Below are 144,179 nucleotides of genomic sequence, written 5' to 3'. Positions count from 1 at the left end.
CTGCCAAAGCAGGTTCACCTAGAGCAGGCTGGACGGGAATGCATCCAGGTGGGTTCTGAATATCTCTGGAGAAGGAGACTTCACAGCCTCTCTGGGCAGCCTGTTCCAGTGCTCTGTTACCCTCAATGTAAAGTTTTTCCTCACATTGAGATGGAATTTCCTGTGTTCCATTTTGTGCCTGTTGTCCCTTGTCCTGCCGCCAGGCACCACTGAAAAGAGTCTGGCCCCATCCTTTTGACACCCACCCTTTAGATATTTGTAAGCATTGATGAGATCCCCTCTCAGTCTTCTCCAGGTTCAACAGACCCAGGTCTCTCAGCCTTTCCTCCTAGGAGAGGTGCTCCATTCCCTTGATCATCTTTTTAGCCCTCTGCTGGACTCTCTCCAGTAGTTCCCTCTCCTTGAACAAGGGCTGGACACAGAGCTGGACACAGTATTCCAGATGCAGCCTCATCAGGGCAGAGTAGAGGGGGAGGATGATCTCCCTCAACCTGCTGGCCATGGTCTTTTTAATGCACCCCAGAGGGCCATTGGCCTTCTTGGCCACGAGGGCATATTGCTGGCTCATGCTCAACTTGCTGTCCAGCAAGACTCCCAGGTCCCTCTCTGCAGAGCTCCTTTCCACTAGGTCAGCCCCTAACCTGTACTGGTGTACGGGGTTATTTTTCCCTAAGTATAGCACCCTACACTTGTCCTTGTTGAATTTCATTAGGTTCCTTCTAAGTTCCCTCAAGATATCTTAGGGCGGTAATACCTAAATCTTAACTGTAAATTTGAGAAGGTGGATCTGATAAATTTATTCTTTTCACCTTTTCTTAATATGTCCTTAGTCTGTTCTTGTTGCACTGTGAGGGTTCAGTGTTGGTTTTTTTTTTTAAATAAAGTTTTTTAGAATGTTAGCAGTTCAAAGTACATTTCTACTTGAAAAAAATACGGGCTAGATTCTGACCTCAGAAAAGTAAGCCTGTTACAGCTAAATCCATTATGTTTGGGCCCCTCTAATTTGCTGTTCTTAGTGTGTCCTCTAATAGATAGCAATGTACCATGTGAAAAATTGCAGTCGTCTTCACAGAAATGATAAAACCCGACTGATCTTGTTCCTTTAAAGGTAAATTTTTAGGGGTCCAATTCAACAACAAGTGATATGAACTGAAATTTCTCCCAAACACTGAATGCTGTAGCATTCCTAAATAAAAGGTAACCCAAGTAACAAAATACAGAATTTAAACAAAGAATTTACTATGTAAAATACAGCCTTAAATGAGTCACAAAACTACCAGGAAATTTCAGATTTCTCTTTAGCAGTTACTGGAGCTGATGAAACTCTTGAGATGATGTTCGTCATTTGATCAATAAACGCTTACCTTCTTTTGAAAAGCATGTTCTTTTTGTGTGTTTGAGCTGACGTAAAGTTGCCCTCTCGGAAAGACAGAGAGGAAAAGAGCAGAGGTTACTCAATCCCAAGAGGGCTCTCTCTCCTGCATTTTTTTCTCAGTGATGTTATTTTGGATTTATGTATCTGTGACTCAACAAGTCAAATACTTGACTGTGCTTACAAAGCAGAGTGAAATTCTCAACAGCATGTTTATATGGATTTTCTGATTATACTTCGGAAGATGTTTAGCAGTTCTAAGTAAGAATAAATCACATGCATATTTTACAGTTCTTGAAACAGAATTTTAATGTATAGCTTAAGTAAAGATACCAGGATATATTTGTTACGTGTTAGAATTATTTTACAGATGTCAATCATAAATTTCTGTTTGGAGAAAAATTACTCAAAGATGTAAATGGAATAAGTTTAGAAGAAGATATCACAAGTCATTCCTCATTTAAAGATTGAATGGGATTCTTGTTTAATTTTGTAAATTCACCTTGCTTTATTAAACACAGTACCATAGTAATCCACTCTCCACAGAATGAAATTCCTGTACATTCCTGTTGTATTTCTTTATTTAAAACTTGTTTACTCCGTCCTGATACATTTCAGTTTGTATAAATAGTAAAAGAAAAATTATTGAGTAAACAACTTCTCAGGTAACAGGTCTTAATTTTGATGACATGATTACATAGATCAGCAAATTTTGCTGATCTATTTTCTTTGGGGAGGAAGCAATAGGAATATCGGACTTTAAAAGGAAAAACATAAATAGGAAATAAAGTAAAAATCAAGTTAAGAAATGAAGGATAAAAATGTAAGGTAAAAATACCAGGAAAAAGGTGGTTAGAAAGATGAACGAAAGTAGGAAGGAAACACAGAGGAACATTTTGTTAGACAAGAATTTGCAATGTGTTATGATGGGGAAAAACTAAGGTTTTTGGTTTGTTTGGTTTTGTTTTGTGCTGGTTTGTGTTTGTTCCATTAATTTTTTTAGGGTGAGAGGGCTATGCATGGGCAAGGAAGGTAAGTAATCCTTTCCTACTGCTTACCTTGCCATAGCTTATAGAGTACTGAATAGAGTGTTTCATTGTTAGGCGATAGCACAATATAGATTGTCCCTCATGCAATACAAAGTTTTTATTGTTCATTTTTTTACACTCAGTGCATAGCGCAATTTGTGAAAATCTAACAGTTGTTCTTTGTGTAAATGTCATCCTAAAATCAATATGGAAGAAACTTTACTTCTTATTTTCTTATTAGATAGTTCCTTTTGATCTTAATACAAGAAGTGTGTTCTCCACCTTAATAGTGTTTCATGTGTATCAATTGTGTCTTAAATCTACTGTGGTTGGTATGTCAAAACCTTCAGTTGTCCACTTCAAGAAATAAGTGTGGGAAAATCTATTCCACTAAATCTGTTTATTTCAGTAATGGAACTTATGTTCCATCTTTTTCTGCTTGCTATATAACTCTTTGCATGCTGTTGACCAACCAGTCTGTAATTCCCTCTAAGTCTTGTGGTGTTTTTACTCTGTTCTTGAATATAGCTCCTTTATTTGCGATGCTCTCGCTGTTAGGTACTACACTCATCTGATAGACTACTTAAAAATTCCGATATGAGGAATACACCCTACCATTCAGCTGGATGTACTGAGCCTACTTTTGATTTTATTTTAAATATGAGCAGTTTGTTTCTTGTTGTCATTCCCATTTTGCCCTTACATTTACAGGGGTCTTACTGGAAATTAAGGTAAGGAATTTTAGTTTCAGGGCCCTATTATCCCAAATATCAAGGGATTTATTAAGCCGTGCTCTTTTCATCTTCTATCAAAATCCTTCTTTCCTTGTGTTTTGAGGATTCTAAATGAAGAAACTAACAATCTTGTGCTTTATTTTTTGGTGCAAACTCAAATTCAGTGTGGTTTCTGACAATTCTATTTTTTTCTCTACATTTTTTTGAATACCAGGGTGTGATTCGTTTGGTAATAATTTCATTTCATTTCTTTTTTTTATTTTTTTGTTTTGTTTTTTTTTTTGTGGGCTCTCTGTTTACTTACCAGTATTTGGAAGAGGTTTTTCAATTAGAGCTGAAGCCTTGTAGAACCATTTATAGTACAAGTTTTAGGTTGCTTTTTTCAGTTTTTAAATAGAATCATAGAATCATAAAATGGTTAGAGTTGGAAGGGACTTTAAAGATCACCTAGTTCCAGCCCTCCTGCCCTGGGGAGGGACACCTTCCACTAGACCTGGTTGCTCAAAGGCCCATCCAACCTGTCTTTGAACACCTCCAGAGATGGGGCATACACAGCTTCACTGGGCAACCTGTTTCAGAGTCTCGCCACCCCCAGAGTAAAAAATTTCTTCCTAATATACCATCTAAATCTACCCTCTTTCAGTTTAAAACCATTGCCTCTCAACTTATTGTTACACTCCCTGGTAAAGAGTCTCTCTCCACCTTTTCTTTAGGCCCCCTTTAAGTATTGAAAGAGTGATATAAGGTCTCCCCAGAATCTTCTCTTCTCTAGGCTGAATAACCTCAACTGTCTCAGCCTGTCTTGATAGGAGAGGTGCTCCAGCCCTCTGATCATTTTTGTGGCCGTCCTCTGAACTCACTTCAACAGGTCCATGTCCTTGTTATGTTGGGTGCCCCAGAGCTGGACACAGTACACCAGGTAGGGTCTCACAAGAGCAGAGTAGAGGGGCAGAATCACTTCCCTGGACTTGCTGGCCACGCTTCTTTTGATGCAGGCCAGGGTTACGGTTGGCTTTCCGGGCTGCAAGTGCACATTGCCGGCTCATGTTGAGCTTTTCATCAACCAGCACCCCCAAGTGCTTCTCCTCAGGGCTGCTCTCAATCCATTCTCTCACCAGCCTGTATTTGTGCTTGGGATTGCCCCGACCCACGTGCAGGACCTTGCACTTGGCCTGGTTGAACTTCATGAGGTTCACACGGGCCCATGTCTCAAGCCTGTCAAGGTCCCTCTGGATGGCATCCCTTCCCTCCAGTGTGTTGACCGTGCCACACAGCTTAGTGTCATTGGCAAACTTGCTGAGGGTGCATCCCACTGTCCATGTTGCCGACAAAGATGTTAAACAGCACAGATCCTGATACTGACCTCTGAGGAATACCACTTGTGATTGCTTGCCACTTGGACATCAAGCCATTAACCACAACTCTGAGTGCGGCCATCCATCCAATTCCTTATCCACTGAGTGGTCCACCTGTCAAATCCATGTCTTTCCAATTTAGAGACAAGCATGTCAGGTGGGACAGCGTCAAATGACTTGCACAAGTCTGGGTAGATGATGTCAGTCGCTCCCTATATAAAGCTTCCCTTGAATTCTTGAGCTTTTCATTTTAGAACACTTCAGTAATCAGTTCCAGCACTTTCTTAATCTTGCTCCTTCAGAAATACAAGAAATGTAGTTATGGAGCTACGACCAGTTTGTGACTTTAAAGAAAGCTGATAAGGCTGGCCAGTAAATTTGTCTTGGATCATATATGACACTTTACTGGATAGAGGAGAACAGTATAATAGAAACTTCTGTTTCTGGCTTGTAAATTGTGGGCTCACCACTCATACAGTTTCTGTGGAAACCTCTCTGCGCTACCTCAGCAGCTGAGGTTACTTGTGCTGTATCCATATAGGCATACTGGGCCTTCAGCAACAGGGTGACTTTGGACCTGTAACCAGATTCATTCTAGCTGCTTTTAGACATTAAAGTAAAAAAAACTAAACTGAGATCCCTGTTGATGCTTGCCAGCAAAAGACAGGCGCTACCAGCACATAGTCATCTCACGGGTAAGCAGAATCACAAATTTATGGAGTCTTCTCTTTCCAACTATGGCAGAAGCGTAGGTTTACTAGCCTTCTAATATTGCTGTCTTAGCTAAATCCTTAAATCAAGTAGAAAAACTTTAATTCTTTCTATTATTTCTTTCCTACATTCCTTCCATTTTCAATAGATAAGATGCTTTTTTTCTTGGAGGACTAATTGTACAGATTATAAATATTAGAATCACTGAGCAAACTCCTAGTGTTTATATAGACATGTATCTCAAACTATTTGCATAATGTAAAAATATAGTTGATGCTTTATTTACATTACACTAGGGCCATAATCCATAATGAAATTACATGGGAACTTCAGAGTCGTGTAGTGAAGCAGTGATCATAATTTCTCCTGAGATCATCTGTGCTATATCAAAATTTTATTTGACTCTTTATTCAGTGAAAAAGATTACTCATTCAGTCCATATCTATTATTTGTATCTCAAAGCAAATGAAATCTACAGAATCTACATAAAAATTTAAAGCCTTTTCTGCTTCCAAATAAAATGCTTTTGAATATATTTGGATTAAATTTTCAAAGGATATACCCATAAAACTTTCCAAAGGAAACACAACGGTTTTAAACTTTTTAAATTGAAATAATTAAAATATGGGGTTTTTAACTATCAACTATTTTTAACAGAAGACTCTTCATGTAAAAATTACTCAAATAATATTTATACATTTGTCAAATAATATATCAATCATTTTGTCATAAATGACGAGATGGGTATTACTCAGCTAGATCCAGGTAGCTACAGATTCTCTCAGTAAATCGCTGTCATCTTTGGACAGTGGCTGATGTTAGAAAATCAGCTTTTAACCTGGAGGTAAGCCTGATTCTAAAAAATCTCTGTACTTAAATATGAAGGGTGGAAAGATGTCTGGACACAGCTCTGAACTGTGATTGACTTCAGTCACCCTCAGATTACAGATATCTTGTAGTTGCACACTGAAGCGCCGCCTTTATTTATTTTTTTTTAATTAGGTAGTATCCCAGAAAGCAAGATGACAGCTCGACTTAACAGGGTTGTCATGAATCTGATATTGTGCAAACCATAACAGTCCTCATCTCAGTGTTTTGTAGGAAAGCACACTTATGCATATATTGAAGTATAAGCATATGTTGAGAAGTGTACTTTTCATCATTTTTTGTCTGCTTTTGTATGACACTGACGTACCACATTGCTATTTTCAGATTTAAAAATCTATGCTTTTTACTTTTCTACACTTAAAGAAACCAAGCAGAATCATATTTCCATGATTTAGTCTTGCAGTAAAGCTATGTGTGTTATTGGGTTACTCTTTTATGGTGTAATTAACACTTACAATGCTGCATTTTGAAATGTCTTCTGATTGAGAAGAAGGGCTTAGTAAGCTCCAAAGAGTGGTATGGTTTTGTACGAGTAGCTTTTGTAGTTGGTTGTTTCTATGCTAAATGTAAAACAGAAACAATAGGTAGTCTTATCCTCCTGAAATTAATTTCTTTTAGTCTTACCAAATGTACCATGGAAATTTTTTGTGTGCTACTGAAGATGTACTGCTTCCTCAACACCTGCTGATCTAAATTACTTGGAGACACTGGGAGTATACTTGCTTTCACAGGTATTTCTAACAACTAATTGCCTGTGAAAATTCATTTGGTTATTTGCAACTTGAAATGACAGGAAGTGTTATGAGACCAGTAGGTGAAATATATTCCCAGCTCACCTACCTCTGTTTTTTCATTCTATTGATTGAGCTTTAGCATATAGACTACATTGCTGCTCCACTGACTACTATATCAATAATTAAATCATTCATATTTGATTTCTAGATGAAATTAAGTCTATGTTATGTTGTATGTAATGCTTATGGAATGGTATTCAATTTCATGGAGGGAAAAACTATTCTAGTTAATTGGAAGGAATAAAAATGGCATGTGATATCCTGATCTTCCATCATTATCGCTTTGTCTAATCAAAATCATAGTCTTGTTTCAACTGGCATAGTTCAATAGAACTGTTATTTCCCCAAAAAAAGTCCTGTAGGATTCAAATATTTTGTGGCCATGTGTTCCATGTCATCAGATTCCGCCTAACAACTTGTGAACAATTAGCTTGTTAGCCAAGGATCCAGAGTACACAGACATACTTTTCTCAGTTAGTCTGGCAGCAAAGCCACATAGATCTCATTCTTTTCAATTCATAACCTGTGAGAATTAATATCACCTAAAAAAATACAGAAAAAGAATAGCCAAGGTAAAAGAATTACATTGTACTGCAATGTTTAAATTCTTGAGGACATAAAAAGACTAGCTTACAACTGAAAAGAAAGGCCCCAAAAATGGATGAGATTTGCCACAGGTGATTCCAGCTTTTCCCAATACAGCATTTAAAAGAAACATTTGATTTAGTAGAAGTTAGGACACTGTGAAATCACCAGTATTCTTTGTTGTGTGCAAACTAAACTTGGCTCTATGCTTTATAAATTTATGCTGCGATATGTTGCACATCTTTAGCATTTATTTCTCCATGAATATACAGATATAGAGAAGTTGTCTATTTTCTTCCAGGTATTCTTTCCTAATTTCATTAGTGAATTAAATCAGGCATTTAAAAATGATACTCCAAGCATGTTTTAAATGGTGTTTTTACACCAAAGACTTATTTTTATATGGTGTACCTTCTGTCTATATTCTCATTTCAAAGGCATGTTGATTGCCTGAATTTTATTGCAAATTACCTGCCTGTTATTCATAATGCAATGTAGGCTTTTGGTGTTGTATTGGATCAATATTTTGGAGGAACTACTTTTTCCATAAAAATAAAAGCTTTTACTCTTTAAAAAAAAATCTGTAGGCAATTTTTATTACTTTGTCATCACTTTTTCACTCAGTAACTTTGGCTAAGCTCTATAATACCTATTCACAGGACTTCACCTATTGAAGAAGACCAGTTAGTCATGTGCACAATTTTACATTCTTATCAAAGTTTCCTCCAAAATGAATCATTCGTTCTGACTACATATTTTCTTCATAACAGAATGTATAATATGTGCTACATGCAGGTGTCTTGGTTAATATCTAAACTGCTGGTTTCAGTAGCTCTTCACTGTGAATGCAGACATCCATTATAGCTCACCTGCTTGTTTAGGTAAGCTCAGGGCATAGTGTCCATTTTTTCATGAACTCTACTTTCTGTGGGAACGCAACCTGCATAAAAGGGCCAGAAAGCAGCTGTGGTACATTTCAGGCAATTCCTTCCTTGAATGGTTGTCAGGTCAGACCCACTGGTATGGCTGTGTATGTGTTACACTATTGAAATCTAGTCTGAGAAATTATTTTGGAAAGGATATAGGATTTTCATGGTTATTCTCATAGTGTTAAGTGATTAATTATTTCCTGCTTCCAAATCAGAGGTGGTGAATCCACACTGTGCTACACTCTTTCATTTCATAACACGGCTTTTTACTGTCTAAAGGATCTTTGAAGCCACATTTTATTTTACTATGTAGATAGGCTTGCAAAAACAGTTGACTTCTCAGATAATGTTGTTCATACCTATAGAGAGTGCTTTGAAGGTGAGCAACCTATTCCTGAACTTGCATTTCCTGAATCCATGTATTCAGAGGGAAAACAGTGAAGAGAGCAGAGCAGTGAACAGATGTGCTGTCAATGTCCTGTCTTGTTTGCTTTGGATTACAAACTGTTGCAGCTTAGTTGAGGTTAGAAATTTTATTCTTAAGAACAGGGGTTTACAATGATCCAGGCTGAAGTCTAAGATCATAATAGGTTAGGGGCGGACATGCCGGGAAGCAGCTCTGAGGAGAAGGACCTGGGGGTCCTAGTAGACAGCAAATTATCCATGAGCCAGCAGTGTGCCCTTGTCGCCAAGATGGCCAATGGCATCCTGGGCTGCATAGGGAAGACTGTGGCCAGTAGGTCGAGGGAGGTCATTCTCCCCCTCTACTCTGCACTGCTGAGGCCACAACTGGAGTACTGTGTCCAGTTATGGGCTCCCCAGTTCAAGAGGGACAGGGAACTACTGGAGCGAGTCCACCGTAGGGCAACCAAGATGATTATGGGACTGGAGCATCTCCCTTATGAGGAAAGGCTGAGAGAGCTGGGACTCTTTAGCCTGGAGAAGAGAAGGTTGAGGGGGCACCTGATTAATGTTTACAAGTATCTAAAGGGTGGGTTTAAGGAGGACGGAGCCAGGCTCTTTTCAATGGTTCCCAGTGACAGGACAAGGGGCAATGGGCACAAGCTAGAACATAGGAAGTTCCGTTCAAATACACGGAAAAACTTCTTTACGGTGAGGGTGACAGAGCACTGGAACAGGCTGCCCAGAGAGATTGTGGAGTCCGCTTCTCTGGAGATTTTCAAGACCCGCCTGGATGCAGCCCTGAGGGATGTGCTTTAGGCAGTCCTGCTCTAGCAGGGGAGTTGGACTAGATGATCTCCAGAGGTCCCTTCCAACTCTGAAGATTCCGTGATTCCGTGATAATATCCAAGTTCACTAACCAGGGTTCTCACTTAGATTCTTCCCTCCCTTTTCCCTTTCTTGCATAAGTTTGTTTGTAGATTTGGCTTGAATTATTTTCTGTCTTTCCCTCTTAATTGCAAAATACATGTATAATTAACAATATCTCTAAATTTGTATTATCCTGTATTTTCTTTTTACCTTATCTAGCTCTTTCTGTACATTGCCTGGAAATGGAATTTTTGGAAGCTTTTCAGCACTCGGAGGTCTCGTATTATCCACTGCCTAACATTACTGATTTCTTTATTGATCTACTATCTTCTTTGTCTGTCTTCCATTTTTGAACTATCACAAAGAATATCTATCCCTTTCTTTTACTGGTCAGACAACAATGAGAAAATTATTCTCCAAAATAAGCACAATTGATACCATTTTTTTTCTTGGAACTGCTTATTTGATCTGTCAGTCATCCCACCAATTTCGAACACAGCTAGAAATAAAAAGTTGGACTAGAAAAAATAGAACAAGGATGAGTGCTCTTTAGCCTTACACACTCTAGGACAAGACTATAAATACAACGAGACTTCTGCTTGTAACTTCTATCACTTTTTTGAATACTGCATTCAAAATACAATGGTTTTATGCATGATTTAGCAATTGAACAAATAGGCCATGTCAAATTGCTTCATTAAAATGTTTAAAAGGTAAAAATACTATCGTATGCAAAGAAAGAGTGATTCTGTAAGGAAAAAGTTACAGATATTATAAAGGGGTGAAATATGGGAAAGGAAAATAAAAATTTCTGGTGCCTCAATCTAAGCAGATGTCACATTACAAACATTTTGTTGGTTATTTTCCTGAAACAATTCCATGTTTTGCACCTAATTAAGTGCAGTTATAGTTTTAATATGATTTTCCATTCTATGTAGACAATAAAATGGATGGGATTGCAGTCACAGTAACAGAAACAGCTGTGTTGGAGCCTAATTTTGAAGGAAGGACAACTGTATGTCAAAAAATAATCAGGCTGAAGACAATTCACTCACCTGTTTGAGGATGTACAGCAAAAAACTATTTCAATTGTGTCTGCACACCAACCAGTGTCAGTCAAAGAAAAGGGGTATCATTAAAAGATCTAGAGGAGAAGTATTTGAAGCAATCATTAAAACTTACCACAACACCATCTAACACTTATCTTTCCTGTCCCCGGTTTTCTTCTCTGTCATTGTGTTACCCTGTGTCATATCTAAAATTACACTGTAAATTCCTTGGGGGCAAGTTTTGCGTCTTAATTTATTTTGCAAACTGCCAGAAGTCTTGGGGTGCTGTATAATAATGTGCTGGATCTCATTAGTTTGCAGATGTATTTCGATACAAGTAACAGCATGTGTTTCGTTTGCTAACAAGGTTAGTCAAAATCAGGTTTTTCTTGCCATTATTTTCTGTCACCTGCTTCTCTCTGTGTAAACCTGTGTGTGCACACAGACATTCACACAAATACCTCTTTGTAGGACCTCAGTCCCGCATATCTGTTAAAACGGTAATAGGTTCAGGATTCAAATGGACAATATTTCTTTTTTGTATTTCAGTGTGGCTCAAGCTCACAAGGAGACACAGGTGCTCAGCATCGCAAAGGATACTCGCAGCAATTCAGCCTACTTATCCCTAACTCAGGCAAAACTTCTGATGAAATCGGAGCAGCTACAACCTGTAAGTCCACGAAGGCCTGCTGTTTCTTAAGTCTCAGATCTCAGCTGTTGGCTCAGTGGGAGTTTTGCCATGTGTGGTACCGAGTTTCTTCATCTCTCATTGGCTGGCTTCAGTGAGAGTTGAAAGGTGCTCAGCAGGTGATGGCAGGTACCAGAGGAAATTCAAATGCCCAGATCACTTTGAGTATCTAAACATTAACTCTGAGAAAGAGTAATTGTATCTCAGGAGTGATAGGTGGCATTTTATCTTTATACTTGCCTATCAGTAGCCTGTCCTCAAAATGGGCAGTTATGCTTTCTCCTCCATTCCCCCCTCAATTTTGTGATCTCATGGAAAATAAAATAAATGTTTTGAGGGTTTTTGTAATTTACTTTTTTTCTATTACATTGGTTACAGAGTGATTCCTTGTGTGATCACAAACTGAATAGACTGCATTTGAATACTAGGCCAAGGATGGAAAAAGTGGAAACTAGTGGTAGCATTCTGCCATTAGGTATTTTCCAATATAATTTGAAACTGCACCCAGTGACAGAGGTGAAGGAGAGATCTCACAAAATTTTGATGACTTATTTGCTTAACTGCAGATGGGAAGACTACTTTAGTTAGAAAGTATCAGCATGTTGATGTTCTGACACGTTTGTTAGATCACTACCTAGATGTTAGATCGGTTCATATATTTGCAAATTTCCTTTGCTGGTATTTCCCCTACAGAGCTTCTGGATAATTCTGGATTTTCAGAAGTGTGAAATAAATCAATTAGAAATTTGAAAATAGCTGAATCTTCTACTGGTTAATTCAGAAGGTCTTTGGATCATCTTTTCTTTTCATTCTAAATACAGTTTCATAAGTTTGTTTCAATTTCTCGTGATACTGTATGAAATTACAAGTTTTCAACAGTCGCGTTAAGGAACTTTGTCATTTTTTTCCCTTCTGACAGATTTTAAAATACTATCATCATCAATGATTAATAAAGTTATAAGTAGAATCCAACTAATCTCCCAAGATATTGTAGACCTTATCCGTCAGTGACTATGGATAACTAAAGAAAGCACTTGTTACGGGATGCTCTGTCAACTGTTGTTTTCTGTATTGGGTGGTACTTCCCCCCCCCCGCCCCTTCAAGTTAAAGTCAAAATGGACAGTATCAGTAATTACTTTTCCAGCAGAATTCTCTAGATCTTTCTCTGCTTTCTTTCTCTTCTTGTAATAAAAAGCAGTGATTTGCACAACTTAGAGTAGCCACGTTAGTACCTCCTATAATGTATTCAGATTTTTTGAAGAATACGGGTACTTTTTTGATCTTTTTTTTTTTTTTTACTTTTTTGCAATCTGCCTTTTTTAAATTCAAATTTTAGATTCAAGACCAGAATGTTATAGAATCAGAACCTGTTTATTTGCACGGCACTGCTCAGGGTGATGTGTAAAGCACTATGTAAAATGTGCCACAAATTAGTTTTTTCTCCTGCATTTCGTTATTTCTATTGAATGTGCTTACTGAAAATACTGTGATACAATTAATTTGTTTCTTACGAGGACAATCTTTTTTTCTTCCAAAGGAAAGTGACAGCCTTCAATTTTTTGTCATCAAATTACTCTCATATACAGATTGCACGTTTTCTTCCTAGAACCACCAGTTTCTTGAAAGCAAATTTACTTCTTTGTGTAGGAGTTGGTGAACTTCCTTCCTTTTGATTCAGGTATACCAAAATTCCAGTGGAATATGTTCTACTTTGATAAATGTAGGGTATGCTGTTTCTTCACCTAAATAATACCACATCAATTCAATTGCCTCTTGCAGTACACTAACCCTTTTGTACCCCTATGTCATCTTTATCTCCAACTTTGGAGATGGAAGATAGTTATACCGATAACTGTTCCCACCGTTTTCTGATTTTATTTGCTATTGTTACTCATTTGACTTAGTGACTGCTGAATAACTGAAGGCCGGGAAGGGTCTGCAAGTGTGGATTCATTATCTGATTTAATTCAGCCATCTAAAAGTTATTTGTCACTCTGTTAGTCACCAATACTCCCTTGGTAACTAACAGAGAGAAAGAGGAGCTGCTAGAACGTTCATCACTTCCATCTTCAATACCTACAGAGGAATCCTAGGCAACAAGTTCAGTCAGTCTGTTTTAAAGATGACTAAATTTAGGTGAAGAAAAAACACTTCCTCTGCTAGTGTATGTTTGCTTAAGAAAAAGAGGCTTGAAGATTGACCTCACTGGAACAAGAACTGTGTCCAGTGAGCTAGATCACTGGGCTGAGTTAAAGCATGTTTTAATTAGATACCGATTTTCACTATCTGACTACAGAACTCTATAGTTAATAGAAGCTTGTCATTAGGAACTTCATCAAAGACTTTCTAAAAATATAAATAAGTAATGTCATCTGCTGATAGAATTTGTAAGTTCCACTATAATATCCACAAAGTTAGGTGGGTAGGATTTTCCCTATGCTGTACTATGCTAGTTATCCCTTATTAAATTATTGCTATCCCTTAGAGGCATGTTCTGAAATACTTCCTACCTACTTATTTTTTCAATGCTATTCCTCATTGCTAATTACCTGGAAAGAAGTAGGTGACATCTGACCCAAATCTTAAGAGCAAAAAAAGTGTTTTTCAATCTTTAAAAAGAAGCTTTTCTTCTGATTGACATGAAATTTTATGTTTTGTATGATGAGATAGCCTCAAAATATACATGAACCATAGAACAGATCCTCTTAAACTCTTTGCAGTTCAAATTGGGAGGAAAAGAAAGGGAAAAGGAAAGGCAAAGGATTAATTTAAAAAGTCAACTACTTACCCTTTTGTCTACAATTTATCCAGGGTCTGAAACAGCACACACAAGACAGTTTGCATGATTGCAAATCATGGAAGTGCGGTATAACCTGCTTTGCACTCCCCAGACTAAGTCCATCCAGAAATGTTCCTTACATGCCAAAGAGGTAAACAGGTAATGGAAAGCCCAGTACTTCAACAGAAACATCACCTCCAAATCCTCTTCCTCCAGTTCTTCCTGTAAGCACAATCTTTTTCTGTTTACAAAGAGGTTGGAGCGTGGGATGAAATTTGGCTCCAAGCATACATGGCAAAAATAGACTTTTGTCCTATGAGTATTGCCTCTGCTGTGTCCAGAGACACACTTCTTTGTTCAAGGACAGAAGTACACTATTCCCTATCCCTCCCTCAAGAGAAAGAATACTGGCAGTATGAAAATTACACTTTTATATTTCAGTAACTTCATATTTCTAGCACTTTGGCTTCAGAGTTCTGCAGATAATTCATTAAGTGCTCTAGGCAATGTTGATCAATAAATTTATGTAGAGGAAAAAAAAGTAACCAGAACTCATGGTTTACATCTTGCAGATCTTAACTGGTTTTGTGTAGAATGACAGTGAATAGTGCTTTGTTGATTTTGAAATGATGCTTGTCTCCAATGAAAAGAAATCAACAGTGTCTAAGCACTCTTCAAAAATCTACTCAATCTGGTCAAGGACAAGAAATTGAAGTACGACCCTTACCAGTATATAACGATGCTCTGTGCTATTATTAAAGACAGTCTTTGAAAAACAATCTTTAAGTAATACTTAGTGTTTGTAAAAAAATTTGAAGATTAATTATGTCACTACATTAAAATGTGCAAGTTTATATAAATCGATGCAATATCAGTTGTGTTAATAAAACTACTTAATTTATTCTGATGACCATTTAAAAAAAAGTAATAGTTTATATAATATTTTAAATTTATTCACAAATTTGAGAATGAACAAGTTCATTTCATATTTTAATTATCTACAATTTTATTTTTTTTTAATTGTTCTTGATGTTTTATTCCATAGGTGGCCTAAACACTCAGATAAATATACAACCTTCTCAAATAAGGGGACTTTCTATTTTTATAAGGAGGGGGGTGTAACTACTTTCTCTCATCCTCACTGGAGAGATTTGCATAGAATATTCCTCAAGAAATGTATTTGTAAAATCTGATTTGGACTGAAGTCACCTCAGCAACATCCTATTTTCCTTTCACTGTCACACCAGCTGAGATCAGCTACATAGGGTTTGTTAGCTAGAGTTATGGGGTTTTGGAGGTCAATCATTATCACTAAACATGATTTTTAAATTCTGGGACGGATTATTTCCCCATTACCTACATTGCTCTGCATGATTTGTGAATTGTGGGCTGGCTAGGGGACAGGGATCCTGCAGTGGGGAAAAAGCAAAAGTAACACCCACTGGACGGGCCCAGTGCTTACCTATCCTTCTTACTCTCGTCAGTCTTATCAGTGTTACATTGGCACTCTGAAATTGTGGTCATCCAAAGGTTGCTTGAATTGAATTATGAGACAATAGAAACTGACCCAAGATCAGAAAGGACAAACAAGTTCAACATCTTGAGCTGAGCCATCTGTTCTTATTGCTGTAACTGATTTATTGGAAAACTCAAGTTTCTGCCTGGGTAGGACCAAAGGCTGGTTGCAGGGCATGTACACACCATACTGTTTTATTTATGAGATGGCAATTTAATAGTGTTTGGCAGATTTAATGAGGTCTCTAAGTAAATAAATAAATAGTTTCTCATCAGCCAAGAAAGAAGAAGAAAGGGAATAAAAACCCCAACAACATAGAAAAACATCACAAAATGCACTGACTTTTCCTGTATTCATTTACAGGCACCATTTAGTTTGGTGCATAAGAGAAGGGAATTGTTTGAGAAGAATGAAAATATTCTAGATGACAAAATCAGAATGCAAGATTCAAAGAATAAAGGGAAGGTCGTTTGGGGAAGTGTCTAGGGTAGCAATTTTTTCCAGCTCGATGAGAGATTTCTTGATGCATATTATTTTTGGAGTTCAATGTTGAAAAAAACAAAATCAGTTTAATATTTATTTACGTAGTAGTCATGTTTTGTGATAGAAATAGGTATGACTGGAGCTGCCTTATTGTTACTTTAACATGCAGTATGATAATTAAATGTGTTGATATCCCATAAACAAATCTATATCCTCTTCTGAGGAAATATCAAAATGATACAAGTTAAATATATTAACACAACATTTTACAAAAGGATAACTCATGATGTATCATTTATTTCCATGAGTGATAGATGACCTCATAACTCATGAGTGATGGAGCAAAACAGAGCTGGAAGTGAGTTATGAAAAGTCATCAGTAGAAATAAATGGTGTATACAGAATCAGCCTGCTCTACAAGTTCTCTTTATGGAACACCAATTTTCATTGTAGACTGTGCATTGATGGACTATAATATTTCATATTAAGTGCTGAAACAACATTAGTGCCTTGGTTGAAGTGTGAGTGCCTGGTGGTATTGCCAGTGGTTTGGAAGTAAGTAATAAGCTTGCATGTAAAGATAAGTAAAGGGCTCTGTTGCATTTTTTACCCTTGCTCCTGCAACTTTTATTACTAACACAGGCAAAGAGGAAATAAATACAGATAGACAAGAAGGAAGAGATTAAAAAATTGCTCATAATTTTTGGTAAATTCTTCATGAAAAGGTACAGAGATGCTCTTTCCCAGAATTTGCAGACAACGATCTATCAAATCTGGTGGATGAAGTTGCTAAGCTGCATTCCATTGTATTTGAAAAATCGTGGCAGTCTGATGAAGCCCACACTGACTGGAAAAGGGTAAACATAACCCCCATTTTCTAAAAGGGAAAAAGAAAGACCCAGGGAACTACAGGCCAGTCAGTCTCACCTCTGTGCCCAGCAAGATCGTGGAGCAGATCCTGCTGGAATCTTTGCTAAGGCACATGGAAAATAATGAGGTGATTGGTGACAGCCAATATGGTTTCACCAAAGGCAAATCATGCCTGACAAATTTGGTGGCCTTCTATGATGGTGTTACAGCGTTGGTAGATAAGGGGAGAGCAACAGACATCATTTACCTGGAATTATGCAAAGCGTTTGACATTGTCCCACCTGACATCCTGATCACTAAATTGGAAAGACATGGATTTGACAGGTGGACCACTCAGTGGATAAGGAATTGGATGGATGGCCGCACTCAAAGGGTTGCGTTCAACAGCTCGATGTCCAGTGCTGTTTAACATCTTTGTCGGTGATGTGGACAGTGGGATTGAGTGCACCCTCAGCAAGTTTGCCAATGACACTAAGCTGTGTGGCACGGTCAACACACTGGAGGGAAGGGATGCCATCCAGAGGGACCTTGACAGGCTTGAGACATGGGCCCGTGCGAACCTCATGAAGTTCAACCAGGCCAAGTGCAAGGTCCTGCACGTGGGTCGGGGCAATCCCAAGCACAAATACAGGCTGGTGAGAGAATGGATTGAGAGCAGCCCTGAGGAGAAGGGCTTGGGGTGCTGGTTGATGAGAAGCTCAACATGAGCCGGCAATGTGCGCTTGCAGCCCGGAAAGCCAACCGTAACCCTGGGCTGCACCAAAAGAAGCATGGCCAGCAAGTCCAGGGAAGTGATTCTGCCCCTCTGCTCCGCTCTTGTGAGACCCTACCTGGTGTACTGTGTCCAGCTCTGGGGCACCCAACATAACAAGGATATGGGCCTGTTGGAACGAGTCCAGAGGAGAGCCACAAAAATGATCAGAGGGCTAGAGCACCTCTCCTATCAAGACAGGCTGAGACGGCTGAGGTTATTCAGCTTGGAGAAGAGAAGGCTCTGGGGAGAGCTTACAGCAGCCTTACAGTACCTAAAGGGGGCCTATAGGAGAGATGAGAAGGGATTCTTTATGAGGGAATGTAGCAATAGGACAAAGGGTAACAGTTTTAAACTGAAAGAGGGGAAATTTACATTAGATAGTAGGATGACATTCTTTACTGTGAGGGAGGTGAGACACTGGAATATGTTGCCCAGGGAAGGTGTGGATGCCCCATCCCTGGAGGTGTTCAAGGGCAGGTTGGATGGGCCTTTGAGCAACCAGGTCTAGTGGGAGGTGTCCCTGCCCATGGCAGGGTGGTTGGAACAAAATGATCTTTAAGGTCCCTTCCAACCCAAACTATTCTATGATTCTATTAATACAAAGGAAACTGTGGAGAGTATGTGGAGCCAGAGGAGAAATGGGTAACAAGTTTAGAAGAATTTGCTTTCATCCTACTGGCTCTAGAAATTACCAGGAAAGACAATAAAATTCCAGGTACATTGTAGAGAACTGAGTTGTCTTTGTGTATACCTCCTACTGTGTTTTATTAATACCAGTTTTCAAACGAGGAGCTCAGTCTCTCTGTCTTCTCTATAAGGTAAATGGAGATAACTCACCTGAAATATGGCTCATCCTCTGAAGAAATCTATCTTGACTATATAGGAAATGTAGACAACTCATCTTCAGTGCCTCAAAAGACACAATAGATGCCTAGCTCAATTTGAACTTCAGTATGATGATCTGCAAAAATGATGACTGCAAAGTATACACAAAGTGCCTGGTGGTATTTGTGTGGGGTAAACAAACGTGGGTAGAGAGGTAACGTTACTTTGACCAGTACAAGACTTGTGGGTGCCAAAAATGGGAGGGTTAAAAAAGGGAAAAGGAGAAAGCTGCTTTATAGAGAGGCACAACAACAAAGAACTTGTTCTGTATAGCTTTCCAAAGAAGTGACTTGCTTGTGATCTAGAAGTACAAGAAAAAAAATACTAAGTGTTAAAGGACTATTTAAGCTAGAAGAAAAAAAAATTCTTGTAATAAGAACTCCTAGTTGGAAGCTGAAGCCAAACAAATTCAAATGAGAAATAAGGCACAACTTCACAGCAGCAATCGTATTTAACCTTCAGAGCAAAAAGCTAAGGGCAGTGTTTGATTCTCTGTCTCTCTGCCTTCAAATCAAGATTAGATGTTTTTCTGTAATACATTAAACATAAACTACTGAGGACAATCAAAAATGAAATTTAATGACCTATGATATACAGGGTCAGAATAGATGATCTAATGGATCCTTCCTGTCTTGAACTGTATGAAAAAGTTAATGGAGCTGCACCATTTTACAGAGACAAAGAATTTGTCTTTCATGTCCATTACTTAGCACATTTCTTCCTATTTTTTTCAGCTGGCCTGTGTAAATTCATGTAGAATTGAAGGAAATTCTACATTCTACAGAATTGAAGGAAACTTTAGTAAACCGAAGTAAACCAGCTGTGGAGTAGAAAAAGCTTCCTTTGAAGCTTTTATTCCATGTATTATTGCACTGGGATATAGATGGCCTATTGACTCCTCACATTAAATTTGCTTTGCAAGACTATTTCAATTTTCTAAAAGCATTAATTCCATCCTCGTCACTAGCTAATGCCAAACAAATATGCTTGCCAATAGGGTCTTTGCACTCACATGTTTGTGTCCCTAATTAATTCAGATGTAATCATTCACTACATCTTCATTCCCATATTTCTCCTCCTCTGTGTCTCTGAGGTTTTTTGGTAATTAGAGGGTTGGAATTATGAATTCTCATAGTCTTGTGGGGCTTTTTTACCTTCTTTTTCTCACCTCATCTTTAAGCAGAATTTTATTCTCATGTCTCTTCTTGCCCTGGAGGTCTGTACAACCTCCCTAGTGCTATCCTTATTCTTTTTCCTATCTGGTAGCTTAATCCCAGATTGATTCATTATATTTCTCTGAGGCTCGCTATAGCAATTTTTCAGTTCTGATTTTTCTCCTGATACGGACAGCTCTACTTTCCCCTCTGTCTCTTTCATGTTTTTGTCTTCCAGAAAGTCTGGAAGCCCTGTGTTTAGAATTAATATCCTTCCTTGGGAATAAATCATGTTTCTCATGTAAGTACTACGCTGCCATGCATCTGATTACCAGATGTTCATATTTTGAATATCATATTTCTGTAATGGCATCTCCAGAAACAGTATCCTAGTTACACACTGGATGTAGAGGCACCCCATGAATATTTTATAACTCTGCTCATGGAAGATTCTCCTGAAGTGTCTTTTATAGCTTATTTTCATGGTGAATCAATTGTCCCATTGTTGAGGAAGTTCTTTTTAACTATTATCACAGAACATTATTAGTTCTCAGCTCTCCTTGCTCCAGTATAAATAATTATACACTCTTTTTCTTCTTGTGAGAGTATCTCTCAAAAAAGTGTCCTTATTGTCACTGTTTTGGTCAGGATCTGAACTTTCTAAAGGACAGTGTGAATTCTAGTTTTGGGCAGTGATGATTTTGGTAACTGACTGAACTAGTGAGTCCTTTTAATTCAGTGTCTTAAATAGCAGGCAGTGTCATATGCTTGATTGGAGAGTGAAACAGGTGTTCAAGGGGAAGTTTGTTGGGTTTTTTTAAAGCATGTCAAGCACTAACTGGCTTACTTTTGGACATGAAGCATATCTACTATGTTTACATTGATATTTTTCTTTTTGATTTTTGGACCACTCTCTAACTTCTCCAGATACCTTTTAGAAAATAATATTTCATTCATTGTATTCATCTTTGAACTGTATGTAGAAGGTGTGAACTGACATGCATATCCCAAATCCAAGTATATGAAAATTATTTCCTGTCTCTAACAGTCTAGGAGGTATACCTCACTCCCAACATCAAATTATTTCATATGAAAAGAGGCATGTCTGGTAGTTTTTCACTGATTTCTCCTTGCTGCAAAACTAACTCCTTTGAAATTGTAGGAGATTTAATTCTATTTATTCTCTTCTCTGCAGCTGAATGATTTCAAAGCCTTGGTTCTCTGAAGTTTTAGGTTATATGTACTTTCAACACTTCTATCAATTGGCAAACTTATTCCTAAATGTGTATCAGGGATGAAAAATTTAATAGCTAAACCTTTCAAATAGTAAAACCTTTAACAGCATGGCAGTTTGGTTTTAGAGTAAGATTTGTACCTGCAGACTGAGAGGAATGACAGTCTCTAAGAAATTCTTTATTCTGGTCCTTCTTTTAGAATGTTTGGAATTGAAGGAAACTTTAGCTTGTAAACCAACTGTGGAGTAGAAAATAAACTGTAGATTAACAGTGAGCTGAACCCATTGTGGTTTCCTTTTAATGGCTAACACTTAATTAGAATCTGCTTGTTATCAATCACAATTGCTAACACTTGAATCTGTGGGGGAAAAGGATGTAATTTTCCTACCATTAAAACTTAAACTGCTTTCATTTTGCTGTATTTTAGATAGTGGGGTGCTTTTCATTTTTACTAAAATGTCTACAAGTTTTAATCAAAATAACTTCATTTACTAAAATGTTGGGGAAAAATGTTTTAGTGAAAAAGTCTTTGTGGAAATAGCAATAAATGTTGAATTTAAGATGAGCATGTTAAGGAAAACTGTATATGTAACAGAAAATATTGGAAACATGGGCAGTTTTAATTAATTTTCAGGGGGGGGAAAAGTATTAGGATGTAAACCCTGAAAACCCTTACATATGTAGTGGCAACAGATAGAAAGAAAAATTAAAAGTTTGAAATATTTGAAGTTCACCTTTTTATATAAATTCATGAACAAGAACCATTATAACCCGTGAAAAAAGATTAACCTTTTTTTCCAAAAAGGTTATATAATTCTTAGATCTTTCTGAAGTTTTATATTATCCTTAGATTTAAAAAAAGATTTGACGGTAATGCCTAGAGCATCTCAAGAACTCAAACAGAATCAGTACTGATACTTGTCCAAATGTTATCTCAAATAGGGAGTTGAGAGCTATGAGTAAGCAGGGAATGCTGCCCCAACAACACGAACACAAAGTGAAGGACATCCCCAAGTTACAGAGAGACTGGATCTGTTTGTGAGGATGCTTCACAGTATTGTATTACATGACACTATTCTACTTTGTGTAGAAGGTTCCTACAACCATCTTTATGGCACATTCATTGTGGACATTTAGGACAAAGCAGGATTAGCATCACTAACCTAGAATACAGGTTCTGCTGCTACCTGAAGCTCTTATTATAATGTGATGAAACAAAGAAGGATTTGGAGTCCCTGAAGAGCAGGGATTGGGCTGAGACCATGGTGTTCCTTTCTTTTAGATTATTTCTGATGAAGGTGCTATTTTTTTCAAAACAGGAAAAAATCCTGAATTAGATAATCAGAGGCATATTATCGTGGGAAAAGGTATTCTTTGACATACTTTTCCTCAGTAATCAGAAGAAGGGAAAAATAAACCATCTCATTATCAGAATTGACACACAATTTACACCATGTAAAAACTGGATTCCTGGAATGAAGTAAATTCACATTTTTCCTGATGTGATTATCAGAATCGTTTCTATTATCTCATTCAGAATTTCATTTCTTCATCCTAACATTCTACTGTGTCATTTGCAATCATTCAGGAGGACAGGTAAGGGCACAGAACAGAAGCATAAACCTGATGCTCAGCTCACCCATAAACTCAATTGCAAACTCAACATCAGAAAAGTTCTCGAGAGTAATTCAGAGGCAGTAGGTTTTCCATCTCTGGCAATGGGCAGTCATACAGATTATATTTTTCCTTTGGAGCAATAACTCTTAAAATGGAGTAAGTACCAAGGGAATGCAGAATCACAGCCTGAGTTTTTTGCATTTTTTTTCCTTTTCCTACTTAAAAAAATGTAAATGAAAAGTACTATTTTCAGCATTTCCTTTTAATTTATAGCAGTTCTTCACCAGGATAATACATACCAAATTATTTACTTCAGAGGATTGAGAGGATTACTTAGTTAATGTTTAAAAAGCACTTTGAAGATAAAAAGCACTATTGAGCTCCTTAAGACTTACTGAATAGTTAATTATCTAAAGGTCCCATTCTCCCCCCTACAGGTTATTTCTACATAGGGGAGAGTAAACTCTGAGCTTCATATCATGAAAGCCAGGCTTTCTAAATATTATTGGTTTCAAAAATTTGCTTTTTTAGTGGCCTGAATATGATTCCTTTGAAGTCAATGGCAAAAGTCCAACAATTTCCACTGAAGCATGATGTAGCTGTTCCGATAAACAAGTTGAAACAATGGTTATAGCCCCTATCCACATTATTTCCTTTTTTTCTTAGTGTGTATATCTGTATAGGTGTATATATATACATACATATATACACTGACATGCACATACACACACACATATATATATGTAAATACGCACATACAGATGAGTAAGATATGTTTTTTAATTTGGGACTTTAGGTATACGGAACTCATTCCTTCATAAAGAGCCACTTCTAGAGACACACACTGACCTTGCTGGGAACCTCCACAGGCAAAATGGATGCCATTACAAGATCTGAACAGAAGAGATTAATGATCTTAGCAGCAGTGGGGAAAAAATGCTCTTGCAAAGGCTCCACCTGGCTCCTGTACCCCGGCTGCCTCACAGCTAACACAGATACCTCATATGAAGAAATGGAGAAAAAGGAAAGAGTTTCTGAACCCAGCATCCAGAGTCAGCCCTTCTCCACAACGGAATTATTGAAGGTAATTACCAGTTCTTCCTTCAGTATCTTAACTGTTAAAAACATCCTCAGTGATCAATGTAAGGTAAAAGTTACTATGTTGACTGAGGATGGGAATCTCCCTTTGGACTAATACTTTGGGAAATACTGTTGCACACATATCTGATCTTTACTGTAGAAGACATAAGTCCTCCAAACACCAATACGTATACTAAATTTTGCAAACATTAAATACCTCTTGATTTTGGTATGACTGATTAGGAGTCAGATGTTAAGTATTTGTTAATACTAGCATAATTATGGCCAAAATTCATCAATATATGTCATTTGAGATAAAGCCGTGAGAGTTATATATTTAACTGGAGTTCATAATTGATTCCTCCCAAAGATAAAGAACAGTATCTCAACCTGAACTCATTTAAATTTGACCTTTTAACGTGCTACAGCAGCATAGTATCTTATGCTTTTAGCTGTGTTGGCTCTTAAATCAGGGTCTAGATGTAAAAGGTCATGCTGAATTCTTGAGTTATATTTTTAACAAGAACCACTCTTAAGTGTTTTCATGATTAACACCAAGAACATGCAGGGATCGTAAGAGGAAAAAGTAACGGAGTGAGAAGGGATTCGATTAACAAATTGGTCTATACCCTATTCTGTTGCAAGTATACACTAATTTGATGAAAGGACGCACAGCTAAAGAAGTGCTGGTTAAAAAACAAAGCTATGAAATAAAAAATTAGTTGATCTTTCTAGTGAGAATGTAAATCTTTAGTTAAAAAAATGAATGTTTGGCCCATGTGTGTGAGACATTTCCAAAGTACAGAAGTTAATTATAAGTTCATGGTTTTATGCTTCTAAAATATTCCTCTCCCACAGGATCTCATGAAATATGTGTGTGTTTACAGGAAATTGTGGAAATAGTGACTCATCTTTTCAATAATTTACACAGGATAATTTCTTGAAAAGCAACAACAGCAGGGGCTTTTTTTCCTGATTGCAAAGGATTTGGTTAGCTACCTCTGGATATTCACAAAACAAGGAGAATTTTCAAAGTGGCATCTAAGTGACGTTTGCTTTTTGGCAATAGAGTTTTAATACTAGTTGCTCCAGAACTCGAAACCATAGTCTTGTATCTGTTAACAGGATTTTTCAAAACTTCATTTCTGACTGATGTTGTATTTTCCAAACACTGTTGTATGTAAATGTCACGAAATGCTCACAACACATAGAAATCACTCAGGTTTCTCGAGCTCTTCTTGGGGTGTTTGTACCTACTCTCTGTAGGCCATGATGTTTTTCTTAAATGTGATTTGAGAGATTGAAGGCAAGTGATGGTTAATGCTTCTGAAAAGTGATCGAAACCTAAATTATATGTTCTATCCTCGAATACTGCAAAAAGGAATGGAATGATGTCCCTGAGGGAAATGGAACACTAAACGCTGTGACATTGCTAAGTTCAATTTAAGTGTACCAAGCAATAAATAGGCTGTGTCAGAAAAAGCTTTTCACACATGTACACGCAATTAACTGAAACCCACCCCAGTTACCGGCCCAGTGAGGCAGCACAGTGAAGCCCAGGGGAATGTGACACTCCCTCTGACCATTCTGTGTCAAGCTCTTGGGCAGAGGCTCAGCACCAATGCATAGCAGTACCACCTCAGGCACTCTGCTTCTACGCTGTGTTGGATGTCCATGTAACAGTGCCTCCCCATTACCCCAGCCTTTGCTGCCAAGTGTCTTTATAGCCAGATGTTGACACAAGCTGCCAATAAGATCGCAGTACACCCTTCCAGCAGTTTCAGGTACCATTCTCCTGTCAGTTGTTGATCCACGGCCCACACCAAGGCTCATTACCCTCAGATCCTCTTTGCATTGTTATGTCAGCCATGGCTCGTTATGCTCAGGCCTTGTTTGCAGTGTCCTCTTGGCCGTGGCTCATTATACTGAGTCACTCAGCCCTCGGTCAATGCAAAGCCATGATGTTACCATGTCAAATGAAGGATATTTTCTATACATACCTCCACTCAAAGTAAGCATTTATTCCTGTCAGATGGCAGTTTATGAAACTCTGGGATAGTTTTCTATATCATGTTTCTGCATTCCAAATACTGGAGCTGCCTGTGGGTGGTCTAGTCCATGATGTAAATTACAAGACCTATTTGGGTTCCTTCAGTTCACAGCTGAAAACTATAGCTCCAAGGGGAACAGGAATAATGTGTAAGAATATGTATATGATGCCATTTTTCCTTGGCTGCATCCGCTATTGCAGGAGCTGCAAGAAGAAAGGGCATAGAGTCACCACAACAGATAAAACACACCTTCAGGGTATTGTTATAATGATGTCAGAAATATAATGAACTCTTTCAAGTATTTCTTATAGACAGCCCTACAGAACCTAACAATATTTTCATAATGAAGTAAATTCAGGGGCCTTGTTGCTAAAAAATAGAGCAGGTTCTTGCAAATGTTCAAACATAACATGATGTCCAGCATAATGAATATGTTAAATGAATAGCCACAGGATACAGAAAATGTTCTACAAGTCTGCTTCATTAATCTTCTAAGAGAGTGAGAATCTGCTACAAGACTGGAATTTTCTTTTGGGATTTTCTAATTTAAAGCTTATTGTAGTCCTCCTTTCATTCTGATACTGCAAATAGTAGTTAATGAAACTTGACCTTATAGAGAGAGGGTGAAATAAATAGTATTAGTACTCATCGATTAAAAAAGCAAAACTAGTAAGCACGCATTTTAAAAGTATGTATGTAAAAAGTACATTTCTGAACTGCATAAGTATTTTAAAATCTTGCAGTGACCTGTATGACCTTCTCATCAATATGCCCCACATGAATAATGCAGCCACCCCAAACTCATGCCATTAAAAATTATAATAATTGTCTGACATGCACATGCAGCATTACACGGGGGATCAATTTGGCCCAGAGCATTCCATTAAAACACAAAGTGAGTTTCAAATGTATATGTTAAAATGAAACATCAGCTATAATGAAAAAGGAAGCAGAACAGTGGGCTTTAGGTATTAGTATGTATTTTCCTTTAGAGAACATTTTGCCACGCTTGTACTACACATAATGGCATTCCATATTTGATGTACAATCAATCCACATTTTATTTTACCTTTAAAATTATCCTATGAAAAGTACAAGGCAATCAATGTACTGTGCTCTAGAGAGATGGTGGTATTATTTGAATTGCTATTGCTATTTAATATTTAGTTTTCAATAAAGCCTTGATTATGGTCCATTGTATTAGCTACCATACAAGTACTTAGGAAGATGTGGTCCCTAATCTAAAGTTCAGCATCTCTATTTGATTTATGAAGCTTTGGTAAGCTTAGAAAAAGACAGGTAAGATGCATTAGAGAGACCTGGTTAATATTTGTTCTTCATATGTTACCCCTGAGCATTCAGAGATGGAGATCACTCCACCATTGTGACATTCTCCTATCAGGTCATATAGCAGGATACCTAAGAAATTATTCTATTGGAATTAATGTTTTTTAAGTGATTCTAAGGACCTTTGACACTGCACAATAGAGTATTGGACTTTACATAGCTTAAAAAGATTGTCTTCAAAATACTCAGCAGAGTTCAGCCCCTTACTTTAGCAGAGAGGAATTCAGTCACAGCTAGATGAAAACGAAAAAACTACTAGTGGGTGTGTTTGCCTTTTACCAAGGACAACATCTGCCCCATAGATGTCCTTAACATGAAAACTGTATTCCAAAGTGTGTAGGAGGTAAAGCAAGAGTGGATCAGTGATTGGAGAAGGTCATTTAAGACTTTGAAAATCCTGGGCACATTTTGGCTTGACCAAAGAGTGCAGGTGAGAGTTCTGTTAGGACCTTTATGTAACTTTAGTGGGGTTATCAGTGAAGAAAGTGGTTGTCCCTGACACCAGATGCACATGAAGTTTTTAATGTGTCTATGAAAGTATTGTGAGGCAGACTTAATCCCAGAAGACAATAAATGTACCCTTTGGATTTTTATGTCTATAAAGCCATCATGGCTACTGTGTACATTGGTATTTTTAATTCTCAAATATTATCAATGCATTTATTGCAGAAAATGAAGACCTACATTTATGCACTGCTCTCCACTGTAAGGTATTTATTAGTAGGAGGCGGCAGCCAGTGCTTCACAACCTGCTGATCTGTGTGAAGCTTTAAGGACATTTATATTAAGGTAATGAGTTGAGGTCATTGTACGTGTGCTGCAACTAATTTTATGTAGCCTCAGTTTTATGTTAAAACCAAATTTTTAGTCCACTTATTCTGCATTGACTAAAACAAATTCATTCTTTCATTTCCTTGCTTCTTTCTTCATATTAGAATATAATAAATAATTTAATAATTTTCAGACAGGAAAAGGGTACATTTTATGTAACAAAACAATACAAAACTGTTCGTTTCCAGGCTAATATGGTACACACCATCTTTCATCCTGTAGTGGATTTTGTAGCGAAGTGGTAAACAGGGATTTGGAAGAGAAATACTGACAGGTCTGTTACTAGCATTGTAATATTGTTGAATATGAAAAGTTTCTGAAAGTTTCTATCATATATAATTACAGTACTTAGAGAAGCATTTCCCAGCACAGAAAAAGGCTAAACTTAGTAGCAGCCAACCTGTCATTCTCCCTCCTTTTTCAGCATTCCTGCTTTTCTTGGAGGTCATTTTTAATGAGTATGTACAAGCACCTGAAAAATCAGGTGCATAAATTAGCTAGCAATTAAGGTAGTTTTTTACTTTTAAAAAAGAAAAATTTAATTACTAGTTTCTATATATGAGTCCACTCATTATCATGCAGTATGGCTGCATGTTTATCACATAGCAATTACTGAGGTTCCAAAGAAAAGTGATGTTTTCATTGTGTTGCAGTCCTCAAAATGGGTATAACATGAAACAAAAGAATTTGCTTTCAAATTTACATGTCAGTGGGTACAGTTGAAAGAATGTTATCACGATTTAATATAGCAAGTGCTTAATTATTTCTGTATAACATTCCCCCCCGCCCCCCCATTTAATATCACTGTCTGTCTGGAGTGGCTGTTGACCTAGTTTTCGATTAATTGCAATGAGAATACAAAATTGCCTTTAAAGCAGTGAATTTTTTTCACTGGATCACCCATGACAGCTGAAGTGTTGAATTTATAATTGATAAACTTTGTTGCCACCGTCAATAGTGAACTGGCATTATTAACCAAAATCTTACAAAATAATAATGACATCAGAAAATATACAGAATGTTTTGAATAGGACTCTGTAGAAAATATCACATTTATTTATAAAACATAAAGAAATTTAATATCTACAAATACAAAACGTTTATGTATTTGGGTATTAAACCACTAATTATCCTATGAAATATTATCAGATGATAGCCATGTGTTTTAGGCAATTTTGTTGGGATTTGATTGAGTAGCATAATCAACATTTGGTATTACACCCATAAAATGAGGGAAAACATTTTTCTTTCCATCAGACAAAGAACAGAAAATAATAAGGTGAAGAAAGAAAATGAGGTAAAAATGATCCGTTTACTGTAAACAATCTCACTCCAACAAATCACAGACTAGGTATAACAAAGAGTGTAGATGCTTACAGTTGCAATTTCGATGCAGGCTTTTAGATGACTGGACTCCAGAGTGGAATCCAGAAACGTAAGCGAAATGCCATGGATATATGCAAGACTTAAAAGGTAAGCTGTGAGCCGCCAATTGGAATCACAATGTGATGAGTAAATTATCCAAGAAGGAAATGCTGAGGCGGTGAATATAATTTCTAACCTTTCATAACTATCCACTAAGGACAACAACCAGTATCCCTCGCAATTATATAGCCATTTATTCTTTCTTTTGAAAATTTCAGGTAGGTTTACTCTTTATTTAAAATTTAACCACTGGAGTAGAACAAAAAGACGACAACATGGTAGTGACAATGCTCCTTTTACATAAAAAGCTTTGGTCCAATTCTTCAGTTATCTTTTGGGAACTTAAGTCCCACTGAAACCCAGGAGAATTATGTTCCTAATTACTTTTGTTAATATGATGCCTAGAAGTCAGAACACTACTCAGAATGTTTAAGACCTAAATGAAGGTCCTACTCTGCCTGAGGGGAGTCAAACCCTGTATTCTCAGAGTCTGAGCTAGTCCTGCATACACCCAGAGTCAAAATACCAGTCACCCACACGTAGAGTTTAGCTACCATCAGATGATATCAGGACTTTGTAGTGGTATTAGCTTCATCAATTTTGAATCAATTTGATCAAGAATGTTAATGCCAGTAAGACACACAGATGGAAACTAAAGTCAGCAGATGGTAAATACTCCCAAGTACCTGTGACCTCTCTGTTGTGCATCCGAGCGTAATTCCTTCTACTTTTTTTTTCAGAAATGTCTCTCAAAGTAAACATTATTGGAGCAAATGGATAGCAATTAGGTTGCTACGGACATCTCAGAATATAAGATACCTGCATATAATTTAAGTAATATGTGAGTGTAATTTATAGGATTGGAGACATTTACTGTATGCATTTCATTCAGCACTGTAATAGCTATGGACTGTATTCAGCAGTTGCTATCAAAATTAGCCTCAGCTAACTGAATGTTATTTGTCTCTTTCCATTTCATTATTCACCATCATTTGTTGTTGCTACCTACACTATTAGCACCACATGAATCACCTTAAAGTATTTTAATCAGCCAAGTTCTCCTGTCACTCAACATTGGTCAACTCAGGCTGCATTGGTATAAAGTGTAAGCATAATTTAACTCGATGGAAAATTAAAGGAGATGATGCTTGTAATATAGATTGCGTTCTTATTGTTTGGATTTCAAGTTGGTTGCCCTTTAGTAGGTCTTTTATCCCGTGTAGCTCACATTGATGACAAGAGTTAACAGTGGCCATTAATAGCTGTTACTGAAACATGGCTCACAGATACCGCCCACTTCTAACTCTCAGACCAGCTATTATTCCCCATAAAATTACTTTTAATTGTCATGCTCAGTCATGGACAGTCCTTTGTCCGCAAATACATAATAAATATTCAGGACTTTGTTTCAAAAAAATCAATGTATATTTTTTTTTATTCCCAGTGTTTTCCATGTAGCTGGATAAAAGAATGACTGAAGACGGAAATATATGAGAAGATCAAAGAAGAATTCAACGTAAGTCAGAATTCTGTACAGGCTGATAAATTTGTAAAATCTCACATGATGAAACTTGTATGTAAGACTTTATTCATTAACATGAGAGGTTATCCGCTCATTTGTTGGGAAAAAAAAAAAAGAACTGTGAAGAAGACCTTAGACACCACACAGCCACATTATGGTGGGTTTTTTTAACAGTTCATGTATGGACTGTACAGAGACACATACTCTGCAAAATACAGTGAAACGTACATATGATTTCTCTCTACTTTGACCTTTGATCTGTCAAAAAGACAGTGAAAAATGACATTTTGCCCCAGGTAGCTAACTCCTTGGTAAGTTACAGTTGTTCCTGCCCTTTCCTGCAGGTGTTGTATTTCAGGTGCTGAATCTGCAGTACTGAGCAATTTCTGTTGCTTTTGGCTATAAAGTAATTGGCAAAAAAACAAGTCCATGAGGGGTGGGAATTTCACTGCTATGAGGCATTTTTTGTAAACTGTTAAGGTTTCTTTAACCTTTAAAACCTGGAAGGCAATGCCACAGGGAAGTGGGATTTTGAAAGCATGGTGCCATAGATGAACAAAATATACCCCAAAGACATGCAGATGTTTTGCACCCATATATATATGGCATTTAAATAGTATATGTTCTATATAACTAACTGCAAATTATTGCATGATAAACAAAAGTAAACAGGGCATCTTTAAAGAGCCCTTGACCAAACAGCAACTTATTTTGTTATTGTTTCTGTCAGGACACTAGAGACACTGATCGACATTTCTGTCAGGACACTAGAGACACTGATCGACACTTAATATTGGTTTTACATGGACAATTTTAACCAAGGACACTTAATTTGTGAGGCAATTGGGGCATCAACAGTTCATAGTCCTTTTAATTAGTCTAAACAACGGTATTATGCAGTCAGAGTGATTTAAAAGACTAAGAAAACCACTTCTTGTAATAGTTTTCTATGGAGAATGTTGATGAAAATTGGACTCCAACATTTCCTGAGACCAAAGTGTTTTATTTATTATTCCCTTTGTATTCTTTTGTAGCCAGGAACAAATACATATCGTTGCTTTAATTTGGTTTTCTTTTCCAAACCTCTCAGTCAATTTTTGGCACTAGAGACCATTAGGCAGATGACCAGCACCTTCATTGCATTTTTGTGATCACATAGCAGGACCCAGGATATTAAAGGGGGATGAGGCAGATAAGCTGAAAAGGCATGGTAGATGAGAAATTTTCCCAGCAGACTTCTGAGAAAATAAGACCAAAATAATAGAAAGCAGCTGTCAGGAAATCAAAGTAATTTTCAGGGGTTTGTCAGTGTCTTTAGGACTACAGTTCTGATAGTTCTTGTAAACAGGAGAGAAAAAGGCCTGTTTAATTTACTTCCACATCAGTCCTTGTGCATAGTTAATCCTCTCTGCTTAAGGTTTTTGAGAGTTTGGGTTTTTTTAAATAATTAATTTTAGTCCTTCTGAACTCTGCTTCATATAAAATACAAGTGCAAGACCTATGTTTATTTTCATGATAGGAAGCGCAGTATTCTCTTTGTTCGAGGATGACAATTTTATCTGTATATCTTCATATGCAGTAGCAAAGAAAATGACATGTAGAAGGAAAAAAAAAGAATGAGGAAGATCTGTATCATTCTACTGATTGTGCAGCTCCAGATGGTAGAATACTGCAAGTGATAAGAACTCAGATGAAGAATCTCAAAAGGAAGCATTTCCTTACCAGGTATGCCTTTATATATATACCACGGAGATAGATGTGATGCATGCCAAGAACAAAGGTATTAGGCCACAAAAGTTGGAGTCACAAGTAGATACTGTCTGTGGTTTTCTCAGGTATCCTCACAGTTTACTAGGAAGTCAGCAGGTATCTGCAAGCAGAAGGGAACTTGCTTCTCCCCCTAGGTATGGGACTCCTGTGCCTTTTCTGTTTGACAGTTCCTAGAAGGGGAAGGAGGACAGCGGAAATGTGACACCTCTGAACGCTGCATCTACAATAAGGTCTAGCATGGTTATCCATGGGCATTATCAAAATACAAGATGTTTGTAGTTTTTGAGAGATGTTTTGGATGGGGAAGCTCACTTGTATGTTATGCATATAAATTTCAAGATAAATGATGCTTCTGCCCCCAGTGGAAAAGACATTAGAAACTTCAAAGTCACATACTTACTTGAGCTTCCATCCTTCACTCTGAAGTCAATTAAATGAAGTCAAGATATCTAACAATATAGATACGCTGCTAAGCAGCAACCAGTGCCAGAAAAGGGTTTGCTGGCAACTAATGAATAGCAAAAGATAAAAATCCCAGGCAGCACTAATGGTCCTCAATAGTTTTCTGTGAAACAGAAATGATGTAAGAATTTTGAACTTTGAGATTTGCAGTTTCTTAACTGTACAGTACTGGGAAATTCTAGAGCATTTTGTGAAAAATAATATAGCTGCTCCATAACTAACCTTTTAAAAAATTATAACACTGGATTGTTCTCATTCAAAATACTCCAGATTTTATATCCACACTTTTGCATTTTGTATTTTGAATTTTCAATTCAACTAAACCATGTAAAATCAAAACAGCTGAGTATTTGAAATGCCATGCATATCAAAATGAAACTGACATTTTTGTCTCTGAAAACAGCACACTTGGGTCAGGATAAAAATGTGAACACTTTCATCTGTTTTTTCCAGAATCAATAGAAAATTGATTTTTTTATATCTGCATAGTCGCAGTCTTATGCCAGTCTTGTGTGTTTATGTGACCAGCTCAGCTTTGGAGGTTATAGTGTTATCATATACAGAATATTTGGGCATTGATATGTATGAGACTGCTATGCCTTTATCTTTAGTTACCTTCTCTAGCCTTTCCGTCTTCAACAAATTTTATCATAAGCTTTTTTATTCATTTACCTCATTGGTGAAAGTACTGAATAGCTCCAGGTTTTATACTGATGTCTGAAGAATTGATGGTTGGACTCGATGATCCCAAGGGTCTTTTCCAACCTAAGTGATTCTATGATTCTATGAACTCCACCAGAAATGTTTTTTCTAGTCCTTCAATTAGTAAGTTTTTGTTCTGTTTAGTGTAAGATCTATAGATATTGTTTTGTATTAATTTACTATCAGATTGTCTTACAGTACTGATTATAATGCTGTACAAAGGCTATTATTGCACCTATTCTGTTACTTTTATAAACTAGGTCCGAAATTTTGTTGAAGAATGAAATCAGGTAGTTTGACAAGACAGAATATGTGCAAATTCAGTCCTGCCATTTTCATAAATATGGCTGACGTTGTTTTTTACCTGTAATTTTTGTCAGTTGACTCCCATATTAGTGTTTCCATGTTTTCCATGGGTTCATGCCAGGATAACAACCCTGAAAAAACTATTGTCATCCCTTCTAGTTTTTTACTAATATTTTTTCCGTACTGATACAGCATTAGCCCTCTTCCAGGCATACGATATTTTCTGGTAGCACTAGGAACACCACGATCTTTTGTACGCTTTATTACATTTTTGTAAGCCCTTTGGGCAGGAATACTCTGGGCATCTTGATTATAAGATATCAGTTCTAAATAAATGGTGTCTAACATCTCTTTCTACATCCTGCTTAGGTGATTTAAACTTATAGTCAAACTTCTTCCAAAATACAGTAGAACATGTTTACTGAATGTTCATACATTTTCTACCTCATCTGTAGCAATTCCACAGTTTCTGTCTGAAAAAGTGTCTTTTTTTATTCTCCTAATATAGATTAAAAGATCCTCCCTATTTTCCTTTTAAGTTGTCAGCCATACATTTTCCTAACGTCTTACGAGTAAACTCTAAATCGGTTTCTATGGCTATTGATAGTTTTCTTTTCTTATGTTTGATATGTTGACTTGTATTAAAAATTGCTGCCTTCAGCCGTGATGGGCTTTCATCAAAGTTGAAGCCATAGTTTTGTGTTGTACTGATTATTTTGGCCTTCCACTATCTCATTTTTTGGATCTTACAATTGAATCATTTTTCATTGACTTTTTCCATGTAGCCACTGCATGCATAATTTCCAGCAGGTTAGGAAAGTTGCCACCATTAAAGACCGAAGATATAAAAGCATGGACCAGGCAGACTTCTTTCCTGCATTAACCCTGCACAACACAGCATGTTTTCTCTGTCACATGATGGGGGAGAAGCTGCATCCTGTTCTTTGTCTGTCTTTTAAAGAAATCAGGTGATGATCACTGTTTCCCAGGCAACCACCAACCTCCTATCTTTAGAGTCATTATCAATTTAATTCATGATTCTGAAGTTCTGAAGGCCAAAACAGTTATTTTGACTTGGGTAAAGTGGTTGGTTTTTTATTGATGGTTTGGTTTTTTTCATTCAGTAAATATTTCTTTATCACCATATACACAAAACTTTCAATGTATAGCTCCCAGTTTATGTAAAAATAGGTGTTTTTTTTTTATTTCAACACATTATTGACAAACATTTTGAAAGAAACTCATCTCATTTTCTGATCTGATAGTCTGTAATAGATTTCTACCTTGGCATTGTTATCATATTCCTTTAGGTGTATTTGAAACCTATACTTCTGATTTACCAGTAATTCTAAAAGAGATAGATGTAGAATGCTGAATATGTAGAATGTTTCCCCTATCTACTCTTCTTTTACATAGTCTATCCTTTTTGAATATGCAATAACCAGTTATATTAGCATTCCAGTCACGAATCATCACATTAAGTCTCAGGAATGCCAGTTATGTCCAGTTCTTCTTCCACAATGAGAATTTCCAATTTCTTTTGGTTGTTATGGAGTTTCATAGGATTGACATATAAGGAACTGAAAAACGTCCTCTTTTTCTTTGTATTTTTTTGTTATAACAGTTCAGTCTATTCATGAGGGTACAGATTTAAATCTAGTACAGTGATAACCAAGCTATCTGTAAACGAGATAGCTTAGGTATCAGAAGTTGTCAAGTTGCAACAACATAAAGTTCAGCTTAGGCTAATACACTCAGATATTATTTGAGAGCTCACCTGAAATTGGGATTGTATTCTGTTTGCCTCCTTACTTCATAGCATTGATTATTTAGTGCCTTCCCAGCTGCTTGAACCAGTCTACAGTTGTTTGATACAATTGTTTGATATCTCACAAGAATGTGACCCCCAAACTTAAGCATTCTGCTTCACACCAGTTCCACCATCAACAGTAAAGTTTCCATATTTTCACTGCTAGGCAATCTTTCACAATGTGGAACACACATCCTCTTCCTATCCTGATGTCTTCTTCCAAGACATTTCAATTACTGATAGTTCAGATCAGTTCAGAAACCTCTGAAGATGAAGGGGGTTCCCAGCACTGACAGGTCACTAAGAAAGTGAAAGAGACCAGGACAAGAAACAAGAAAACAAGAAACAAGGCACTGATGCACAGATGTGCAGTGGTATTTGAAAATCATGTACTAACCTTTTAAAAAAGATATACAGTGTTTAAAACAAGAAAACCCCGAAGTCTCTCATTTAGACTTTCTCCTGAAGTGCATCACAATTTTTCCTGTTACAACATTCACTTCCAAAACTCTCTGCTTCACACTCATTCTAAACATGAGTGCCAGATGGCACTTGCCCTCAGGCCAAACATATCTTCCACATCTTGACACTTCTTTCTTTTTAATTTGCTTTTTGAGGGAATGATGCCTTCGAAGAAGCCGCAGCAGAGGAGATGTTAATGCATTTTTCAAAGCTCCTCAGATCTTTGCTTTCCACTACCTTTTTTGAGTGCCACACTGTGTAGACAGATGATCAATGTGTCTATCTCATGACAGTCCTTTTCACTGTTCAAATGTCATTAGTAAGGTGGGAAAGGCAGTGAATTTTATTTGTTAGTGTAGTTCAAATAATTATGAACCCGCACTGATGCCAAGAATAAGTGAAACAATGCAAAAAGAACCCTCATAGTCTGACGGTAACTATAAAAATCACACATGACGTGTTCTAGTTTACTTTGTTATGCAATTAAGACCATACAGGATAGCAAATGAAAACTGATTTCAAATGGAACTTGACATTCTCCACTCACACAACTATTTCATTAGTACTACATAGTTGTGAAAATTTCAGTACCTTCCTATTAGCCCTCCAGCCTGACATAGTCTTATAGCTTATCTTTGGGTAGAGTTGAGTGTCTCAGCTGCCATTGCTCTTGTGTTGTCTGCAGTGTCCAGTTCTAAGGCTGTCCATGTTGACTGTCATATCTGCAGTCAGTGCCATCATATTTTTCCCTCCCTACATGTCTGATCCAAAGCCTGTTAAAATCAGTGGAAGGGCTGTAATCGGCTCCAGTGGGCTTTCATCATCCATAGCCAGTCTCTCCTGTCACTATGGGTTTTTCAACAAGTTATGTAAGCGTTGGCGTTACAAATAGAAAGAAATTCCTTGGAAACAAACCAACCAGAGAAATGTCTGTGATCGAATTCTACAAAACCTTATTTGACCAGTTGGTAGTAAGTATTCTCAATTAAAAAACCATTTTCACTTGGAAGACCTACCAATTTACCAGACAGGCAAATGAAGGCATTGAGTTAGCTTAATAAAATAGCTTGTACAATAGTTTATGTTAATTTAAAGCCACATTATTGGTGCCCTTTGCTCAAGTGCAGAGAAGAGGTAAAGAATTTTGCAGGATAGTGATTACTTCTTTCTTATATTATCTATTGCTTTTTTGAGGTCCAGCGAGCCACAGTCAAAGATGTTATTGAAATAGAGCTCAGTCACAAGCAAGTATTGGATTGTCTTGCCCTGTCCTATTTAAAAGCTAGATCCAGGGCCCTAGGGACCTTGCAAGACCAAACTCACCAAGATGAGTTTAGTTCTGGGGTTTTTTTCTGGAATAAAATTGATTGGCTATTAGGAGAGAACATTTTGGTATTTTGAAGTGTTTGGAGATTTTTTGAAATACTTGGAAATGTATGATGTTTAACTGTACTACTGTCTTTATAACGCTAAAAGGACACATCTATTATATTCTGCAGTCAAAGCAGCTCTGCAGGGAATCTCATCTCTGACATATGCCAAATTATGCAGAATCTCATCCATCTAATTGCACATCATGTACAGTGACTTTTAAAGAGTATTTTTAGGCCCCAAGACTGCTACTAACCTTTAAAAAGTGCTCAATCCATTTGTTGTGCCACCTCATGTCACCTCTTTAATTTTTGTCAAAAAACCTAAACCAGCTTGACTTATTTCTTTGTGTATAAGCACAGGAACATTTGCACCATCCATATTCAGGTGAAAGGATCTCCTCCCTAAATAATCGTGTCGTTATGGCTCATACAAGGCACACCTATGGCTTGATTACAATGCCACCTTCTACATGAGGTTCAAAGCTATTAGCCCCTTCGTGTAGCATTTCATTAAAAGATTCTCTTGCATGGCCTCAGTGGGTTCTTGTGCTCTTGTACTGCTAAGTATTAATTTGTAGGACCATGTTTTGCATGGGTATTCAAACTATCATATTGATTTTGACTCTGTGAAAAAAGTAAAAAAGTGCTGAAATATACGTTTAGTTCTGAAGGAATCTTCACGGGGATTAAAAGGAGTACATAGTAGATATTGAATTTCAATGGCAGCTGAGTTCTTCACTCACAGAATTATCTGTAAAAGCCTCTGCTGGTATCTTTCCTGTGCTTTTGAGAGGTCTAGGTATTAAACTTCAATATGTGACGAGGTATTTGTTACTGCAATTTATACTTTTAGGAAAATTAAATGTGCATATATATTTTATTTGTATAAAATATTCACAGGGAGTTGATAAACTACTATATTTTTTCTAATCAGTTTAAATTGACTCACTTCTGCCCAAGCTACTGCAAAATTAAAATTGCCATACATTTCAAACATCAAATCATTCTTCTTCATACTTGAGGCTACTGATCAAGACAGATTCCTTAACGTATTTGCCTATCAAAAATTGTGGACTCATCCAGATTCATGAAGCCAAGCAAAGTTTGCATGGAATATAATTGCAAAAATTTTGATCCCGGACACAATATGGAGACTGTATTTAAAACAAAGGAAAAATCATTTTGAATGCATCATCTGTTACCTGCATCACGAACAGTCCAACATAAATATCTGCAGGAATCTGTGAGAATTAGAGTCTAAGAAGCTTGCACAGCTCAAGTAAGAATGTTTAGTCTGCATTAATTCTTCCTTACCTTTGTGCATGACAATCACTAGAACCAGATTTGTGGGGTTTTTTTATTCTGTCATGGGTACACAGGGGTTTTCTTAGTGCCGGTTTAACAGGAGTAGACATATTTCAAAGTGTTCGCAGTTTGCTTTTGTTAGTATTAATCCTGAAGATATTTTCCCCCCATACAATGAAACAAAATAACTTTAAGGTCCCCTGTACTAATAGGTGTTTTGATAGAGGTGCAATTTGGAGAAAAAACTCCATGTAATTCAGTGTGGGACTCAATGCATTCATGTAATTTCATAGACTATAAATTAACAAGTGACAATACTCTGCCGAACAGCTTCAGTGACTAAAACACTGTGGAGAAAATGTTAACCATTCTTTTTCCTAAAAAATGTCATGTGGTTAACTAGGATCGAATAGCACAAACTATAATTTGAAACGTACGAAAATTCTCTAGTACATTCACCAGTTCATACAGTAAGTTCTTCCTAACACCATTTATGATTTCCCATTGTTACCTGATTTGTAAGGAGAAATCCAGCCACGTACAGTAATTTTAGTTTTGCAGAAGCAGAGCCATGTTCTTTCCTGCAGACATGTACTATATACGGTTCATAGGCGGAAAAGTGTAACGTTCAGAAATGTGAAGATGATGAATGTTTTTTACATGCTGTTCATGCTCATTTTAAGGGGAGTTTATTCAGACTGGAATGCATTTAAGTTCATGATTACATTTTAGAATGACTAAAATGAAAGATCTTTCCTCTTTAAAGCCCCCCATAAAGGAATAACTACAAGGGTAAAGGGTGACATGATACAGATTATAAGTATCACTGTATGCCTGACTACTGAACATCTTTAAAGGCATGCAGAAAAATCCACATTAAACATCAAGACTCCCTAGATTCTCCCAGTTGCTGTATTTGGTAATGAGATGTCTGTATTCTAATCCATCCTAAGAACTAATGAACAAGTCTTTTCCTTTCATTTCCAATAAAACTGTAATAGAACATTCTTTCTTTAAGCTCACCTTGCTGTCTAACATCTGCAGTTTTTTTCACCATTTTTCCATAGCACTGTAATGATGTGTGCTGTATCACAAACAGTGACACAGTTCTTTCTCTCAAGAGCAATCTAAGTAGTACTTTTGTCTCTTAGCAGGCCCATACGTTTCAGTGTGATCACTACCTTGCAGCAAGGTAAGATAAGCAGGAGCGCTCTCTGACCTATGGTAATACAGAAACTGTAAAAAGTTTCCATCACCTTATTCCTTAATACTCCACAATGTTGTGAAGATAACTATGAAAAACATATTTTGTGGTGTACAGTCTGATGCTGAGTGATGTTACTCTTCCAGCTACTCCTGAGTTCAATGGGTGCTATCCCATGCGTGTTTTGTTAAAGAAGTATTTTATGTATAAATAGTCAAGGTAAGAGTGTCCAGAGGTGTTTCTGTTCCAGACAGCTGATATTTTCTACTTTAGGACTGATATATTTTTTTTCAAGTAATGTAATTGTTAAAAAGATATTTTATTCCCATATGAAAACTGTATCATTCTTCAAAAAAGCATGACCGACTCTACAGCTTCTATACTGCAGGAGCACCTCTCTGTATTTCTTTTTCTTTTTTTTATTCACACCCAATAGTATCTCAGATGTATATACTTCTGGAAGATAATTGAGTGAAAAGATTAATAGCAGTTTATTGGCTTGCTGCTTCATAAGAAACATAATACCATACGTTTACATTGCAGGAGTTGTTAAATGATGGCAAATTTTTCAAGGCATTATCAAACTGTGTGAATTGTGTATCTGATCAAATATTTATTAGCTGCAGTCTCTTCCTACGCTGATTTTTCTTTTCATTTATTGCTTTAGGCCTTACTGTGCAACACTAAGGTGATACTCATGGGCATATGCCCCCAAAAGAAAGGCAATCATTATGAAATGCCCAACTTCAAAACCACAGGCTGCCTGAATTTTAATTTTTGTTGTTTTTTTTTTTTGCTTTAAGTAAACTGCCACACTATTTAATTATCTTTCCTAGCTCATTTTCTTGACCTATATTAAAATTAAACAGAATCAAAATTTCATTATCTAAGATGATAATAGATATTAAGTTCTATTGAATGATGTCCCAAGCTTTTTATACTTATATTTAAGCGCTTCTTATTGCTGTATAATTCCACAGAAAGTGGTTTGTTCTGATTCTTCATTCAGTGTTTACTGTCTTGGCAGAGGCCTGCTCTATATTATTCTCCTTTTCTATAAACACGTCAGATGTGCAACAGATTTATTGCACTGAACTAGTCTGAAACTTTGGAACCAGTAAATGTACCACTGGGGCTTGTGGGAGTCTGATAGTTGAATAAAAATGAAACGTCAATGAAAAAGAAGGAAATGTGTGCGAATTTCCCAAGCACTCTGATTTTCAGCACTGAAACACCGCTAAGTCTTCTGGGTGCGGTGCCTTCTTTCAATTCAGTTAACTCAGAGGAGACAATCTGTGCTGCTGACACAGCAGGAACACAGAGTCCGCTGTATTACAGGAGCACTAAGGACTGGTACATCTCCTGTTTTCTCCCATGAACAACCCTTCAGCACCTTTGGGTAAAGTACAACTTCCTGACGGTGGCAGAGATAGCCTAATGATAACCCCTCCTTCTACAGTGTTCATTTCAGAGTTTTGTTTACCCTGTCATATTGGATATGTTCATAGGATAGAGAATTATCTTCTGGGCTGTGATCAAATACGTTTTGCAACAGGACTCTGCTTCTCTGAGCACTGCACAGCAAGTTGTCATGATGCCTTTTATAATTTGAACATCTGCGTGTCTATTTTAAGATAGATTGAAAGAAAAAAAAATACATATTGTGCTCACGAAAATTTCACATCGTTGGGTTTTCGGCGTTTCTGTAGGGGCATAAGAAGGCTTGGAAGAACCTGTTTTCAATAGTTTTACCACAGGAAATGATATGTATATAGAGAAAACCAGAGGCACTATCGTCTCATTCCATTCTCTTTAATGTCCCTCATAGTCTCCTTTTACCTCAGAGGATGTAGGCCAAAATAGGCCGTGGAGATAATTGTGTAAATAATATTCTTTATAATATCTCATGTTCTCTAAAATGGAGACATCTTCAGTACTAAGCTAAATTGACATACTGCTGCAGCATGCAAACAAATGCGCAGAGGCAAAATAATTCTGAATTACAGCTTACAAGAATACACATTTCATAAAGAACAATAGGGAAAAGTCTCAGGAGAGTGCAAAGTCACAGACTTGTAAGATCTATGCATTTATTTAGATTCATACAAATAGATGAAGAGGTGCCTATGCCGAGCCCTAGGCATCCTTGCCAATTATGAAAAAGCATAAGCAATGTAAAGAATGAAGCACCCTGCAGCAATCTCTGCCATCCACAGCACTATGTGTTAGACCTTACAGCCACAGGAAATGAAGAGGAACCACCCCTCCCTCGTTCCCTTTCTCCCCAAACACGCTTCCAGAGAGGAATTTAGGTGCAGGATCACATGATGCATGTAATATTGCTGTTTGGTTATTTCATTATTCATATTTCAAGATTTTCTTTGCACAAGATAGATAGATAGATATCTCCTGTGTGCATATGTCTTGTATGAAATGAGACAAATAATCATGGAATTCTTTTGTTGGAAGAGACCAACAAATGGTTGGTCTTCATGGACCAACAATGGTAAGACCATCAAGTCCAACTGAATGGTTTCCATTTCCTTTGTTCTGTCATAGCGAAAAAAAATTCCCCCCAAAGTAATCACTGGCTACTACCTTGTTACACATTCATACACAATGTTTGACCTGATATGCTGTCTTTTAAAGTTTTTTCTTTGTATAATCAATCAAATATGCATATGGACAATTGATACAGCTATAAGAAATTTATTGTCAGTCCCAAGATTCATAAATGATACATCAAAGATAAAGAGCTCTAGTCTACAGTATTAAACTAGTTTGGAGAAATCTAAATTTTAAAATTGAAATTGTTAATAAAACTGTAGACATATTTATGTTGTTCCATTAGCTTGGCCCTGGACAGTAGTATAAAGGGGACAGTATTTAGGTATTGAGCAGTACTGTGTTTCAGATTCTGAATCATTTAGGCCTGCTAAACCTTTGAAATCAGTAAAGCGAAAAAGTGGAAAAACACAGCACTAGCCAAATATCTAAGTATTGTTGTTTGGGTTTTTTTTAAGTCAGGAAGCTGGTTGATCATATCTTTAACTTCATTAGGAGTTTCATTAGGAGAGTGCTTTTTTCTTATTAGTTAGCGGCAGTTCAAATATTACATAGAGCAGAATATTCTGTTATTCTATCATGGGGAGTGCTTCTGCATGCCAATACTTGTCCTTTGTTTGCTCCTTACTTCCACATTCTGAGAAGAGGCATGAGGGAACTATGTGATGTCTAATGTGACTGCATGAAGTTGAGTCAGAGAGATTTGTCTTTTTGTCTATTTGATTCTAAAGGCGGTCAGGTTTGTGCCAGAGGCTGCTCTAGTCAAAGATCAGGAGAATGGGATGACCTAGATTATTTGAGGTCTTTTCCTATATGGAGTTTAGGCAGACCTAGGATCCTTGCCCCAAAAGCCTTCGTGGACACCTGTGGACTTTTCATAATGAGACTGGGCTGACAAAGCACTGTCAAAGTACCTGAGATAATTCAGTAACTTTTGTTTTCTGTAAGAGAACTGAACTTTACAGGAAGAATCGTCTAGAAGTCTTAAAGCAAGAGACACAGAGTTTTGAGAGTTGTCAGGATACTGCAGATCCTATAATATATATATAATAATATAGCAGAAATCACAGATTTTAAGAGAATGTACAGAAAGCCTGTGAGGTACTATACTAGCCAGCTTTCGTTCCCATCACTTTCTCCTCTAAAATATGATGCCCTGTTGTGGTTTCAGTTTTGTTGTTAGTGTTGGGGGGGGTGATTGTTTGGTTGTTGGTTTTTTTGTTTGTTGTGGGGTTGTGGGTTTTTTTGGGTTGTTTTGTTGTTGCGGGCTCCCCTGAGGGGTTCTCATGGTTTCTATTCAGTTGTATTTTATTTTATTTTAATTCTGTAAAGCAGCATGACACATTGGGGTTTCTGGTGGTCAGCTGAAAGTTGAAGTAGTTTTGGATAAGCCACCTGACACAGTTCAAGTCTGTGTAGATACATCTGTGCTTGTTCTGAACCAGTAATCATAGGTGGTAGAAGTTCCTTAAATATCATTTATCTTCTAGGATTAATGTAGCATTATAATAAACTGTCTGCAGCCAAGCTAAGTACACCAAGTAAAGCAGCACACAATCATGGTTACACTGTTTTTAAAATACAGGCTACTATGTGTATACTTGGGTATACTCTAAATGTAGTAACATAGTTCACTGAACCTTAGACTCTACTGTCAGGCATGGTCTAAAATCACGGATGCCCTGTGGAATATTAAAACTTGTCCTTTGATGGTGCATTACACTGACTTTGCACAGAAGTAAATTATTCTTAATTCCTGCAGGACAATATAGATTTGGCCCAGGTTTATTCATTCATGTTGAATGAATAAAATCACCCCTGTATATCTTTGTAAAATTAGGGATACTGTGGCCTCAACTACCATCAGAGTTCAGGCACTGTCACCGATTTTTTCTCTTTGCTTGGAATAACATCTAGAAAGCTAAAAGCTCATATTACACTGTGACTGAAAATGTGAATTTCTGTAATTAGGAACACAAGCATAGTAACCTTAAATGAAGTTCATATTCTTACAAGGAGATTTATAATGAGGGTGACGAGTACACATGCTGCTGAAACATAACCCTCTGAACTGTACTGCATAGAAGTTGTAATGATTCATTGGTTTTGTGGGGTTTTTAATTAATTCAGTGATGGGTGAAATCTCTTATGTCTTGCTTTTATTGTCTCTTTGTGACATTTGCCACATAATTATCATCTTTAAATGTTTCATAGGATCTCACAACTCTCCTCTGTTCTCAGTAAAATTATTTTCACTGTTGGTCTATAGCATTATGATTGATTCTTTTAAAAAATTAGATCATAGTATTGCAGCACAGACTCCTAATGCCCAAAACTCAAAGTTGTAGTAGATCAGCGGTTCCCAAGTTTTCAAGGGAAAGTCTTGTAAATTAAGGTTTTATAACTGGAGTTGTATTGCAATCTCAAATTGCTCCCTTCATCAGATGTTTAAAAAGAGTAGTGTTCTGCACATCAAAATTTTTTTATTATTCTCAGGGAAGAACCTTTGTTTATGTAAGTTTGAAGAATATTGATCAAATTATATTTCTGGTTAATTTTTAGTTCTAAAAATTCTTGAAAGTGGAAACTACTTGGAATCCTCTCAATGCTCTCTAAAATTCTTGGTGTGCTAGCCGTTGATACCTCATTCTTGTGTTATTTCTAATTGTATCTTTTGAAATTAAATATATTCCAGCTACAAAAAGTAAATTCTTTTGCCTGTACTGAACTTAAATTAACACACTAGATATATTTTCCTTTGAAACTTTTCCCATAAGTTAGGTGAGATCAAATCTGAAAAATCTTAAAAAGATTTCCCAATGATTGTTCTAGTTGTATATGTTTCTGTGCTATTATGTGGAAAAGTATGGATTTAAATAGTTTATTTTGCCTTAAATTTATTCTGCATTTAAATGTGGTTTACTTGAGGACATTGATCATACTACCACAAATGGAAAAAACCATGTCCTTGGTGAAATGTATGAGCTGCACTAATTAATATATCGTTTTCATAGTGCCTTGCAAAGGAGCAATTGTTGAAATAGTTTAGTGCATCAGATAAAAAAAGTTTGGTACAACAGGTTGAAATGTCTGTGTTATGGAAGACATGAAAGAGTTAAGACAACAACCCTGAAATTCATTGTTAAAATTCATCTAACATAGAGGAGTAAAAATATGGTCCTCTCAATGTAACTAACAGCATGACAAGAAAGGATGAAAATTATATCAGGTCAGAACTTGCAAGTGCACAGACCTAGCAGCTTTGAAAGGATCTTCTCAAAATTAAATCATTTCAACTGTTTCAGTTTACTGTGATATAGCAAACCATGTTTAAAATCACCACTTCCCTTAAAGAGAAGCTCTGCAGTGGATAATATTTTATAACGTGCTTTATGAATTCAGTTTATTACTTTAAAATGGCTACATTTATGTGTATCAGAATACCAATTTGGGTTCTCTAACAATACTTGAGTTATGTAGTTCCAAATAAACTACATCAAATACTGGCACAGTTAATGAGACAGCCATGACACAAAACGTTTTCTCACTGCGGTATCTGTTAATTGTAAATCTTTTGTATCAGTTTGGAATCAGATAGTTCTAAGATTGAAGGAATAACACCTGTCTAGTCCAAAATCTGTGGCACAGTTACACAGGGTGTAACTTGTGTCTTCATCTTTTGGTTTTTTTTGGTTGGATCCTAAAGGGGAGGATTTTTCTATTGCAGTCCAGGACTGCAGAAGAGCATTAAATGGAGAGAGCTCTCCAGAAGTACTGTAGGGGAATGTTCTCTGACATTTCCAGCCTCAATCAACTCTACCCAGTCTTTACGGGTGAGTTGTAGACCCACCTGCAAAAGGAAGATCACAGCCATTGCAGACACAGGTTATCTATGAGATTTCAGAGCCTACCGCATGACTGTAGCCAGCAGGGCACTGTGGTAACATGCAGTTTCCAGTAGAAAACTAAGCTGTTAAGGGCTACTTCAAATGCGTCTACATACTTTTTCGCTGTGTGATATAGATATCTCAAGGTCTTTTTTCAAACAGTTTAGGGTATTGCTTGATGAACAGAAATGGTACAAGTGTTGCAGTTTTAAAACTTCTCATTCTCTTTGCTGGGAATAAGATTCAGCAATGAAATGTGTGTTTTGCATATCCTTTCAATGTAAATTTGAACAGGTTTGCTTAGAGATTAAGTGAGCCCATTTCACTTTGCAGTGAAACCAATGAGGAGCAGTCACACTGTTATTTCCTGCATCTCACCTGAGAAAGGGTAATAGCTTCCTTAGTTTCTTTTAACTGAACCATTTGTGTTTTTCATGTCATACCATTAATTGCTAATGTCACTTAAATATTTTTGAAAATGTTAATGTAGGTTTATCACAGATGTACCTCTACCAATCATATTTTTCTCCTTTCCCAACAATGGTTTTGGCGAACTTCATCTTGTGAATTTCATTTGATTCTCATTTAAATCACTGCTTCAGAACAATTGTTTTTTTCAGTACTTTCGTAATTCACTGTGGTGTTCTAATTGCTGTGGTACTGTCCTAAATTTGCAACAGGCAAGTCCTTTCAGATCTATCTTTGCTGTTTAAAGCTTTACTGATATTAAATCTTTGGGGAAGGAATATTCCAATTTAGGTTTTTGAAAACGGTCCAAAGAAATTAGAAAGTCTGAAGAGAATAGTGTGATGAGTAGATATCTAATATAAAGGCACACTAAGTGGCAAAAAGATCAATAAAACTGACAGACTTTATTCAGCAGAAGGATGTCTTTTGCCTTGTTGTGAAGGGTTATGGATGTCTTCTATACTTGGCAGAACCAAAGGCTAGGAGTCAGGCCTGGCTGTAAGGTATTATGCATATGCAAAAAACCAATCAAGAACTTAAACTTCATTAAAATTACAGCTTTTTTTTAATCAGTCCCCTTCACTGCTGTCTTATTCAAAGGGTACAAGAATGATAGCTGACCTTCTGGATATACAAATGACATTTAAAAATATGAATAAAGTACAAATTAATCCAGGTATTTAAAGGAAAATACATTATATAGTTTCTTTGTCTTTGGTACTACGGTTTCGCAGCGATAACCTGTCTCAGTTGAAATCTGTGAGAATTTACAATTGATTTTAACTCAGCTAAATGTGCCTTCTCCTGACATCAGAAAAAGACTGACTGAAGAGCTTAAGGTGTCTATTGTATGGTTTTATTTTTGGAAACTATGCAAATAGAGTTCCTGATGTATTCTAATCCAAAACTAACATACACTGGGCCTGATTTTCATCATTGCTGTAAGTAGCTTTCCTACACTCTGGTGGCTGGGATGTACACTTGGGAAGTGGGAGGCATAGATTTGAATTTGCACAGGCTAAGGAGAACAAAAGCACAGTTTTTTATGCTTTTGAATAGATTAGCCTAATTGGTGAATTGTTTTGAAAAAGGCAGGTGTCATCATCCAGCTAAGTTCCAGAAAAAGTGAGTCCCAACTAATTAAGTTCCTGTCTTCAGAAAATTATTCCAGTTTGTAGACCCTGCATGCATGGATGTCCCTTAATATGCCACACTGTCACAGGTACACTTGGTGGGGTTTTAGGCTCATTGCTCTGCTCACAGTGGTTTATTGGCTGCAACTGTGTATCCTGCCCCCACACAGAAGGGTCTTTGTGGGCCAGCCTACTGAGTTTCTTGTCTGTCTGTATTTACTACTGAGAGGAACCTAGGTGCCTAACTGTGACTCCCTGGATCATCCTCTTAGAATCAGCCCCTAAGTTTTTGCTGCTGCCTAAGTTGGAAATACTTTGTCCCTTTCTTTTCATCCTAAATTTATACCCTTGTTTTAAGGAAGCTGTTTGGTCACTGCTTATTACTACATTTGTTGTTCCTCAAAAAATGGTCTTTCAGGTGCTAGTATGCCTGCAAATACTGGAAATAAGTCAGATCAACTGTGATAATCACAGCTGACATGGTAGTAATAGTTGTCCAAGGCCTAGTCTAAGAATGGGAGAACAAGCTGGAATCAGTCCTTCGATTGTTGTCCCATGTAAACCGTGCTAGTGCTGTCACAAGTTAATTTATAACAGAGACTAGGCCTAGTGGGAAAATTCTTGATGGAACATTTCCATCAGGCAGTATTGGTTTGCCAGGAAAAAAATGGAAATGTGGTAATTGTGGTCAATTTTTTGAATGAAACTAGACAAGTTTCTGAGAAAATCCTGTTTAGTTTCCCAACAACTCACCTGACCTCACTGTCCCCTTTGTAGCCCAGGGGTAATTGCAGAGCCAGGGACGTGGGGGAGCCAGGGAATGTGGGTTATCCAGATTCCCAGATGGCAGACTAGTCTATTTACCAATTGTAAAAGCACAAACACACACTGTTTTTAAAGTCCCCAGTAGCTTTAATAGAGAATACTTTTTGGAGCCCTTTTAATCAATGGTCTACAACAAGAGATTCCAAGGCATAATCTAAAGGCCATGGGGAATAGTAAGTGACCATGGAATTGTGCAACAGAATTCTAACCTAAAATCTTTTGAAACGGATATATTCCAGCTTCTGGAATTTGAAATCTTCTTACCTAAGAAGAAAAATGTGGGGGGTTTCTGATTTTTCTCCAAATTCTTTAAGGTAGAGAGAAGGCTGTTGGTTTTTTTCCCCTCTTATGAGTAGGTTTTCATTTTTGACAGAGCAATGTGCTAACGCAGTTTTCTTAACGGAATTTTGTAACTACCACCTTCATTCTGTCCTTGATAATTACAATCAACGCTATCAGGTTTGTGAGCTTGTAAATGTTCAGGGATTTATGCTGTATCTCCTCCCACCAATTGTGTCTAACAGTATCTTTAAGAAGGTATTGGAGAAAGGATGTGGTAGCAATCTCACTATTCAGAAATCTGTACTTTGTTAGAATATGCTTTAACCAAATTGCAAAGAGCATTAACTTTTCCTCTCTTGCTTGCTTCTGTAGCATAGTCTTTCACTAAGCTGAGGCTTAGTAAAAAACTGAGACAGGCAAGAACTGCCCTTGCTTTACAGCTGCAATACCTGCAAAAGGAAAGGGAAATACCTGCTCTTTTTAAGCAATGTGTGTTAATGAGAGATGCATCACTTATCAATATTGAATATTTCATTTCAGTAGTTAAATCAGCTGATAAACTATGTAAAACTTTTCTTTTAAAATCTGAACATAATTATAACTGAAGTATATAAGCTGCTATGTTGCAAAAATATTCTGTGTTATTTTCTTGTTTCATGAAGCAACAGAAGAAAACTGGGGGGAGGAAGGGGGGGTATCCAAACCCACAAATCATTAAGTCATAGTTCCATCAACTTCCATTTATAATAAGTTTTGATGTGGTGAAAGTCAGTGTGTGCAATGGAAATTACCCCAGTGTGAAAACAGTGAACTTGATTTTTTCATTTCCTCATTTTTCATCAAACTCTTTGTACCAGTGGAGAATATAAGTATAAAATGTTATTGTATTGATTTGAGTTTCTCTACTACCCAATCAGCCACAAGCCAGCAGTGCACTGTAATGACAGCAGGTCAGAGCATCATGCATTCATCGTTTCTAATACTGTCTCTTCTACAAGAAAGCCTATTTATGCCTATAGCAGCAGATTCACTCATTTTTGCCAGCTAAACTGCACTTTTAAACCAGTGCTTTTCAAACTCCTTACTGATGAAAACTCTGGAACATCATTTAAGACTAGACCGAGTTTCAGATAAATGTTTTCTCATCTTTTTGCTGAATTAGGGATACAAACTGCAGTCATTGTCCTTTTCCCAGTAAAGTGCAAGAGATAATTAAGGGGAGCATACCTGTGTGAAGTACTGAGTACAGCTTGCTAAGTGTCTTAACAAAGTTTATTTCACTATGAGGCATTTACTAATCAAATGCAGATAATTTTAAACCATTCTAGGTCTATCTTTAGATTAAAAAAAAAAAAAAAAAACCACAAAAAAAATACCAACAACAAAAAAAAACCCCGAAATAACAAAGAGAAAGGGAGAAATGGGTCATGAAGTAGTTTACACCCAAAGTGTGACTTGCCATAAAAATAGCGTAATAGTTTTGGATTTCTAACAAGCACCTTCCCACTCCAAAATCTACCCATTTATTGCAATGAAACAGCTGACCCTATCTACATAAAAGTTTCAGTATCTTGGCTTGACACGTTTTTTTAAACTAACAAAGCCTTTCTCCATACATATTATTTTTCTACATAGCCCCCATTTTACATAACTGCATAGTAATTAACACCTTATAAACAAACTACGGTAGCTGTATTCATTGCAGCAGAGATGACAGAGTTGTGTTGCTGCGTTTGGCTTTTTAGCCAAAAGGCATTTTAAAATAGGTAGTGGAATTTCATTTTTCACCCTGGTATTTAAACCATGATAAATTTCCCCATTAGAGATCCCTGACATTCCTATACGACAGCAGATGAAGCTGAGTGACATAAGCCTCTGCCCTCTTGTGGCAAATCAGGTTAGTGAAGTAAGCTAATGACTAGAGAGTATCTTCAACTTCAACAGTGTTTCTATAAAATGATAAAAAATTCTAAGAGTTCAGTTCTGTAGGAACTGAAATCTTTGTCTACTCTCATAGCTTCCTAATGGAACAAAGCCCAGGGGGAGAAAATGCCCAGCCTTTCTGATTCAGCTCTGCCATTCAAACTCTGCTTCGAACACAGGTATTTTCAAATTAAAAAAAAAAGCAGTCACTGTGCTATGGTGATGGGTAACGCTTTGCTTGCAAAAGATTGCTCAGGCATTCTGCACCTTCTCTTCTGAGACTAACCACGATGGCTTGTCATTGTTAATATCCCAGCATGCCCTGTTTACAGCAGACAAATTGTTAAACACAGGAATAAGCTGTAACAGTTCATTCCCATCTTCTAGAGATACCAGAGAGAGTTAACTGAAGGGATATTTAATCAAGGTGTACTTCAATACAAATGTTTAACAAAGAAAAATAGTGCATGAATGTACTCACGTTACAAGGAGCCTAAGAAGTGCAATTTGGACATCTGGGCAATAAAGAAACTTCCTTCATTGTTGCCCTATCAGCAAAGTATTTTTCAATTCTATTTTTCAAGGCACTTGCTGATTCAGCAAACTCCGTTTCTTGTTTTGAACTTCTGACATAGTTCATGGGTGGTTCACGACAAAGAGAAAAGGTATAATAATAGAAAGAGGGGAGGGGCACAGTTGTGAACAGAAGTAGAGGGTCATGAGAAATGTGTGGAGACAAGCCAAGAAGCTCTGGGTATATCAAAAGCCACAGGAGATTACAATAAATGAGTGATAATGGTTAAAATGTATAAGTACAGAAAAATATAGCTAAGGGAGACTGGATGTCAGGTTTTGCTTGTCTGTGCAGAGCTGCTCTTCTAATTCACTCTTGGAACCAGATCAGAAGGGTCTTTTTAGCTCCAGTTCAGTATAATAAAAGGCTGAGAGACTTTCTGAGGGAAAAAGAGATGGATAAGAAATTATCTGTTAAAAAACAAAACAAACCAGAACAAACCCAAAACAAAAAAATTCCTGAACTCTCCAGGTTCAGAAAGGAGAGAAATAAGATCAGGCTAAGTATAATGTTGTAGTAATGTATTTACTGGTTTGGAACTTTGTGATATAAATTAACAGTGGATTTGAACTACAGCAATTAGTTCTGTTTCAATCTTTTGTTCAATGCTCGAAGATCAGATATCTCATCTATATAATTTAATGAGAAAAATGTGACACTCATTTAGCAGTTGATTGTTTTTGCTGTAATGGTAATCTGTACAGGTATAAGTGTCCGTCTGTTACCTAGGTTTTGAGCTCGGTAGTGCAGAGATCTCTCCCCGAGACGCCTTAATGACCACAAAGTACTATGACGTGCTACATATTTAAGTACTAGCAAATGAATCCACCAAAAATAAAACCACGTGGTATTCAGATATCAGATTGACAAAGAAAACTGGCTGTAAACAAAGTAGCACAAATAAACCAACTGAAAACCACAAGAATAAAAAGTAAAAATAGGGAAGTAAAAATACCAGTTCTTAAAGTTTGTAAAGCCAGATTAACAATATAATAACATCTGCCTATCTGTTTGTAATGCAGTATCTGCTGAATGTCCTAGCCAGTCAATACTGGGGAATATTCCAGGAATCAATCAACAGAATGCTATTGATTTGGGGCCGTATCAGGAAAAACAACAACAAAAGGCGAAAGGGACGACAATGGAGCTTTTGCCATGTTGTTTGGCAGAATCTCAGCTTTAGTATTTTTGTACTTGTCTGTAACGGATGGTACCCTTAATGCCTTCCTATCCAACATTGCTACTCTGCCTTATAAAGTTTAAGATATTTTGACATCAAAATTATTATCTCCCAAACAAATAATAACAACGGGGGGGGTGAATGTGTGTGCACAAACACTGAAAATATTGTGTTCATAACCCCAGCAGGGAAGCAGGGGGACTGAAGGAAGGTGGGGAAACACAGACCCTCCCATGGAGTAAAGTGGAGCAAAGGGCCTCCTGGGCATGGTAGCTCCCACCAAGAAAATAGCCTAGAAAGAGGTGGGCCCTTCTGTGAGTGGCAGTGGACCCGAAGGGTGTGAGACATGCTGTGATGGAGCAGTCTGTCATGGATGGAATGCAGGCAGAGCTCCAGCTGTCAGAAGAAAAGAAGGGGTGTGAGTGGGTGTCGGGACTGGGAGGGCCCTGCCCCGGCATGAGGGCGCGGGTAGGAAACCTGCAGAGAGAGGTGAATGGGAGAACAGAGGAAAGGCAGGAATTACTGGTGTCTGTGGTGAACTTGGCCTTACAAAAACTATTCGGGTTATTGCTGCCTTATGCATTTAATTGAAAATAAAAAAAGAAACATTGTGTATTAGCATCCATGTAGTTGTGAGCATATTTATTATTAAATCCTACTTATTCATGTCCTTTGTGTACTGCTACCATGAGCAGACAGCCTACCATTTCTCAAACATCTGTTTTGAAAGACTTGTGAATATTTGCTTACAGTAGCATGAATTTAACATTTAAGCACTTTCAGCAACTCTTTGAAACAATTAGCTCATAATGAGCTGCTTCCATGCTAGCAAACTATACTAAAATGCTTATTAAAAACTTTAAAATGTTAAGACTCTGACTTTAACAAGAAAAAGGCCACACAATCATTTGCTCACTCTGGGAAGTCATTTTGAGGTGTTGTTTCTACAAAGCAGAAAATAATTGCTGGAAGGAAGTTCTATTTCACCGTAAGCTTTTGTCCTTTTGCAAGGACAACGTCTAAAGGTACAGCAGAGCGTGATGAGGCTGAGTGCTTTATGACAGATTCCTGAAACATATGAACAGAACTTTGACATGATACATCATAACAGTTATTTGGGATTTTATTTGGCTTCTTCATGAACCTTTATCTCACTTCCTTCATCATCATCAGGCCCAAGGTGCCAACCTTGCTGTAAAACTTGACTCATAAGCAGGACTTGTCCTTGTGTTTCTTGACCACAGAATAGTGTGGCCAAGATTTGAAAACTCTGACTTGAAGTCGTCCTTGGAGAATCAGCAAGGTTTCTTTGTGGAGATCCATCCCAGAGATGCCAGGAAAAAAAAAAAAAAACCAAACCACACAAATCACAGATTAAAGTTCAGCCTTGGAACGTGCCTTGGAACGTGAATGTTTTAGATAGGTGAACCACAAAGATAGAAATGGAAATAATTAAATAATTAACTCTCTCCTTTCCCCTAAACTTTAGGACTGTGGATTTTTGCCTTGAGATGTAAACTTTTTTCATCTAAATGAGCCTAATCTGTAGTTTGCAACTTCTGGTCACTTTGCAAAATGCAAAAATACCTAAAAGGGACTTACCACAGTTCATTTCAACTATTCTATTAGAGGTAGTGTTTCACATCAAACATGCATGAGGGAGTTCTTGTAAGGTTATTACAAATTTAGAAAGCAACAGTACTATGAAAAATATATGGAGTGCATCTGTGTATCTGTTTAAAGCCTACATTTTAATATTTTTTTTTTAATCCATACCTATGCAAGCTTAAAGCTGAATGTAAATTTTCAGGACCTCGGTGCCTGGGAGGCCCATCTAAGGCTGTTTCTATTGTGCTGGAGACTGTGCAATTGCATAGTATGAGATGTTGCGTGCCGTGAAGAGCCGATACTTTAGGTAGACAAGAGCGATGAAGAAAAGCTTATTTAGGGATTGTAGATGAAGTAGCGAGGTATAGATAGAATAGATGTCCTTTGTAAGGCCACATGGCTTTCTTGCCAAAATAAGAAATCAACCTTGTTCACATGCTCTGTCTTCTATAAATGTTGAGTCACTTCAGTTTTTACTCAATAAAAATCACTCAAAGCCTTAAAAACAGGTATGAGGTGTCAGTATTCTTTATCAGAATGTACTATTTGGTACTTGTACCCAATGTTTCCTGGCATAGTCAAGCAGAGTTTTATCATTCTCTGAAATAAGAACAGGATTTCAGCCATTCAGTTCACCACAAATCTTTGAAAAGAATTAAAGGTTTTCCAGCATAGAACTTTGCTGATTGTTCAGGGTTTGAGATACATCCTTGTTAGTTATGTACCTGCCCTAATACCTTGTTAGTTATGTACCTGCCCTAATACCTTCGATCCAGTCTCTATGCCCACACAGTAATTCTACCCAGAATCAGATGTTGTTTTCTTGAGAATTCAAGCATGTTATATAATACAGCTGCTAGTAGGATGTGAAAACTCCAGACCATTAATCTATTGTTGATAGGCCACTTGGTCCAGAAGTAGCCACAGTGCTGCCACTAAAAAGAAGCAATTTTTTACATTACTTCAGTGGCCTTGTGCATGTAACTTAGATGTGTCACTCCAGCATCTTGCGTCTTGGTTACCTTTGTCTTACATATTTGAATTGAAGTCCCATAGATCATATTCTGTGCTATTGAAAGATATTGCACTTATGAGGAAGCAATGAAAACTTCGAGATATTAATTTATAAGAAAGGCCTGGGGTGCTGATATTTGGTAATACCTCCCTTCTTCCTTCATGCTCAAACACATTTAAACACTGTTATATGCATTGAGAATCACAGTGATAAAATGTTCCTTCACATTCTCTAAGTAGACAAAAGAGTTCTTGCAAATTAGGCAGATTTTAAAGACATAAATCAAATAACCAATGCATCTTCAGTATACCTTGTTTTCTGTGATTATCTACATAATTACCATAATTGCCCATTGTATTCAATGCATTTTAGTAATATTATAATTGTTATTGTGTTCCTGAAAATGTCATATTTCTAGTCATTGTCAACAGTCAACAGATGGCATATGTGCTTGGCATCATAAATTATATATCATATCAAAGAAAAATATCACTTTATCCTTTGCTAACTTGGCTAATTTGGAGGGGGAAAAATCTGCTTTTAGAAAATGTCTATTTTAAGTATTTAAGTATTGCTTTAGATCATGGTTTTGCATATATCATGAAATTAACATCTATGAATAAATTGAACGAAATGACACAAATTAGAACTTGACCAAAATGCCTGTGAATACATGTGAATATATTTACTTTAAACTTTGATGCCTGCTTCCACAGCAAATACAAAAATAAGGTACATAATAATAATTTTAAAAAACATAATAAGAAAAATAATCTTTGGTCATATTCAGTGAAAGTTCTGATGTTAGTTCTTCTTCCACTGTTAGGTATATTTATATGAGCTTTTAAAGGCAAACATGATTTCTACCTCCCCATTCTCTGAAGCAGCATGAGACAGTTCTCGCTAAATATGAGCGATCCAGCAGCTATATAGCTTCAGTAGCACGATACCAAGCATAGCTACAACACCCTATATCACAGCAGTCCCTGCCTTCTGTTTTGCAGATTATTTCCTCTAATCAGTTCAAAATGTAGGCAGGCTGAAGTTGCATCTCATGGTAAAATATGGTGTAGATATATCCTCTGTTAACATCATCTGGTTTAGTGTGTCATTCAGTAGAACTGGACTCAATCTTTTAGTTAGTTCTTATCAGAAGATTTATATTTCCCTTGTTGGAGATTTTTCATACAGAGTCATACGACAACCCTGCATATCCAAACTCTCAAGCATCCAGAGAAAAAAACCCTAAAATTAAAACTTTACTTCTTATGCTTATCTTTTTAAAGTATGTTTAATATAGTTAAAACATCTATATTAACAAATAGTTAACAAATGACTTACACGCAAAGCTATCATTGATTTTATGAGGAGTTCTAATGAATACATAATACAGCATAGAACACCTATAGATTTTTGTTGGCTTGCTTTGAAATTATTTTAGAACAGTTACTCTGTAAAAGAATGCTATGACATAAACCTTCACTAAAGTTACAGAGATGTACCACCATTCTGCTCCACAAAACAGTGGACAACCGACTGCACATACATTTTGAAATCTCCAGAATGCTTTCTATGGAGGATTGATCTGAGTAAGAGTGTGGGAACCGTTTCTTGGAAGTGAACTCAAAATAGTTAAAGAGAATATTTTATTTAAAACCAGCAAAATTGAGATAGGGAATAATTGAAGACAATTTTTAAGAGGGTTTTGGGGTTTTTTTTGAGCTTGTTACATGTTGCTTGCACCAGAAGACACAGATTATGTAAAAGAGAGTTCATGAAAAGACGTTTGCTGTACCAAACCAAATTTTGAAAAGGTGCCTCTGGTTTTGATGTCTCAAATACTGGATATATAGTATAAGAATATTAAATTTAGTTTATACTTAGTATAAGAATATTTTTAAGGAATGAGTACCTACAGTTACCACATCAACATCAGCTGGGTTTTGAAAGCACAAACCACTCTGAAAAATCAGGCCTCGGTTTTGCATAGGTTGGACATGTCAAAATTGAGGGCATATTTTTAAATATTTGCAATTGTCTCTACCTGTAGAGTTAATAAGCAATTAAGTCTATCTACAAAGATTTCTGAGGCAAACATCCATTATTTTCTGTGTTAACCTGTGTGGTAGCCTTTGCCTACAAAGCACCATGTCTTAATAACGGAGGGTTTATTTTGCTCATATGCCTTTTGTTTTGCTTGTAGAACATTGTGTGGTACCTAAAACCACAGGAATACAATTATTCTTTGGGGTTTTGCGAGGGAGGTCTAATTAAGCAAGTCTCCACTGTTACAGGCACAGCTGTGAAAGAACTGACTGTGACATGAGTTATGCATCCCAAACTGAAGGCCAGGTTGCTCAATAGAAGATTAGGTTTATTGTTTGAGAGTAGAATCCATAACAAAAGAGATAATTAACATCAGAAGAATACAGATACCATTATTTTCTTGGTTTAGGTGATTAGTTTTTTTTTACAGGCATGGTAAGTTGTTCTTTTAATGTCAACCTGTTCTTTTAAAGACCAAAATCATTACTGAGTAAGCTTCTTTGATGAGTTAGAGTGGATTCTATTTAGTTAAAATATCCCATAGTGCTCTGATGTGTTAAAATGACCCAATTATGTACATACTTATGAAGGAAAAATCTAACTGAAATACCAAAAAGTATCATGAAGAGACCAAATATCAAAAACTAAATGAAGTCAAGGGCCATCCTATTTTTGTTTTAATTACTATCATTTCCCCTATTCCCCACCTATTAAAAGTGTGTATTTCCTTGTTCACCTCTTTTCTGATATTTTGTAGTTAGGCTGTTTCAGAAAAGGACAGTTTGCCTCAAACAGAGATATTGATCTTGATTTTGTGATGCAAATCATAAACACTTCAGTTGAATATTTTCAGCTTCCTCTGTCATGGGTCAGTGGCAAAGACTCAGCTGACTTCTACAAATGTAGATGCAGATGTTAGAGGTCCATTTCATGATATATTTGTAAAAAAATGAAAGTATTTTCAATGGGAAAGCAAGACTTCAAGGAGGTGAGAAATCTTAACTTTGAAATTTGCAGTGTATTAAGGGAGCTGTAGTAGACTTAGTCTCCAGGCTACTATAAAATGGAGTCAGCCTACAAAGTAGTTTGGGAGCTGGACAATGTAACTAGCTCGCTTAGAAGTATTACAGGTATCATTTTTTTATAACTTTATGTTTAGAACCTTCCACATTTCCTCAGATTCATTTAACCCAAAATGATTATAGTTACGTATGTGAAATGAAGGCCAAATGATTTTATACATTGAATTAAATAATTTGCATTTTAGATACATTTCTAAAAATAATTAACCCTGGGCATTTCCTTTTAAATGTTTTTTTTCCTTGAGACTTATCTGCTACCAAGCCTTTTTTTCAGCCAAGGACTTCAACATTTGAGGCTATGGAGCAAAACCGCTGATTTTTTAAAATTTAATTAAATAAGTGTCAACCCAACCATACATTTAAAGGAACTTTAAATGGCCTGAACTTTACAGACGTGGAGAAGTAAGCAGGGGGAAACACGTAAAAGATGGAGTGAATAAGATAAAGGTATGGAATATGATTGTTGTTAATGTAATCATCTATCAGTCCGTTTCACTAGGCTGATTGGTAAGACTTCACATTTTCCTTTGGGAACAGCGGATTTACCCTGTTCTTTGCATTAGTCTCTTCTCTATCTTTTACTGTCTTCTATATCTTTTACTGTCATCTCTTAAATCATAGTGAGTTTTTATCCTGATAAGAGGATAATGACCATTCTGTAATGCCTGGATAAATAAATACCCCATCTAACATTTTCTGAGCACCTACATGAACAAAGCTAAGTTTAAATACGACTTTCAGGAAAACAAACAAAATTGATAAGGTATTTCTTATTTCTTAACAGACTCCTTTGTTTTCATTTTCCTGCTTATGAAAAAGAGAGAAAATAATTTGCCAAAAAAGCCTAAACTGGAATTGTGCCATCTTCAGTTAAGTTGCAAAGTTCTGTCATCTTTTTACAGGTCTCATAAAGGGCCAGTTACAGTCCTTCAACTATGATCCCCTAAGTTCATGGGTCACCCTTTGCTATCTCCTGTGTTATGAGTTTCTCCACAAGGTAGATACATGTGGAGCTATGAGCTTGTATCCGCTTCCCATATGCCACTCAGAAAACTACCTGATTCATGTAGTTTGATTCCCCATTGTAAAAGTGTATGTATCTGCCGTAGTTGTTTTAGGAGCACTGAAAAGAATACATCTCCTTTCCTTCAAAGCTTCATATGAAGTGCTGTCATGCAGTGCTTACAAAATGGACCACTGATATCAAGGCAAAGGTTGTCCCATAAATTGTTTTGACATGGGCATATTTCTTCAGATCTGCTGTAATGTGCTTTACCTGAACAGTCTTCTGGAACAACAGTGGCAAGGACAGTAACTTTTTAACCATGCTACCTGAACTCTGTTCAGAACAGATCTAAGAGTAAATGACAAAGTTGTAATAGTCTAATGACTTGTCTACATGATTATTACTACTATTGGCAAAGAACAGAAAAAGAAAAAATTCTATCATAGATGGATTTAATGAACCAGCTAAGGTTATTCAGTGTTACCACAGCAATCAGACTGACTGTATATAAAATAGTTTTCCATTAATAATTTTTCAGCCTGAAGAATAATCAGTTATGCACCAACGTAGACTGACTAAACATTCCATATATCTTGCATTACAGACTAAACATAGTTTTAAATCCCTCCCTTTGGAATCATCATTGCATCTGGATTTCAGCAGTGTAGTAGATGATAACAAATCCCAGGACGCAGTGTGCTGAAACTCTATACCAGTTGCTTCAAAATACAGGAGTATAATATATTACAAATGGCTATTTATGGTTTGTATAATAGCATCGGTGTGAATAGCAATTTACCACATAAAAACTGACAGGTTTCTACCCTGATTTTCCAATCTAGTACTGAAAACAGTGGTGAGGGTCAGTTTCTTTCTTGACTTCACAATATTTGTAGAATTACTGTAGAATAAGTGATTGGCAACTATAAACTAAAAGGAAATAAATACATTGAGGAATTGTGTTGACACACTGTAGTACATAAAACTATTGATGCAGAGTGAAGGATAGATTTCCCTGAAGTCAATGGGAATTTTGCTCCTGGGTTCCACACTGACATTTCACTGTCAGTACACAGTTTGGCTATTTTTACCTTGAATTAATGTACAGTTCATCTACTTTCCTATCCCTCCCCACTCATCTTCTCCTCTTCCTACTCTCCCTCCCTCCCTCCTTACCTCTCTTTGGTTCCTGTTCTATATCTGCTGCATCTGCCAGGCAGTTAAATTTTAAAATAGCTTTTCCCTTTGAAGTGCTAATGCCAGCACTGCTATTTCTATAGCAAGTAACTTCACTGACTGTTGTAGTTTGCTTTACTCTTTGTTTTATGTGTTTGTATGTGCATATGTAGGATGTTATGTGATTTTAACAGTGAAGAGCTGGGAAAAATGGAAAGAAAGAAAAAAATCTCCTAATTAAGTTTTATAAATAAAAGTTAAATCCCAGCTGCTCCACCTCAGGCTGTGATTTTGTCAGTTCTCACGAGCTAAGCAGGTCAAACTTGGTGAGTAATTAGATAGGAGACCTCTGAGGAAAACCCAGGGTGCTGTATGTGGTGGCACTGAAGATTCAGTAGCTGCCACCGTTCCTTTTCAGTAAGTGTTAAATCATTGTTATGTTGTTCTTTCTTCATTCAGTCCATCAGTGGCTATTAAACAAGACAAGTCTGTACAGAACCTCTGTTTCAGAAAACCTTTACACTGTTTACTGCCAGAAGGTAGGACGATGTTCTTCTGAAACGACCACTTTGCACACACACTCTTTTTATAGTCTTTAACCATCTGCTAGTGGCCAAGGACAGGAGAGCAGACAAACTATGCACTGGAGACAGAGTACTGGACTTTTGATCAGTTCCAGCATGGCATTCATATGCTTTGTTAATAGCAAGATTTTTTTTTGTGTACTGAGCACTTGAGCAATCACTGTTGTCTGCTTCAAGATGGCTCTTTTTGCTGTTGAATAAAACTCATATGTGCGTGTTTATTTTAAACATCCATATTTACCTTATTTACAGTAATGACCAACTGCCCTGATGTGACCATTATACAATATGCTCTTCATTTACGTAGCAAAGTAGAAAAAAATGCATTCCATACTTGGGTGTAAACTTAAAGTGTTTTGGAGCCCTCACTGATACTGTGAGATACAGAAAGCTCAGAGGTGTCCATTTTAAATATGAATGTTTCATTCTTTCACACTGGGAATGTTTCATTCATGAGTGTGTTGCATCTTCCACATAAGTTGTTTCATTTATTTACAAGTATAGAAAAGAAAAACCCACTAATTAATAATGAAGTGACCAGTCAGGTGTGGACAGAGAAAATTAATCATTTGGACTGTCTGGATTATCCTCAAGGTTTGCTTTGGGAAAGATAATTTGAGATAACTGTTTCCTGATCTATATAAGTCAGGAATGTACTAATACTTCAGTGAGTTGAATAGCGGGTCAAAGCTTGACAGGTTGTCCTCTTGTATGGCTGTTTCTTTGAGCTGATCCTGTTTGTTTACAAGAAACTACAAAATCCCATTTCCCTGAACCAGGCAATGGAGTATTCCTGCTTGCTCCAAGCCACTGTAAGCCCACTACCCTAAAGGCACTCTCCTTTTCTAAGCTTTTTTTCAAGGCTCCACAGGGCAAATTCAAAAGATACCTGCCTACATTCTCTCTTATTCTTTCCTACACTTGCTGGAGAGAGGATGTAGGTGTGTTGAGGAGGTTAGAGACACCTAAATCTTCACATAAAAGTTGAGAAATAAAAACTTTTTCTCCTGTATAGGAATGTCTTTTTGATTTAGCAGGTCTTTGGGGTATTTAAAAGATAGGTAGATATACCGGTTTCAGCTCCCAAAGCATAAATAATTCTTATGAACACCTTAAAGGAAGGTGTACATCTGAAAATGTGAGGTGGGTATTCTGTAAATCAATTAATAATGGTATGTACATTTACATCCGAGATTTATCACTTTAATAACAGCATGTATGCTTTTATCTGAGATTTATCACTCTGTCACCAGCTTTGTTATTGTGCCCAATGGCTGGTCAAAATTTTGGGGTTTGTAGACTACTCCCACTAGAAGGAGGAACTGTTAATAGATATTGATCTTTTTGCAGTGCAATCCTGTTTCTAAAAAGCAACATTAAAAACACCCTGCTTCTTTACGCATAGCAGGAATTATACATATTGAAAAAGCTTCTTTTTTTTCACAGATTTAACCCATGTCAGTCTGTGCCAGCAGTCCAAAACCTGTCTAGGTCTTCTCCTTGGTACCTGTTCTTTGGCAGTAATTTGACATTAGCTCTTTTTACATATTGGCTGTTTCTGCGTGTTTACATGTGTCCTACATACATAGCCCCCATTGGTTTCACTTGTATTTATTTTCTGCTTAAAACAGCAAAACCACCCCACCCGCTTCATTCACATTCTGAGCTGGCTCTTTCAAGCTTTTGTTTTGTACAGAGATATGTAATTGTGTTTGGGGTTTAGAGACTACAGTCATTCCAGCTACTTGTTTCTGCAAAGGAGCATAATGACTTCTTACATCTATCTTAAATGAAGAGGGACAGCTATACCCAAGAGCTGCAATGAGGTTTACCTGACCTATAATTTTACAGCATTATAAACCACATTTCAGCTGAAACTTCAGGGCTAGCAAAACAATAAAGGTCTTGGTTCAGCATTGTGGTGTAGTGAGTTTTCCTTCCAGTGATCTCATGTCTGTTCTGCCAGAAGCAGGAAATGCATCGAGGTTCTGAAGGGCAAGTCTGCAACACCCTTTACTCTTTGGCTAATTGCACAGCATCAGGAAGGTGTTCGGAGATCACAGAATCAGAGAATGGTTTGGGTTGGAAGGGGCCTCAAAGATCATCTAGTTCCAACCCCCCTGCCGTCGGCAGGGACACCTCCCACTAGACCAGGTTGCTCAAAGCCCCATCCAGCCTGGTCTTGAACACCTCCAGGGATGGGGCAGCCACAACTTCCCTGGGCAGCCTGTTCCAGTGCCTCACCACCCTTACAGTAAAGAATTTCTTCCTGATATCCAATCTCAATCTACCCTCTTTCAGTTTGAAGCCGTTACTTGGTGTCCTATCACTACACTCTCTGATAAAAGAGTCCCTCCCCATCCTTCCTGTAGGCCCCCTTTATGTACTGGAAGGCTGCTGTAAGGTCTCCTCAGAGCTTTTTCTTCTCCAGGCTGAACAACCTCAACTCTCTCAGATGATGTACTGTAGACACCAGCCATGTCTGCAACTCGCTGTAGCTGCGTATAGACAACTTTGGACTGTTTTCAGGATGAGAGATCTACAAAAGCAATTTTACTTTTAGTTACAGTCCACTCCAAGTCTGCAGAAGGTACAACCCAGCTGGACTAGCAATTTGGAGTAATGTCTTTTTTTGGATCATCTTATTCCTTGCTGTTCATTCACCCTTCCTATTGTCTCTCTTTTCTTTCTTCAGTTCACTGCATCTGGTAACACAACTTAGAGCAGTGCAACGGACATATGAGTGAGGGTATTAAAATCAAGGGCAATTTTAAAAATCGTAAATAGACTACATGGCAAAGTGTTTAAGCTTCAAAAATTATATACACTTGTTTGGAATGACCTCAGTAACTCTTTAGGAATTACAGAATTGTGACATTTTTGGAAAATAAATTTGTCATCTTTCAACACCATTGATGTCCTCTCAGTAACTTGTGTCTCTCGCTTTACTGGTAATAAGGATTTCTAACACTGTTTATGACTTCAGTGAGAAAAAGTAATTTCATGATAATTAAGACGTCAGGAATTACAATACTCAATTACTAAATAAACATGAGAGAGGATGCACTTCTCTGGAGTCTTTCACAGGTTGGCACTGTATTGAATACCAGATGCTGCCTATGTCAAGCCCTGAGGTTTCACATCATAAAGTTCCACATTTGTCTAGATAATCTCACTTTGTTATAAAGCTGCGAAGAAAAGATCTCTGGACAATGAGGAAATGTTGAGTCAAATTCACCCTTAATGAACTCTAGTGACTTGCGTGTAGAAAGGTAGACCTGCCCCATTATTTGTCAGATGTTTAATTCACTTTAAAATTAATTGAAAAATCAAGACAAAAGACACCCTTTATGCCTTGAGTTTTAGTCTGGGCTTCAATCTGAAACAAATAGTCTATCACAATTCAACTGAAACCACAGTTTCTGTGTAGTGGCCAGAACTAGCTGTAAATCAGACCAACTTCATGAACCTTAGTGGATGAATAATTGTGACCAAACTTTCAATCAAGCAAATGTCATGTGGCCTTCAGGCCAGGGATATTTCACATAGCTGTACTACTATCATTTGCTTTTAGTTTTTAGATTAGATCAATCCAAGTCAGGATTGATCATATCATAAAATATTCTTCCGTAAATATAATTAATTTTCTAGAAAAAAAATTTAGAAAACTCCTGTGTTTATTAGGAATTTCATGTCAAATACAGTGAACCCTCAAAGAAAATTCAGTGAATGAAATCCTAGCCCTGATGAAGCAACTAGCAGAATTTCTTTTATTTTTATGTGATCAAGATTTCATCTGAAGGCTTTGATGGATATGCACCAAGACTAAATGTCTCGATGTGACAGCACTGAAACTTGAAGTTATCCACAATATGAACACGCATATTACTTGAAATATTTCCAATGAATCTGTGTCCATATAAATTCAGACGTTGCAGTAGTGGAACTATGCACCCATATGTAATAAATCTGTTCATCTTTTAATACCAATAAAGCATCAGCAAGGAAGTTAATCATTTAGTAGGAACATAAAGTTGTACTTCAATAAATAAAAATATAAGGAATCCAGGCTTTGAAATCTCTTCTATAGGTATGTAGCTCTAAAAGAGTCACTGAGATGACTCATAAATAAAATTGCCCATGAAACTGACTTCTGTGATAAGGAATCTGGAGAATTTCCAAAAATAGTCAGAAGAAACAAGTGAAAAGCGTTGAAAACAGGTCCATTCTCCCTCCTCTTCTAGCCACAGTGATTTTTCTTCACGTAATAGTCCTAGGCCATTTGTAAGTGGAAATCTGGCACAGCAGATAGACGAGACTTTCACCACGCTAGCCATACATGTTTTTCTCCTCTGTCCTTATAATTATACTGTACCTTTATCCCTCTATCACAAACATATGACACCTCATACACCTTCTCATTTAACACCTTTGCTTTTTCCGGAGTTTAATGCTAGCCACCTGGAAGCAGGTGTCTGTATAGGGGCAACTATTTAAATGGAAGAGATTAAAATTAGTACAAAAATTGTGAAGCAGATAAGGACCTGCAAAAGGAAGAGGGCTTATGTTGAAAATAGATCAATGCGTAACATGGAATTTGCTAGATTCTTTAAGAATCAGTCTTATTATTTCAGTATCTCTTAATAATTTCACTAGTAGTCTTAGGAAAAAAAAAAAAAGAAAATGTGAAATTTACTGTTGATTCCCATCTTGTCAACAGCACAGACAAGCTATTGGAGACAAGAAACGGTGTTATGTTATAGGATAACAAAACACAAGATTATTCACTAGAGCCTAAGAAATACTTTTGCTATAATCCGATAGTTTAAGAGCCAAAGCTGTATAGCAGATGAAAAATCTGTTGTTAGTACTAACCACAGGACAAGCTATAAACTATCAACATAGGAAAGTCATGAAAGAAAGTAAGGCCAATCCCATCTTTATCAGTGTTTAAATGGAGATGAGAGACTTAATGCTATTATGCACATTACTAGTAAGAGTTTACTGGAATGCCATTTATAAAACTCTGTCCATCAGCGTTTAAAACAGACTAATTCAAACTGTAATAGGTCATAGATGTCATCAGGGAAATACAAAACTTGTTTTATGAAGAGAGATTAAAAGAGGATCTGGTTCAAGTAAATAAAAACTGAGTGTTGTATATAAATACATCAAAGGGTGAACCGACGAGAATGACACTTAAGGACAGTATTGAGAGGGAAACAAATGAGGCAATTTCTAGTCAGAGGAGTGATGTTCAGTCAGTGCCTTCAGTTGGAACATTTTAAGGTGAGCCAATGGATTATAGAAGATATTAGATAATGTAATCTGCTGAAAAGCAGAGTTTTGGACTGATGATTCAGAGGTTTTACTTGAGTCCCATGGTTTTTTTTTACTTTTTCCTGCTAAAACTGGTGTACTCATGTGAATCTTTCAATTCTGATAAACTGATTTTTTTTTCAATAAAAAATAAGTAGTACCGTTCCATCTAATACTATGGAATTATGCTGGAACACCACTACTAAGTGCAATGAAGTAATATGGTGACTATACTCAGAAGAAGTCATAAAACAATGAAGAAAACTAAATCCACATGAAAATCAGACAAGAGAATTAAAAGAAAACTTTGTTTCATCAGAATATTAATCCACGACACACACTTTTAAAAATAAAATCAGAAACAGCTTGCTCTGACAAATCTCTGTCAAATGTAACTGGTCTGTGACAAATACTGGGATGATTTTATATGCTTAATTTTAAAAGTTCAAAATCAGCTTTACCTGTGCTTTTATCCTACAATAAGAATGGTTTGCAATACATGGGAACCCTTAGAATTCACAAATGTGAAGAAAATGTGAACATTTTGAAAAAGAGGGCAATTAAGATTTTTTCTCTGCAGAAGGCAAATAAATATTATTTTAAAAAGAAAATTCAGCTTTAATTCTCAAGTGTTATTGTGCCAAATGTGTAGTCTAAATGCAAGCACTGAAGTATTAAACATAGAGATTTTAGTCCTGCTATAAGTGCAAATCACAATGCAACCTCAGCTGTGGAGTTACAAGTAATTACTCTTTTGTATACAAGTAAGACAAAATCTACAGCATAATGGGAAAGGAAAAATAACAATAATGTGTCGTGTAAATGAAATTTTCCCACAAAAAGTGCTCTACCTTTTCATTTTATTTTCTTTTTCCTCCTTACACAGATTTAATTCTCATTGTCTATGACTGTCTAACAAAGGACATGTGACAATTTGGGGGATCTCTCTGTGTAAAGCTTATGAATTCTGTTTGATACTTCGGAATCTCTATATATAGCTATGTCAGGTTGAAAATTCTTTGCTAATCTAAAATCCACAAGGTAACAGGAGAAATATTTGCTCCTGGCACATGATCAATAAAGAATTGTTAAACCTTGATAACATCCTATTCAAATACAGTCCCTTGAAGCATGATGATGCTACCAGGTAGGCAAACCTGGTTTTATAGATGAGGTGAGGAGGTAATAAATAGGTGATAAATCATCTGTTCTACACAAATTTAATCACCCGATAAGGGAGCTATCTGATTTCTTAGATAAGGTGGCTGTAAGAGCAAGTGTCTCTTGCTTGGTGTTGTACATTAAGAACATCTGGCAGTAAGTACCGGAGAGGGATGATGGACTTGCAGGACTTCTACCTGTATTTGGAGTGGAAAATAAAGGCAGAGAAATGCAAAGGGGCTCCTGCCTTTAACAGCTGTTCCGAAACCCTTAAAACCTGAGCGTTTGCTTACCCCTGCTGTGAAGAAACTGCAAGTCCAGCGTACCGCAACTTTGAACAAATGGTACCTGAAGAAAGCAGAAGAGAGGGCAGTAAAGCCCCGTGCCGAGACGGGCGCCGGACTGGGCAAGCAGCCGGTGCTGCTGCTCCAGCAGACCGGAGCAAGCTCACACGCACGTCAGCGGTGCGTAGCACGGAGAAACCCGGCTCTAGCAACTGCCCAGCGGCCGAACAGTTGTTTTTACCAAGGCTGGGGGGCGGGAGTTGGCATACTTTTGTGCACATGAGCCCTGTCCTGCTAATGCGACCACGGCCACAAGGATGCTCAGTGGCATTTCTGCCATCAGGGATTCTTGCACTGCCCGGCTCGTCCCCTGCGAGCCTGGCAATCCGCTCCGTGCCGCGGAGCCTTCGCAAACTCCCCGCCGTTACCTCGGCCTCGCCCGGCCGCCGCCCGCCCGCCCGACTGTGGGGCGAGGTCCCGCTGACAGCGGGCTGGGCGGCGCGCGTGCCGCGACCGTTGAGCCCTAACGGTTCCCCGCGCAGCAGGCGCGAGCCGGCGTCACCTGCCCTGAGGGATCCTCCTCCCTCAGACCTGCCGGGGCACGGGCGGCCGCGGCGAGCCGGGCGCAGCCTCCGCTCCCTTCCCCTCCCTCCGCGCCGAGGGAGCCCTGCGCCGAGCGGCGAACTCCGGCAGGAGGATCGCTCCCCTGCGCCCTGCCTAGCCCCAGCCCCCGCTCCCCTCCGCCTTGCCTCCTCCTCTGGTCACTGGGACTGATGAATTAATCATGATGCGGCCGCTGTTAATGCATTTATGTGGAGCGGGCTGTGCCACCGGCTCAAGGCGCAGCGCGGTGGGGTGAGGGAGTGAGGAGAGCGCCGGCCCCTCCGCTCCAGCGCGGAGCCGCCGCCTGCAGCCGTGCGGAGCCGATGCCGCGGCCACACTGCTCTCCATGGCTCCGGAGGAGGTAATGGGAGCCGAGACTCTCTCCCCCGTTCCCCGGCAGTGAGCGAAGGGGGCAGGGCTGCCGAGGGTGTGGAGGGGGCACGGCGGCGCTGGCCGGGCAGCTGGAACTTGCCGGGGGGCGGGGGGGGGTAGGGGAATGGGCGTGTTGGCGCGGGGGAGGTTCCCCCCCCGTCCCCGAGGTTCCCCCCAAATCGTGCCCGTGGGTTAAAAATTGCTCTCTTGGCGTAACCGTGCGGGAGCCGGGCTCACTTTTATCGCCGCTGACGCTGTCGAAAACGTTGTGGCTTCAGCAGTAACAGCAGCGAGCCCCCTCCCTCCGGCGGGCGGCCGGGTCACCCGCTCCCTGCCAGAAATTAAACGCTGATAATCCATTAGCTTCATCTTCCCCGTTTACGCGAGCGATGAGGACTTGCTAATTAATTTACATGCGAGGGAATGATCTCTGAAGGAAGGGAAAAATACCCCGTTGCACCTGCTCCGCTGAGACTTGTCATCTGAATCTGGAGGAGAGCTATAAATCATGTAAAGTGTTCGCGGTGGAGTCGGCTTCTGAGAGCTCTAGGATTATGTATCCAAATGCTGAATTTATATTTCCCACTAGGAAAAGACTGAAACTCAGGTCAGATATAAACTACATCATTTCATTTAAAACTAAACTGTAGTTATTTATTGTGATTCTAGAGGGGATTTTTCTTCTCTCCTCATTAAATAGGAAGTAATAGACTAGAATAACTATTAGAGCATGCAGTAATGACTTCCACATTATAGCTTGAAATCTCTTGCAGAGTTGGAAGTGGTTGACAATATAAGGATGATGCTTCAGAATCACATATGTCCTCTTATTTTTGCTACACATGGAAAGACTGAGAATAACTAGGCTGTTAAAATTTACTTTCAGTTTTTAGCCTGTACAAAACCGTATTTTCTGAGATACAGAATGGAGAAAACTTGGACTAGGGAGATAACAACTTCAACTGAAAAGGCTGGCTTTCTCAGCTACATCAGCTAAAATCTGTGTGGTGTCTGCTTTGATTATTTCTAGCCTTTGAAAAAAAACTTTAAAAATGTAATAAGCTACTTCGAAGAATTTCACATACTGTCTCTAAGGCAATGCTGTAATAGTTCTTGACACTTGCCTGTTAAATGAGCTGAACTGGGGAGAACTACTGTTCAGTGAGATGTTTGTGTTTAGGAATATTTATTCCTGTGACAGGTATTTCTTCATAGAATAGGAAATGAGTTTTTTTTAGGCTGATATGATCATGGTTTCATACTGTAGAAATTATTAATACTTCAGTTTTAATACATCAGTGGTTTTTGATATATTTGACTGGTTTTGTTGCTGGCAAAATGAGACTGAGGTTTTGTCATTTCAGATGGAACTAATTTAGATTGGGGTTAATTGCTTTAGTAGCCTAACATATTTTTGATAATACTGTAAGTGGCAAATATTAACTTCTTTTGTTCAAGTTATGTAAAAATACTGCTTTCTGATTAAAAAGATGTTGTGTGTTATAGGTGGAGACTGTACCGTTGCACTAAGTCATGTCATCAGAATGAGGGAATTAAGGAGCCTTGTGTTCTTGAACAGTACATGTGATTTGCAAGTTTCATAAGGTGTGAGCTTATTGTAAAAGTGTGTGTATGTGTGTGGCAAAAGAGGGCTATACTAGGAAAATAAACTAATAATAACCCAGAAATCTATGAGGTAAGCAAGAATATACAAGCTAGGCTAACAACTCAGTATGCTTACTTTGAAAACAAGTATATATGCAGTAATTTTTGTATCACTGTTCTACAGCAACAAAATAAGGGAGCCAAAAATAAGCACAAGCCAGAAATAAAAAGACAAAAATTTTAAAGGAGACTAGTTCAGAGGGGAAGAAATAATTTGAAATGGAGTCTTTATGTCAAATCCAAGACTGCATGTCATTGTTGAACTAAATCATACATATACAGCAGTTTATGACATTAAGGTGGATGCCTCAGTCTATTCTATAACAAACCAATTAAAAGAGATTCAGTTGTTGAGGACTCAGTTTGTCACAGAAAAAGAGATAGTAGAGGTCAAATGGCAGTCAAGAGACGTGGACTTTGTTGGCTTTATCTTTGAACTTGGAACAGGAGAGCAATTTGTTTTCTTCTCTGATTCTTCTCTCTCTAACTGCAAATGCTATCATGAACAACAGTCCCCAAAGTGACCAAAGTATTAAGTGGTGGACATTTATTGGTCTGAGATAGCACTGTAATAGAAATACTTCTTCTGTGTAACTGTCATTGTTCTGGCCAGTGCTTTGGCTATGTAAATCATGAGTGGATGACATGAAGTTGTGAAAAATTAGGGGTTTAAATTTCTATCATTACTTAAGTTGCAGTCCAGTGTACATTTTTAAGTGTACACTTGTGTTTGTCTGCCAAAGTGTGGGTCAAGTTACACTGGAAAAGCATTTGCTTCTTCTCTAATCAAAAAAACAACAAAAAAAATCATTTGTCAGCCAGAAGGATGCAGGGAAATGTCTTTACAGTCACCAGACTTTATTGCGTGTACAATAATGACTTGATTGTGTTTGATATGATGGATTGTGGGCTTGGTAACTTCAGTGAATGTCAGATCCACCTACCTTTTCAACATTTGCAACGGGTTAAGCATGCTTTTTCTCTCATGAAACCATAGTGCTGCACATTTCTTGATGGACATAACTTGGAAAGGAGCTGAATGGAGAAGAGTTAGCTGTCTGCAACATTGCTTAATGTTCCCTTAATGCTATACAAATAACTATGGGGCAACTGGTCCGTATCTGTAGTCATGTGAATATGCCCTCTCTGTTTTCTGTAGATGTTTTTGAGTTACACACTGCCAGACGAAAACTTTTGAACAGGTTGTTCAATGATTAACATAGAAATAGTGTGTTACGATGGGTGCAGGTAGCTCCGTGTCCTAACAGAAGCTTATATGAAGTTTTTGGGTAGCAACATCAATATAGAAAGGATATGGACAGCATTTGAGGTGTAGAGTACAATCAAATTCCTTTTTTGGTTGTTTATACAGTAAGCAGGAATCTATTAAACTGGCGAGGAGGACAAATATTTAATGAAGACCTGAAGAGGCAGTATCATTTCAGTATGTTTGCAATGCACTGCTCTGTTTAGTTGCTGATTAAATCTTTTTTGATCTCAAGGAGAGCTTCTAGTCATCTAGAATTATAGAACATCATCATGTTTCTATAAAAACATGGAAGCTAGAGAGGCAGGGGGTTAAGTCTTAAGACTGGTTTCTCTTAAAGATAAAAAATTGAACGTAATCTTCTCATAGCCCCAGTTGAACTTTAGTGGGAATAGTAGGAACAAAAAGGAAGGGAGGGAGCAGAACAGGGAACAGTGCTTCACTGAAGTAATTCAGGGTTGAAGAAAAGGCCTTTCTGAATTAGGCAACAATCTTATCTAATCCCAGTCATAAAGTTACCACAGTCTGCCTTAAAGGCAAAGTACTTTGCTGTGTTGCTCTTTTCTAGAAAGATGTTTCAAAACCTCTCTCCTAATCTTTAGAACTTTCTTTGAACTTCCAGCCTAAATATATTCTTCGATTCCTAATTTTTAATATCTTAATATTGTTATTGAAAAACAACTTCCTTGGTGCATAGCCCTCAATAAATTATAAACATTGATCATGTGCCTTCCTCAGCTGTTATGTGCTAGGATCAAACAAGCAGAGCAAGCACCTTTTAGTCTGTCTAGTAAAACAGAACAAATAGGAAGATGCAGGGCTTAGCAACTTGATTCTCCTGAATGTATCTCATCTACATCAAATACCTTGTACCTGAAGTATTTCCTCAAAGTCTTGAATAATAGTGATAATGCTCCACTTGGTCTACTGAAAATACTTCTTCAGGTATTGGTGAAGATCAGGTTTGTTTTACAGGTATGCCAGGTTGGCTTAATCTTCTTGCAGTAGGTGAGACATTAGTGGGTGATTTCTCTTTTCCGGTTGCTCTCAAATGATAACATACCATGTAATCACAGAAATTCTGCTGTTTGTAACTATGTGGCTTTGAAGAGTTGCTAAATGCTTTATCATTTCTAATATGCCCAATGGTCCTCCAATTTCTTCTGTAAGTCAGCAAGAACCTCCTCTGTATCAAGAGTGCTTCCTGTAACCAGTTTTTATCAAAACATCTCTATTTTTTGCCAGGTTCACAAACATGAAATAAGATGAGTCTGAAGAAGGATTTTTAAATAAGTCCATTCAATATATAACTCTTAGTCAGTTTTATATCCACTTCATTTTTGTGTTACACCTTATCTTTTCCAACTCTAAATAATTGCTTGGTGATACCATATCAAATTCTTTTCTGAAATCTGGACAGATTGGACTCTGGGTTTCCTTTGCCTTAGTATTTGCTTTTAATAGTTAACTTATTTGTTCCAGACTAATATGTCTTTTTAAAGTTATGTTGAAAATATTCTGATTTTTTTTTTTCCAAATTGTCCTCTTTAGTGTTGATTACCTTTTAATTGAAAAAAAGAATTCCCCAATTTTTCATACATTGAAGTCGGGATAACGGTTACTTAGGTCACTTGCTTCTCTCTTCTTCCACTTAAGCACTGTGTTTTCTACTCTCCAATATACTCTCCACTTTAATCTAGTTTTTTTTGCTACTCACTGTTTAAAAGAAGTAGTACCCTGCAGATTTCTGCTGGTGATACTAGGTCCTTTGTAAATTCCCTGCCCTGTGGCCAATCCATTAATAAACCAGGGAGGAAACATAATGTAATAGCTCAAAAGCCATTGTGCCTTAGTTGTTTAGAACAGGGGAATGATCCAAATATGTTTTTTTTTAATACTTGGTTTAATTTCCTAGGTCAGCTTTGTGTCCCTACTGCTTCTTTCTTTCCCCATTCCCCCCTTGCAGTACTGTCCATCCTGTTCAGCTGCTCAGATGGTGTTCTCTTGAGACTTCACAAAAAAATGGGATAGAGGTGGAATATAGTGGGATTTTCGTGATGACGTGGGCGACACTTGAAAATGGAGTCATTGAATTACTACTGAAAATGTACTATAGAAGTGGAAAGTAGTAATTTTGACTGCATAATTTAAAATTTACTTGGGTTACTCTGTTAAATAACAGACTGACCTATGTTTGTAATGAGCAAATTTGTTGAAATTATTTAGAGACTTTGTAATTCTCTAGATTAGGACAACAGCTAATTCATGTGGCTCCAAAGAAGAAAATTATGTCTTGCTGCTGAAAGGGCTTTGAAGCTCTTTTCTCAGTTTCACGTCCAAGTTTCCTTGACCTCAAAAGTGAAGAATCTCTCCAGGATTCTTGTTTTGCTGGGGTATCTTTCTTTCTTTTATAGACCTTTCCTGTCTGTTAAAGCAGGTTCCTATTTTCAACCCAGTCCTTATTTCTACTGGTACCTGTGAAACAAGTGACAGTTACCAGAGCTTTATCAGTCTTCCTGCTGCCTACAAAGTTTTTAATGGAAACTGTGGAATTGACCAGAATCTCGTGCTAATTGTTGCTGCAAGACTGCATCTGTAGTCTCAAAAAGCCATTCCCCTTTCATGGTTATTTAGAAGTTTAGCTCTTCTAATGATTAATGTAAGAATCTATTCTCTTCAAATATTGAAGAAATTTCTATAGGGGAAAAAAAATGCAGTTAATCCCCCTTGGCTAAAACTAACAAATACATTAGGAAGTTTTTAGGCCTAAGTAAGAAAGTAAGCCCTTCATATTAATGAAATAGATGATTCTAACTGAAATGTGAAGTAAGTGGAAAAGTTACTAAAGGGACATATGGGCTGCAATGGCTTGAATAACTTGAGCTGAAATAAGAATATGGGTACATTTCATTAAAGTGTGGTTTTGAAACAACTTTATTTTTAAAATGTTTCTTTTTTTTAAATATGAGTAGTATTTTGCATTAATCTTACTTTTATTGCATTTTGACATTGCAGCTTCCTTTTTTAAAACCTTTCACTAGTGTTGATTTTGCTTAATCCCCAGAGTGTAACAATATTTATATAGAAATATTGTGGTGTAGTATTACTCTTACTTCAAACTTAAAATTTTTAGTTGCAGATAAGAAAGCAGAGTATGTCATGTAAATTGATAAATTGAAATAATGATAAATTGAAAATTCAGGGTAAGACATTACCATTATCATGCTAAATAGCAGTAGTTTGCCTTTATATATGTAACGGAGCTGCTTACACAAAAGATCAAATGTATATGGAACCACAGAACTGGAGAAGGTGGAGGGGTCCTCTGGAGACCATCTAGTCTAATCCCCCTGCTCAAAACAGGGTCACCTAGGGCATGTTGCCAAGGGCTATCTCCAGTTGGGTTTTTAATATCTCCAAGGATATATACTTTACAGCCTCATTAGGCAACCTCTTTCAGTATTGGACAACCCTCATGTTCAAATGGAATTTCTTGTATTTCTATCTATGACTCCTGCCTCTTGGCCTTTCACCAGATGCTACTGAGGAAAGTCTGTCTGTGTCTTCTATTCTCCCTCACATCAGGTATTTATACATTCTGACAAGATCCTTCCTGAGCCTTCTCCAGGCTAAACAATCCTAGCTCTTCCAGCCTCCCTTCATGTGACAGATCCCCATATCGTCTCTGTGTCTCTTTAATGGATGCACACCAGTATGTTCATGTTCTTCTTGTACTGGGGAGCCCAAAACTCGACACAGTACTCCATGTGTGACCTCACTGATGCTGAGGGGAAGGATCGTCTCTCTCAGGCTGCTGGCAGTGCTTTTCCTAATGCAGCTCAGGAGAGTGTTGGCCTTCCTTGCCACAAGGGCACTTTGCTGGCTCACATTCAACTTCTTGTCCACCAAGACTTCCGATGCATCTTTTTCTGTCCAGTTGCTCTCCATCTAGTTGGTCTCTAGCCTTTTACTAATGCACGGGGTTCTTCCTCTCTGGGTGAGGAATGTGTGTTTCCTTTTGCTGAACCTCATTTCTCCACCCTGTTGAGGTCCCTCTGAATGCCAGCACAACTACTCCGGGTTTTGTTTGGCCTGCCACTTTCTGAGGGTGCACTCAGTTCCATTATTCAGGTCATTAATGAAAATATTAAACAGCATTGGCGCCAATATTAACCCTTTGGGGTGCAACATTAGTAACTGGCGTCCAGCTAAATTTTGTGGCACTGATCACAGTCCTCTGAGCCCCGCAACTCCCCTAGTTTTCATTTTAACTCGCTTCCATACTTCTCAGTAATAATGTAGATTACTACTGCTGTGTGGCCAGGATAATTAGCAGATAAAAATGTATTTTCACCATCTTTCTTTGTTCTGATTTAATAGCACTGGCACATGTGTGTACACACTAATTGACAGTTGTCATTTTTGTCCATGTTTTAGTGTATGAGTGTGAATTACCCATACCATATGTTTGACACAGGGAAGATGGTGTTACGTTTATATGTCGCACAGATGCTGCATTTTTTTTGCATTAAATTTATTTTCCCTGCTCATTTTTAAGGGAGAAGGACCCTCTGGGCTTGATATAGTTAAGGAGATTTTAAAATGTGTAGTCTTGAAACTGATTGTGAAGTGGGGGTGAATTAATAAGGCTATGGCTGAAGTTCATGAAGCCTAAATGGCCTTTCATTCAGCTGAAGCAATTCTGTATCTTATGTTAGAAAAATGCAAGGGCTTTTAAAGATATGCTTGCTTCAGATGGAAAAGAAAACTTAAGAAAAATTGCATCTGTATTCCACATTTCATCTTGTTATGCCACGCTTACCTGCTTTGCCAGAAGCAGTAAGCAGAAGAGAGCACTGGACTACCCTCATTGTAAGCAAAGCTTAAGATTTCTAGGGTTATACTAGTGCTGTGTTTAAGCTTGGTCTAGAATCAAGCTGTTTTGTCTCAGGGAAATTTATTCAATTTTGCTTGAACAGAAGGAGTTTTCTATTGGCTCATCAAGTCACTGGTGCCTTTGCTTTTAGCTAAAAAGCTGTATTTTCTTTTTGTGTGTGTGCGCGTAGAAAAATGAGGAACCTTTCCATTTACAGAATATTGCAAAAGGTAATACATAAAATACTGAAACTGCTGATTCTCTTTTTTCTTCTCCTTGAAATGAAGATATGGTGTCCTAGGGACATAGTGATGAGCTAACTATACTTTCAACTTAATACCTTGTCACTGATTTCGAGAAGCAATCTAGTCTTTGCAATTTGATTCTGAATTCATGTCCTGTAGGAACTCCATTAGAAAAATAGAAGAATTTTACCTCTCTGTGTGATGCTGAGGCATCTCAGGATGCCTCCAGAATTTGGAGAGAAATGGCTCTTGGCATCTTGGCTGCAGTGAATAAGTGGGAATCTAAAAAGTGCTAATGGGCAACTGTGAAAGTATGCTACTCTAGCCTTTACCTTTTTTCCCAAAATTAATATAAATGCATATGCTTATCATCTGAATTTCAGAAAAATAGTTACTTTTGGTTTTTCTTTTTGTTGTTGTCTAAAATTTCCTGTTAACACAGTACATCTGTTTAACTTGGAAAGGCAGAGCAAATCCTTTTCAACTGGTGCTATAAAAAGTGCAGATATAGTTATTAGGTAAAATGTTACACATTACCTGCAGAACAACGGAGAAAAATATTTTATATTTTTTCCCTACTGTGATTCTTCAGAGTGCTAACCAACCATTTTCTGTATTACATTTAAGTCTCTGCAAGTAAAGTTTTATCTTTTTGTCATCTTAAAAAGTGTTTAGAGGGGAAAAAAAGGGGCCTACTTAAACTGTGCATAAACTGTAAACAGAAGACTTTCTGGTTTTTTGCAGGGATTGACTATAGAAAAATGCATTCTAAGACTGTATTTATATATAATGGGATCTTAGTGGATATCTGAAAAAATTTGAAAACCTGAAAGCAACATAATAGGGAAATAGATTGTGTTGATAAATGGCAAAATATCAGTTAGTAGAGATACTGGGTTTTAGACATAAGTGAATAGAGCAATACAAATACTGAGCGTAACTTTTTAGTTTCTTGATGGGGAGAAACTGCGCTACTTCTGTCTTTGTCATAATTTAGCACTTATATAGTGCTTACTAGGTACAGAACTTTTTATAGATACTAGTGATCTTCGTTACACCCTATGAAGGAGGTGGATGATATTCTACAAATGACCAGCGTAGGGCAAATATATTTTAGACCTAGAAATCTGATAGGAGTTTGAATTTTGATATAAATTTGTTTGAAGTGTATAAAGGTCAGACTATATCACTCAGTATCCAAAATTGGCTCTTACAAGATGTGCTTTCATTTTTAAGGAACAAAGATACAGGATTTCACTCTGAACACTTGAATAACATCATGTCTCTTTGATAATGGAGTCTAGTCAGATTGTTTTTTCCTGAATTAATGTGTTGGTTACTATACAGAACACTTTTTTAAAGGTTCATACAGAATATAACTTTAATTTACAGAGATTAAGTCAGATTTAGCTTCCATTTTTGTGGAAAGGTGGTTACACATGGAAAGAGGGAGCTTGTCTTTCCTGTCTCCACCCTCCTTGGTTGACAGACTTTCCCTCCAGCAATCAGTTGACAGCAATCAGTTTGAGGATTATTTCTGGAAGGAAAAGGTTTACAGATTTACTTCAACAGTAAGATTAAAAAGAAAGTAGCTGTCATCTATTTCCTTGGCTTAACTAGTTAAAATCATAGCTATAAAAATGCCATATTACTCAGTTAAGCTGTTCTGTGCATTTTATACAGTAAGCAGACCTTATTAAATGAAAGGTGGGTCAAGCTTTACAAAGAATAGTTTGTAACACAAAATATAAAAATTTAATTTTGTGTGGAACTTCAGATTTTGTTATTTATTGCTTCTAGATAAACCAATTCTTTAAAATAAGCTTCACACAGATATTGTAATGAAATATTTTACCTTATGACCTTGTCATATATGAAGGAAACATAGATAATTCTCAGGATAAAAAAGTTCATGTCTTATAACAGCCAGATTCTTGAGCATCTTCCAGACTTGCCTCACATTAATTCCCACACCACTGTGTTTCCCATTGTACCATTTATAAAGGAAAGTACTGTCAAGTTTAAGATGGAAAATCATTTGCAGTTGTCAACTTTGACACTTTCTAGTGATAGATTCCTAAGATGCAGTATGAAAATAAGCATTTAAGATTTTTTTTTCTAGGTTCCAACAGTTGGACGTCTTTAGACCTAATCCCCAAACATTATGTTGTCAGTCTCAGAAAGATCCAACTCTGCTTCCTTTGTACCACATGCTACCTTTAATTTATTCTGTAAATAAATAGCTCAATTTAGTTTGATGGTGTTTTGTTGGTTTTTTTTAATCTGTTTATTTAATTTACAGAATTTCATTTTACGGCTTTGATTTTGTTCTATATTATTAAATGTTGAGTCTTCCAGTAGTTTTGGTAACCTGTGCATCACTGATTTTCTGGCTGTAATATTTTTTCCTCCCCTCCTATAGTAGATTAATGAAATACCCTACAATGCATAGACTTTTTTGTGCTTCTAGGGCTTTCTAAATTCAAAATCTGACATGTGCACTGGAGAATGAAGAAAAAGAAAAGGCTTGTTATTTTCATACTCTACTGCACTCTTATGTTAGCTCCAAGTTTCTGGATCCTAAAGTAAGATCCGTGCCTGTACAAAAAATCCTACAAAAAGTCCTGAGAGTTTAGTTCTCTTTAGCAGGTTAGAGACCTGAATGTTTTTGTTGTTTTCACCCTTTTTTTTAATCTCCCCTCAACAAAATTACGGAAGTCAAGGACATCATTGATTTAAATGTTTGATGGCTGGCTTTTTATGCTTGAACTTTACGTTCTATATCCTGATAGCATAAGTAGTGGCAATGATAGAAAACAGAAATTTCAAAATTACATTTATCTTTAAAAGGGGGCTGTTATGATAATTACATATGGAGTTTTAGAAAATAGAAATAATATAAATCTTCACTAAAGAGTCACTCCTCAAAGTCAGATAATCAGGTATTCAGAAAAGAGCATTGTACCTCTTTTCTTCGCAATTCTTGTGTGGTCATATGCACAGAATATTGTGCTTTAATACTCCAAGGAATTGTTCTACTTTGCTTCTATAATGAAGCAGTTTCCTTTAATCAAACGGAAGCCAACAGAAGTACACAAGCATTGAACATAGCTCTATATTGCCCACTGGGAGATATTTAAATTTGTGCTAGCTTGCACTAGAAGGAAATGCTGTTAAAGCATTTTGGTTTGGTTTGTTTCTGTAAAAACTCTGATGTTCAGTGTGTAAAATTTCCATTTAAAAAAAATAATCGGATAATATCATATATACATGTTAAGGCAGTTAACTGTTCGGCCAATACTACTATATATGTTTTAACATGTTATTCCTATACAAGCTGATCATATTATTTTTACACTGTAGATAAAGAAATATGGGCTGCTCTGCTGTTTTTAATTTACTTTTTGTGATCCTAGGGTATTCTCATTTATTAAATCAAATCATTTGTGTGTATATGTATGTGTGTGTGAGGAAGGAAATAACTGTCTAGGTCTTAAATTGCAAGTATTTGTTTTGATGGAGGTGATTTTGCATTTATCTATAAAAGATTCCTTGCTAAAAGGGTTCAGAGAAAGAAGGATGTTAGGATTGCAGGCTAACTTTTAAAAATTATGAATCTAAAAATACCCATTGTCTCTGAATATAGCTTATTACATGTGCATTAGTATTTTGACACAGTCTCTGCCTGTGCAGTCATGTGCTGTTGATCCTGGTCCCATGAAATGTGTTCATTGTGCACAGTTAATAATAGCAACAGATATTTTGTAGTTCTTAATTTGTAAATTTTAATGAGGGTAATAAGATTATAATGATGTTTATTTTTACAATGTTATTATAATCTTATTTTTTTAAACATGTGGAGCAACCAAAGCATACACAGTGAGTTGTTACATAGGAAGCTCTGGGTCAGACTCAGAATTAAGTTTTGATTTTGTAGCTATTGAGAGGTGCTCAATATGAGTCTTCACTGAAGTGAAGTGTGCCTCGTGTACAGTGGTTTAAATCTACTGCAGTGTGTAATTGAGGTGAGCTTGTTTTTAACACTTAAAAATGTACTTACATAAGACATGAAGGAATTTTAGGTATCAGTGTAGGATTGGTCAGAAACTTATGGAGGGGATGTATCTATTGACACAGTACTTCATCTTAATATTTCATGAGAAAATATTAATTCTATCTAATGGAATTACTGTCTTTCCTACTCCTAACTGACTTTAAGGGAACTACAGGTCCCAGGAATTCCAGTTGTAAGGCAGATGTTACCACTCTGGCAGCAGGAAATCTGTATAGCTAGAGGAGTTTGTTTCACCTAACTTAATGGAAAATCTCTCTTTTTCTTTTAACAAAGAGCTCGGTGAAAACTTCTGTCCCCTTCACCAAATTATCTGAGAAATTTTGCTTCTTAAGTGGAATAATTTCTTGTACTACTGAAGCTTCAGAATTCTTCAGAACATGAATTCCACCCTCCAGTTAGCTAAGTATCCAAGTATCAAATACCTTCGTCTTGACCTCTTAACGTCTAATTTATTCTAATTTTGATGCTAAGTAAATACTTCCTTAGCTTTAATACATTCCTGTTTAATGTGGGATGGCTCTGAAAAGTGAACATTGAATACTGCAATCTAATGTGTAAGGTCATAAGGAAAACATTTTGCCTATTTGAAGTTTTATAAATTGATCCCTTTTTATTTAATATCAAGGGAATGAGTGTAGGAAGGCTGAGTGAGCTGGGAAGGACTATAAGTGGTTTTCCCAATATATAACTAGACAACCCCTTTTAAGTCCCATTCAGCATTATTCAGACAGATACAGAAGTTTCTACCCACCTCTTTGCTGATGATAAGGTTTTTCTTCCTCACTTTCATATATAATGCAGCTATTTTTTTAGGAGATGCTTTATTCTGTGTTGGAGGAACATTCAGTGTATTTTAGTCACCGTTTTTACATTTCTTAAGAGTTCTGATTTCTTTTTTGTTTGTCTGTTTCCTGTTGTTAAGTATAATCAATATCTAGTGCAGACTTCTTTTTATAAAATCTGTTTTTTCAGATTTTTTTCCTTTAAGTCTGTGGTTCCTTGACACATTTATGCTTTATTTTTCTGGCATCTCTGGGGGTTTTTGTGGGTTGGTGTTTTTTTTTGTTTGTGTTGTTTTGTGGTTTTTTGTGGTGGTGTTTTTTTTTCTTTTTTTTTCTTTTGTCTTTATTTTATTTTCTTCACACTTGCTTTCCAGTTCTGATTTTGCGCCATGCTTGTCATTCTTCAACGTCTTCTAATCTCCCATATCTGGTTTTATGAGTTATGAAATGAAACCTCACACCCTGTTGAATTGCAGGTTTTGATTAGTGCTGGTTGAGATGGAATTTTCTTCTGAAATGTTTCTCGGTAGATGACACCACTTTGTAAAAATTCTACCTGTTCACCTGTATTTTGACAGTGGTTTGGGTGCTCACCTGATATTTGGATTGCAGTAAATTGGGCAGAATTTTGCTTATATGTTGCACTGGGTAATTTTTAATTTTTTTTTCATTCAATGTCGAGAAACTTGTCTTTTTTATGATGCAGCAAAAAGTGTCTGTAGAGTATAGCATCGTAATTCTTGGTGAACAAATTTTTTGCTGACCAGCTTCAGCTATAAATGAACTTTGTATTTGGGACATTTTTGTCACATCTTAAAGTAAAAAAATTTTGGAAATAATTGTGAGCCAAAAGATATGGACATCTGTCATTCATTTCTTCTGAAGAGATCTTCAGTATATTATCAGTCACTTCTGTGTAGTAGCTACTAGCTATGACAGTGTGTATATAGTTGAGTAGCGCGGCATATGCGAGCGTAGGACTCCTTCAGGATTTGAAACCCAGGTTGTCTCCTACATGCTTTTGAAGCCACATCTTCTACCTGCAGGGAGGGTGTCCATAATTTTAGTTCACAGAAGGTTTTGTGGTAGAACGTTGGATTTGGACCTTTACACTCAAACTGTTTTATTATTTTAAATACTAATGAGATGGAGAATACAGCCACAGTGCCCATATCCCTCCCCTGAAGAAGTGGGCTGTCTTTAAGGGCAATTGCCTCAGAGACAATTTCACTTTTGGTCTTGGGTTAGTTAATTATGCCTGCGAAGTGAAATAGTTTCACAAAATTAGTAAGGAAGGGACTTTTTTTCGTGATTTTTCCTCCAGCATATGGTAATGGATGGGCAGGTATAGTGGAAGGTTTATGTTCAGATCGCTTCAGGCAATAAAATTGTCTCGTGAATGCCTCCTCTGCCACTTGGAGAAGAATGGTGACATTGGCATTGCCTAAAAACCAAGGAGAGCTGTGCTAATGTGTGCCAAAAACATCTGAGACAGAAGGCTGTGTTGTGTCTGGTTCCTGTTGTGTCTGTAAATTCCTTGGACAAATGAGTTTGCAATGGGAGATTAGGAAATGATCTGATTAGCTGTAGTGTGCTATTTGGGGAAAATGCCTGGGAAGTATTTAGATGGCAATAAAGCTGCCTGTTTAGTAGAATACACTTGAGTGAAATAAAGAAGTAGAGATCTGAATGTCCAATAGTGCTACTACCAGCACAGTCCTAGAACTGGCTAGTAACTTTGGATGCTCTCCATTTTGTGCTACCAAATGGTATATTTAAAAAAAGTATTTACAGATAAAATATATTTAATCTTTCTGAAAGTTAGATTGACTTTAAAAAGGTCAATTTTTCAAATTCTGGCTTCATGCTTAAAGAATCTAGTCCTATATATTCATGTACTTTAATATATGTTCACAATGCTTTTTCATAGGCTTGCTTACAAGTAAACAGAATAAACTGCTTTACTCTAATGCTGGTTTTCCTCCTGTTTTTCACTGAAGGCAAGTAATAGACCTTCTTTACATTAGTAGTCAAAGCACAGTGGTTTTTAATTGTCAGATTTCACCAGGCATTTTAGCATGAGTACTTGCAAACATAACATTAGTTCTGCTGAAGTCCATAGGGCTGTATGTGATTGAAGTTACAGTTGCTAAAACTGAGGTTGCATTGAGTACTTTTGAGAGGGGTGTTTGTTTATAAGGAACACATTCCCTATATTCGATTAACAGTTAAATGAGACAAACATTTTTTTTAAAAAAGCCCATGGTATATAGAATTTTGAAACGGACCTCAGCAGAAGAAAAGCAACGTATTAAAATTTATTTTTTCAGATTGTTTTAAGCAGCTGGCATAGGGAAAACTTTAATTACTTTTAGGTAGTATTTAGTGTGGTATTGAAAGAAAGGCTTCCAACTTCGGAAATTATGCTAAATTGGGAGAAACAATACTGTCACATTTTGTACAAAAGAACTTAGTTTAATAAAGTATTCAGGCTAATAACTGTCAGATGTAGCTAAATGCAGATATGTAATATTACTCTGAGGCAAGATTAAAATGGAGGGTATCTAGTGAATGGAGAAATCTTGGAGTGTGATGACCAGCAGAAGGATAGAAGGACCTGTTAGAAAAATACCTGGTGTATAAAGCACTGTTTCAGTACAGCTACACTGCAGCTGGAGAAAAAGAAAAGGGAGAGTTATATACATAAAGAATTTGAAGTCATAGACGTTTGTTAACTCATATATACATGGGAACATTCAAAGTTAAACTGAACTAAACATTTAAATCATATTAAGTCAACAGATACACAACATTTCTTCCTTGTCTCCATTCAGTGTATTTCACTGAATGGCCATTTTATTTCTTAAGAAATATGTGTACACATGGATCAATATATTTTAGATTTAATTTGGTTTAATATTCCTGGAATTTTCTTATATTGGTGTGACCTCAGATCCTATCTGGCTATTAAGGTGTACTGTGTGCATTTGTCTGAGAATAGCTACTTCATGTGCTTAAGTCATAGATTCACATTATCTCCCAGTGAGAATGCAGACAGGTTAAAAATACTGTTGTACCTTCTTGCCAAATAGCAGACTAACCTGCTGCATGTGAAACTTATTTTGAAGAGGATAGTAGAGAGTAAAGAGAATATAATAAAAAAAAAAGATGTATCATTCTTTCTGGGGGAGCAAAGAACGTGAAACACATTGAACAATAGGGTGGAAAGATAGATGTCTGTGTTTTAATGGACTTTAGGTAAGAGGAATGTCTGGGATTAATCTGGTGATAAATTAGATTCTATCCTACTCTCATAGTCCGTGCTCATTGGACTTGTTATTATGTGGTAATCCAGTTTCTCCATGTGACACCAGTATAAAAGAGGACTGTCTTTGCCTGCAGAGCCCAGTGCCATCCATTTTCCTGGTTGCCTCTGTTACAGACCAAAAAAATGAATGTACATTGTGCTCCATTTCTAAGCATGGCTTTCTTTGCCCTTCATCACATTCCGCGTTTGTTGCGGAAAATGCAAGAACTGAGAGTCTGTTTTGCATCTACTGGGCTCGAGTTTATTGGTGAATGAAAAAGATGGGGCTCAGATTGGCTGACAGTGAAAAAGCTGAGCTTTCTGCTGTGAATAATCAACAGTTGGCCAGCAGCTGTGTGTTGAAGGGCTCAACTGTAGAGCCTTGTTGTGGAAGGCTAGTGTTTTATCATCCATATAATTGGTGTCTGAAATCCATCTGCAGCCATGTGTCGACAGATAACTGAGGTTAGAAATTAACAATCTCTAGCAGTGATAGCCACTTCCTGGAGAAAAACATAGATGCTATAAAAATGTGATAACACTATAGTGCTGATGTTGAATCAGCGTTAAAAGTTGGGGGAAGGACAGACCCTTAAACCAAAGTTTTAGTCCTCAAACCTTGGCCAAATTCTAGTTTAAATATATGCTGTCTACCTACCCTGACTGTCTTACTTTGAAGATGGTGTACGATGAAGAAAAGATGTCCATGGTGCAAAGGAGCAATTCTAACTCTGGCATTATAAAATCTGAGACATCCAAACTTAACCTTGAGAAGATAATCTTGCATGCTCCCCATCAGTTCCTTAACATCAGAAAGTGTCGGGGGGGTTGGCTGTGGCGGGTGCTGATATTTTCCCCTGCTCTTCATTTGTGGTCATCTTAAGTGAATTCTGTGTTCAGTCATTTTGGAGGCTAGTGTAAGGAAATACCATCTGTTCAGCTTGAAATTCTTGCTCTTTGCTTTTAAGCAAAGTAGCCAGTTCCCTTTTATCCCTCTCTTTGTTTTTTTCTTTCCAAAGCATGGTGAATGTTGTTGTTTCTTTTTTGTTAAAAACAGCCTGCATGCCCTAAATGAGACCCTGCCATTTTAATTCTTAAATTCAAACCTTTATTTTTATGTTTTTTATGTATCATCTCAGTGTATATGCTGTCTCTCCCCTCTATTTTTCAGAAACATTAATGTGAGAGTAGTCTATTAGCATAGCAGGACCCAGGATTGTATTAGCTAGTTCTTGTGTCTCTAGAAAGGACCCCTATTCCTTTATTGTATGTTTTCTTTGAATTTGTTGACAGTTAGAGCAGGATCCCACTAAAGGAAAAAAATATCTCTTTGGAAAGCTAACACAGGAACAATTCCATATAACAGAAGTGTTACAGAGGAGTTGTCTTAGTTTTCATTGCTTGCACCTTTAGAGTAAAAAGTAGAAATGGATCCAGTCATTTAGTATGATTCTTGGACACTACAATCACAGTAGTTGAGAGTAATTGTGTAAGTGGACAAACAGGAAAATAGTAAAAGCACTTGAGCATTTAAGGGTATATACTATTTGAATTCTTTCCTGAAGAAGAATGGGGTCACTATTTTTCACACTTAGGTAGGATGACAGAATAATTTAAACTCTATTTGTAACAATGCTAACTGAAGCTGATGAGACACTGCTTTTCATTTAAGAACCACCAAAACAAAGGTATGTCACTCAGTAACACAACAGTACATATAGCTGAGTGGTTTTGCTGAATAATTCTTAGGAGAAATGAGGAAATGACACAAAGATGAAAATGAGCCGAATGCTCATGACCTTGTACTAGTACTTGAAGTGTGAATTCAGAACTGGTTTGTGAGAGCCCTTTAGATGGAATGGTAGATGAAGGTGAGCAGTAAAGAACTGAAAACAATTGCCTGCTTGTGTTTTGTTGTGCTAAGAGAAGTGGGACTTAAACACTCTCTGTAAATAAGCAAGATTGCATCAGACACCAAGTTCCATCATCTGTTTCTTTCCTTAATTGGAAGAAATCTTGAGAACACTGTAATTTTTTGTAGCTGTTTAGGTCAGCTGTAGTTGAGTTGATCCCACCTTTAGCAAGAACCAACTCTTTTCCTGCTAAAATAATTGAGATAAGAATGGAAAAAACAAATTCATCATGCTGAAGCATACTATCTCTGTTCTGAGTAATTGTCCCAAGGGATCTCTAGACAACTTCAGTTTTCTCAGTTATTTTTTAGAGCACCAGGAGCACTTTAGTCTGTTGGGGAAGCAGTTATTAAGTCTGCACAGTGCACTCTAACTCACTTTTGAAAGACTTGCACCTGCTTCCATTGAAATGTCAGAGAAGCCAGCCTAGGTATTGGATGAGGAAAGGACTGAACGTGCCTCTTGCATTTGACTTCTTACACAACTGCTCAGTGACAAGAGCTATAATTGTCAATAAAAAAACCCTTAGTCATGTTGAAACTGGGAAGAGATTAATTCTTCCAGAATGGGATGTTGGTTTTTATGTTGTTTTATAAACTTAGATAATTTTGAAGCTGTGGGTAATACAGTCTTTTATCTAGGTTGGCTTAAAAGTATGAGAGTTTTTAATCTACAGCATAGGTAATGTGTAAGATAATGAAGTGTTGTTTTCTGTACCATTTTGACTCTTACTGTATGTGTGGGTACTTAAAACTTGGTAGAGAATTAGCATTTAATATCTATTCCTCTTACTTACTTCTATTTTAAGACCCTTTTTCCTATTCCCATACAGTTCTTACAGGAGTGTGTTATTTGTCTTCACATTGTGTGTATTTCAAGACCATAGATATTGGGTATTTCGGTTGGATTTTTTTTGGTTTAACAGTGCTAGAGCTAGTTCAGACCTTATTCACTTCCTTAAAAAATGAATTGTGAACACTTCTGTCATAGATTATAGGCTCACTCAAAAAATCAGTTTGGAAGAGACTGCAGGAGGTTACCTTGGTCCAACCTTCTGCTCCAAACAGAGTTAGTGTTGAACACAGGCCAGGGTTTTTTTCACAGTCTGGTCTTGAAAACATTTGAGGACAGAGACTTAACCACCTCTTGTGGAAACCTGTTCCAATGCCTGACTGTCCTTATAGTCAAAAGGCTTTTCCTTACATGCAGTCAGAATCTTTTGTGTTTCAGCTTACATTTGCTGTCCTGTGTCCTTCCACCATGCAACACTATGAAGAGCCTGGCTCCACTGTTGTGATGACCTTCATATAGACAAACTCCTTTGTTGTTAATAATAGTATTATAGATGTTTAAGTACTCTGGCTCACTTAGAAGACTGGCTTCCTTTTTTGTGGTTCTGATGCCAAAAAGGTATTGGAGGCAATTAATCCAATGTGCCTACTGTTCTCTTTCATAGATGTGAGAGACTTTGTCAGTGTTTATAAATATCTGACCGGAGAGTGCAAAGAAGATGAATCCATATTCTTCTCAGTGGTGCCCAGTGGCAGATTAAGAGTCAATGGACATAAACTGGAACACATTAATTACATCTAAACATAAGAAAACAGTTTTTTACTGTGAGGGAGGTCTGGAGTGGGAGTTTTTGGGGTTGGGTTTGGGTTTTTTTTATTATTTGGAAATAATCTCAAATAATCTCATATAGATAAGTAATTTTACATGATGATAAAGAGATGAGATGCAAGTTAATGGAAGCCAACTGAACAATAGCTAAAATGCTATTGGAAGACAATTTTTTTTAACTGTATGTTCTTAATTAATTGCCTTTTATTCAGAAGCATATATCTGTTGGAATGAGAATAAAAGATCTTGATGTTCTTGTTTCCTTTTGTGAATGCACTATGTCTAATTACTTCAGTAATGTTAAGCATTTCAGTAAAACTTGTCGGTTATGTCTCCAATCAATTCCTATTGTTCCAGTAAGAAAAAAGGTAAAGTATTCTGAGTCATCGTATAACCAAAAATTATTCTTGTTTTCTGATTACGTATCTCTCAGATTTTATAAAACAAGACAAATAGAAGTTTATTCTGCTAGGTGTACAAACCAAAACAGAATTTTTCTTTTTAAGATAACTATTGAATTTCAGCCTGAACTAAATTTTCCACAGAATAAAGTAATTTGAAAATGCACTCAGTATTTTAGAAGCATTTTAAGATTTATGGCCTGTAACTGAAGATATTCAGAATTACAGATTAATTACTAAGTTGCAAAAATAGTGTATATTGAGGGAATGCCAGACATTTCTAAGCTGGTATTTAAGTCCTTTATTTCCAGGCAGGCGTGTACCCTGAAGTATCGACATTCTGTGGTACTATTACAACTATGATTACGCACTAATGCACTAATTCATCCAGATGGAACATTCCTGGAAGATGGTCTGACTGGAACCAGTGCTTTTGTTGCTCATAGATCATCCTTTCATGCTACCTTGATCAGCCAGAACTCAAGCACAGAATCTGTCGCCTGTGTTAGACTCCTGTGCAACACAAAGCATGAGATGTAAAGAAATCAGAAACATCAGAATTAAAACTTCTGATCACAGGGAAGATGTTTGTACTGTTTCACTCTGTACACAAGCAGTAGGTCCCAGCAGAGAGTAAGGTGTACAGAAGTTAGGTCTTTTTTTCCCCAAAAGTTGTTTCTACTGCATTTGGTGGTTTTAGTTGTTTCTTCGTTCACTTGATCATCAGAATTCGCTATTTTGTCAACCTAAGGAACTCACTCAGAAGCTTAGGAAGAAAAAGTCCTATGATACAGCAGATGTGATAGAGAACTCAAGATAACAATTGATGAAAATAATAGAATGTTAGAAGGGACCTTTTTATGTGTTTTTTTAATGCTTTTTTCCTTCCCCGCCCCCCCCCCCCCCCCCCCCGACTTAGTTGAAGACAGGTCATGTGCTCCTGTCCTAGTAGATAGAACTTCTGAGTATGAGATTAAAAATTTTTCAACCCTGTGCCACCCAAAGAGCTGATCTTAGCTTTTATCATCTAACAAGTCTAAGATGTTTTAACTGATCAAATTGGAGAATCAGTGTGAATACTTCTTTTCTTCTTTCATTTTCTTAACCTGCAGCCATTACATATTATTGTCTGGCTAATTGATGTATATAGAAAATAGGTCGCATGTCAGTAGTGACATGTCCTAAGGCAAAGCTCTGTGGAAGAAATACTCCTTGAGACCAGACTTTCTCTGCCTGGAGATCAATTCTCCACCTGTGAAGTAGTCCTAGGGAAACTAAGCAAATCAATATAAATGCAGAGACAGCAGAGAGAAAACCTTACACTGAGATTTTCCTATCATAGCATGTCTGCCATGTAAGTTTTCACACAAAGATTGTCAAGCCTCTACTTTTACATTAGGAAATATGTCTCCAATAGATTGGATTGCAGGGTTTTATGAGGACTTTATTTGTGGGAAGAGTGAAAAGTAGAAACAAAAACTTCCTTTTAGAAGCTAAACCTCTAATCCTTGATTACTTGGTTGGAAAAGTGACAGTTAATCCACTGGTACCATTAAGAATTATGTCTCTGGTTTTCATTTTCTCTTGGGTAACAAAACCCAAAGAATTTAGTATGCTTGGCATATATCCCTCCTCTGTCAAAGTAGTAATGTTAAGACAAACCCCATGGGAGTAGACTGTTTTGCCAGATCTTTTACATAGATTCAAAACCTCTCAGTAGTCATGGTATTCCTTAGATTTTCAGTGTGGGTTGTTGTTTTCTTTTTTTGAGACAAACTCCTGTGTCTGTTTAGCACCCAAGGATAACTTTGTGGACTTCACGTTGTCTTGACTGGGAGTAAGCAACATCTTCCAAAATGTATTTTTTTTGCAGTCATGCACAAAGTTAAGACAACTGCTTAGAGAAACTAGCTCTATAGTAATACTCTCCAGTTTTACTGGAACTTCTGAAAATGAGGTGTTATACATATGAACAGCCTAGATTATATTTCAGATGTGAAACTCATGGTTAGAAGGGTCTAACTTTTGGGATTTAGTCACTAAAAGAGGCATCAGAATCTATATCTATAGTGGAGTGTTTTGATAAAGTTGTTTTTGCAAAAAAAAAAAAAAGTATAAATAATCTTTGAATAAGAACAAATCTGTCTCAGAAGCATTTCTGGTACTATCAAGTTTCCTCTTTCAGCCCTGAAAGAGATAATCATGCTCTGAGATAGAAGAAGATTGCCTTTGGATTTTAGAAACATATTTTTAGGTGAAAGTGAATTTTCATTGTTGTTCTGTTATTATTTATCTGTGGTGGTGACACTGTGTTAGGTAAGGTGTTTTCCTGTATTGATAAGCTTTGCTAGGAAATAACTTTCTGATCATTTCACTTAGTAAGTTTCAAGCTTTGATATCCTGGGCATTAAATGTAAATGTAAATGAGGTTTTATTCAGGCTTTTTGGTTTTGATGCATTTCCCAGAAAATTAACTGTAAATGCAGATCCATGCACTCGGGTTTAGAGATGCATATATAAAGAGGTAAATTTTCTTGAGGAAGTGTCTTTAACCTGAACTTGAATTTTTGGGTTTCTAAAATGTTTTTTTGAAATGTAGTTATTCTAATTGTTTCTTCAAAGAGAGAAGAAAAGGATACTCTTTGCACCCCCAAAGCTACTGTCATAAAAGCACTGTTCACATCTTTCTTTCAATTTTGTTTTGTAAAAATATTTTTAGAAACAACAAAAAAATCTCCTGAGTTGAAAATTTTTACATTAATTACAGTTTTCCCTGTCTGTTACCATCCTGATTAATTATTATTATACCTGCACCTCTGCTTTAAAGAATGCTTTAATTCTATCTCATCTATCACATTAAAAATAACACATTGAAACTCTCTCCAGACATCATAATTTGTTTTTTAAATTTTAGGATTTATTTTCAGGAAAACTGAAGCAAAATACATGTATACAATAATATTGCAGATATATGCTGCTTCCTGATGACACTGTGTAAAATTGCACCAGATCACCTTCTGTTTCAAATAGATTGCACAAAATACGTTTTTACATTTTATGTTGACTTGGTTTTGGTTTGCCCTCTTTTCCCCAGATTATCCTTTTGGGACACTGGATATGGCTTCAGGCAGCACCTTTTTAGCATCTAGTAATTGGTAACACAGCAATTGAACTGAAAATGCATATCTTAAAATGAAAATCAGGAAGGACAATGTAGGGCGTAGATATGAAGTATAGAATACAGCCTTACAGAGCACCTGCTATTTGCTAATGTTTGTGTGCTTGAGCAGTTGGTGGTACTTAAAACTGACATGGTACGTTGAGATTCATCAGTTTGATAACAACGAGTCCCAGGGTCCATGCTGTGGGCTAACAGAGACACTGGTAAAGTCTAGTCAGGAGTGAAGTGCTGTGGCTGTAATTGTAACAGACAGTGATCCCTACCAGTTCTACAAGTAAATACATATATAAACTTCCTGTTATATACCTTTTAATAGCCTAAATGTAATGTAGTTAGGCTCTTTTTCGTTGTCTGATAAATCTAAAATAAAAATGATGTGATGTTTTTGTAATTTTGCTTTTTCTCCCTTAATCTATTCTTCAGAAAAATGAGCTACATTAAGGGTGGTACAAGCACATCAGAGTGTTCTGATCTGCTTCACTTAGTAATCTGTTTTGAAAGACGATACATACACAAAGGCAACAATTTAAAACTTCAGGCAACTAATTTTGAATAGAAACTTTACTGCTAAAATGATTTAGTAGTATCAGAGGTTTCAATAAACAAAGTTACCCTCTAGATACTCCATAATAATTTTTTATTTATATTTATATGTATGCCTTCACTTACTAACTTTCAAATTAAAATATAGTTGGTGAAACTTGAGGAATCTTTTACTACAGACTCAAGTATTTTGCAGTGTCTCAGTGCAGGGCTAGCTAGAAGACTACCTATTTTAGACATGAAATAATACCAAGTACACTTTAATTGCACATTCTTCAATTCCAATCTTCAAGTTTTTGGTGGGGTTTTTTTTCAGTTTCCTCCCATCTGTGGTGACTGTACAGATACCGCTGTGGCACAATAGAGCTCTTAAGATAGTTATTATAGATTCTATAAAGTAATACAAGTCAGTACTTTTTAATAGCATACTAACACCTGTGACTCTTGTTCGAAATTTTGAAGCCCTGAAAATGTGCCACAGAATAGCTTATATATTATAGCCATTATTTCTGGACTTATCCATATTGTACATTGTTAGAATTATAGATTATTGTACTTTTAACTAGTCAGATGTAAAGGTTTTTCAGCTGTTCTGAGAAACTTCTGATGCTTTTAACCACTTCTCGTAACTTTGGTCTCTGATTAAAATTAAATAATACTAACAGTTGTTTTCTGAAATTCTTTCTGCTTTATAATTGTTTCTAAGAGCATCAAAGACTAGAATGAAATTGATATTCTTATAACTTAATTAAAATGTTGTTTTACTGCAGAATACTGAGCATAACCTTCATGATCATACTGTGCATGTGAAACAACTCTGTATTAAACTGCAGAAAAGAATCTGCACACATTTAGATACAAATGAAAGGTTCAAGCCAGACCTAACTTTGCACTTTAATTTACATCTTCTGTCTTTAAGCTTGTCTGTTTGCTCAAATATCTTGACGACTTTTCCATGTTTGATGACTTTTCCATGCTGTATTCATGAACGTGTCAGTTTTAATGGGGAATACTTCATCTCATCCTGGACTGAGGTTCAGTCAAGTAAATCCCTGCGTCCAAACATAGGCCACAGAAGTCATTAAGCTTTTATATAGATTATAAAGATGTAAATACAGTTTGCTCCGTCGAGGAAGGAGAAGTCTTCCTGTGCATGCACTAATGAGTTCACAGACAGGTGGTAGCTCCAATGTAGGATGCACTGAAACTGTTGCTGGTGCATTTGCAGCTTGAAGTGAGCACACATGGCAACTTCACCTACCTCTGCTAATGTTGCCATGATTGGAGCTCTTACATTTGCTCTTAGGGGGCTGCTTTTTTTATAAACTGAATCTTATACTAGTAGAAGATGTCAATTTTCAACAAGCCTAGATGCAGAGTGGAAGTGTAATCCCATGCTCTCTCCAGAGATAACGCTGTCTGAGAGCTGTACAAAAATAAGTCTTGAGTGACTTAAAGTGAGGAATTTGATTTTAAAAAAAAAAAAAAACAACAACATTTCGTTTTATGCACATTATTAATACTTTTTTGTTTTTAACCTAGCAGTATTTTTTAATATTTTTTTTGGAAATGCTCTGGAGATGTTCTGTAGGTAAACAAATACCAGCAATGCCGTGTCTTCAGGGCAGGTAGAGAACAAGGTAAAACTTAGAAGCAAACTGTGTTTGACGAATTCTATGTTAAATAATAACTTCCAGTAAAGACTTTTTCCATTTAATTATATTCAGTTCCTGAATTTTTGAGAACACGTATAGTAACTATTTTGCAGTGTCCAAGTTAGCCCATACTGAGCATCTGGCACTTTTTATAAATAAAGTGGTATATTAGTTTTTTGATTGAATCTTATGGGGATGAGATGATCTAAAGTTCTTAAAGCTTTCTGTTCTGCTTCTTTCAGGGAAAATTTAGGAAAGAGAAGGTGATGCTTTGATATCTGTTTCTTTTCTCTTTTTTTTTTTTTTCTTTTTAGTATGTTCTTGCAACCATCTGTTCTTTATAATTTATTTTTATGCCAGAAAGTTCTTACCCAGGGTGAAACTAGCTTTATGCAAAACACTGTGTCCTTCTTACATCCTCATAAAAAGGTGTTGGATCTTTGCACACGGATAACATTCCTTTGTGCAACAGTCTCAAACAGATAAAAATATGTTAAATTTAACTGGTGGCTTTCTTGTGACCTTTTTTTATTGACAGATTTTTTAAAAAACATTATTAGTAATATACTGATATTTAATAAGTGGCAGTTGATGTTGCAAGGAACTCAAAGGCTTTTTGTTCTTTGTTCTCTGCTGTAGGATTTCACGTGTGAGGCACTGCTTGCTCTAACATTTCCTATCTTACTTTTGTCTGTGGTGTAGTTTAGGTGGATCTCTAGACATTTCAGCAGAATGCAACCAGGTTACTTTGTTTTATGGAAATTAGCTTTCTCTATTTTTTATTTTTGTGTCATTTTATGTTTACCGGTTTCAACATATATTTCACAGAGTTATAATCAACAAGGTATGTTAATTTGAGAAGCAATCAGTGGAAGCCAAAAATGCAGCCTAAAGTTAGGTAAATACTTCGTGGAGAGCAAATGGCATAGATATAATTTTTCATGATCTTGATTAATCATGCTTTACTTCAGAAACTAATTAACTGACCATATGTGACATTATGTTCTATGTATGTACCAAGTTTATAATCAAACAGAAATCACATTATACTAGAAACTCGTAATGCAATTTAGTCAAACGTTACCATTTTCCATTTATTACAGCTGCTTATTAAAAATACAAATATAAATAATACAAGTCGATAAGGGCTTAGTGTCAGTCTTGCTACCATTCACACAGAGCAGACAGCACTTTAAACACAAGGAAACTGAAGCTGATATCACCTTGCTTTTGTTGTGCAGGTTACTCCTTCCTTCTCTCATGTCCTGGCAGAGAGACTCACTGACTGTCCATTAAATGCATGGAGGCCATAGGTTTTCTTTAGCTTCATCTCTTGATAATTGCTGTGAAATCTCAAGATCACAAGAGGAAGTGCTTGATAGGAGAAGGGGAGATGAATGCTACATGTCCTAAAAGGGACCATGGCCTTTTCTGGTTTTACCTGGCCAGATAGAATTCTCCTGATTTCTGAGAGCTGGGCTACAGGCTAAGGAAAGTCCCAGAGATTTCATTAAGCTATTACTTTTACTGTGGTATTCAGTGGGTTTAATAAGAGTCGAATTTGAGCAGAGAGGAAGGAGTTTCATGGAGAAGAATATTGAAATTTAAAGGCTTCTAACTCATTGGACGACTTTAATTAAAAAGTTTTGGTAGATTTTTTTAATGTATTTTTCACTGTGTCTGGATTTTGATTCTTTATTTAACTCTACTATGTATTCTCTCCAGACAGCTTAGTAGCTCAACCTCATTTACTATTAAGAAACTAAAAAAAAATGTCCAAAGGGCCGGGAAAGAATACCAGTCTTTAAAATGAAATCTTATATATTTTTTTCCTGAAGTCTTTTTGTTCTGTTATCTGTCTAGGAGATCTTTGGTTTGTCACTAATGGAAAAAAAAATAATTTAGGCTTCAAAATAAAGTCTATGTAATTTTTAAAGTATTGTTTTCTACAAAAGCAGGTTTACAATAGCACTATCAGATCTTTTTCCCAGCAGAAGTATATTACAGTACTTATGCTGAGCAGCGTAGACATTAATAGCATTAGACAGTGTCTGGGCAGGTGAGCTACTTCACCACCTGCAATATCCAAACTAAAATCAAGACTATTTCCAGTGGGAAGGGGTGCACCACAGTTCCTTCTTAAAAACAATCTGCTGTGGTGGATTGAGGTCTTCGCTGTCTGCATTGATTTGTCACCCAGTAACACTCCTTTTGGAACATGAGCCTTTGCTGCCAATAGCAGCTGTCGATCCTTTTATTACCTTACTAAGGTAGATAAGGCAATTCGGTAGCTAGTAGAAGCTTACTGTTTCAGGTATAATCTCTAAAAAAAAAAAGTGCGGGCAAGCCTTCCACTTTTAAGATTTTCAAAGTACTAGACTTTCTAAACTTTTTAATGCCAGTTGCCTTTACAAGCAGCATCTTCTATTGCATTCTTATCCTTAGGATATTTTAAAAATTATATTTTATTGCTATATCTCTTGTCCAAAATTGCAAAGAGTACATTTTTTTACAATTATGTCAAATGTCCATTTTTAGAGGACAAGTTGAATATAAGGCATAGGTGGACAAGAACTTAAAAGTTGTAACAACAAACTAGATATAAATAAATGTTTATTATATTTTATTTAAAGAATTTTGGCATGGCTTGTAAATGATAAAAAACATGCGTGGATGTGATACTGTTCCTTGTGGAGTGAATTTTTGCTCTGAGTGGCAAGAGGCCTTTCAGCCACCTCTGGTAGGTCAACTAGTACCTTTGCCATGTGAAGATTCTTCTCAAAAAAGATTCACTTTTACCAATGTATTCTATTTCCTTACCTACCCAGATTAAACAGCCTGTTCTTAATAAGATTTGGTTCCCAGCCACTGCAGATTTGTCCTCTCTGCACTCAAGGGCTTAACAAAACAGTGAAATCTCAACTGTTGGAGGAAAACTAATGTTTTTTTTATTTACAGTATTACAATGTGTCTTGGAATTCAAGCCTAGGACCACTGGGTGGGGCTGTACAAATGCCAAAGACTTCTGCCTACAAGAGTTTATAGTGGAAGCTTGAACAAGGAGACAACAGGTGGATACAACACAGGAAGGGGGAGTAATATAAGGAAACAATGAGATGTTAGAGGGTAGTCAGTCAGCAAAGGAGCAGCTGGCTTTTGAAGGCCAAGAAAGCAAAGAATTTAAAATAGGGCAACGAAGTAGCTTTGCTGATACTTTCTAGTATGTTTTGTGTGCAGAAGGGCACCACAGGAGAAAACTCTGCAATCCTCCTGCAAGTAAAGGAATGGACAACAGAAATAAGTTACAGATGGATGGTGATAATTAAAAGATAGCAACAGACAAGGGTAGATTATAAAGCACTGAAGAAAATGAGGAGAAGCAGAAGACAATGTGGATTTTTAGCATATATTGTGATAGCTTCAAATCTTTTTAACTTTTCTTCTTTTAAAGAATTATGTTATGGAACATTAGAGTTAAAGCATCCATCCTACATACAATATGTGATACTTGATCATAAAAGTTGCATGTTGATCTGCCATAGTGTTTTCTGTTATCTTTAAGTTGCAGTAACTACAGAATCCAAATGATTTAAAGATCGAAGCCTTCTGAGAATACATCTGATTCTTTTCTTTTGTGTGTCAAGTTGTTGAAAATTTCACTCTGAAAGTCTACTGCCATGCTTAATTAGCAAGCAGATCATAAGAGAAACTGCTTCTTCACCAACTGTGACCAGCAGGTATTGACAAGAAAGTCATGTAAACTCTACAAATGACTGCTGGTGTGCTTAAAACAGCAGAAAAATATGTTCACTTCAATGTCCCCTGGGGCATTTAGCTTTGTATATTAGACAGCAGCTTTTACTGGAAATGTGAGCACAGGGCTTGTGAACCTGGAAAAATCTATAGATAATGATCCAGCTGTTTGAAAAAGCCTACACACAGGTAGAGTGTTGTCAATATTTGAATTGGCAGGTTCAAAACTTTTTTCTAGGAGATACAAAACCAAAACAGAAATTGTTCATTTTTCTACTTTTTAAAATAGTTTTTGATCTATTTTTGGTACCTTTTTCTTCCAGGTATCAGCACTAAAGCCACAAAGCAGTCCTCTTCCCATAACAGCAAGGTCCTTATCTCTCTATCACCATGACAATTTTAATTTCTTTAGTAAAATTATTCTCATAAAGCAGAAAAGAAAAAAAAAGTTAGAAGCCTTACTTAATCTGTATTAAATTCTGTAAAGAATTGATGCCTTTGCAAATAAAATCCTGCTTTTTATTGTGTTGTTAGTAGAGAATTATTTTTACATCCTAATTACAAGCAACTGGGATTCTGAAATCATGTTTGCGAATAAGCTGTTATATTGACGTCAGTGCAAGTGAGGATGCAGACAAGTATCAAGAGCTGGCTGGCTTGACCATAGAATCCTCATTTGTGGAGATGCTAATTTGTTTATCATTAGGTCCTTTGGCTTCAATGGACCCAGGCCCCCTGGGAATGCTTTGCATTATAAATTTGTATTAAACCACAGCCTGCCCTGAGAGATGTGTGTGTATACATATGTATGTATACATGAAAGCATCTCAATACTTCTGTATAAAAATAATCTGAAAGATACATAACTGTATTTAGCACACAAATTAAACTGTATTGGAGAATACCTTGATTAATTATAAAGTCCTTTGTAACTTACTAATTTAAGAGCTCTCGTGATCAGTTATGCAGAATTTCTCTCTTTAAAAACCAACATACATTTTGTATGCCTAGTGACAGAGATATGTGTGCATTGTTATTACCTGTATGAATTCAAGTGACATATTGTGCATTAAAACTGGCAAAGAATTAATCTTGCAGACCGGTGTCAGTGAGAACTTTTTGCTATGTTGAATTATTAGTAGGTGCAATTTATAACAGTATTTTTGTAGATTGCTGTATGCCTTGCCCTGTTGATGGAATGAGTAGTACAGTTACTTTTAGGAGTCTTCAAAACTTTAGATGGTAGCAGCAACGTTTATGCCTACGCAGCTATGTCTGCAATTTACTATCAACTTCCCAAGCTCAAAAACTGAAAACCCAAGGGAGGTGGTAATTAAACTGGAGTTGAAAAGGTATAATGTTCTGTAAGATGTTTTGAGAAAAGGATGAAAAAGCCAGGGGATAAGGAGGAGAAAACACAAGCATTATCTCTGAAGTGGTGTGGTCTCATAATGGAAAATTAGTTCTCAATCAGTCAAATCAGGTACTTGACTGTTCTTCCAGAGACCAGATTAGTGTCCTAACAGAGGCCTATCAAATATATTTTAATGAAATACTGTTTTTGTTAAACATTGAAATGTTTAAGTTTTGATATTGTGCAGAAGGAACATCAATTTGAAAACTTTGGAATTTGTATGGCTTTGCAGTAGTGATCTCCAGTACATGTTTTAACTGCAATTATTATGACTTAATTGGTATGAGAAATACAAGGTGGCTTCTTTCTTCCCTACTAGGCTAAGCTTGCTAGAATTAACTGAAATTAAGGCTCTTATGAAAGTGCTACAGTAGTTTCACTGGTAGAACAGAATTCTGGTATCTTGATTCTTGAAGTGTGCCTTAACCAAAAGTCATATTTCAAGCCTAGTAAAAATTTACATCCATGCATATGCGTGTCTGTGTTTGTTGTTGTTTTTTTTTTTAAATTGAAGACCTCTATTACTGTAGGTGATGGGACCCCCATCAATATTGCTGAGTTCTGATTTTTTAAAATTAATATTATTTGATATTATTATGTAATATTTCTGTAATTAAAATACATGTCTACTATTGAACATTAGTTTTTGAGGATGCTCTTTAAATACTACTGTATAATAATTGACTCAAAGTATTTAGGTTTTTGCAACTGACCCATTTTTAGAAATTTTTGCAACATTTGCAGATTCAGAATACAAACAACTCCATTTATAGAATGCTCATTAAAAATGAAGTAGCAATTTAGTATAGGAACAGTTAAGAGGTCAGTAAAAGTCACTGCAGCATGGGGCTAAAGCATTTCCTTTTATTTGTCATGCTACATACCTTTTTCTATCAGTAATATAAAAATTTGGTAACATGTAGGTAACATAAGATGTTTATTACCTCAGATACCTGCATGCATAATTAACTTTCTTATTCTGATTAGACATAGTAAAATAAAAAGTGCTGATAATGGTAAGCACATAAGCAAATATTCACTTTCAAAGAAAATAATATAAGAAAATATATTCTGTTGCATTGAAAAATATTTAACATACATTTTTAAAAGTACTTATTAATTTTACATACTTCTGTTCTTAGCTGTTTGGTGTAGTTGGAATCACAGAATGGTTCGGGTTGGAAGGGACCTTAAAGATCATCTAGTTCCAACCCCCCCTGCCATGGGCAGGGACACCTCCCATGAGACCAGGTTGCTCAAAGCCCCATCCAGCCTGGCCTTGAACACTTCCGGTTATTATCAGGTGATGTGTACCTGGCTGGTCTTGTTAATATGGGCTGTGTTTGCAGAAGTCTTGCATTTGTGAAAACTTGGACTTTGATATTAAAGGTTGTCCATTTAGAACGGAAACATTAAAATGTACTGGAAGTTTGTGAAAAAGTTGCCCTATGTTTCCATCTCTATGGAGTCTTGAAATGTTGTTGTGTGCCTATTTCTAAATCTAATTTTTATAGAACATGACTAGTTTGAGCCTTTTAGGTTCTGGGTGCAGTTAAGCAAGTATTTAAGAATGTGTGAACAATTCCAGTGTATTTTGAAAGTGAGCTATTAACATAAGCCTAAGGGTTTATATTTGCTGAAGTGAAGTTCAAGTGCCAGATACAATAACGTAGTTAAAAATATTCCAGGACTTGATGTGGAAGATATGTCAACTGAAGATGATTTTGTTGAAATTGCAGAGTGATACGGAAATAATTATATACATATTTTGCTTGGTTGTCTTTGTTGGGGGATGAAACCTTTGATAACAAAAATAATGTAAACAAACACTTTTCAACTTAAGTATGGCTTTTTTGCCTCAAGGAATTCTAATTTATGCTTAAATTCAAGAACATGGCTAAGAGCTTTACTGGATATCTCTTTTCAGTCATGTCTTGAATAGAGAGAAAAAGTGAAAATTTAGTTCTAAAAGTTACTTGAGACATGGAAAACTGATCTTCAAGAAATAAATTGTGAATTACCAAATGGTCGTTTGTGGATTGCGCTTCAAACGTGTATTACGTTAGAGACTTTTTGTGTTTACCTTCTCATACTGAAAAGGCTTACAGCTGTACACATTTAAAATGTTACGTGTCAATAGGTAAGCACTTACTCTGTTTTTAAAGTATTATGTTAATGCTTTTTAAAGCATTTTGGAACCCTAAACATGTTGCAATACTCTTGATGAAAGCATAAACTGCTAACGTTTTAATAGCATAAAAAACTAGTTTTCTTCTGTTTTAGGAAAAGAAACAGAGACACTGATTCTCATTACTTCCTTACTTTCTGAAGAACCTTGAATCTGTATGCATTAATCTACTTTTAAATTTTATACGTGACCATTTTAAGCAAACTTGAACTATGAACAGTATACTGAAGAGCTTATTTCACTGATTTAAATTGTTGTAGTTCACATATTTTATTTGGAATGTGCAGTGAAGTTTGCTAGTGGAGCAAATTACCAATGTACCACCAATTAGGGTTAAAAAAAAAAAAAGTAAGTTACTTTGCATAGAAAAAAATAAGAGCTTTGTTAAAGAAATAGTGAAGTCCTTCGTTATGGCAAACAAGTTTCAAGGGTTTGGGGGAAGAAAGGTCCAGTGCAGGTGTAATTTTATTTGCAATATAAAGAAGAATCTGTTTACACAAATGTGGTCGGGACAGTTTTTGTTAGAAGACTAGAAAACAAATCCTTGAAAGCTTCCATTTCAAGGTAGAAATGGCAGTACAGTTGAGCAGGTTTAAGAATATTCAAAGTTGGATTAAATGTCTTCTTTCATCAGAACTGCAAAAGGACTGAAAAAATGAGAAGGTTCACTGGGTATCAGATCCCAAAGAGACAGCTAAAGCCTTTTTATGTTGAAAATGTTTCTGTGATGTCATATCTTTGAAATAGCTTCTGGGTAGACAGATCTTGGAACTGCTTCTGCTACAGAAGACTAACACCAAGAAATAATTGTTCAGCTTTTCACTTTTTAGGACATACTTATGTTCTAAAGTCATAGAGTATGAATTTTATTGCATGGGCAGTACACTGTATGGGCAGATATAACAAGCATTTTGTTAGTTACTTCATTGGGGGTGTATAGCTTTCTCATGTAGGTGTGCTCCGCCCTTCGATTGAGTTCTTGTGCCATATATTAACTAATTCTCTGAAGTTTGCCTTTTCTCTTGATTCTTCTGTAAAACAGAACTCTTTTGGACAGTAATGTAATTTTTTCTACAGCCTGCTAAGAACCTGTAAGTAGGTGTCTATTACTTTTACACAGGTAGTTAAGGGAATGTGGGGATGCCACCATCTATGCAATCATTTAAAGAAATGCTAAAACCACAAATGCAGCAGTTATTTCTGTAGAATACATGTAATTTGGGTGCAATCTTAAGAGTTAAAATCTCAAACCATTGGTTAGCAGAAATGAAAGACTAAATTGTGTTTTGTCGTTTGTTACTTTGTTTTGTTTAATGGAATACCTCAGATTATTAGTCTTTTTGCTCTCATTTAGTTTTTCTGTTGTGCTTAGTAGTACTTGTTTCATGTGTATTGTTCGGTTTTTTTTAAGCTTTAAATAGACTGCCATAAGGCTGGCAGTGTAGAATATAACCACAGTGCCCTGTATGATGGAGGCAATCAGTAGAAGTAGAGACAGAGAAAGGAAAGCTCAGGATGATAAAAATAAATTAATGATAAAATTTAGGCATCTTATCTGTGTCTTACTAATGCTTCTAAATAGCAACACATTGGTCAGTATTTGGAATGCAAAATACAGATGTTCAGACATTATTGTTCTGTAATTTCCAGCACCACAGTGTGTGGGCATTCTATGTGCAGTGAATTTAGATTACATATATGTATGAATATATATATGAAAATATATATATGAATATATCATGTGCTGATAATTGTTTTCTTCATGCACAGCAGAGGAAGCTGTTCATGGAGGATTTGCAGCCATCAGCGGACTGGTCAAGGTAGTAGATTCACTCAAAAGCCTATGGAAAACTCAGAGAAGTGGTCAAAAAAGGTGTTAGCAGGGAGTGGTCTGAAGATATTTGTATGCAAGTGCTTGTCTTATAAAAGAAGCTAGAAGAGGTGCCAGTATTTCATACTGCACATTAATAGCATCAGATTTTAGTTTTTCATAATGCCCAAATAATCAGCTATTACAGGAAACTGTTCCATGCAAGTCATCTGTCTCAAGCTGAATGTTTCTCAAAATTGACCTATTTCAACTATATCCAAGAATTGTTTAAAAATAAAATAGGGAAAAACATTGCTATAACCTCTTAAGACTAAAAAGCTTGAAACCTTTGCTAGTAGCAGAAAGGGTTTCCCTCTCTGGGGTTCACTTTTTGGAGTCTGTAGGGAATGAGCTGTTAGTGGTTACGAACACCTAAGCCTCCAGCTCCTCTTTGGTCCTGGTATTATTGAAACACATCTGGTCTTCCTTTCCAAGTGTCTCAGCCCTATCTGTCTGTTCTTTTCAGCTTCTTCAGCACCCTCATGGCTTTTATGCTCCTTTGCACTGCGTGGTTCTTCATTGCAGTGCACTTCAGTGTGACTGCTGCCTCACAGCCTGGGTGCCAGGCGGGGAGCACTGAGCCCATAACAGGGGGTTCCTGATGGGCCTGGTAGCTGCTCTGTCAAAGGGTAGGGCAGGTTTGAGGTAAAAAAGCTGTGGGAAGGTGGAACAGGCTGTGCGCAATGGGTGATTCAGAGAGCTTTGGCAACCAGGTTTCAAAAAAGATGTTGTGTATAAACACAAGATTGTGTGTATAAACAGAAATTAATAGAAACTCTGTAACTTGGCCAAATCTGAGGGACATTTTCATGGGCTCAGTAAAATGCTGACATTTCTTTGTCATATTACAAAGCCCTGTTTAACAAAACAACACTAAAGCTTCTCAAAAAGCAAGTTGTTGTGTATGTTTTTTATAACTTGAACAAACAACATGATTTTCCCCAGCTTCATTCGTGGAAGCAGCTTAGCTCCCTAAATTGCCATTTTCAAGAAAAAAAAAACACCTTGGGCAGGTACCCAAGCGTGGAGAATTTCAGCTGACAGGTTTTTGGCAAATTTGCATGCCACTGAAAACTGGATTTGCTGATAAACTGTGTTGTGCAGCATTGGTGTAAGTCATTCTAACAGTAATTAAAATGGCAAAGATAAGTGGCACTAGGGAGGGGAAGAACTGAAAAAGGAAGGAGGAATACAGTGCAGGAACAAAAGGAGAAAGGTGAAGCCATGAAGGTAAATGCTGAGAGTGCAGAGCAAGTTAAATAGGAGAGATAAAGATCATGGAGAGCATACAACAGTTGGATAAAGGTAGATAATAGGCATTGTTTTACTGTAAACAGGTGTCTATTTAATAAAGTGTTCTGGAATGAGCAGTGCATAGAGCTCAATTTCAAAGTAGTTGCATAGACTTAACCATATAATAAAATGTCAAGACTAAAGACATTATGAGTTTATTAACATTATTTAACCTATTCTTATGACCTGTTCCAAAGCTGTTGAATTCAGTGCAAATAATTCTTACTGGCAGGTGGAGTTTGTATCGTACACTTACTGTAGAGATCATTTACTGCAAAACCATCATCAAATCTCAACCAGTGAAGTGCAGAATGCTTTCACCTAGTGCGGAGCATGGATTCATGGACTCTGGCAGGGTATAGACCAAAGACCTTTATTGCAACAATCTGACAGGCTTTATAGCTATACACACTCTCCACGCGCAAGTTGTGTCCTGCTGATAGGTTGAAGGTTGACTGCCATGCGCTTCTCTACTTCTTCTGATTGGTTTCTGCTGTCTGTTCACGAGGAGCAACAACTTCATTCTCACGTCCTGTTTCTTGCTGATTCTTACTTGTTTTTCTGTTCTCTCAAGGACGCAGCTTTATCTCATCAAGGTCGAACAGACCTATGCTGCTCTCTACCTACTACAACCTAGACCACTTCCAAAGCAGTATATTGGCATCTTGAACCATCTGTGTCTTTTTGGTCTTGGACTTAAAGTACCAAATTACAATCCTCTAGAATGCAGAAAGGTGCATTTGAATTATTCTAATTCATTTGAATAATGTCTTTATTCAGCTACTTTTGATACATCTCTGACAGATGTATGTTTAGTCTATTCTAAAATTGAGATTTTTCGCTAAACCTTCTTACAAGGAGGCACCAACAAATCAGTATGTAAGAAATGAAGACATGCCTGTTATTCCATTATTGAGGGATAATAGAAACTTAAAAACCACAAATAGAACATAAAACCACAATAAGGTAAACTTAAAAAAGAGCTTACAAAACAATTTGTTAAAGACATAAAACTAGCATTCTTCCAAATGCACCAGGAACAGGAAGCCTGTCTTTGTGCAGCAAAATTTGCAGATGAAATTAAGTTACTCAGAATAGGAAAAATGAAAGACAACTGCAAAGAAACACTGCAGTGATACTGAATGATAAAGTGACAAGTGAAATTCATTGTAAATAAATGTAAAGTAGTTCTCAAAGGGCTAAAAAAAAAGCCTTTTTTGTACCCAAGAATGGACTTCAAACTGACAATTACTGTTCAAGAACTTCACTGTGAGATGATATATTCACAGAGATGTGTATTCACTGTGAGCTATGAAAATACTAGCAGTCAAAAAAAAGCAAATTTAATATTAGAAATTTTTAGGAAAAAATAGAACAAAGTAGAGAACACCGTGGTTACAAGCAGTCACAGTGGTGCACCTGCACCTTGAAAAGGTAAAGAGAAGAATGAGTAGGAGGAGTAAAGGATGATTAAATCTTTCAAACAAGGAACAAGTAGAACTACAAGTTTTCAGTCTGGGAAGAAGAAAATTGAAGGGGGCTATGACAAGTTTATCAACTCATGAGTGGCGAATAAATAGATTATGACTCTTCTACTACAAGGACATTGGGCATTAGATGAAACTGGTAGATGGTATGTTTAAGTTAAAGAAAGGAAGTATTTTTTCATGTTTCATATAGTTATGCCATGGAACTCCTTGCCACAAGGTGAGTTTACATTGATTTGAAAAGTAGTAAGGCTCGTTACGTAAGGACAATAAACCTAATAATTCTGTCTCAGAGAGCCACTGAAACTCAGGCTCACTGGAAGCTGGGAAAGTATGCTTGGAAAAATCATTGTACGTTTGTCTCAGTTTTGTACATCCCCTTACTACGTGTCCATGGGCAACTGCTAGAGAGGGGATACAGGACAAGTGAAATGCTTGGTCTGACCTTTCTTAGATTAAGTTTAACAAATGTTCCAGTTAAAACTGCTGCCATTGAAGATGCAAGCATGCTTCAGTTTGCATGTAGCTTCAGAGATGGAGAGCTGGCTTTGTTTCTTTCTTGTGTTTGTTTTAATTTGACTTAATCTGAAATATTAACATCTCCATTGAGACGAATGGGATAGCATTGCTAGATCTTTGTTGGTATTGTTACATGAAAGTATGTAACTTTCATGGCTAAATATATTTTAATTTACTCACTGCATATATTTGTATCTTTTTTCTGCATTTAATCACATATCAGCTGTTGCCTTATATAATTCCTATACTTTCTTTTTAGTACATCTTGAATGAGAGTTCAGTGTTTATTGTCAGAAAGCTACAGTGGACTACACAATTTTTAAGCATAAGAAAAACAGTATGCAGTATCTTTTATTAATGACCCGGATGATGGAGGAGACATATGTGACACTAAGCAATGAAAAGTGCAAGCACACTGAAGGACAGGGCTGGGTGTCAAAATGTTTCACTATATTCCAAAAATGGTTTGAATGAAATAGGCTGCAGCTTAACAGGGACAAGTACCAGTAGGAATAAACAGAAATGTTTAACTGTACAAATCCCAGGTGTGGGGTTCCTGACAAGCTAAGAGTGCTATGCAGAAGAATTTAATGTGATTTGATGGATTATAAACTGCCCAAGCATTAATGCCAACCAAGCAAAAAAGCAGGAAGAGTGTAAGGATTATTTACAGAGACCGTAATCTGGAAACAAAGTGGGGTGGATGGTTGTTCTCTGTGTTAATGAGGTCTTATCTGAAGAGTGAGGCCTAGGATTCTGTGTCATGGTCAAGGTGGAGTGGAAGCAACAGAAAGAGTCTAGAGATCAGCTTTAGACTGAAGTCAGAAGTCTAGAAAACCCTCAGAGGTTTTTCTTTGTACAGTATAATGTCTTCAAATTCATTAAAAGCTGTCGCAAGACAACTGTTTAGGATTCATCACGTAATCATGTTACTTTGTGTGTGCCCTGGCACGTAGAAGGATCTGAGTTCCTAACTTTCTCAGTTAGCTTGCTTCATTTTTTTTATATTTACAGCCTCCTCTTCTCTGGCATGTGACTGTAGTCTGTCATGCTGCTGTCCTTTTTCTTGTCTTCTGTAAGTATGGTCTTTTAGTCAGAAATGGAGATTTTTCTTTGCCCCTCTTTCCGTAGAATTCAAAGAAGTAAACAAATGCATCCAAACCTACTAAAAATTATTTATTCTTTATTGATATGAAATTTCTGTGGAAAATATATTAAAATAAGTTGTTACATACTTTCTATTATCTACCCTTTAGTTATTATGATCCCAGTAGTGCAGATTTCTCAAATTGAATGTTGTTTCCCCTTGAGCTCTTGTAAAATCTATTTTATAGTAGACTGCTTATTTAAGACACTAAATACTGTATTTTGAATAGAGCTTAAAATATCCTTTTTCTTTGTTGGCTGTTCTTTCTTTTTTATTTGTGTTGCATAGGTTTTCAGTGATATTTAGTAGCAATGACACTCCTAGATTAATTGTGCATTGTTTGGAGCATATAACTTTGTCAGTTTGAATTTTGTTGCCTATTTGTTTCACTGAAACATGTTTTTTCCAGAACTTGCAAGGGGGTGAGCAAGGGTTATCCTAGTTCGTTTATCTAATGTAGCAGTCAAAGTACAAACTCCTGAGAAAGAAAAATACACACATCTTTTCACTATCTCTTTATATTAACAAATTATTTAGGCTTGCAGTCTTCTGTTGACAGCCACCTCTGAACTCCCTCTCTCTTTTGAGAGAGATTGACCAGAATGAAACACACTGTTCCTAGTCACTCTGAACCATTCGTTTACCAAAATACATTAAAATTGGAATGGCATTTTCTCTCACTGCTTTTGCATACTAATAGTGTGCTTGCCTTTGTCCACTGCTGTGCATCAAGCTGAAGTTTTCATTGAGAGCTTTGAGTGTTTCACAAAGAATCCAAAGGGTAGGGCTTTCCAGGAAGTCTGAGGGATCTAGGTGTCCATCTGTAATTTGAAATTCAAATTTCAAACCAATTAATAAATGAATCTCCCTTAGACTCCTTTGAAACTCTCAGACTGTATCTTTTTCTGAAGGGATGCATGATGCAAAGTTCTGAATTAACTGGAGGCTGAAGAGTTCATGCGCATTCCTACATCTTGGTTTCTGAGCTATATTTTAATTCACATTGAATCTTTGCTTTTTACCCAGAAACTAATAGTGAAATACTTTGTCAAAAGGTCAAGTAAGGTATTTCAACCTGTTCTTTTCCCCGTGCTATTTAGCTTGCATGGTCAAGGGAATCTAAAAGCCATGTAAAAATTTTGCTCAGCAAAAAAGGATAAGTGTTGGATTATGGAGGGGTTGGGGAGGGTGTAATCTAAATAAGTTTATTTAATTTTAGCATATCATAGTTCCCTTCCACTTTCTTAAGTTTTTCAATGTAATTTCTTCCAATTTACATCAATGACCGTGGCTTTTTTTTAGTATTGTTCATAGATTTAAAATTGTTATCTTTCAACACAAGGGGCTGATAATGTTTAATAGTTTGTCAGCTCTGTAATTCAAAATACCCCCAGAACACCTGGATATATTTATAAATGTGCATGGATTTAACATTTCTGTTATTGTTCAGCTGTAGCAGTGCAGCTCACCATTACATTCTTAAGGAATCCATTTTATGGTTGCCTCCACCTTTCTATCACCTGAACATTCAAGATATTTGGATTTGCCTTTGTCATATCACTGCAAGGTGAGAAACACAAGTCTTAAGAACACAAGATGAGGAAGAGAGGGGAATATTTCAAAACTTTCATAACTTTGCTACTAAGTAAACTACTCTGTGACTGACTTCTGTGCGACTAACATTAGACCAATGTAAATGCTTCTGAAAAATTTCACCCTCAAGGCTTGTCTTCAAGGGGAAATTGCTGTAAGAAAGCTAAGGTGTAAATTTTAAAACACATTAACTGCTGAGCTCTGACTCCCCATGTGCATAATCTTAGAGTGTGAGGTGGTTGCTCTACTTGAAGAGCATCTAATCAACTGTAAATTCAAACTCCATCTCACTTTGTTATGGCATCACTGTCCAAGATATGTTTGCTCCAGCCCCCACAGGAAAATGTGGACATTGAACTCAGATTCATTCAGCCTCCACTCCAGTCACAACCACGATACCATTCTTACCACTTTTGCTTTCCTACATACCTGCACTATAGCAGAATCTAAATTTTCCTAAGGTTTGATATGTTGTAACAAATCTAAGTTCTTCTATCCATGTTCATGTTTCTGGCGTATACACATTTATCTGTTTGCAATATACTTTTATAATCTACATTTATCAGCATCAGCTGCATTGCTCGTGAACCCAGGTAATTTAAATTCTTGAATCTGACTACATTATTTTCTGCTACTGCCTGTTCTTTCTTTCTCTGTGTGCTGTATGTGTTTGTGTATTTACACAAATACAGTACCTAACTCTGGTCATTAGAATTATTATTACCATGGGTTTGCCTACAGATGCTTAATTTTTTCGCTTTTTTGTAACTTCCATTTCTTTCTCCACTCCGTTCCTCTGTCATTACCAGCTTTGTGGTGCTTTTAGTAGAAGTTGGCTACATGTTATAATTTCACATTCAATTTCTCTTGCATACTTAAGAACACAGCAGATCCATAATGTTTTATGAAATAGGTTGGACTTCATGATTTATTTCTCCTGCTACTTTTAAATTTGACTGAAACTTGGTTTCTGAAACATTCTCAGACTGTGGCTGACAGTTATATCAGTCTCTTTTTTAGAATGTCAGGGGAAATAGCTTCATTTTATGAATGTTTTTGATGTGCTACTCTAATTTCTTATATAATTTTCATAAGCTCCATAGTCTAGGAATTGAGACTCCTTCACGTTCAGTAATTGAACCACTTATTTCTCGCACAATGGCACTTCCATGTTGTTTGATTGTGACATCTTGATTCTGATCTCAAAAATTTGCTCTGAACTGTTTGTTATCTATAAACTCAGAGTAAGCAACTTTTTCTTTTGACTATAATTCCCTTTAAGGCATCAGTAGGTGTGACAGCTTTCCAAGTACATTCGTGTCAGACTATCCCCCCTAGACAGAAAGGTTCTGGAAGAAGTTTAACCTGCTCTTAATATTAATGTTCTTTTTGCTTGAAATGTATTTAAATTGATAGGTGCCATAAAGAATAAGTGGGACATGAGTGTGAAAATATTTTAGCTAAGAAATGTCAAACTACAAATCTAAGATTCAGCATTAAAAATGTAAAATAATATATGCAACTTATAGTTTCTAGAAGAAATACTGTCCTCCCTTGAGAGGAAAAGCTATTATCATTGCTTTAAAACAGAGCTGGCATCAATAACCGGTAGGTTACGCTGCTTACTTGCATTGCCTTTTTTAGCATGCTGTGAACAGAAATAACTATTCCATATTTTACAGTTACAAATTAATTTAAAATCCAGATTTATTTTCCCCTGTGGGCACATATGAAAGGTAAGAGGACTGAACATTCATAATCAGAAAAAGTCCTTTATTGCCACAAAATTAAACGTGATGTTGCTTTAAATAGAAGTATACATTTTTCACAAGCTCCACTGGGAGGAAATAGTACTGACTATGCTTTGCAAACTACTTTATGTATCAATGACCAAACAGTGAGAAACTAAAAGCTGAGAGTAGGAAGATAGATAGGTTGTGATAAGTAATTCTGGCATTTTTGCAGAGATCCTCTTTCCCTAACAAAATTTCATGTTAATCTTTCTGAATTAGTGTGTGTTTGTGAGGTTTTTTTTTTTAAACTCAAAGTTCTTCAGAAACAGCACAAGGTTTGGACACACGTCATCAGCTGCAAATAGGTAGTCTGCAGGTGTTTGCCAGAGAATCATTACACATACTTGTGTATGTTTCTTCCATCTTGCTGAGTTGGAAACTGGTTGTATCAATGTTTGAGAACAGGCAACCTTCACTGGAGTTTTCAGCCACCCTAGAGATAGAAAAGCTTCAGATGCTCAACATCTTTAAAGATTACACCACCATTTACACAGGGAATTAAGATTCTCTAGTCTTATATTCAGCACTATCCTACTCCATTTTATTAATGGAGTAAAGTACTGAGAGTAATGGCAGCAGATCGTCTTTCTGATTTTATGTGCATTTTATGTGCATTTAGGCAGTCTCATTTGAAAGTGTTGATTTGGTGCTTCACTTTCTGTTTTTAGTGTGAGTCCCACTGGACTTGCAAATTAACTGGTATTCAGGTGTTGACATTTGTTCTTCAAAAGTTTTAAAGTAACTGCTAAGCTACTGATGAAGGATGCCCATAAAACTTGCTGAAAATACTTCTGTTAACGCTCTGGAAAAACTCAGAATGCATTGAAAATGGAAAAAATAATGTACTCAGAAATAAAAAGTACAGTGAGATAATTTTTATTTTTTTTTAAATTACGCCATGTATAGGGGCTGCTGAGTGTGCATATAAGGCAACAGAAACAAGGATCAGGATGCACAAGATATGTATTTTACGTTTAAAACCATCACATACAAACACCTACATCCTAGCTTTACATAAGATTGCTTTAGTGGTAATGGAGAACAGGTGAAAGAGAAAAGAGGACTGATCCTCAACTTTTCTTTTTTAAATTTCCTGAGGACAAACTAAATGGATTAGAACAGTATGGAATGTGTGGGTTGTAAGCTATATAGTAAGAAAAAATAAATTAATTGTGGCTAGACAATGGCATTGATAGATCACAAAATCGATCTCCTCCTCCTACAGAAAGTAAAGTTCTGTTGCCAGTCTGGAACTGAAATAACAACATTTGTGCTTTGTTTTTTTGTCTTTCTGGAATGTTGTTCTTGACTTTATTTGTGAGGGAAGGAGACTGAGGGGGAGAAGGAAAAAGCAAGTGATGGAAGTACCTTTTGTCTTTATGCCACGCTAAAGTATTGATCCTTGGGGAATGTCCAGTTGTGGCAATATAAGACCAGTAAGCCATCATAGTGTATCTTTTTGAGTAGCTGAAATCAGGGGTTTTACAATCAAAGTACGTATGCTGTACCAGCTACCCACTGGTAAGAGAATGACTTTGAACATTCTAACACCTTATTGCTCTAATTAATGTGCAGTTAACTATGAAAATATATCAGAGTCCCTCCCTACCTCTGCCTCTTTCTCCTCTGTTAGAGGAGTTTCTAGCTCTTTGCCAACTACCGGAATACTGATAATATCGTTCAGACTTAAGGAGGAAAATATTAAAAGGTCCTTATAAGATATCTAGGTGCAAAAGATGTTTTCCAAATTGATTCAACAATTTCAAATAAAAAAGTACTAATTATAAATTTTATCATAATAGCCAGCAAACTCCCGTTTGAATCTGGGAGGGAATCTTACCATGCTCTGATTCAATTTGTGACCACATCTGTTACGGCTTCTCCTAGTCAGAGTTTCTAATGTGACAAACCCTTACCATTTGTCACACGTCTCACAAATTTGAAGTCTTAAAGTCCAGATCCCGAATGTATGTGATGACTCCTAAATATGATTTTACCTTAAAGAGCTATGTGAAAATTGACAGACAGAGCTTAAAGGCTCCAAAGAATTGCTGTAGGCACTCTCAGCCATCAAAGAGCCTTTCTGAGAAGTTGTAACTGATTTGAAGTGAAGCAGCATTAAGTGAATAGTGCAGAAGGCTTATTTGGGTGCAGAGTAGCACTCAGCTATGGGGGAAGGTGATGCCGTATGGCAGGGAACACGTTCTGCTTGAATTAGCCAAGCTATTTGATGCAGTGGTACTGCAGGTATTTTTCCCCTGTCTCTTCAGGTTTAGAGTACAACCACAGAAGGTATTTTTGTGGGGAGACCTTAAGCTTGTAGATGCAGAGATTGGTTTTGCATAGGAGTTGCTTTGTTTTCCAATTAAGTTTTAAGAGTTTTTGACGTATGTTTGTATGTAATACTTTGACTTTGGTTAGACTACTGATATGCCTACAGGTTCAGGCCATACATCAAAGTTTGAAAGATGGGGAATGCAGAGACGCTTTTCTAAGTTCTGTCTTTCCTAACTAAGAAGTGCAAAAGACAGTCAGATAGGATCCCTACTAAATCTCAAAGAAATGCTGGAGATAAGCATAAGTGCTTGGTATCAGCTATCTGCTCTCAGACTTTCCACATGGTGAGTGTTTTTTTTAGTGTATTTTAGCATATTACTTCAACAGTGGGAACAGGTCTGGTAAGGGGCAAAGGATCTGATTTCTACTTTTTCTATGATATCCAGAAAATAAACTGTCTCATACTTATTTTGTGTTTTCAGACTGTAATCTTTGACTCTCTGTTTTAGCCTGAGGAGCAGTGCCAAAGAGGCATGAGTTTGGCACACTGGCCTGTTTTCTGTGTTGTACTCTGGTTATTGGTAATTTTCAAATGAGTCCTCGATTGCTTTCATTCCTGTGTCTCTGCAGCTTCCTGCTAGGTTGCATGTACATGTAACTCGATAATGGATATGTGTTGAAAACATTGAGTTTTTATTCAAGAAGAGTATTATACCTTTGTTTCTTTGCTAATGTGTTTGCCTGTTCTGTATTACAGTATTGTATTTACCTTCTCTGTTAGCAAGGATTTGGTTACCAGTGTAAGACAGAGTTTTGCCTTTTTACTACTTTCTGTATTAATCAGTTTTAGGAATTGATAGGAAGTTGCTTTCTGTGGTCTCTGACTTGAAGCTCTGCATGTTTATTTACTTTGAGGAAATATAGACTGTGAGGCTTTTTTTGTAGAATTTTGGATTATTGATGCCCCAAGTATCTCAGCATACCTAAACTCAGTGTGGACTGGGTATATTTCTTGGTCTTGCAAATGCTATTATTTCAGCAAACATTCATATTCACTGAGACCTTTTGTCTCTGATCCTGTCTCTTATCAGGGCCTATGCCAGTACCCAAAATTTCAAAATTAAATTTTCAGTCTTAAATCAGTTGTCTAGATGACTTTTGTTTTCGGTGTCTTTATAATTCTCCCACATCCTCTGTTTTATAGTCACTCTTAAAAAAAAAAAGAAAAAAATTTGCTCCTGAGCTTTTTTTTTATTTCCCTCTGCAGTGTTTTTCACAATCCTGAGTTAACTAAAAACTATTAAAGATATCAAGTACTTAAGAAGTAGCTGTAGTCAGAAAAATAAATATGTCCTTTGGTTGCATGCAGTAATGAAGTACTACTTAAACTTTGTTCAGTCATCCTTTACAAGGCCAGGTCATTTTAACTGTGATGGGCCTTTCAGCTGCTTTGTTTTATTGGGAGTGAAATCTCAGCTCACTTTATGCCTCTGCTTTTCAGTATATTCCTGAGCCAAGAAGTTGGCTCCTTCTTTTAATGTCTGAATTTCACATTAGAAGTTCTCCAGTCTGCTGATTGATGGATAGTAGGACTTATTACCAAGGGAAGGATCAGTTTATTTCATGCCTTCTATAATGGAGATATACAGCAATTATCCAGGACCCAATACAGCAGTTCTTACCAGTCAGCATCATATAACTACTTCCCAGAGGCTGATGCCAGAGCCTTGGAAACGTTCTCTGAAAAGATATTATAAACAGAGGGTAAGATACTGAGCTTGGCTCAGCAGACTTGGCTGAAGTGCTTAACAGTAGGAGAGCATTCAAGGTGGGGACAAAGGAGCCTCCTTGCCTGCAAGACTTCTGCTTCGTGGCTTCTCTCCGTGGCCAGCTCCTCACATGTCACTTCTGGCTGTCCTAGGTACCTCCCCCTGCAGCTGCCGATGTTTGGTGAGCTCTGCCTGGGGTGCTGTCACCCTGCATTGGGGCAGTGCTGAAAACATGAGGCATAATATTGACAAGTTCTGCCCAGAACTCTCCTGTGAGACAAAGTCTTCCATTTTTGGAGTCCTTGAAGTTGTAATGCTTTGGAATCCCCACCAGTTCAGAATAGCAGGGGGTTATGTTTTCAAATTGGTTTCGTTTTTTGGCTTTTTTTCATGCCAGGAAGCTGTGCTCTTTACAAGAGAGCATAACAGGTTCTAGGGTCACCTATTTGACATGGATGTTCTGTAGGAATTTTGTACAACAGAGAGCTAACCTGTCCTCATCCCTATCAAATGCCTCTGTTGCCACCTCTGACCCTCTGAGAAATCTTTTCCTTTGAAAGACAGGTCTCTCATAAATACTCTGCAGCAAATTCTAATTTTAATTCCTAAGCATCAGTGAGCATTAAGGTGGTTTTTTTTGTGACAATGAATGTGGGCAAATGAATAATATTCAATTAATTATACCAGAGATTGAAGTTTAACCTTAGTAAGATCTGTAGAAATAAACACAAAAGCTAGTTATTGGCCACACATTGCTACATCTTGCACCTTTATAATTACACAGTTCCTGCTTATTTGGCTGAAGACCTGGCATGGCATCTCAGTTACTTCAATTTATATTAGTCCTTATGCATAATTAACAATTAGAGGTGTAAGTTTAATTCAACAAAACAATAATGTGATTCCATTTGAAATATGCCAGTGCAATATGTAGGTATTAGATACATAAAATTGGCCTTGTCATCTCTATTAATTTGACCACTATCTGTGTTTTACATCTTAACAGCAACAGAATTTTTGTTATGTCTATTTAGAGGTATGCTTAGAATGTACCTGGCTTTATGGACTAAACATATTAGGGGCCTTTATGAAATTGAAATTCAGTAACTTTTATGTAGATGGTTTGAGTATGATATTTTTCAGAGATACCATGAAATATAAACGTGTAGGCTACAGCTGTAGAAGGTTTATTTAGCTCAGAAAGATATTAGTGTATTTATACTGTATATATTACCATATATAAGATACTGCTATATATTTGCAGTCATATTATCAGGCAATTTTCTATCTTGAGTTATCAGAAAAGGGAATTAGAAAATATAATGCCAGCCTTAGGGAAGCAAACTTTTTTCAAAACTCCTATCTGCTAATATCACCTGCCAATGATTTAATGTGTTTATAGTTTATTCTAACCTTTCTTAGCTTTCCTTTTTATCCATTATAGTCTGTGTACTTGGTAGAAGGGAAGCCTGCAGCCAATTACCATTACTTCGCAGGTCCTATCTTTACTCACCAAATACCTGTTTTCTTTTTTATTCCTTTTTTTTATTCCTGTAAGGTAATACTGTTGGCTGTTATAAAACGGCAATCTCATTAGAACAGCTTCATCCAAATAAATTCACTGCTGATATTAGGACTTTAAAATGTTAACGTCTTTGTCTTTCTTTGTGATAAGATATGTTTTTATATTGAAGCTTAAAGAGATACCTTTTGACTCTTTTATTTCCAGGAGAGCTGTTATGACAGCAAAACAGCATTTTTGGACAGTCTGTGGGATCATGTTATTTTAGGTAGTGCCTCATTTAAGAATTCTTAGTACATCTCACTATTAAAAATATGTCCATAGTTAGAGTAAAATTAAAGTGAACAATATTCTTAAGTGCATACAAGAATGTTAGTGTTCTTTATCAGCAATATGAATTGCCACGATGTTTGTTTGATTCTGGAATCTGTGGTCCTTTTTGTACTTTCTTTGTCCTCTTCTCCTTGTATAACCAGAGGCCAGTGGAGCCCAACTTGAAGCTCTGTTACAAAACTCCAGTGTCATATTTTACTCACACTCAACCTTTCTTGCTGTCTCCAGTTTGCATTAGACATTTCCCACAATTACAGGTGGGAAGTATTCTTCATGTCAAATCTGTGTATATTCATGAAAACTGACAAGTCTCTCTTAACAGATTTTGATAAAGCCTAGTAATGACATCATGGGAGTGTTATTTAGTTTTTACACTTAATCTGGCAACAGAGTATAGAGTAAACGTGTAGCAGAATAGTTTCGTGCCCTATCTGAAGATAAAAGGTTATTGTGTGCAGGGATAACTGTCCTTTCACACATGGTCTTTAGTTTCATGGAATAGTTAATTTAGGATTCTTCTGAATCAGATCTCAATGAAACTTTTAGGACATAGCTCTAAACATATTCAACTGCACCTATTTCTAACTGGTCTCATTCTGACATAAACCAAAAGTAATTGCACTGCTTGTGATAAAATTAAGGTCTGCTCACGATTGTTTCAATGTAGGAAACTTTTTCAAAATTTTAAATATTTTTTACACTTGGAAATGTGCTCTCATTCTCTCCTGAAGTTGGTCTAAGCGTAGCTAACCTGTGTGGGTAGAAGAAGATACTTTTTTGTCAACCACTGGACATGTGCCAAGTATTTTTAAATGTACATTATTTCACAAACTATTCTATAAAGCAGAATTAAGGTATTATAAACAGGACTTGTGATGGTTGTATTACTTCCAACATTTAATGCTTAGAATCAATAGAATTAGTCGTTGCTTTATTGGATTTGAATAAATTGATGTTGGATTGTATTAAGCAATGTGTACCATATTGCACTGGAATATTCATTTGCCTGTTTTTAAAAAATATATAAGCCATACTGAGAGCAGATTTGCATTTATTATGCTATGTAATTAGCTCTACTTTTACCAAAGGAAAAAAAGCAGCCAAATTTCAGATATTTGAAAACTTTTAGAATTGTATTGTTGTTGTTGTTATTTAGTATTATTTATTACATAAAGCCAGTATGTGTATGGATATTTTACGCTGCCATCACAGTATGATTTTCTTTTAAAAAATTCCTGAAGCATTTCACCTTATATGACCTTTGGTTAGGCGTACAGTTAGGTTGCTATAGCTTTTTTTTATATTGTCAGCATTAGAGATGTTCTTAATTACAGAGATACAATTGAGCTGTTACAAATTTGTGTTCCAGTAAGCCTTAAAATCTTTGAGTTGCACTTTTCTCAGTGGCTGATCTCTGTGTTGGGATGAGTTGATATCTAATATGAATAAACAGGAAAAGCACTACACCTTTTAAATCCAAATATAATTTTAAAAACCAAGGCAAAAATTAGTGCTTTGTTATACTTGTTCGGACCACCTCCCTTTGTTGTAGTTTTCAGTAGTGGACAGGAGTATTTCTGCATAAAACCTGAGTTCATACTTTGTTTTAATTGCGGGGGAGAGGGAGGGAAGTGTGGAGCAAGTGGGAAGAAACTGCTGTATTCCATAAGATACTCGAACCTTACACTGATGCATTGGGGAATCTCTTCGCTTTTCAGCTCAGCGTGTAACCAAACTATAAGTTACCATAAGATATATGAGTGGCTGCCATGAAATGGCAAAGTTGGAATTGGAAGGAGAATTCGAACCCCTGGGGTTTTTATTCTTGGTTGGACTGTAAACCTGTTATATGACCTCGAGCAGATCACATTAACCCTGACTTTCCAAAACATTTGCACTCCTGAACTGGATCTATAGGTTGGTCAGTTGCAATTTCCCGTAAGGTGGGAATGGTGCCTTGAAAGGGTGCAGACAGGTCATTACCACAAAGTGCTGTGAAATTCTCCACTGAAAAGCATTACAGGCAGTGGAAAGTATTATTAGAAATTAAAAATATTATAAATTGATAATAATAATATAGTTAGGTTTACCCTAGATGTTGTACTTTACCCTGAAGCAAGATAAATCATAAGCCGCTTAGAAGTTTTTTTTTTACAATAGAGTGCAGCAGTTAAGGGTCTTTAGAACATTTCTTCAATATTAAAATGATTTTTCAGCCAGCATATTAGCTTCTTCAGTCTAGTCTAAGGTTTTAAAAAAGTATACCAAACAAAAGTGCAAGGTATTAGTTACTTAATTAGTCCTCTCTGCAGCATGAATTTATTTCTGAACTTAACTTCTGCTTAATAAGTAAGTATCATATCTGTTGATGTTCCTTATGTTACTAAGCAACACCAACACTACCAAATAATAGGAAAAAACCCCACATAATAAGGCACTGTAATTCTGATCGTGTATCATGGGGTTAATTTCTTAGGAATACTCTGAGATTCAAAGAATGTGCAGCGCAGCAATGTAAAATATATTGTTTTCATTATAAAAAGCAGTTCATATCTTCTAAAAATGTGCAGTTAATTGCATAAAGACAGAAAAGCAACACAAAAATTACTCAAATAACATTCCAATTATATTTGATAAATCATCTTTAAAACCTTTACATTTATGTAGCAATTATAACCTAACCACGGGATCTAACATCTTAGAGCTTCATCAAAATCAATCAAATATCTTAGGCTGAAGCTGCAACGTAGTTCTGATGGAATTGCTCCCAAAGGCAATGTTGATCTATTTAGGCACCAGTTTTACAGCACGTTCCAAATTCAATTATTTCTGCTAGTATTTCCTGGGTAAGGTTTCGTTCTAGCAGTGACTCGAGTAAGAAATTGCTGCTATATAAAACAACTAATTAATTGCAAACTGGTTAAACTGACATAATTGTTTTCAGAAATGCTACTAATACTTTCATCCATACAAAATGCAGAGTCTCTTCCATTACTCCTTTCTAAGTGTGTTTTATAGACAACTGCTGATTTCAGATGTAAGTTAAACAGACTCCCTCACATCACATGTGAACCTGAGAACATTTTGGAAGACCAGTCTTTCTTTAGTATGAATTTCTCACTCAGCTTCCAGGCTTCTTTGGATGACAGTATTTGCACCTGATTCTTAGGTGCATGAAAACAGATAACTATCAGTTCATTAGGGATAAAATTAGGGTTTTTTAATATTAAAAAAAGTGAATTTGAGCATTTTTTTCCTCTATCACCAGATACAGAAATAACACACCTCTGTCTATACTACTGCAGAGTCCTCAGTCTCAAATCCCTTTGTATCTTTTTTCACACAGGTTTTAGTGTATTTCAGAGAAATTCCTTCTTTCTTCTCTCCCCTTCTATTTTTTGCTTAAGCTATTAACCTAGTTAGTCTCAAGAATACTTCTCACAAACTCTAAAAATAATTTTCTTTCAGGTTAAATAAAGTTAATTAAAATATCTGTCAACAATCAGTTTATTAAACTGTTTCAAGATGGGATAGTTCCAGAATTTAAATAATGTAGTGAACCATATATTTGCAATATATTTCATATATTTGAACCTTGGTATTTGCAAGGCATTTCTTGCTTGGCAGACATTCAGGCTGGTCTTGCCTTACTTTCAAAGTGCTTGTAGTCTAATGTATACAGGTGCATACACATTATAATGTATAACGTGCTGTATGTATCAGCACAAAAAAGGTAAATTGAAAAAAATTCCTCAGCCTTCCTGAAAGAATTTTAATTTAGAAATGAAGATGAATAGAATGTAAATTAACACAGGGGTTTCAGAGTAGGTTAAAAGAAAGATTGACTGCTTCCTCCTCCCTTGCTGGGGGCGGGGGGGGGGGGGGGGGGGCGGCAAATCCTTGCCTACTGGCATCGCAGCTGTACTGCTTCAGATATTCCTACTTCAGAGAAGAGAGGAAGTGTTTTCAATACCATCTCGTGTGTAGCTGTATCCTTACTCAGAATGGACTGTTCAGGAACCTTGTGAATCACCCCAGATTTGGCTTGAAATTATTAAAGCAGAGTCACTGCCTACAAACACACTTAACATTTGAAGGCCGATATTTTAGGAGTCATCTAGGGTATGATGTGTCAAATTGCATGGTCGGTGTTGTATGAGAGCTTTTCAAAACCAACGTTAGCTGCCATTACAGCAGAATACATTTTGATTCTTCAACAGCACTAAATAGCACGTTTACCATTTCCCAAACTTGCCATGCAAAAGAGTAGTCATTCTGAAAAACGTAACTACAGATGGGTTTGGTATAAACATATCTGTTCTTCTGTCCTGTAATTGGCATAGAAATGCTTGCATTCCCAGCTCTTGAGAACTTTAAATAGAACTTCCCTGTGAAGTTCTTAGTGAAAAACTCGTGACCTTTAAAATGAAACTTCTTTTCAGGTTTGTAAAGGAGAACAGTATTTTCTCCAGTCTGATTACAAAGCCAATTTGTACTTGGATTTTTCCAATATTTAATAAGTGTATGCTCACACACTTTACCTGGTTGAAGTTGTGCTCTTTTTGAAGAAGCAGTTGCCCTTTAGGTCTTCCTTGGACATAACAGGGAATTCTCTCCACAGATTTACTCACTAAAGGTCATAGTTTATTTTTTTAAATGGCAATTTCAGGGTTAATATTTTCTATCTATCTGTGATTTTAGAGCTCATTCAGGCTAACAAGAGTCATTCCCTAGATATCCAAGACACTGGAGGAGGTTTTAATAAGATTTAGAAAATAGATTTAATGGATCTGCTACATTGGCTAGACTGTTATTACCAAAAATGTTCTTACGTTAAATGTTTAAGTCTAAATGTTTAAGTGTAAAGTAAGCCTCAAAGTAAACAATTTCTAAATAGAAATACTGAGTGCTTCTCAGAGCCATGACAAATGGGAATTGGCTGTGTTTTCTAAGGTCGTTTCTAAGAGGCAAAGTACTGTGACCAATATATTCAGAAAAAGAAAGAGACTAACTGACAGCTGAACTGAAGAAGGAGCTAAAGTTGTAGTATTTCTGAGACTACTTTAAAATATGAGCCATAATTCAAATAGATTCCAAAAACAGTTACTGTTTTTAAAATGACTGCTGCTTCACTGTATGAAATAGCTTGTTTCCACACCCTACATTGAAAACAAAACAAGTTGAGGATATAGGTCTATCCTTAAAAATGTTATAGTTGCTCAGAAATGGGATGAAGTCCAAGAATCCTCTCAATGAGGATTTATCCTGTAGGATTTTCAGACATACAAGCAGGCAATCCAAGTATAGTGGGTCCAGTGTAGGTGTTGCATTGATCTGAATATTTTATCACTGCTATCTGTTTCAAATAGTATATATAAGAGTTACCCAAGGGATTTCAAATGTTAGCAACACAGTTGCAGTGATGTTTTCTTTTACTTACATGTATATGTGTACGTACCTGCAAGCCTAAAGTTTTTTTCAAACGTTTAAGAGATTTAACATTGACCACTTCCTTAAAATGATCATATGCTCTGTGGATTAAGAAAAATAAGGTATCCAGCTCCAACCAGACTTGCTGCCCTGCAAAAGGTTTTAGGTGCCCAGAAAGCACCTAGGTATCTCTTATATGGAGCTTTGGAGGAACTGCAGAATATTATCTGAAGATTTGATTTTCCCAAGATTTTCCCAACACTTAAGTAACTACACTTCACAACACCTGTATACGTGCAAAGAATCCACCCTCTCTCACTTATTTTTTCCACAGTGATCCAGCACAGACACTTCACTTTTGCTTTGCCGCACTATTAGTTTTCTACTCTAAATGGCTCAGATTCCAAAATTTTTCCTATATCTGTGCTTTGTTTTCTGTGTCTAAGAACTTTTTTTGTGTGATCCTTAGCTCACTGGAAACCAAATGGATGCACCACTCTTCAGTGCTATTATTTAGATTAGGATATATTACTCTAGCAGGAAATTTGGGGAAAGGCATTGACATTCAAAAATACTTTGTAATTATTATTAATATCATATTTGGTATGGTATATATGTCACAAGAAGTATATGGTGTTTATGGAAGAGAAGTAGGGAAATCAAAGCAAGCGAATAATGGGCAGGAATTTAAAATCAGGTAAACAATTCTAATGTTCTGCTTAAAGGAAACAAAAGCTGTTTGAAAGGTTAGAAACCATCACAGGTCACCCACGGTTAAGGAAAAAAACAACAAATCGGGGTTTTTTGTTCTTCTGAAATAAAATCAGGGAAAACAAACAACTTTGGTATAAATTTTCTGTTGTGATGACAGATTAGCTTTGTGAATTGAATTGTCAGTTGAATTTCCAACTGATGATGGGTTTAGAAATACTGATTTGTCTTATTTTATTTTGTAGATGCTTCAGAAACTTGCTGTGTGTTTACCACGGGTTCTGCCAACCAGCTCGAGAGGGGACTTACCTATTCTTTCATTAGTTGAGCATAATATTATCTTGAACTAATTATTTCTCTCCACATGGCCTTCCTACTAGTGTCAGCTTATCTTCTGCTGACTCACACTCAGGGTGCTCCTGTTGAGAACGGGGCACTGTTGGAAACACTGAAGTCACAAGTAGGATTATTCAGCAATAAAAGCGAACACTATTCAGCACAGGTGAAACCTCCTGGCACAAGCCGACAAATACCTCAGACAATCATCATAGGAGTTCGTAAAGGAGGGACAAGGGCTTTGCTGGAAATGTTGGATATTCATCCTAATATTGTAGTAGCAGCTACAGAAGTCCACTTCTTTGACTGGGATGAAAATTATGTGAAAGGAATAGACTGGTATAGAAGTCTGATGCCATTTTCTTATGGAAATCAAATTACAATTGAGAAAACACCAGGCTATTTTACATCACCGCAGGCTCCAGAAAGAATTCATGACATGAATAGCTCCATTAAACTGCTGCTCATTCTAAGAGATCCCACTGAGAGGGTTATATCTGACTATACCCAAGTGTATTACAACAGAGTAGAAAGCCACAAGCCTGTTCAGCTTTTTGAAGATATTGTTATTAAGAATGGAGCACTTAATACCAAATACAAAGCTATTCAGAGAAGCCTATATGATGTTCATATGGAAAAGTGGCTTAAGCATTTCAGTTTGGATCAGATTCACATAGTGGATGGCAATACTTTAATCAAGGACCCTCTTCCTGAATTACAAAAAGTTGAAAGATTTCTGAATCTTCCTTCCCGAATTATGTCTTCTAATTTTTATTTTAACCAAACCAAGGGATTCTACTGCATTAGAAGTGATGGAAGGGAGAGATGTTTACACGAATCCAAAGGGCGCCCCCATCCTCTTGTTAACAACACCGTTTTAGAGCAACTGTATTCTTACTTCAGAGAGCACAATGCAAAATTTTACAGAATGGTTAATCATTCCTTTGACTGGCATTAATGCCTTTGGAATCAATGTTTCTTAAAAAGGGCCTGAAAAAAACTCTTTCAAGCATATCTTTCTAAACTGTAAAGATTCATGTTATGAGAACTTAACATACTGGTTATATGCTTCTTTGGAATAACCCATCTGTTATCTCATTGAATTGGTACCTTTTACATTGGGGAAAAATATGTTTCACGTATTTGTATGATTACTGTGAGTCATATTCTGATCTTCTTTCTCCCATCATGCAAATACATTAACTTCAGCAGACTTACTTCAGATATGTATCTGTTACAAGATTTGTGCTGTTTTGGAAAAATGACTGCTTCTAACAGTGTAAAATATGTAAATATTTGAAATGGTATTATTCTAACTGTTCTGTATTTTTTGTTGTTAGTATTTTTTATATTACGCACAATGATAGTGGTGTTGATTTCTAGAATTTTTCATACAATAAGCTAAATTGTATGTTAAAACAGGAGCATACATAGTGGCTCCAATAAATAATTCATCCTCTGTTAATATGCCGAAGTTCTTAACCAATTCATAATAAAATGAATCTATTTCGCCTATGATTTTGAATAGGTGAACTAGAAGCTCACTGTCTGTATATCATTAGTATTAAACCACACTCATACTACCTTGGGTTTAAAAACAAAAATAATCTCCAAACAAAGAATATGAACTGTTTGAAGAAGCTTTAAGTGAGAGTTCTGAATGTAAAGAAATTAAATGATCCCAGGTAACCTCAATTTACACTGTTATTCTATACACTAAAAACAAACAAACAAACAAATATCAGTAACTGTACAAATATTTGATTATATAAATTATGTCACTTTGCTCTTGAATGGAAAAGCTCTTCATTAGTACTACCATATTAATCATGGTTGTATTCTGTGGCTAGTTATTCTATTGCTCTGCTGGCTTTAGTTTACATACCTCCCTTGGCACATTGATTCTTGTTAAAAAAAAAAAAAAAAGTTTTACTTGCTTGCTCTCCAAAGCATGGATTATTTTTATTTTGTCATTTCTAATGCAAATTGTGGGACGTACTCAAAGTTAAAATAACATCTTGTTATACTGTATAACTGAGACACAGTGGTCAATATGCTAAGTATGACATACTCAGATTATATGTAAAAAACCATACCCATCTATACCCCTGCGTTAGGCATTTTTTTATTTTTAATATTTTTTTGTTTGACAATATTGTGCTGGTCTGTTCTCCTTTTTCATGTAAATGTTTTATTATATATTAATACCAAAGAAAAAAAATAACTTGAAATGTTAAAGATGGTGCCAGATAGAACTATAGATGCAGATGTGCTTGTTTGACATTGTACCTTCTAATCCAGAACCTCTGGTGCACCCCGTAGTAGAAGCATCCATTAGGTGGATTCCTCTTTAAGCTTCTCAGGACACTGGTGAGCTGTAGTTGTGTGGGCCCACTCTGAGCATCGCAGCATCAAATTCCACTGAAACCCTGTTGAGAATCCTGAATCTGTGTCCTTCTGTCTAAGCCGCTGTGCAGCCTACAGGAGCATGTGTTCCTAACGTGGGATTCAGTCTTCCACTTCAGAGGCTAAAAGGTATGTATCGCAGCACTAATTTTTAGGCTGCTAATACTTTATGAAGGGGCTACTTAGGTGTTAGGTATGTAGCAGTATTTCACTGAAGCTGGACTGAGTCAGACCCAGACAGGTTGTGTGCAAATAACCTTCATCAAATATTCGCTCAAAAATGTAAAATGTTAAAAATAATATAATAAACCTTACTCTTTATCTCTTCTGCTACTCGTATGTGCATATATGAGAGAAAATTATGTTTATTTTTCATTAGCATATAATTGACTTCTGAAATTGTCTTTCTGAAGTATGATTATTTACTACATCTCTGATTTCTACAGATGGACAAAATTGTTACTTACTTCTTCCACCTTTTCTGAGATTGTGGCTTCTTAATCATGAATAGTGATCAGATCTGGGCACTTCTCAGAAGTACAAAGTTGACCTGAACTAGATGTGGAAAGAACAGGATGATTGTGCTGGTCTTAGACCATCTCTACAAGGACATTGGATAGCTAAACTGTAATAATTACAGCTGCCTAGTCTAACAATACTTTCTTCATTTGTAAGTAAAATGATGAAGTAGTTAAGTAAAAACCCAGAAAAATTCTGAACTCTGAATCAGCAGGGTCATTTTATATTCAACCAACGCTTTGTATTTTGTGGCCACAATCTGATAACAGAAGCCCCAAATCCAGATTCCCTATGTTGTTTAACGTGGCCTGTTCTTTCTGACCAATGCAATCTCAGTGATGAATGAAACTCATTCCAGTCCACTAATTTCAGAAATGCAGTATTGAAGGTAGCAGCATATAGAGCAGTTTATATCATTGTAACTTTTTTTCAGCATTGCTTTCTGTTTCTAATACATTGCAAAAACTTTCCATATTCTTCTTTTTTTCTTTCTTTTCAACGATGATTCCATTTAATAGTATTGAATATGAATAATGTTTTGGTTTTTTGGTTTTGTTTTGGTTTTTTTTTTTTGTTTTGTTTTTTTTTTTTTGCAAGAAGCTAATTTGAAGACAATGTATACTTCCTGAAACAAAGGTTTCAGGTAGTTTTCTTCAGTAACTGAAAAGTTCACATCTATATGTCACATTCCATTTCATAGGCTTCCGAGAAAAAAAACAAAAATAATTCTGATGTCTTTCTGTATTTATGCTTGCAGGCATCAAGTCTTTCTCTCTCTTCTCTGAAGTTTACAGCTAATCTTTAAATGAGTTGAATGCAGGAACACTGGTTGGCAGAAGCTGTATGCGTCTTTGAAAATGCAGGTCTCTTTCAGGCATTTACATTTCAAGGAGAGCTGATCTTTATGGATTTGTGACGCATATATCTACTTGATTTGTTAGCACTCTTCATTCCTAATCAGCATTTTTGGGAAGGACAGAATTGATGGAATGAATTGAATGATCATTTTAGAGTTTACTAATATCAGAAGAAATAGATTATGCATATTATGATTTGGGAGACGGGTTGGTTGTTTTGGTTTGGTTTTGCATAAATCAAGATTCTCATCTGAAGTTTTGTTTTGGTAAATGGTCTACAAAGATACAACTTAACCTCAGCGTAACAGAATTCAATAAATATAGTAGACTATAATTTAACATCACAAACTGTTTCAATCAGTTTCTGATTTTGTGGTCTGAAAAATATTATGAGGTCATGACCTCCGTTCTTACTGTCTTCAAAAGATAACACTCCTTCCCTCATCCTCAGGAAGGGGATCAGATCAGCTTAAAGATCTCCTGACCCATTCTTTAGTAATTCTTTAGAAATAAAAAGTACTCACTTCTTGGCATTTGGGATTGAAAACTAGTCTAATTTTGGAAAGAACTAGAGGCTCACCATCAGTTTAAAGATGCTATTAACAATTTAAGAAATTACAAATATCTCTTATGCGTTTCCACATTGATAGCAAACCATAAACTATTCGTCTCCAAATTCTCCAAATCAAAGGACTTTCATCTCCTTATCTGATACTCAAGAGGTATTTGCAGAAATAAATTTCACGTGGGAAGGTTGCTTAAAGAGATCACGCAGTTGTTTTAAAGGTTGTTGGGAGCATCTGAAAGAGATGATACAGTCACATGTGTAAGACTACTGCAGAATTTATGATGATTTGCACAGCTCTTTGATGTTGTTTTGCATTCCACAAATACTAAGCCTTCACTTTAAATACTGTTCTCTTCCTTTTTTTAGTTAAAGTGCCATAGTTGTAGTTGCTTTGATCTAATAGCACTGAAAATTACTAATATCAAGCAACTGCAGCTGTTAACTGGATTGGTTTAGCCTTTGCCACAATAAGCAGCACACTCACACTTAATACCTAAACGAGTCTAATATTAGCATTTTTTTTATATGGGCTATATATATTACCTATAGTACATAAAGAAAAAGCAGAAGGAAACTTAAGAGCCAGGGTTTTGCCCCAAAAAGCTTCTAGTACGTAACTAATGGGATGAAAACAAAGAGGTTCCTCTATTGGACTCACCCATTATTTTTCCAGGAAGAGGGTTGGATTTTTTCATTGTATCCTTTGTATCTTGCTGCTCAAAGGCTTTGGGCTGACTTTTGGCCTTTTCTTTCACAGCTTTTACAGTTCTGCTGAAGAATACCTGTTAAAGCAGAGACATTTTTGGAATATCCATAAACAATATTGTGGAGACCTTTACAGACAGCATATGCTTAGTACGCATCATTGTATGCTGCTGCACAACATCAGCTCCTTCAGTATCCGTTTGATGCTGTAGGGAAGCGCATCTGCATGCAGTTTTCAGTCTTCACGCACATTTCATGAGTGCATCAAAAAGAAATTTTAAAATTGGGTTGCTTCCAGCAAGTCTGACTGCTTTTTGCCTTTGTCAATTCAGATGCTTTTGTGAGTAGGACAAAAATTTTAATATTGTCAAAATCCTTATAATGTCTCGTTTAATCTATGTGGTCAGAAACAAAAATATGGGTTATTGCTTTCCTTTATAGGAGCACAGTTTAAAAAAAAAAAAGTGAGAGATGCCCCAATATCTTGATGCATCGTATGTCTTGCACAATAACATTTCCTTGCAGAGAAAGAAACATTTACATTATTTAAGTAAAGATTATACTACTGTAGATTATTATTTACTGTACTTTTGGATTTGATCCTTCATTTCCTCCAAAAGCTTGAATTTTGTCATAGAAATGAACAGACACATTGGAATTAAAATCAATAATAATTTGCATAGCACATTAATCATTACCAGCAGTTAATAGCCAACGTTTACTGGCCAAATAATTTCCACTTTGATTATTTCAAGTTTCAATGTGACTTACTAAATTGTTCTGCTATTTTATAAAACAAATTTAAAAGTCAGAACCACAGTGGATAAAAAGACCCTGTAGTATCATTCTGTGATTATAGAGGAATTGTCATGTCTTTAAGGTTAATTAACAGTGACATGAGTTTACTGCAATTCCCGAAAAATTTTTGGAAGCCAAGATACTAACGGAACTGCAAAGTATAAATTAGTACTTGAGGTTGAATCTGCTACTAAGGGAAGATAAAACAGATTAAAATGGACTGACACAAATCATACTTTCCTGGTAAAGTAGATGTGATGCGAAATGTGCAGTATCTCATGTATTAGCCCATATAACAAGTGCTATGAAGTCTATTTCCTGATGCAAAATGGTCTTACACTTTTACCTTGTATGTTCTTTTAGTTCCCTTACAAAAACTTCTCAGTAAGTGTTTAAAGAAAAACATCTTAATGTAAACTCTTTACCAGTGGTACAGGTTTTCTCTCAAAGGGCATTTCTCTGGTTTTGTGTTGTTTCCTCTGAGATAAAAACGTGGTTTGAGTTGCACTGCAATAAAAATAGACAGTTATCGTACCAGAACAAAGAATATTACTTCTGTTTATTACAGTTCCCAGTGAAGAACATTTTTATATAGGGACTGATAATAGTTTAACAATCTCTTTGTATTTTCTGTCTTCATTAGATAATGCAACTATGTTATAGTTTTTCTTATTCTGAAGAACATTAAAGCACTGACTTACAGATCTAAATCAGATGGCAGTAATAAAAGGGAGGCACAGGTAATTAAGAATCCGTTCACTTTGCCACTCAGATTGGCTAATATTTGCTTATTATTTAACTCTTTAGATGTGAACATTTTGATCCATCGTAAACTTTCCATTAGGAATGCATCAGTCAAACTTGCAACAGGAAAAAATAAGGCAAGGGCAACTAGAACGCAATGAAACCTGAGGTGAAGGCCCTCTTCTGCTAAATATTTGTGGACATAATATGGCATAGTTACAAATGAAAGTTATGACTGGCCTGATAAGACAATGCACAGGACTAAGTAACATGTTACTCCAGGGATTTATCTAGGTATTCTATGTGCCTGGATTAGTTTTAAGATCATTAGGCTATTAGGGAAATATGAGAATATACATTTTCAAAACACTGTATTTCATCTTATTAGAGAATACTACAATACTGTAGGACAGGTCTATCCTTGGGTGAAATGCTGCAGTGCTACTAAGGCAAATTGGATGGGAAGTAACAATTCTCTACACTAAGTGTTGGGCATTTTTAAATTCCTTATGGAAAATTAGCAGCACTAGATAGAGCGGTTTTGTTGTTGATTTGACAAAGACTGTCAGCCTAGAAAAATGCTGTGCAACTGTCATGAGAAGATTGAAGATACCTTTTCTGTCCTCTGCCAAGATACAAATCTACTACTCAAGACAAGTGACACAGATGGAACGCTGCAAACTGCAGGGGGTGCATTGCTGCCTTGAGTGAAGAAAGATTAAAGACTCATAAACAACATATGCGATAGTTACACACACACACGAATCACGTGCAGCTTGCAAAATACGCTCAGTCTAAAATAAAAACAAGCAGGGTCTACAGCTGCGCACTAAAGTGGTGCTGTTGAAGGCATACTGAACCAGGGGCAACAGTTCCAGTACGAGCTATCTGTAACTTATTATTTGTTGTATTAATAAACTGAAGTCTGTTTAGGCCATGCTCTAGGCATCTTCTGTGAGCCCGCACCATATACTGCTCTTAAGATTTTCACCTTGCAGACAAGGGGTATTGTATTCTTAGATTCAAAGTAATCTTCATCCATTATGTGTTTACCAGACAAACCATGTTTATGTGATTGAAGTTCCTTGTCAAGTGTACATACAACAAAATGAATAAAACAGATAAACAGATTCTCTGAAAAAAAAAACGCTAATAGGTCATATACATAGGGCCTGTTTATGTAGAGTAAGCATAGCAGAACAGGGTTCAAGTAAACTGCCTTTCATACTTTTCAAAAATAAACTTTCTGTGTGTTTTCATTTCCTTTGATTTTGGGAGGGGAAGTCTCCTCTACATTGTTTAATAACAAACTTGGAATTTTAAAGTTCAAATTCATCTGAGAAATTAAAATATTTTGGTTTCAGTGTCTAAAATAGGAAATTACCATTCAAAAGTTATTACATTTTTAGTAGCATTAGAAAACTGTTCACTTTCTTTTTAGTTCTTTTATGCCTTTTGTCACACCCTCGCGCCTCTCCCTTGAAAAAATATTTTCATAGCAAATACCCTTTTTGCAAGCTGATTTCAAAGTTAAATGGGCAGAGTTCACAATATTAATGACTTGCATTAGAATTACAAAGATTAGGTAGGGTGATAGCGAAGTCTTACATTTCCACGACTGGAAAAAAATGGCATATGAAGTAAAACGGTGGTCACCTAAAATGGGTACCTGCTGAATCATACTAAGTATTGTGTGCTCCAGATTATATAGAGAGAGATCAGGGATGCTTCAGCCATCCAAATGACTGCTTGCAATGTGTTTTGTGAGTTTGGAAAGAGTGGTTTCCTGCTTTCATCAAACAGACGTTCAGGCTTCAATCTGAGAAAAATCTGGGTTCCAGTTCTTAGGGTGCTTGTGTGGAAGTGAGCCTTTAGATGCCTTTTTCCCCCCTCATATTATCTGCAGGACAGATTTTTGCCAAATTGCAGTATGTATTCCATTGGTAACAGCAAACTAACTTTGGAAACCCCATTTAATTTATTTTACAAGGTGCTGGGTCCTCCATTACTTTTGTCCAAAACCCCAGTTGTTGCGGATGGTAATTATTCTAGACAAATACAACCACCCAGAAAAATAGGAATGAAATGCACTAATCCAGCTTTCTGTAGCTACTACATACAATGAGACAGAAAATACAGAAGCTTGTTATCTTGTTAGGGTCCTTTGTCCATGACTCCTGTTTATCAAATAAGTATTGGATACAGTTATATATACTTGTATGACTCCCTATCCTGATCATCTGTATATTATGATCAAAGGGCACAGGATTAGGTTACCTCACTTTAATACTAAAGCCCAGGATGTTTATTTCACATAAATGCAACTTCACTGCCAGTCACCCACTGTCTTTGATTTTCTTCTCTATCTATAAATTCTTCTCTTGTGTTTTTTTCTTTATTAATGAACACTGGCTTTTTCGTGGAATAAATAGTTTTGATCTTAAATTTAGTTTTCGTGATCTGAGAAAAGTAAAAGCTGAAACATATACTATGGCTTCCAAAAATGAATAAATTTTGTTTTTATGCTCTGTTAGTATATCAGGGAATCAGATTACAAACTTGTAAACAATTAAGACAAAATAGCTAATCCTAACACACATAGCAAGCATAATGACTGAGGATATTTTTTGGAGGACAGGAAAAAAATTCACCTTCTGTTTTAAAAAAAGACATATTTATTTGATATTTAACAGAAGCATTTGGATTCATGTGCTCCATTAACGTGAAGTGGCACTGGCTTCAGTCATCTGCGCTGACTGCAGTAAAACTACTCTAATTTGTAGCTGAGGATCTAGCCTAAAACGCATCTATGCACAGAATGCTACTTCAGTGTTAGGTGGCTGATAAGGCAAATGAAATAAGTCTACTTTCTGAAACATAAATACTCTTATCACTTAATACACAAATTAAACATTTGATGGTAATGCTAATACAGAAGCTATTTCTCTCTTAATTTGATTTTTCTGTAGAAATTCTAGTCAGTGACAGATTTAGTCAGTGACAGTGAATAAACTGTATTCTCTAACTTCATGTATAAATGAGTGCATTTACTGCAGGGGGAAGGGGGGGGTGAAATTCCTTTATTTGCATCGCTGGCCTCATTCTGTCAACATATCACCCAGATTGCTGGATACACACAGAGATGCATTCTGGCAATGCTAGGAAGGGACCTGCACCTCCTGCTGTCTATTTCAAATTATTAGTAATAGGATGATGCTTCTGGCACATCTAAAATAAATTAATATTGGATTAATTCAATTCAAGGAGGTGTCAGGAAAACATATTGCAGATTCATTCATCACAAAGTTGAGACCAATGTGTTTCAAAAGTAGTACCACAGTAATTATGTTTACATGTATAATTGCCTAAAGTTGAGCCAAATGACAGAAAGTATTCTAACACTTTCCAACATGTCTTCAGTGCTGATTAACCCACCAGTTCATAAATATAAATACAGTATTTTCAACACTAACATTAACACAAAGAATTTTTTTTAATTAGTTTTGTTTTACTGCAGAAAGCATTTTATCTGAACTACCAAAAGTTTTTTTTTTATTGCTGCTGATTCAAAGTTGTGTTCACTGACCATTGCTTTGTTGTTCACCAATGATCATTTAGATCTTGTAGAATATCAAGGAATGACAGTGCAGCAGTATTTTTTTTAAATGGTAATAGGCTGGGCAAGAACAACTGCCAAACTTTACATAATTGTGTTAAGCGTAGTACTGGTTGAAAAATTTTGTGAGACTATACCTAACCAAGTTATACATAGTTAATGCAATACCAAAAGTAAGAGCAATAGAAAAGGCCGAATAAACATTTTAGCATTTATAGCACCTTATTGATAGGAAGATCAAAATAAACAAAACAAATGGGTGACTGATTCTGTAGTCTCTGACCAGGAAAAACTCCTACCTATACAAGACGTAACGCTTGAGCTAAGGCCGCAGATCTGGACCATTGATCTGAATGTGCTGTATTCTGATATTTTATTCACACTACCTGTGTCTTCAGTAGGACCTCAGATACAGTTATATCCTACTCAAGGTAGGTAAACCTGTCAGAATCTCACTGGATGTGAGGATGAGTTCGGATTTACTCGTCTTGTAGTCATGACAGGCAGATGAAATACAGATAGAGTAATAAAGATACCTTTAGCAAAAGAGCCTCGGCATGTTTAGTAGCTTGCCCTTCGTGCATTTTACAAGTGAAATGCATAAAAAACTTATTTTTCTCAAGTATTTAATATCTTATGATTTAAAATAAGCAAGCAAATAGCCTCTCAAAGTTTCTGAAAAACACTGCAAGGTAAACTGAAAAAGTCAAGTTAATAATTTTTCATAACCAATGTCCAAGGCAAAGAATGATGGCTCTTCAATAAGATTAGAACATTTCTGCAGTCTTCCTTCCTTAGTCTGCCACTTTAAATCACAACTACGAACAGTGAAATAATTACAACTAAAAGTATTTTTGCACAAATCTTGCCGGTTACAGGAGAAAAGCATATTTTTAAATATACTACATTTGTGACACATTTGAGCTCTGGAGGGAAAACATTCCACACACCCAGTACTCCAGAGGAAAAGATACTGTACACTCTCAGCTAATTCCATTTCAGAAAGCCCTCAGGCCCCAAATTTCTCTCTCCTAACAGTCAAGACTGAAATGGAATACAGGGCATCAGAAGCTCAAAAATGCACTTGGGATGCAATCCTCTTGGGACTTTAAATATTAACATGAAAAAAATCTTAAACCTTGGGCTACCAGGCAGCTGAGACAGATAGCAAAACATTGTGAAGAGTTCGCGCTCCTTTCTGCTAATCTCTCCTTGCAACAATAACCCACAACTGCACAGTGAACCAGCTGCAGGCAACAGATCATTTATGCAAGTTGCCTAATGTACTACATGTATTTCTTTAATCTGTCTGCCATTTCACAAAGATAGGCATCGTGATTATCATCAGGGAATTCAAACAGAGCTTGATCTCATTTTCATCGCAATAAAGTTAACAGTGGCTTCAGGTCCTTGAATTGCCGCCCCTGGTCAATAACAGCACGTAGACTGCACAACCTGCCGGCCTGCAGGAATGGTACCTCATCACAATTCAAAAGGCCTAGAGAAATAACACTTCCTTCAGACCTCCTGCCTAAACCAATCACAATAAATTAAATCTTCAGGGATTCTGTTTTAGCTAATCTCGTCTTTTTATCATGTACTTCAGTCATATCAATGGAAAACAATTGCATGTCTTTAGTTGCAACTGGATATAGGTTATGCTAATGATAACTCAGGCCATCTTGCTCTCAAACTCTCGATAAATCATCATACGTAAGCACAGGAACCAAACCAGACCCTTGTGAGACACAATGCTAGGCAAAACCAGGCAAGAAAATAACTACGTTCAAAAGTATGCTGGCACCATCTGCCATACCAGGTGGCTTAGAAAAGTAAGCCAGTACCAAAGAAATGCAAGACTGAAAAAAATCATAGGTTTCTTTATACTATTCATTTTGATTTTACCTTCCATTTTTAAGCCTTCAGGGTGTTCCAGTGTCATATATCCACGCTTTTCTCTACAACCAGAAAACACAGGCATTTTCTTTAGTTAAAAAATAATACGCCAAGATACTTACACTAACATATTCCCAAACTTGCAATAGCTGAAACTTTTGGGGGAAAAAGAGCAGCTACCTTGAGACTTGCACTTCAAACATGGGAGCTGGCAAAGTTGGAGAGAGCTTCATCACACACTTCCTCTTTCTAGCTAATTAGCTGGAGAACTATCTGGATCTGCAGTATCAGGGAGAAGATGATGCAAAAAGGCAGTAAGGTAAACAGTTATAAATCTCAGGGGCCAACCTCGACTCATCAGATCCTCATTTAATTTTATGCTAATGGCATAATTCAAAGCCAAATTCTTCTGCTGCTTTAATCTGAATTTGGCTCGTGGTAGGAACTTGTAACATTTAGATCAAACTCTATGAACAACCACTTTTGTTAATCTAGGGGATATATTCTTTTGTCAGTAATAATCAGTGATACATATTCTTTACAGGCTTTTTTCTTTATAATGAGATGTCCTATTCAAAAAGATTTGTGCAACATTTTAAACAGAAGCTGCAAATTTTCAATCTCTGACCTATAGTGTTCTTTAAATTACTTAGATTATCCACATTTCATGTGGATTTTGTTATTACCCGGTCATGAAGTTTTCCTGTATGTTTATGCAAGAAAGGAGTTAAATCAGATTCGAGCTATATTCATGCTCCAATACTGTCAGGCATTCTGCACATGAGAATGAAGTATAAGTTACATAATTTAATAAATGCATGATTTTGTAGCTAACATACTTGTGCTTTCTTGACGACTTATAACTAGAAGTTAGTAAGTCTGTTTTGGATGGGAATGACATCAAGTTTGCATTTATAAACCCATTAACAAATGAAAGAACTTTTTAAGTGCTGGGAAGCAACAATTTCACAATAATCTTTTAGTTTATCCTCAACCAAATACCTGTACTCTGGCACTTTGTAAAAAATTACAATGTGAAATTCCTTCTAGTCTTCGGAAGCCAGCAGTTTATGCTGGTAGATCCTAATCTCTCCTCCATCCATACCTCAATCACTGTGACCAAATAAATGAAGAGAAACTAAATTGTTTCAGAGCTTTTTGCAAAGAGGAAGGAGCAGTTTTCTCTTCAAAGCTCCAGGCTTACTGGCCAGCTGTTAATTTACTGTGACTTCCTTCAGCAGTAGTTAAATTGGATGCATCTTTAACCAGGGAAAACTTTGCAAAAATGCAAGGCAAATGCTGTTGGGACAATTTCTTTACATGATGTTATAGAATTTTAAATAAAAGTAAAAAAGCCACACTCCCTTCGCAAACAATGCCTCTAGATGTGAAACCCTGTTAGCATCTTTTACGTACACAATCCTGCAGCAATCAGTATATCGTAACAAAGACTGTATTATTCCCTAAGCAGCTCCCTGAACTGCGCAGACAGAACACAGCCATACCGTCCCCATACCTCTGCTATGGGCAAAGCACCACCGGGGACAGGGAGCATGTTCTCTGTAGTGGTGTATCAGTGGTGATTTATCAGTCTGATCTAGAGATACACCTTGACAAAGAAAAATGGAACAGAAAATAAATTCTCTTCCAAATTTCTTAAATGCAATGGATCCCTGTCTTTCAATAATGCGGGGGGGAGGGAAGGGGGGGAGGGAAGGAATCAAACTACTGGGAACATCGGAAAAGAGAAAGACATGCTTCTATTTAGTCCAAAAGCAGACATTCAACAGAGCTTCTGTACTGAGAGAAATGTCCAACCCCACAGTAGAAGGCAACATTAAAAGCACAGGGCATATAAAACAGGGCCCATATTTCATGTGGAAAAAGTTAAAATTTCTTGTGGTAAAATGCAAATTTACTTAGATGCTGGGGGGGGATCAACAAATGCTAAATAGATCTTTTTTAAAAAGTGAAAAAGAAATAATAAGTTAAACAGTAAAGAAAAAAATTGATGTATCATATAAGGAGAACATTAGCTAGATAAAATTAAGTAGGGTACTGTTTCTCATGTATTTTATGTAAATATATTATTTGAGTGTGTTGAATCTCATCCATTACCTTGTAATATATCAAATGATTTTTTTCCCCCTCAAGATTAATCCATGTGGTTTCAATACTCACTGTAGTGTAAACAGAATAGTGATGGTTTTATAAATATTAATAACTTATTTTATATAATGTGCTTCTAATGATAGAAAATGACAATATGAACATTAACGACCAAACATGTTGAATCCGATGCTGAGCCAATAAGAACGTTTTTCAGACAAACTGAAGTCATGGTGGCTATTCTTGGATTTTAAAGATACAGCTTAGCTGTATCAGTTTCACCCAGTTAATTAGAACAACTGGCAGTCTGAGCTGACAGCTACAATTACTTTTTTTCCTGCCACAGCAATAGTTTCTTATTTTTTCTAAAGGTAGTTGCTTGTGTTTCTTATGGGAAAGCAAAATAGAAAAAATAGCTCTTCAGAATTAGTTTTCCTTGAAGAAAACTCCTACCTAATGCTTTCCTTTTGACTAAAGCTAAGTTTTAATCACAAATATCTAAATTGGTTCAAGTATTTTTTCATCTATGTGTGTATTATCTTTACTCATCAGTGTCAAACAGGCATGCAGGATTTTCTGGGTGTCCGAAAAGATTCTGTCACTAAATATGGATTTTTTTAGTGCACGCAAGAGTGCAGTACGTATTTCTAAACAAGTATTTTAAAATTTGTTATTTCTATGTAATTATAAGGAGAACTGGTACTGACCGTAGGCTCAGTAGGTTTTTCAGATGTATCTATTTAAAATGCAAATGTGTGTATATGTGAATATCAGGGTCTGTGTCTATAAAAAGCCTCTTTAAATGTTCAAATTCCTAATTATTTTTTCAAAAGATTCCCGGGGATTCTTTCACTCAGATCACCTTTCAATTTTTAATTTACTGTATTAAAATCTCAATAAATCATCATATTGCCAACTTCTTTATCTGGAATTCATTAACATATCAGAAGATAATTTATCAGTCACATCTCATATATTGCTTCTCATACATCAATTTGTCATTTCTCTGCTTTCATTCTCCTTTGTATGAACTAAGAAAATCTTATCTCATTTCAAATTTCTATTAATCCAGGACACATACATTTTAACTATTTAAAGTCATCTAAGTGCTTAAATTAGCTAAGTTTACACATGCCAAACTGTTAAACTTTTTTTGGTTAATAGGTGAAAAATTTTCTAAACTTACTGAGGCATAGAAAAGGTTAAATTTAAGACTCATCAATGCTGGTAAAATCTTGCAATAACAGATTAATAACTATTTACGTACAGCTAAGAACCATTTAGCTCCAAGAGTATTAACAGTGTTGATATAGAAAGACTTCTGTTTTCTGTGCAGTCTTGGACAAGTCACTTAAGCCTCCCTGAATCTCAGAGTTTTTCTGTAGGACATCAGTCAGAAGAACTGAATAGTGCTCTAAGTAAACACTCTTCTTCCAGCATACACAAGGCACTATGGAACAACTGCAGGTTGCCCCCACTTAGAAAACACAGTGGTCCTATTTCATGGAAGTGTAGTGAAGATGAATTAGACAAGATTACAAGGCAAACAGACACACACAAAATCTAGAGTAGACAGATAAGTAACCACGTGTGCCTGAACTAATATGATCAAAGTGACACTAAAAATGCTTTTGGTAGCTGGCCATCTGCCTCCATTAGAAGACAGGTTCTCATCTGCACTCACATTCAGGTGAGATACATAGTATCAAATTGCATCTACACCTTCTCTGAGTTTCCTCTGATGGCAAGGATGATAGAAAAGAGCTACTGCATAAATGATATTCAATCTTAAGGCATCAGATGTTGCCTACAGGAACAGAGGTATATTTTACAAAATTCAGTTATAGTATGCAGACTATCATTAGATGAATGAGAACTCCATGTGGATTAGCAGCAACTGGAAAGTCACTAAGACTTTATGTCAGTTAAACATATTATGGTTTGAATTTTGAAAACCACAAAAAAGCCAACTCTTTTGCACAATGATTTTAGCAGATCCAAAACAGTCCCGTTTTAAAACTTTGCAATATAAACAGAGGACTGATTCCATACATATCCATCACCAAGGATAATAAAAGCTATCTGATTTTGTAATAGCACTTTTGCAGGAGTGAATATAGAAGAATTTATGGAATGGAGACACCAAGTAGAAGCAGAAGAGGCTGTAGATAATCTCTCTTAACACTTTGCAAGACTGCAACTATAAAAGACAGTTGTGAGCAATCAATATGAGAGTTACCTCACATGACTTTAGATACTTGTATTGTAGCTACCTGCATGTAAGTTTACTGTCTACATTTATCCAATAAGAAGTAATATGCAGCAGGGGAAGAAATATTTGCTTCTAGAACACAGTTCATCTGACCTATTTTAGACATCTCTGCCATATAATACAAATTATGCCCTAAAAGTATCTATTTCCATTGACAGAAATCTTCAAAAGAGTTAACATTTGCAAATATTTACACTGTACATTTGCACATATTTACACTACAAGTGTCCAAGTTTGAACAGATGAATCTTACCCAAACTGCTGTCAATGAGAAGAGCAAATGAAAAGTGTTTATCCATAAACCTGGATGAAAACAACCATATTCATCCCCACTCTGGCAACCAAAAAAGCTGTTGTGGCCAGAAATAATTGTGGGAATTCAAGTAGAGGTATTCTCTTTAATACGTGTACCTCCTATTTTTTTATAAGGCATTGCGCTCTAGGTCCTTGTTTTTAAACTGTATCCAATTTATTCAGTAGTGTTCTACAAAGTACTCAAAAATTTTCTACTAATTGCTGTTAATGAACCCTTAAAAGGCTGCTACAATAAGCTCTTGACTTGTCTCAATGACCTCCTGAAACAGCAAATGCCAATGAAAAATTATATTCCAGGAAAAACAGTCCCTTTGTACTTTATTTTCACTTTATCTCCTTACTTCATACTTTGAGAGAGCGAAAAAGAAGACAGTAGTCATTTCTTACTAATATTCGCACCTCAATCAAATCCCTATTATTCATCTTATTCAGACTGAATTATCCTGGTTCTTTTCAATCTCTCTTTGTTCCTATAGAAGTACTACTACATCTTTAATCACTTTCTTAACACCTATCTGGACTCTTTCAGTCTCAGCTTTATCTTTCTTAGGCAGCTGTCAGAGAAGGCACTGGGATCACAAACATGTACAGAAATATGAGTAACAGTTTTTTACGTAGGGTTTCTCAGATTACCGGTGAGCCTGTGCACTTACTTGTTCATACCTTGAACTTACAAAACAAGATGTTCTTGTGTCAGTTTATAGACTGCAAATGATCTTCCAGATTAGAGAATAATGAGGTAGAATTTGTGAAAGTTTCAAATGACAACACAAACTTGTAATCTCTTGTAAATATAATATAATCATGAAAACAAAGTGGCAGTCTGCCAAAGCAAATATTTTAGAACTCCATGGGAGTACTGTGGGAAAATACTGCAAATTATATGGCCTAACAGCCACAGAACCAAGAACAAATATAAAGAACAGAATGAGTTAAGAGAAAAGAATGAGTCATTGGAAATTAAAAAAATGGTAGAAAATTAGTTGATCTAGGGAATCTGCCTAGGTGGAAGGAGGGAAGAGTGGTAGGAGAAAGATACTTCAAGGGATCATGGATATTTTACTCTGGCAACAGCGCCAGAGAAAATTAATTCCAGAAAACCAATATATAATTTCGTTCTGAGTCCTATTAAGTTTCTCTGAGACAGACATCCTTTCCGCCCTTTCCCCTCCCCACCAAAGAAATGCACAATGATCAAATGAGACCTTTTAATCCTTTATATCAAGTTGATATAAAGAAGAATTTAGAAAGAAATTTCTAAGAAGAAAACATTGAAGAACTTTTCCTGGACAAAAATGTAACTGTCTTTGTAAAGTTTTATTGTTGGTCAGAAAAAAGGACAGAGGTGGCATAACACAGCTGAATGATCTTGAAGTAAAACCACCACTCAAACTGTTGAAAGATTTCCTACATATTTTTAATATAGCATTGATAGAGAATTTGGGCCAAATTAACGTAACTATTGATACCAACCTCGTTACATGAGGGGTAAGTGTGAGTCACATTTTCTTGAAAAATTTGCAGTTATTTCAACTCAAAGAAAAAAGAAGAGACTAAGCATTCTGTCAGAGAGCTTCTTAAACAGATTCTGCATGACTGCAGGGAGAAAACAAGCAAAAAAGCAAAGATTTCCAGAGAACTGAAAAAAACTTTAGGAATATAGATAAGCCAAGTTCACTGAAACAATCATTCTCTTTGAATCAAAGGTTTTTAAATGGATTTTAGACAAATTTTGTAGCACCAGGATGACATCAAGTGGCTACTCAAGTCAATTACTCCACACTTGCTGGAAACAGTCATTATGACATCTCTCCTTAATAAACTATTCCTACTGTGTAAACAAAATTGTGTTACCAACAACTGCCTCTATTTTAAATTCAATTTTTACATGTCTTAATTTCAAGTCCTCTGTGCTTTCCTCAAGCCTCTCTCTAGAAATAATAAAACTAGAAACCTTCCAACTCATGAAATAAATCTCATTTTCATCTAATATTTTTCAATTAACGAAATCAGAAATACAGATTTCTTTGGATTTAACAGGTTTATTAAACTTTGTATTAACTGAAATAATTAGGCTTCTCCAGTCAGACTTTAACTAGAGGAAAAGAAACTAATCTAATACCAAGATCTTTCAAGGTGTGTAAGGCAGATTATTAAAAATTGAAAGAAACTTTACAGTTTAAAACAGTGAGAACAATCATTCACTGCAACAACCTCCCCAGTGACATGATAGAGTCCCCAACGCTGGAGGTTTTCAAGATGTGGTTGGACAGGGTGCTAGATAATCTTATCTAGGCTCCCCTTCCCATGAAAGGTTGGACTAGATGATCTTTGGAGGTCCCTTCTGACCTGGGTTATTCTACATTCTAGACAAGTAACAGCTGTAGCTTCTGATAAACTTGTATTAAGGCTATAAAAATATGATAACCAGCTTAAAACTAGTTAATGGATAAACACTTCAAGCACCTTTTGACTTTATTAGTAATGTGATTCACTAGAGTTTGTATTTCTCAAAATTTTATTCCAAGAAATGTCCACCTTCAAACATGGCAGTAAGAATTATAGCCCAAAACTGAATTTGCAGACAACCAAATATCTAAGAGTATTTACATTCCTAACATGAAGAATGTGATCTTAAAAGTTTACACATTTCCTTCATAGCTGTTGCACAGGCTTTAAGAAAGTCTCCTCAAAGCAAAAAAAAAAAAAAAAACACAACCAAACCAAACAATAAAAAACCAACATAAATAGCAGAATTAATGGAACCTTCCTATGAATTTGTATCCTTTGATCCCCCTCACAAGCTTTACTCACCACAAGAACCTCACACTTACTCCAAAGAATGAGGTATATTCTGCCTGCTTTTCCTTTAGTGGGACATTATTTTGAATAAATCTCTTGCATCTAAGTACCATTTCCACAGATCTCATAGGAATTTAAGTATATTTCAAATTTGCTTGAAAGTAG

General features: G+C 36.5%; 1 protein-coding gene across 3 annotated transcripts; it reads left to right on the top strand.

The window, feature by feature from the left end:
- The first annotated feature begins 68,923 nt into the window (after window positions 1–68,923).
- LOC134517590 (heparan sulfate glucosamine 3-O-sulfotransferase 1-like) lies at window positions 68,924–134,429 on the top strand. Of its 3 annotated transcripts, XR_010071687.1 has the most exons (4): window positions 68,924–69,431; window positions 124,317–126,092; window positions 126,763–126,942; window positions 128,090–134,429. XR_010071687.1 is itself a non-coding variant. In XM_063339242.1 (2 exons), exon 2 carries the CDS (start codon window positions 124,436–124,438, stop codon window positions 125,363–125,365), a length of 930 nt encoding a protein of 309 aa, XP_063195312.1. In that variant the 5' UTR covers window positions 68,924–69,431; window positions 124,317–124,435; the 3' UTR covers window positions 125,366–126,564. The 3 variants fall into 3 exon arrangements, 2 of the variants coding, with proteins under 2 accessions (XP_063195312.1, XP_063195313.1); XM_063339242.1 differs by lacking the exons at window positions 126,763–126,942; window positions 128,090–134,429 and having other exon boundaries at window positions 124,317–126,564; XM_063339243.1 differs by lacking the exons at window positions 68,924–69,431; window positions 126,763–126,942; window positions 128,090–134,429 and adding an exon at window positions 69,674–70,049 and having other exon boundaries at window positions 124,317–126,564.
- The last annotated feature ends 9,750 nt before the right edge of the window (window positions 134,430–144,179 follow it).

The sequence above is a fragment of the Chroicocephalus ridibundus genome, chromosome 6 (genome assembly GCF_963924245.1).
Source record: "Chroicocephalus ridibundus chromosome 6, bChrRid1.1, whole genome shotgun sequence".
NCBI lineage: Eukaryota > Metazoa > Chordata > Aves > Charadriiformes > Laridae > Chroicocephalus > Chroicocephalus ridibundus.
This window is presented reverse-complemented; position numbering and strand designations above follow the sequence as displayed.

What these genes read in the sequence shown, in the direction of transcription:
- LOC134517590 (XM_063339242.1), top strand. Translation starts at nt 124,436, where the DNA reads ATGGCCTTCCTACTAGTGTCAGCTTATCTTCTGCTGACTCACACTCAG.